Below are 102,185 nucleotides of genomic sequence, written 5' to 3'. Positions count from 1 at the left end.
AGGGACACTTAGGTCCCAGTAGACAAGGAGTTTGACCCCCATGAAATGTTAGTCTGCAAACAGTCATCATAATTCAGTGCCAATGCATTCAAAGCGAAGACCAGTCCCCTTAAAATTGCTCTGTTGCAAATAATAGAATTGTAGCTTAAACTAATTTGGTCAGAAAAGGAAATTTATTGGCTCAAAAAAATCCAAGGACCTGAATAACCAAAAACTGAAAAGAGTCCAGATGTGATTGGGCTTTGGAGTCAAGGAATTCTTTCTCTCTCATGAGGTGCTCTCACTTAATCTCTTTCAACTTTCTTTAGCTTGTCAGTCTTTTCTCTCTACAGACCAGGAGAAAATACGTCCTCCTCTAACTCTACAGTTTTACGTCTTATAACTTCTGTCACTTATAAAGGACTGACTTCACTCATCTAATTTTTAGGACCATCTCATTGGCTCTGGTAGTTAGATAACCAGATGGAAAGAAAACAAAAGAACCTGGTAGTTTCCATAGTTATTATATGGTTGAGGGAGATCGTGCCCTAAAGAGATATCAGGGGCTTGGGTACATCCTCTATCATGCTATGACTGTAGACTACTTATAATCCCCCTAGGGACCCATGCACAAATGCGTGCACCTTGAAAGGAACTGTAGGCCATGAGGCTGCAGTTGGCACAGGGGAAGGTCTTGACCCTTCCTCAGTGCCCCCATCCAGCCCCTCCCCAAGGGCTCCCACTCCCCTGTCTGCTGGCAGCCCTGCTCCTGCCACCACCACTTCCATGTGCTAATTGCTCTGGCCTTGCTCCGCATCTGCTGATGGTACAGAGTGACTGGGGCTGGCACCAGCAGCAGGTACAAAAGGCAGCTGCTTCCCTGATTGCCACACAGGAGCAGGGGTAGATGGAGAAGCCCTCAGGGGCAATTGGGGCCAGCACTGGGCACTGGTAGTAGGTGCGATCGGTGGCTTCAGCACCAGCTGTGGGTGCAAGCAGGGCTGGTGCCGGCAGCAGGTGTAAGCACCTGGTGGGACAGCAGTGTGCAGGAGCAAAAATTTTCAGTAACCACCAGAAGCTCACTCCAATGACACCAACCACTGCCCCACCTTGGTCTGGTGCCCCTGCTCACCTGCTCCACCATCCCACCATATTCTGCACACTCACCCTGGTGGTCAGCACACATCATAGCAATAGGTTATTCAGTTGTTCAGTTGTTCTGCCACTCATTCTATTTGCATATTAGGGAGACATATATATATAGATATAGATATATAGATATAGATATAGATATACAGATACAGATACAGATATAGATATAGATATAGATATAGATATAGATATAGATATAGATATAGATATAGATATAGATATAATTAAAATGTCAAGTTTTTAAAGAAGTTTCCCTGTCCTGCAGTCTGGTGTCTTTAAGGCTCACCCTAGTTTATCCCCTGCCAGGTGTTTATGTGCATGGTGTGTGCACTTGTGCCATGCTCTGCAGGTACATGGACAATACATCACCAGAATCCAACATGGTCTGCCCAGATGCCATTTGGAAACCCTTCCAGCTCTGTGGAACTCAGGAAACCAGGAAGGGAAAGCCTCCTGCTTGTTTCCCAAGCCTTCAGGAGCTCCACAAAGGGAAAGGGAAGGGTGCCAAGCAATTTCCACTTTTGTGTGTGGTAACAGCATCTGGCAGGGGGTCAATAGCTGTGCCCCCTCCTGTGGTGGGACATCCACAAATGGGCTCTCTGTAGTCACATGCCAGAGTGGACAGCACGTGTTGTGGAGTGAGCTTACTTCCCTGGGAAGAGCATTTTAATAATCAGCCAAGTTGGCCTTTCAATTCCAGTGCACACATTAGGATTCTGGCTGCATTGCAGAGGATCACTTATCAGAGTGAAGCCTCTGTAAATGACATTCATCTTAATAGAAAGCTTCTGAGAAAAAAAGAAAAAAAAAGAAAAAAGAAAAAAAAGGCAAGAACTCAGGAAGCAGGGGAGGGGAGCACCGGGCCTGCCCTGGGTCTGGGATCCCTAACAAGACTGTCTCCAGCCAAACAGCCAGCCTTCTGCAGGCAGGACCAAACCAGACCAAGCCTGGGACCCAGAGCTCTGAGCTGCTGAGTTCTAGGGACACCACTGAGTCTTGGGGATATCACTTGTGCATTTGCTCTTCAACACAACCCTCTGGGTACAAATTATACTTCCCATTGCTCAAAAGATGAAGCTGAGGTTCAGACAAGTTAGACCACATGCCCACAAACACACATAGAGTAAGGAGCAGAACTGGAACTCAAACCCAAGCCTGCCTAGTTTCAAAGTCTGGGTTTAACTCCCTGAACACTGCTTCCAGGACAGTTTTCTGACCTGGGGACTCTCTGGTCCTTCTACACCTGTGCTGGGTAGTCAGTCCCCTCAGGGACTCATGAATTGAGTGATGGTTCCTCAGCCCCTAAAGAGAAATTTTTTGGTAAAAGAAAAGAAAGGGAAGTATATACATTTCACAGAAAATAACTTAATCCCCAGACACCTGACCATCAGTAAAGATAATGTAACAAGAAGCATCTCACAGCTTCAAGGCCCAGCGCCCTTCTCCGGGACCCTTGCTCCACAGTCCTCAGTGCTGGCGCATACACTGCACTTATCAAGTGTGACAGTCCAGTAAGACAAATGTGCTGAGCATGCAAAAGAATAATTAGCTCATACATTAATTAGAGTGCTCTTAGTGATTTCTCTGCGAAGGACAACCATTTGTCAGCAGAGATCTGGACAGCTGGAGCCAAGCAGAAACTCAGTGGGGGAGGGGGCAGCAATTCAGAAAAGGCAATGGCACTAAGAACGGCTATTTGAAACATGGGATCTGCTCATGCACTTAGCCAAAGCACACCTCCATCACCATGGCAACATGGGGCCACTTCACTGGGTTGTCAGGCAACAACATCCACACATCTTCCATCTCACCTCCAGTGTGTGTTGCCACTTAGTGACATCTCTTCCCTTCACTCTCCATTCACTGTCGTCCTTAGTGTTCAGTAGAACAAGGATTTCTCTTGCACATAATGTTGGGAGTAAGTGAGGGGACAGAATTCTCCCAGGTTGAAGTGTCAATACTAGACTGGACATAGAGATATATAGCACAGGTCTAGAGGCACAAATCATAGATAATTTCAAAGCTGTTCTTTTCATTTCAGTCCATCAAAAGACTATTCAGACCAATATTGATAAGTAAGATAAGTTATATAAATAAATACCAGGCCATGATCTGTTCCAGATGTCACACGTTGATAGTCTCCAAGAGAACCAAATAAGCCTGTTGGGTGTTACATCTCCTTCCCTGGCCACAGTCAGATGGCCTTTCTTTACATGAACAGCAGAACCGAATTGAACTAAATAGAGATGAGCTCTCGTGTCATTATATGGATGAGGAAATTGAGAGAAGGCCAATTTTCTGTAACCTCAAAGTTATTGATTAAATTCCACCCATGCTCAGGAACCTGAGTTAGGTGCTTTACAAATCTAAATGACATTTACAGATATCACTTTCATTCCTTAGAATCTCAAGCTAGAAGTTGATAATAAGAAAATATAAGTTAGAGGTCCACAGACAGTCACACAGACTGCAAGAAACCACATAGTGTATAGAAAGCCTCTTCCCTCTTCTAACAGAGATACACTGCACAGTGTATTATTATGAGTTTGCAAAAAGATAAAGCAAGGAACCGAGAAGTACAGAAAACACCATGCTGTGTGAGGAGACCAACAGAGGTTAGACACAGTTTCCTTTGCCCACGTATCAGCTTGATCTGCCTTACAGACTCTCCAAGGAGAAGTGGTCAGCAATGGGCACAGCCTGCCTGGGAACATTTAGTTCTAATAAAATTAAAAATAGGGATGCTCATATATGCTCAGCTGATTTTTGACAAAGTCATTGAATGAGGAAAGCAAAGTTTTTCAATAAAAAGTGTTGGATTCATATCAGGGTGGAGGAGTCTTGATCCTACCCAAAAATCACACAATACATAACCAGAATTGAGCCTTAAACATAAACATAGAAGCTAAAAATATAAAGGTTCTAGAAAAAAAAAAAAAAAAAAAAAAAACAGAAGGAAGACTTTGTGCCTGTGAGGAAGGCAAGGATTTTTTAGATAAGGCACAAAAAGTTTGTAAAGAATAAATTAGACTTCAGTCATTCGGTCTCTTAGGCATAGATAGATAGATAGATAGATAGATATTAACTATAGTCAACTGGCCTTTGACAAAGAAGCAAAGGCAATATAATAGAGAAAAGATCATCCTTTCAATAAATGGTGCTAGAACAACACCGTTTTTGCTATATGCAACATTTTTTGTTATATGCAAAAGAATGAATTTAGACATAGACCTTACATTCTTCACAAAATTACCAACACATTAGTCTATTTGTATTTTATGATTCTTGTAAATCTTTATCAATGACTCCATGGATCTAAAACAAATCAAAATCTTGAAGGAGAAACCAAGATGGTGGCATAGGTAAACACCTGAACTTGCTGCCTCGCACAACCACTTCAAAACTACAACTAAAAGACAAAACAGACATCATCCAGAACCTCAGGAAGGCTGGCTGAGTGGAAATTCCAGAACTAGAAGGAAAGAGAAAAGCACACTGAGACTCAGAGGAGCTGTGGAAATAAAGTGCAGAGGTATGAAGATGTGTGCATGGAAAGGCTGGCAACTAAGTATGCAGCTGTCTTTTTCAATCCAGAGGAAGACACAAGCTCCCAACTGCTCTGAACTCCAGTTCCAGATAAGACTCTGGGGATCCAAATTTAGAAACTGGACTGACTGGCATCGGGCGGAACTTGGGGGCAGCTTTATCTCAGAGGTGTTTATATTACTGAGGGACACTGAGACCTGGGGGCCTCTCAAGGCAAGACTGATGGGAAGCCATTGCTATTTGCTCTGCCCTGAGACCCTGCCCCACTCAAGCTGTGCACAGAGGCTTTTGCATATGAATGGCCTGACCCTTTGCAATTTGAAATTACCTAACAAACTGCAGCTGATACAGAGAGACCCAGAACATCCAAAAGAAGGCCCAAGGCCCACAGCAGCTTGCATTGCTTCATAGCTGGGCCTTATCTGGGCACCTCCAAACCCCAAACAAAGAAGAGGAATCTGCAGATCTCTCCATAGTTCCTGCTGGGTGGCCTCACACAGAGACTAAATTAGCACTTCCTTGGAGACTCAAGAACCAGTGTACCCAGGGATCAGAGTGGGACCATCAAGATTACAACTCCTTAGGTCCATAAGGGACACACTCAGGGGGCAGACTCGGTGAGCACCAATGCTCCACTGAAGCAAGGATGTCTTCAGCACAGAAGTTCTCCCATTATAGACACAGCTTATCCTCACAGCCAATTGGCCTGGAGGTCAATTTCTCCCAGTGATACCAACAACAATCAAGGCTTAACTTCAAAAAGACTGTGCACCCAGCCCACAAAGAGGTGCACCAAGAGCGTCTACCTCAGGTAACTGGGGAGGCTAAGCCCCTGGACCCTATAGAACACCCAGCACACAAAGCCACTCTATCAACTTAGGCAAACAGTCAAAATGTGGAGACAAAGAAACAGGTCACAAATGACAGAAGTGGAGGATATAGAGTCCAAAACCATAGTTATAAGATTTTTCAAGAATTTTCTAAAAAAGGCCAATAAATTTAGGGAGACCCTCCAGGATATGAAAAAAGGACCAATTAGAAATTAAGCATACACTGACTGAAATAAAAAATAATATACAGAAATTCAACAGAAAACTAGAGGATCACAAGAATCAAGTCAAAGATTTGAAATTCAAAGAAGCAAAAAAAAAAAAAAAAAACAACACCCAACTGGAAAAAAGAATCCAAAAATATGAAGATAGTGTAAGGAGCCTCTGGGACAATTTTAAGCATACCAACATCTCAATTATGGGGGTGCCAGAAGAAGAGAGAAAGCAAGCTATTGAAAACCTATTTGAAGAAATAATGACCAAAAACTTCCTTCACCTGGTGAAAGAAATAGACTTACAAGTCCAGGAAGCACACAGAACCCTAAACAAAAAGAATCCAAAGAGGACCATACCAAGACACATCATAATTAAAATGTCAAGAGCAGCCGGGACATGTTTGGCTCAATGGATAGAGCGTTGGCTTGGGGACTGAAGGGTCCCGGGTTCGATTCCGGTCAAGGGCATGTACCTTGGTTGTGGGCATATCCCCAGTAGGGGGTGTGCAAGAGGCAGCTGATCGATGACTCTCTCTCATCGATGTTTCTAACTCTCTATCTCTCTCCCTTCCTCTCTGTACAAAATCAATAAAATATATTTTAAAAAAATAAAAATAAAATGCCAAGAGCAAAAGACAAAGAGAGAATATTAAAAGCAGCAAGAGAAAAACAGTTAGTTATCTACAAGGGCGCACCCATACAATTGTTAGCTGATTTCTCAACAGAAACTATGCAGGCCAGATGGGAGTGGCAAGAAATATTCAATGTGATGAATAGCAAGAACCTAAAACCAAGATTACTCCAGCAAAGCTATCATTCAGAATTGAAGATCAGATAAAAAGCTTCATAGACAAGAAAAAGCTAAAGGAGTTCATCACCACCAAACCAGTATTATATGAAATGCTGAAAGGTGAGAGGGCAGGGTGGGGCAAGGATAAACTCCTGACTCCACTGTGGGACAGGGCAGAGTTATCCTCCATTTTGTGTAACTGGAACCTGGCCCTCACCCAACCAATAGGGATCAGCCAAAGCAGTGACATCACCACCGGAGTAAAACCCCAGGGCTTGGCGAAATTCACTCTTCTGCCATGCTGTTGGCATGAATGGGACAGAGCCCATGCTAGCATGGAAGAGGCTCTTTTGTTTATTGCATCGGACTCTGCTCCCTGGTGGTACTTGGGGATCACGAAGTCTGGGCATAACAAAAGGTATTCTTTAAGAAAAGAAAAAGAAGAAGAAAAAGGTAAAGATAAAAATTATGAACAACAAATACATATCTATCAACAAGTGAATCTAAAAATCAAGTGAGCCGAAATCAGTTTGGCTCAGTGGATAGAGTGTCGGCCTGCGGACTGAAGGGTCCCGGGTTTGATTCCCATCAAGGGCATGTACCTTGGTTGCAGGCACATCCCCAGTAGGGGGTGTGCAATAGGCAGCTGATCGATGATTCTTTCTCATCAATGTTTCTAACTCTCTATCCCTATTTCTTTCTCTCTGTAAAAAATCAATAAAATAATAAATAAATAAATAAATAAATAAATAAATAAATAAATATCAAGTGAATTAAAAATCTAATGAACAGAATAAACTGGTGAATATAATAGAATCAGGGACATAGAAAGGGAGTGGACTGACAAACCTCAGTGGGAAATGGGTGTAGAGGGTGAGGAAAGAGACCAGACAAAAATCATACACCTATGGATGAGGATATTGGGCAGAGGAAGGGAGGGGGGGAGAGCGTAAGGGCATGGGGTGGGAACAAGGTGGAGGGGAGCTATGGGGGGGAAAGAGGAACAACTGTAAAAATCTGAACAATATTTATTTTTAAAAAATAAAAATAAATAAAAAATCAAAATCTTAAAGGAATTTCAGATCAATTATTTATAGAGATGTATGGTGACTAGAATTCTAATTAATTTGTTAGAAGAATGATTCAGGATCTTTAACTGACCTATTAAAAGAATCATAGAATTACATACAATACCTAGGTCCTAGAAATGATCAGATGATGGCTAGTCAGAAGGACTAAATGTTATATATTCTCTATCTTCTCTCATTTATTCACTCATTCAACAAATGCTTACTGAGCATACATACCACTGGTTTGGTACTAAGCAAAATAGACCCAACCAATGGTAATATTGGTTAGGATGAAGGTTATCTGCTATAAGCAGAAAACCCAAAATATCACTGGCTTAAACATTAAAGTTTATTTTTCTCTCACTTATAAATTTTGTGGCAATAGGCAAATCAGGACTAGTGTGGCAACTCCAAGGTCACCAAGAACCCACATGCTAACTCTTTTTCTGCTCTATTATCATGACATCTCATTGTCACTTGATTGTCCAACCTGGCTTATGGTGCTTCTACCAACTATTCCTCATTTTAGAAAGCAACAAGGAGAAATAATGAGAAGAGAAAAGAGGAATCACTCTTTTTAAGAGCTTTCTTGGAAATCCTACCCTGCAATTTCAGCTTCCATCTTATTGGCCAAAATGCTGTCCACATGGGAATTCCTCACTTCAGAAGAGACTAGAAATGTAGTCTTTTGACCATGCACATTACTGCCCAGGTGGAGCCTCGTATGAATGGTAAATGGATAATAGAGTAGACAACTATTTTCAGTCTTTTTTACAGAAGATATTGGGAAAATCTTCTCAGAAGAAGTGACATGAAAGATGAGTATATATTAGCTTGGCAAAGAAATGAGAAAGGGGAAATTACATGTTTAAAGATCCTAGATAAAAGAAAGATCACAATGCAGTTGAGGAAGTGAAAAAACTCCCTCTTAGCTGGAAACTAGACTGAAGAGGTGTTATGGGAGGTTCCCAGAAACCATGTTACAAAGGGCCTTTCCAGTTTCATCAAGGATTTTTTTATTATTTTATTCCCATCACCATTTATCTTCTCTCTGCCCTCTTCTATGTCCACCTACCCTCACTCCTGCCATCACTACAATCAATGAGTTTTGAAATGATCCTGGGGACAAAGAGAAGCCACTGGAGGACTGAAGGGTAGAAGTCTGGCAACTGGATTTGCATTTTAGAAGATCACTCTGGCTACAACATGAACAGATTGGGAAGGCCAGCATGAAGACAGGAAGAGGAGCTGAGGGTCCATTCCAGAAATCTATGGATAAAATATGGTATATTATGGTTGGTGGGTAGCAATGGCATTGGCCAGAAGTTGGTGGATTTGAGGGCTATTTATTAAATAATCATTACAAGGCTTAGTGTGGAGTAGGAATCAAGACTAATTCTCAGATTTCTGACAACATTCTGGATAAATGCCAGTGCCATTCCCTGAGAATTTCATCTAAGACATTTTCACTATAAGTATTGCAGTGTTTTTCAACCTTTTTTGGGCAAAGGCACACTTGTTTCATGAAAAAAATCACGAGGCACACCACCATTAGAAAATATTAAAAAATTTAACTCTGTGCCTATATTGACTATATATAAAGTAATTCTCTTGAATAGGAATCAAATAAACACAAAAAAGTATTTTATAATTACTTTATTATGAAATATTAAGTAAACAAAATAGTGAAAAATTATAAAATTCTTGTCTTGTCTGCACCTACGGCACACCAGGCAACATCTCGCGGCACACTAGTATGCCGCGGAACAGCGGTTGAAAAACGCTGAAGTATTGTTAGAGTGCTTTGTCAGGGATCACTTGGGCACATAGTTGAAGTTCCCATTGCTTGGTTGACTTTGGCTATTCTTGAGGGTATATATATATATGCCTAAGGAGTCAGGAAGTTAAATTAAATATAACAATCTCGACCAGGTCGACAGGGGGGTTAGTAAGGGATGCCCAAATGACCAAGCAGCAGGCTGCATGGGGCGACTAGGCTGGCGGGGGAGGGGGGGGGGTTAGTGAGGGGCAACCAAAAACTGAGCAGCAGGCTACATGGGGCTAACAGGCTGGCAGGCAGGGAGGATCAGTTGGGGGCAACCAGGCCAGTAGGAGGTCAGTTGGGGATGACTACACCTGCAGGGGGTCAGTTGGGGGTGACCAGGCAACAGAGGGGGCAGTTAGATGCAATCAGGCAGGTAGGTAGGCAGGTGAGCAGTTAGGAGCCAGTAGCCCTGAATTGTGAGAGGGATGTCCTACTGCCAGTTTAGGAGATCCTGTGGATCCTGTGGATCGGGCCTAAACTGACAGTAGGACATCCCCCAAGAGGTCCCAGATTAGAGAGGGTGCAGGCTGGGCTGAGGGGACCCCCCCTTTCATGCATGAATTTCATGCACCAGGCATGAATTTATATATAAATTTATTGAGGGGACACTTTGCATATATTAATATATAATAATATGCAAAGTGTCCCCTCAAGAGTTCGACCAACTGGGAGTTTGATTGCTCTCTATGACATGCGCTGACCACCAGGAGAAGGTGCAGAATGAAGGAAGATCCAGCCAGCAGCCAGCAGCTGCTAGGAACCCTACCTATGCATGAATTTCATGCATTGGGCCTCTAGTATTTGATAAGTACCATAGCACCCAAACCCACTTGACAGTACTATTGAGATGTGTAAAACTAGACGATGCAAGTGTATGTGTATTAAAAATGAGTGCCCATCTTCTACTGTCTCCTGAAAGAAGAGGGACTAGAGGCAGATGTGGTCTGCTAGCAGCAGGAAGGCACAGGGTGTAGACTCAGTGAGTGGAGAACTGAATTACAAGCTTCATTTCCCTCAAATGAATAGCCACAGGGGATTCCCAGCTCTAGATTAGAGGTTCTGCACCTCAACGAATTACAACCCCTGCAACCAAAGAGCATTCATACCACAGAGAGTTGGGGAGAACTTAGAGATGTGGTCGAGTGCCCTTGAGGACATCACTGGTGCAGACAACTCAGTCTCTTAGGGATCAGCGGAGAGGAGAGAGAAAAGTTTCTGTGCTTGTTTTTTATGTTTTATTGTCAGAAATTATACAACAATCAAGCAAATAAAGGACTCATTAAATAACTGGACATTTAAAGATTCAAAAGTTAAATTTCTTCCTCTGGCAAAATTAGCCTGACCACAGGAACAGAGTATATATAGCATTAACATGGTTTTGGGTTCTGTTTTCCTTTTGAATAAACTAGCTGAAAACATTATTGTTTGTGGTATTAAATGGATTTCATAACTATAATAATACAGAATGTGGCTAAATTTATAATATATTATTGTTATAATTTTAATTTAACTTCCTGACTCCTTCAGGCTAAGTTGTCTATTTTTAACACTGAATTAAGCATAAGGTCCCAATATTATTAATTGCTCACATTCCCTTTTGACTGTGATAGGTTTTGCTCATCATTCCTGAATGTTATATTAAGTCCATTTTAAAGATATCCCAAGAGACCCTTTTATGTTTACTTCATTTGAAGAAAAACAGATGTTCTCACATATCCTGAGAGATATTACAATTTACATTGTATTTGAAGGGTGTTGAAAACTACTTAGAGATCTATTTAGGTGGCCACAGGGTTTAGGTAATCTACAACATCTGATGGTGTGGAATATTATAAAATTAAAGGGCTATTGCCTGAACATAAGTTCCTGGAAAGAGGCACAGGATCCCAAAGGAGTGCTAATGTGTCACAGAAAGAAACTTGATGGTGAGTTTTTTAAAACACCCCAGGCCTCTGAACACATCCTGATGGATGAGGCCTTCCCAACACGAGGGTGGCTTCCACAGGGCTCAATACAGGGCCAAACCAGGAGAAGCCACTGGGCAGGGCAGCAGCTGGCAGCCTGGGCTGCTTCCCATCCAGTAAATGATGTTCCTGACTCCCATTCCACTCTAGGCTCAGAGGCTACTCCTGCCTCTGTTCCTGCTGAAGCATCCAGGCTCAGGAACAAGCAAAAATAAATGAGACATTTTCTGCCCTGATGCCCGAGAAGACACTCACCACCTTCACTTTGGCCAGTACCATGTGGCACAACCATACTAATAGTCACAGAACACTTGTTAGAAAAAAAGGTAAAAAAGCAAGTGTGGTAAGTGCTCCAGGCAACTGTACCATGTGCCTAGTATCCAATGTTTCACTTAATATGGGCAAAATACTGTTATTGTTCTCTTTAAAGATGAGGAGAGTAAGTGACTTGGCTGTGGTCACACAGTAAGTTAAAACATGAAAATCAAAGCCATACCTGTCAGACTCCAAAGCCAGTGAGACATATGGAGGCCCAGGGGGCTTAGGCAACCAGTCCAAGGCCACCTGAAGAAGGAGCAAGATGGCGAACCCAAGGAAAAGGACAGCTTCCTACAGTTGTGGTGTGCCATAACCAGTCCAGAACTGATTTGACCACAGAGGTGCCCCTTCACTCCACAGCCTGACACTAGCTCAGAACAGGAAGTAGCAGTATAGTGAGTAACAAGATTAATGTCAGGAATGGCATTGCTCACACAGTAAAATGAACACACTGAAAAGCCCTGAGGTTCCTAACAGAAACCAGGGACTATAAGCTAAATAGAGACATTCTGCTAAGTACCCAGTGGCAAGCAGTCTTCTCAGAGGCACCTAGAAATGTTGTAAAACCACCTAGCAGTAGTTCCCAAGTCTGGGATTGTAACTTCTGGAGTATCCTCAAGAGCCTACTACCAGCTGTAAACTGTGCTGGGCCCAAGGGCATTCCTTCCACTCAGGAGCATGGTCCCACCAAGCCCCCTCACCAGTGCACTTGTCTCCCAAGCAGAAGCCAGGGGATGCAGGGAAAGCAGGAGAGAATGAGTGAAGCCCCCCCCCCCCAAAATGAACCAATCACCCTGAATGATGACAATGTCACTCATCACACTAGTTTCCATGCATGTGGGTGAAACCCCACACTTACTCTTCAAGTCAGCCTCTCCCTGCCCTACCTCCTCACCCCTGTACCTTGAAAAGCCTCTCTGGGAGGAGGGAATATAGCTCTTCACTGCCCAGGTGTCTTTTTCAGGCTACAGAAGAATCACCAGGCTTCTACCAACAAAGGAAAAGAAAGATGTTCCAAGTTTTGTGGATCTGAACACTCAGTTCAAGTCTTTTCCTTTAAAATTACCAATAGTAGGTCCCACTCACCCCAGTACTTATTCAGTAAGATTTATAAAGAACCAGAGCGGGGGTCTTCCTTTCAGGGAGACCCAGCCATTCAAGGCAAGGCAGGTAAGTCTCCCTTAGCTGTGTGCTAGGAATATGATTAGGATTATGGAACATAATTTTAGAAGTAACTTAATTCAGAAGTAGGTGGAGTTGAAAGTAAATCCTGGGAAACTCTTGGTTCCCAACTCTGCTCTGGGAGCTTATGCTCTTAAAACCACTGCAGAAGGCCCTGAGCCCACTAAAGAGAGCCACCCACTTATAAGTTCCCCAAGGTACCTAAAGATTTCCCAAGTTCAGAGATTTTCAGGTTCTCCCATGAACAGGGTTTCTGTTGACGTTTTTTTGTTTCTGTTTACTTCCTATGTTGTATAATGCCAAAGATCACAGTGAAGGGAGATCTACATAGTCCTTCAGGCTCATCTAGCCATGTCAGTACACTCCCTTTTCCCAGGGCTCTGGGATGGGAGGAAAGAGAGAGCCAGACATGCGGTAGGGGGAATAGAACCCCAGAGCTACCCACAATTGGAGCCAGTGCTGCTTCAGCCCAAAGCTGTGATGGAAAGTAATTTCTGCTCTTTTCTGGGTACCTCTTGACTCATCAGCCTTGCCCAAACCAGGGGAGAGGTGAGATATCATTTTCTTACTATGGGGTTGCAATATTGCTTCATTTACTAATTTCTTTGCAGCTTGCAGGAAGGAAGCCTCATATCCCCCAATGTCACTTCCCCTTTCCCAATCTCTCTGTCACTTCATTTAATCTGTCTCTTGCCATGCCCCTACAGCCTGGTGTCCTAGAAGCTGCTCCTCTATAGAAAGTTGCTCTTTTACATCACCAACACTAGTACCCCCATTTCCCATCCTGCATCCCCAGAAGGTGTCTCTTTTGGTGTCTTGGAAATTCCAGCACCTCAGGTTTCGGTCAAATGCACATGGAACCTCTCCTCTGCCCAACCTTTGCCAGTTAAGGATTGGAGGATATGAAAAGCAAAAAGGAAGCTTTGTGGGCTCATATACCTTAGCCTGGTTGGGGGAAATTGGCCTTAGGCACATCAAGAACCAGAATGCTCCCTGCCTCCCACTCTTCGTCTCTGTGGATCTGCTTCTTCCTCTTTTCCTGGAACTGGGCTCTAGGTGGGGCAAGAGCAGTGTGGTAGTAGGTGTTTTATTCCAGTTCATACTTCCAAGCATTGAGGGCCTCCAGAGTTATCTAGAGAAGCATTCAATCTAGCCTAACCTGAAGAAAATGTTCTTCCTCTAAACGTAGCTTTGTTCCTGGACCAAATTGTAATTCTGGCATTTTGATCCTGGCTCACCTTACAAACTCAATGGCATGAGCTATCAGCCATTACAAGTTGAATTGTGTCCCCCCAAAAGATATGCTCCAATCCTAATCCCTGAGACCTCAGAATGTGATCTTATTTGCAGATATAATTAGTTAATATGAGCTCATCTTGGGGTAGGGAGGACCCTTATCCAGTAATACTAGTGTCCTGATAAAAAAGAGAGAGAGAGAGAGAGAGAGAGAGAGAGAGAGAGAGAGAGAGAGAGAGGCACATGAAGGAAAATGCCATGTCACAACAGAGCAGAGATTAGAGTGGAATATCTACAAGCCAAGGAACTCCGATGATTGTAAACAGCTCCAGAAGCTAAGAGAAAGCCATGGAATACATTCTCTCTTGGAGCCTTTAGAGAACAAATGGCCCTGTAGATCCCTTGGCTTTAGACAGTGAGGCTCCAGAACTGTGAGAATAAGTTCTTTGGGGAAAATCTCCCAGTTTATGGCCCTTTGTTATAGCAGCTCTAGGTAAATAATACAGCAGGCAATATGGGTGATACCAGTTCAATGGATTCTTTACGATCCCTAAATCTCCACGTTATAGAAGACGCTTGTGTTTCAATTCATCTCACCAAATGGGACAGTGTTTGATTGGTGCATGTCTGCTGTGTTTGTTTCTATGTATTAAATAGAGCTACTGTGTCTCCTGGAATTGGTAGAGTGGCCTTGTATATTAGGTGTCCTGTAGGACCCAGTGGCTCAGGCTCCCTATTCACCCGAGTGGGGCACTGTAAGTGTATCCTTGTGTGAGCTATGTCTTGTTGTAGTTGAGCCTTGATAGCTGTTGGCATCACTGGGAGGAGTTGACCTTCAGGCCAACTAGCTATGAGGACCAGCTGTGTCTACAATGGAAGACCTACTGTGCAGGAGACACCCTGTGCAAGACTTGCTTCAGTGGGCCTTTGGTGCTCACTGAGTCTGCCCCTTGAGTGTGTTGCTTGTGAATGTGTAGAGATGTAATCTGCTGACATCTGAAGCTGTTCACCAGGCACACTGGCTCTGGGGCCTCCAGGAAGGTGCAAAGTTAGCCATTGCCTGGGGCCACCCAGCAGGAGTTACCAAGAGATCTGCAGGTGGCTGCTATTTGTATTGGGCTTGGAAGTGCCCAGGTGATGCCAAGCTGTGAAATAAGGCAGACTGATGCTAATGCCAGGTCTTGGGCCTCTTATTATTATTATTTTAAAGTATATTTTTATTGATTTTAGAGAGGAAGAGAGACAGAGAGAGAGATAAAAACATGAATGATGAGAGAGAATCATTGACTGGCTACCTCCTGCACAGATCCCCTACTGGGGATCAAGCTCACAACCGGTCATGTGCTTTTGACTGGAATCAAACCCTGGACATTTAAGTCCACAGAAGGATGTGTTAACCATGAAGACAATACAGCTAGGGCTCTTGGGCCTCTTAATGATAGGTATGGAGTACGCTGATGCCAGCTGTTGCTTGTTTTAAGAGACTTTAGGTAAGTCTGAAGCCTAAACCAGACTAGGCCATTCATATGGAAAAGGAGCTGCAAATAGCTTGGGAGTGTATGCAAACTGGATGGCCTCAGGGAATCATCAGGGTGGAGTGAACATTGAGCCACCCTTATGGAAACTCAGATATGGCTGCCAGTCCACTCTGCCAAGGGAGAGGAGTTCCCAGCACAGAAACAATGACTCTTACAAGCACCTCTGTCTGAGAGAAAGCCACTCCTGAGTTCTTGCCCTGACACCAGACAGCCCAGTTCTTTCTCCTTTGAACCAATGCTGCTGCCCAGCATGGGAGCTCAGATGTGCCAGCTCTTTAAGACAGATTGCCTGAGTCTCCAGCAGCCTCCATTTCACTCAGCCATAATCCCTGCTGGTTTTTATAGCCCGAATTCACAGGGACTTTTATTCCAGGCTCTAGGGGACTGGTGTGGGCCTGGGATCCCCTGCTTCTCACAGGAGGCCGCTGCACTGGAGATATTGCCACCACCCCCCTCTCTGATTAAAAACATGCCTCTCATGGGTGTCAGACCAGCCTGGTCTACACCTCTGCCCCTCCTACCAGTCTCAGTGTGCTTTCTTCTACATTTCTCTAGTTGTAGTACTCCCACTCAGCTAGCATTCAGGTGATTCTGAATAATGGTTGTTCAGTATTTTAGTTGTAATTTTGATGTGGTTGTGGGAGCTGGCAAATACTGGCATTTACCTATGCCACCATCTTGGTTCTCTTCACAAGTATATCTTTAAGTGTTTCATTTATAAGAGGTAAATATTGCCGAGACCGGTTTGGCTCAATGGAAAGAGCGTCGGCTTGGGGACTGAAGGGTCCCAGGTTCGATTCTGGTCAAGGGCATGTACCTTGGTTGCGGGCATATCCCCGGTAGGGGTTGTGCAAGAGGCAGCTGATCAATGTTTCTAGCTCTCTATCTCCCTTCCTCTCTGTACAAAATCAATAAAATATTTTAAAAAAAAAAGAGGCAAATATTTTTTTAAAAGTCCAACTATTTATCAAGTAAATAGATAAGCAAATTTTAGGTTATATATCCAACAGACTGCTACTCAGCCATAAAAATGAAAAAGTAACTACAGATCTATTCATCAACATGAATGAATTTTATGAACATTCTTTTGAACAAAGAAGTCTTACATAAAAGAATACATTTTATATTGTTGTATTTATACAAAGTTTTAGAAACAGGCAAAATTAACCTGTGATGAGAGAAATCAAAACAGTGATTGCCTAGGACTGATGGCAGGAGGGCGGTCAGGACTGACAAGAAAAGGACATGAGATCATTTTCTAAGGTGGTAACAATGTTTTCTATTTTGATAGGGTGGTTTTATATACATCTACAGCACATTTGTCAAAACTCTTTGAACTATACACTTAAAATATGTGGAATTTGCATCATGTAAAAAGTACCTCTGAAAGCAATTACCCTGTTTATATAGTTATGCCCCTGCAGACTGTTAACACAGCCAAATGCAATCCCTCACTGATTCAGGAAGGAATAAAACAGAGTAAAAAAATAAAGATAATAAAGGAGAAACGAAGGCACAACAGAAGGCAATGTGGTACACAGTGTGACCTCCTTTGAAGTCCTTCAATCTTTAGAAACATAGTAAAATCAATGCATTCATGACATTAATTACATGGTTTCATTGGATTTCTTGTGCAGGTGAGTGGAAGATTACTGAAAAGATAGAGCTTTGTGAGCAGGTGGTGTTGGCTGAAGATAGAGTGCATACGCTTATTCCTGAGAGGACATGCAAGGGCCCAGGACAAGTGAGGAATCAGGCATTCCAAACATTAGGGTATGAGCTTCAGAAGCTCCCATCGCAGAAGTTGGGTGTGTGGACCCTATGTAGCTGAATCTTTGAACTTTCAGGAGGCTCAAATTAACAGATGGGGTAGATTGGCTAAGAGGAAAGAGGTGGGAAGCATACCTGGTGAGTGCTCTTGAGGTCCTGGTGATGTCTGTCCCCAGTCTCACTATAGTAATTTGGTTTAGCCCAAAGCAGTTTTGCTCATAGCATTATGGGTCCCTGTGATAGAAGACCTCTTCCCTTGCCTATTTGTTACTATTCAACATATATTGTCTTGTCCTTTGGCTCCAGGGCAGACATTCTCCCCAAATTCTCTTCTAATCCTCTGGCCCAGCCCAACCAATGCTCCAGAAACAAAGTCCTGCAGAATTCCATCTAAACCACTCCTTCCAGGGTAGCTTGGCCTTCACATCATTAGCATCAAGACATGTGTTCTGATCCAAGATAACATTCCAGCATCCATGTGGTTCTCATGGAGAAACAGCAACAACATTCCATTACTAACACCTACTGCAGTTCCTAGGGCAGAGGCTAGTAAATACTTCTGATGTTGGTGGTGGTGATGGTAATAACGATGATGATTGGAATGATGCAATTCCCCCAAATAGTGGTTCTTTTTCTTTATTCTTATTCTTTATAGGCAGGACCACAAATCTAGAAAAAGATTTCCTTAGAAAGTAAAAGAAATTGTACTTATCAGACTCCAGCTTAGTAGCAAGAGTGATTGTTATATTTCAGGGGCAGAGGGATTAATGGCTCTGGTTAGGGTAATGCTTATCCTAGGTATCAAAATGATTATAACCACATCTGTAGACATGGGTCTTAATGTGGCAAAAGGGTATATTAAGTCCTCACTTAATGATAGCAATAGGTTCTTCAAGATAGCAAAAAACATATAACAAAACCAATTTTACCAGTCACCTCATCCACATTATGACAAAATGACATTGAACAAAAAGATGTTATCAAGGACCTGCTCTACTCCTACCTAAAGGGATGTCTGGCCAGCATAGAATATGCTTATCTGTTTAGCTAATCATAAACATGAAACACACAATTGTAAAATCCTCCCAAAGAACTCTCATAGCTCTGGGACAACAGTCCCATGTCTTCTCCTGCCCACAGCCCCACCATTTAAGAAACACTTCTCCTTTCTCAATTTCCCTCAGGGCTTTCTTGCTTGGTCCCAATCAGATTCCATTTGGTGCAACAAAGCATGTTATGGCTCAGGCCTATCCTAGGATCTATAAAAGCTATATTTACATCCTGGTAGTTTTCTAACATCACCTGACCTGGTAATACCTTCAGGGTTGATGTAACTGTCATATAAGGCAAGGATGGGAGAGGCTTTTTTCCTCCTGGGATTTACGAACAGGATTTTTATCTTTTAGCTTCTAGTTTATACTGAAGTTGGTGGCCTCAGCAGAAGAATAGAAGGGGTGAAATGGAGGCTTTCTGTAAAACTTAGTCTGACTTCCTCTCCCTCAACAGAATGGCACTACAACAGACTCTGGCTTGTCAAGCCCCGCCCAAGTTCCCTCCTCTGTGGGTCACTGGCTGTCAGCCAGAGAACGAGTTCCAGGAAGTGGATGCTGCTCTTGAGGTTCAGAAAGTCCACATACTAAAAATACTGGTGGAGAGGCTATCATGGGGAAGCACTTGTAGTGAGGAAGATGCACTATGAAATTAGCCTGTTCTTCAGGGGAAGATCTCTCAAGCAGCCCAATTTGTGAATGAGTCTGATGTCCAGCCCTCTGCTGAGCTCTGAACACAAGGAATGCTCCCGTGTTTCATTCATTCACTCATCATTCATACACTCAATAAATACTGAGCAAGTCACTGTGGGGATTCAAAGATAAACAAGATCAAGTTTCTCTCTTAAGACCTTTGCAATTCAGTGGAGGAGACACACTGTTAGCACAAGGAAAGGGACTAGCATTAAAGCAACCGGTTCCAACAGTGATTCAAAAGAATTCTTAGCTGGCTGGAGGTGAGGGTGGGAGGGTAGGGCTGGCTGAGGATGGCCATACACTTCTAGTGGGTCCCTGAGAGGAAGCGGTTATGAAATTTTTTCACTTTCAACAAATCTTCCTCGGGACATATTTTGACAAATGAGGGTAGGCGACTTTATAAAATGTCAAAATGTTCATTCAGGATTCTAGATAGGGTTCAAGCTGAAGAAAGAGGCAGCGATGGCAGCTTATGCCACAAACACCTCTGACCCAGAGGGGACAACAGCATTTTTCCAGTGAGCGAGCCCAGGGTCCTGTCATAGAGCCAAGAGCAAACTCATGGCTCATTTCTACAGAAACTCCTGATATCTGGGCTATTGGAGGCTGAAAAACAGCAAATTTAAAGGGTATAGAGGCAGAAACAGCAAATATAATGATGAAAATCTCATTATCCACACTTATTAATAGGCACATGCATAAGGATTATTGTGTATCAAATTATAAAGTTTATTCTCAGAGAGCCAACAATGATGTTAAAGCCATGGGAATAATCATGGGAATTTTTCTTTCTACAAATAACTATTAAGAAAAAAATGGCCCTAACCAGTTTGACTCAGTGGATAGAGGGTGGGCCTGCAGACTCAAGGGTCCCAGGTTCAATTCTGGTCAAGGGCATGTACCTTGGATGCGGGCACATACCCAGTAGGCAGCTGAACAATGTTTCTAACTCTCTATCTCTCTACCTTCCTTTCTGTAAAAAAATCAATAACATATATTAAGAAAAACACACACGTGTGTGTCAGAAAATTTATTTTTTCAAATGGTTTTGATTGATAAATTTATTTTCATCTTATTAAGGCAGCATGCAAGGGGGCCATGACCTCTTTTTGCTAAATGTCCCAAATCAGAGTAAGGTGGAAATAAAACAAACGATCTAAATGACCAGCTTAACAGTGATAAACAAGGACAATGAGGTCTGAGGCTGAGGTTCTGTGAGTGCACAGCAGCAGGGGTGGTGGAATGACAGAGTGACAGGGAAGGCTGTGCAGCATTGGAGCTCTGTGTCTGCCCAGGCTCTCTCTTCCTTTTCCTGGTGCTTTCACTCTCACTCTTCACCCTTCTCTTGCAACATCCACTTCCTTTCCTCCCACTCACCCTCCATTCCCTGAGTTATACTTGTCTTTCCTGCCACACCCATTCTTAGAGTAACCTTCCATTTCTTGCACCCAAATCTCTTTTTTCCAACCTTCAGAACTCTCATCATAAATGTGTAACTAACATTCCTACACTGATCACTGGTTTTTCACACTCCAAAGCATGATACACATTAATGGCCTCACATTGGGGGAAGGAGGCAGGCAAAGCATGTATATGAATAGGGCTGGGTCCTCCTGGCCTCAGACAATGTCTAATCTAGAGAAGGAAGAAGACAGAGATGTGTAACTAAAATCCAGGCTGAGGGGGCAAAGGCAAACTCTACAGGACAGAGTTAAAAATACGATGAGTGAGGAACCCAGGTTAATTCTACAAGAGGGTGTCCTGAAGGAAGTGGAAACAATACAGAGGCGGAGTCTCACTTTCTTGTCTCTGAAGTCTCATGTGAGGACTCTATATACAACATGTGGAGAACAGACCCACGGGGATTCAAAGAGGCACATTTACCTGATGATGGGGACAAAGAGGACTGTGGAGAGTGTCAGCCTGCAGGAGCCCCACACTCTGCACACAATCACACTGCTGAATCTGCACCCACTCACAGCCACCTTTCCTTCTGCAGGATGTTTGCCTAGAGGTGCTGCAGCCACCCCAGACACTCGTTGGTCTGTAGCTCTGAAGAAGAGCAGAAAAGATCTTAAAGGTCTTCCCTTCCCTGCTCCATGACCCTCCTGTGTTATATATCTGCCAGGCCTGTCCTCTAGTACTGATTCATGCCAAGGGAAGGGGAAGGTAAGAAAGTGGACAGAGAGAGAAAGCAGATAATTCTTCCAAGATCCTACCTTTGAGCTCCCGACCACTTCCCCTCTCTACGCCTCATTTGTAAATTAAGAAAGTTGGTACTGGCCAGCTCCAACCTGACATGGTATTTTCTGTTTCCTTCCTGTTCTCCATCAGCATATCTTTTTCTCCCAATAAAATAAGACTGTTTCCTAGTTCCTAGAAGCCACTTCTCACCATCTGCTTATCATTCATTTTTGTAACTTGAGCTCTTTCCCCTCCCATTCTTTCCTCTTCTTCCCTACACTTTGCTCACAATTTTTGTCTTGTTCCTCTCCTTTTACTCATTTTTCCCCTCAAAACTTTGGCTTTTCTCTCCCCCTGTCTGGGCTTCACCAAGGTAATCAGACAGACAGGGTTGTCCATGGTGTTGTCACTTTGAGGCTGGCTCTTCTGAGCTTTCCCTCTTCTCCCAGTGGTTCAGTAGGCACTTACATGAAAGAGACAGGAAGTGGGGCTTCTCAACTGTCTGCTCAGCACTTGTGGGAGAGTCCTCAGATGTCTGAGAGACAGTAGGAAAGAGCCACTAACCCCAGACTGACTTACAAAAGGGAATTTAGAATTTCTATAAGGCTTGCAACACAGAAGGAAGAATCTCTCCAGGTAGCACTGAGAGCAGGGTCTGACACTAGTACACCATCAGTAGTTGGTAAGTGACAGAGTGAATGATCTATTGCAAAGAACACTGCCTCCTTATATTTATTTTCTAAATCATTTTTTTATTTTTCAATTACAGTTGGCATACAATATTATGTTAGTTTTAGGTATACTCCCCAGTGATTATATATTATATGATTTACTAAGTGGTCATCCTGATAAATTTTGCACCATCTGCTATCTTACATAGTTATTAGAATAATATTGACAACATTTCCTATGTTGTACTTTATATCATTGTGATTACTCTATAAAAAAAATTTTGTATTTCTTAATCCCTTTACCTTTTACATTCATAACCCCAAATTCCCCTCCCATCTGGCAAACATAAAAATGTTCTCTGTATCTATGAATCTGTTTCTGTTCTGCTTCTTTGTTAATTTTGTTTTTTAGATTCAATTGTTGATAGACGTGTACTTATTTCCATCTTATTGTTCATACTTTTTTTATATTTCCCCCTTCTTCTCCTTTTTCTTTTCTTCTTCTTAAGAAAGACCTTTTAGCATGTCATTAATACTGGTTTGGTGGTGATGAATTTCTTACCTTTTCTTGTCTAGAAAGCTCTTTCTATGTTTTTCAGTTCTAAATTATAGCTTTTCTGGGTAGAGTAATCTTGGTTGCTTTTCATCACTTTGAATATTACTTGCCACTCCCTTCTGATCTGAAATGTTTCTGTTGAGAAATCAGCTTTATGGGAGAAGTCAGTCTTATGGGAGTTCCTGCCAGGTCTGACCAGCAGACCCTGAGATAGATGAATGATTACTCTGACATACGTTTCTATGAAAGAGAGGACTAAGGGACTATCTGGTTAAAGGAACCAGATAGCCCCGTTCTCCTGCCTCCTTCTGCTTTTATTATAGCAACAGTTTGAACTAAAATTAACTACTAGGAGGAGCCAATGGGGTGAAGATACCATAAGTCAGAGTCCTGCCAGGAGGAACAATATGGCAGAGCCACAAAGCCTCGGTTGGCCTCAGATAGCTGGTCCCCCGTGGTCCATCTGCCAGCTCTGTAGGGGATGGTCTCAGAAGAGGAATTATGGCCTCTATCAGGCAGTTCTGCCTGGGAGAAAGCTGTCCTCCCCAATTCTCACACTGTTGACAGACAATTGAGTTCCTCCCCATATGTCTTTAGTTACTTTCAAGCTGGTGCCCAAGCTCTGGAGCTCAGAGGAAGTGAGTCCAAGTAAATCCATGTGTGGGCCCTTTAAGAGGAACTACCTGGAACTCCAGCAGCCCTCTATCTCACTCAACCACAATCCCCACTGATTTTTACCAACAGGAATTATGGGGACTTCTTTTCCAGCCCTGGAATCCTGAGAAGAAGGTCTGGTGTGGGTTGGGAATCATTGTTCCTCAGTATGAGATCTCCACAGTTGAGATAACCCTCCTTGCAATATTCTCAACAACACAGATTTTTTTTAATGACAACATGCTATGCAGAAATAATTATAGAAAAGTGTGTGCTTATACAGCATTGGAGGGGTACTGTCATCTGGTTCAAGAAATATGGAATTCCAGCTAGTGACATCTAACAGAAAGTACAAAAATCCTTTAATCTGAGATGTGAATATTAAACAAGGCCTGACTATATCCTAATGCTGTTCCCCCATTCTCTATTCTGGCATCACTATTGTTTATCCCAGCCTCCACCCTAATAAGGCCTCTTCATTTCACATCTGGTTTATTAAAATAGTTACCTAAGCTAGTATTCTTGCCCACCCTTCACATGCCTGATTAACCTTCCCTCAAATCTTGCTGTTATCTTCCATTCAAAATGTTCAGTGGATCCTTACCACTGATACATGGTTCCCTGGATGAGATTTAAGTCATTTAAAATATCTTATCACTGAAACCGGTTTGGCTCAATGGATAGAGCGTCGGCTTGGTCACTGAAGGGTCCCGGGTTCGATTCTGGTCAAGGGCATGTACCTTGGTTGCGGGCATATCCCCAGTAGGGGGTGTGCAAGAGGCAGCTGATCGATGACTCTCTCTCATTGATGTTTCTAACTCTCTATCTCTCTCCCTTCCTCTCTGTACAAAATCAATAAAATATACATTTTTTAAAAATAATAAATAAATAAATAAATAAATAAAATATCTTATGTCTGTGCCTGTTCCTTCTCCTCACAATCTAAGGATCCTACTAAGGATCAACCCCACACTCAACTTCTTCCACTGACTGTGTAATGCTTGTTCTCGTCTCAGATTGCAGTTGGCACTTATTGCCTTGAAACTTTTTTTATACATCTCCTTGTTCCTGAAGTAGATTAAAGTTATCTGTAGGCAGGAATGATGTCTCAGAGTCTTGGATGGAAGGAGGATCCCTAACAAGACTCAATAGACATTAAGCCCAAAATATATTAATTATTCCATAGTATATTTACATATGTTTAAAATAACTTCCAACAGTAGGTTTTATTCAAGTGAAAACAACTCATTGTAAAATATATATATGTAGTGCAAGGAGGTTTTTTAAAAGAGTATAAAATTCATCTAAAATCTTGGGTTCTCCAATTCTTTTGTTTGTGTATTTGTTTGTTTTGTTAATCCTCACCCAAACATATTTTCCATTGATTTTTTTTTTTTTAGAAAAGAAGAGAGGGGGAGAGACAGAGAGAGAGAAGTATGAATGTGAGAGAGACACATTGATTGGTTGCCTCCTGGCCAGGGATCAAGCCTATAGTGGAAATACATGCCCTTGAATCAAATCTGGAACACATCAGTCCACAAACCAGTGTTCTATCGACTGAGCCAAACTGGCTAAGGCACCAATTCTTTTTAAATGAGAGTATATTCATTACTGAAAGGTCACACATTGTAAAGTCACTCACACACAGGTGTGGTTTACATCTTCCTCAGACACCTTTTCTTCAATGTGGGTGACAGAAAGGAGACCAGTGTGACAGTTGTACTGTGCCTGGCAAAGACACATGTGTGCACAGACTGGATTGACTGAGTTACCACGTCACAGACTGACAGGCCTCTGCCCCAGAAGGAGATCCAGAACAAGAATAATCACCTACCACCATCTGTCTGTAATTTCGGGAGCTACTGGTGCCGCCTTTCATCACTGGCCCCTTATAGTACTGCTTGTTGCAAATGCTTGTGGGAGTAGTGAAATGTGGTAAAAAATAAATAAATAAATAAATAAATAAATAAATAAAGCCACCATCCAGAGATAACCACTTATAATGTTTCAGAGAATTTTTCAAATACTCTGCATGAATACACACACACACAATACAGCACATTTGGGCTCAATCTGGCATGCTATGTAAGAGGCTGTGTGGATCAAAGATACAGGCATGGCTGCTGGAGCCTGATCTGGCTTCAAAATTGGGCCTTTCCAGCCCAGCCAGTGAGGCTCAGTGGTTGAGCATTGACCTATGAGCCAGAAGGTCAGAGGTTCAATTCCTGGTCAGGGCACATGCCCAGGTTATAGGCTCTATCCCCAGTGTGGGACTTGCAGAAAGTAGCTAATCAATGATTCTTTGTCATAATTACTATTTCTATCTCTTTCTCTCCCTCTCTGAAATCAACAAAAATAGTAGAGGCCAGTTTTACAAAGAGATTCGTGCCAAGGCCTTCCTTCCCTTGACTTCCAGCACCAGTTTTCCTCCAGCACCCGGGACCTAGGCCTTCACTCTGGCCTGGCCGGAGTCTGCCGCCTTCACCTTCACTGCGACTCGGGCCAGAGTCTGCTGTCTTCGCTGCAGACTCAGACAGGAATCTGCCATCTTCCATCTTCATCTTTGCTGCAGACTCCAAGTCTACAGTCTTCGTCTTCACTGTGGCTGGAGTGACACTCCTCTAGAACCCTTCATCTCCCTCCCCACCTAGCCACTCTGCCACCGTCTTTGCCCTTATATTTTGCATATTCCCTCCTGATTGGCTGGTGGGCATAGTGGAATGATGGTCAATTTGCATGTTTCTTTTTTATTAGTGTAGATTTTTTTTTTTTTTAAAACTGGGCCCTTCCACTTACAAGCCCTGTAACCTGAACAAAGTGTTCAATGCCTCACAGGGTCTATGGGCCTCAATGAGGTGATATGTATAAAGCATTTCTAATATCATGAGCACACAGAGAAAGAACTGTACAAGTAATAGTTATCAAAATTATACAGTTCACCATCTTACCTTCTAACTTAACATTTTGTTATGACTGTGGTGTCAAATATTATTCAAAGATATTATTTGGATGATTGTATGGTTCTGTAGCCTGCTTTTTATACTTAACACATTATCATGTTTTTAAATATTTTTTTATTAAAATTTTGATGTTGCCGAAACCAGTTTGGCTCAGTGGATAGAGCATCGGCCTGTGGACTGAAGGGTCCCAGGTTCAATTCCGGTCAAGGGCATGTACATTGGTTGCAGGCACATCCCCAGTAGGGGGTGTGCAAGAGGCAACTGATCAATGTTTCTCTCTCATCGATGTTTCTAGCTCTCTATCCCTCTCCCTTCCTCTCTGTAAAAAATCAATAAAATATATTTAAAAAAAAATTTTTTTTTGATGTTTGTATATTAATACTCTGTTTTCTAAATATAACATGATTCATCATTTTCTTCTATTGCTGGAATTTAGGCTGCTTCCTATTTATCACTATCTATATTAATAAAAGAGTAATATGCTAATTAAACCAGACATCCTTCCTAACAAAACCTGGCCCAGGACAAGCTGCCCACCCCTCAGTCCCAGCCACCAGCGCCTATGGCTGCAGCCCAAGAGAGGGTGAGGCTGCCTGCCCTTGGTCTCCTGCAGCTGTGGAAGGCCCAGGGAAGCCAGCCTGGGTCCCAGTGCCTGCAGCTGGCCAGAGTAGGAAATCCTGGGTTCTGGGTGCGGGGCTGAGACAGAGGCAGTTAGGGGCAATCAGACAGACAGAGATGATTAGGGGCGATCAGGCAGGTAGGCAGGCAGGCAGGCGGTTAGGAGACAGAGGTCCTAGGTTGTGAGAATCATGTCCAACTCTATTCAGACATCCTCCAAGGAGTCCCAGATTGGAGAGGATGCAGGCCAAGCTGAAGGACCCCCACCTCCATGCATGAATTTCATGCACCAGGCCTCTAGTTGTAAATAATACTGTGATGACGACATATTTTAAAACTTTGGTCACATCTCTGGTTACTTTCTTAGAAGACATTTCTAACATAGAATCCTATCTAATAAAGAGAGAATATGTTAATTGACCATCACACCCTCACAAAGATGGCAATAAGGAGGGAATGTGCTAATTCACTGCCACTCCCTCAAAGGTGGCAGCACCCACAGCCACAAGATGGCAGCGCCCAGTCCTCTTAGCCCCATGGGGCCAAACGCCTGCCTCCAGAGTATCCCAGTCCCCTCAGCCCTCCAGCCACCTAGGGCTGCTCGAGGCTCAGGTAACCAGGGCGAGCCAAGGCTTGTGCTGCCAGCAGTGGCAGCAGCAGAGGTGTGATGGGAGCATTGCCTCCTGCCCCTGAGGGCACCTGGACTGTGAGAGGGGGCAGGCTGGGCTGAGGGACCTCCCCTCAAGTGCATCAATTTTCATCCACCGGGCCTCTAGTTTCTAAAATAAAAGGGTATAGACAGTTCAATGTTCATATTATCAAACTGCTATTCAGAAATAACTTACAAAGTTCATTCTCATCAGTCCTGTGTGAGAGTGGCCTCTAACTATATCCTTGATAGCATTTTAGTATTATCTCTTTTCTGCTTTAATATTTGAAAAAGGGAAAAGTTTTATTTCATTTAACCTTGATTTTGATCACTAGTGAGACTAAATGTTTATGATTATCTTGTTCATGTGTACATAAATTTCTTCTTTTGAGAATATTCTGTTCATGTTCCCAATTTTTTAGTTTGGTTGATTTTTTTTCAGTTGAGTTGTAAAGAGGTTGTTGTTGTTTTTTTATTTTTTTGTATTAATTGGTAAGTGCTCCTTATATAATAGGAATTTTATTTTTCTTTCACATTTTATTTTTCCAGTTTACTTTAATGGCTTACAGGGTTTTTTTTACTCATTGATTTGGCATGTATTTTTTGAGTGTCTACTATTTGTCAGGCACAGTTGTAGGTGTTGGCAACTCAGTAGAGAGCAGAGCTGATTAAAATCTCTATCCTTGGGGAACTTACATTTCAGTGGAAGCTTCCAGCTGAGAGTGTAATTTTAATGGACAGAACCATCTGGTTCCTGAAATGCCTGTTTTATAGTTTGGTAAGTATTTATAATTATTTAAACATAATTGACCTAGTAATGCCATCTTCCTTTCAGGAAACCATTATCCCCATAGAGGAAGAGAGACTCCCAAACTCATCCTAATCAAGGAGTGCCTCTAAAACCATTTGTACATCCCACTGTTTGGGGTTGGAGAAATGGGAAGTGCAGTGAGGAGGTTGATGAGAATAAAAACTTTGGGATCCTAACTTAGTTAGCTCTGGCTGCTATAGCAAAGTACCATGAATTGGGTGGCTTATAAACTACAGAAATTTACTTATACCATTTTGGAGGCTGAAAGTCCAAGATCAGGGTGCCAGCATAGTCAAATTCTGGTGACAGTATAGTCACCCCTCTTTGGGGCTGCAGACTGTAGGCCTCTCCTTGTATTCTCACATGATGGAAAGAGATGGAGCTAACTCTCTGGAGTCTTCCTAACAAAGAACTAATCCCATTCATGAGGGCTCTACCCAAACTCCAAAGGCCCACCTCCAAACATCATCACATTGGAGATTAGATTTCAACATGTGAATATCAGGGGGACACAAGCATTCCATATCAGGTCCCATAAGTACAAGGGACTGTACAAGGGATGACTTTATGAAATTGCTGATGCAACAAACCCAATTTCACAAGAGAGTCCTTTCTATCCCTCTCTCCTCCTCTCTGTAAAAAATCAATAAAATACTTTTTTGGTTTGTTGTTTTTTTTTTAAAGAATATATGGTCTACCCATACAATGAGATATTATTCAGCTTTTAAAAGGAACAGAATTCTGACACATGCTACAACATGGATAAACATATTCACTCAGTAAATGCCAGATAGTCACAAAAGGACAAATTTTGTATGATTCTACCTATATGAAGTACCTAGAGTGGCCCAATTCATAGAAAGAGAAAGAAGAATGGTGAGTACTCGGGCTTAGGGAGGGGGGTGGGAAGCTGTTGTTTATTGGAGACAGAACTTCATTTTAGGAAGATGAGAAAGTTCTGGGGAGGAAGATGAGAAAGATTGTGGTGATGGTTGCATGTACTTAATGCCTTGAAATGTGGGCTTTTAAAAACTGTGAGTTAAAATGGTGAGAAAAGGACTTAGGAGTAGGGGAATGGAAAGGACTGGGGCGAGGGGAAGGGGGATCCCTTGCATGTCAAACAGAATAGAATCAGCGTGTGGAACGCACCTCCCTCTTTCAAGACGAGGAGGAGACGAGACAGGGGCGTCACACTGAGCCCTGGTGGCCCCCCATCCAGAGGAAACCTGCGGCCGGCGGCGACCCCCTCGTAAGGGTGGGCACTCGGGCAGCCCCTGTGTCCCAGGCCCCAGGCACCCTGGCTCCCGCGGCTCCTGAAGCCCGTTTCCCTCCCTCCCTCCCCGCGCTCTTCCTCCCGCAGCGGCGCGCCCGGGGCGGCCGGAGAGGTGTGGCCGCGGGAATCTGTACGCGCCAGCAGCAGAGCAGGGGCGAGCCGGTCTCTGTGGCGCAATCGGTTAGCGCGTTCGGCTGTTAACCGAAAGGTTGGTGGTTCGAGCCCACCCAGGGACGGAGCCCGTTGGGTTTTCCTGAAATAATCTGGATATGCAAGAGCATTTTTAACTCTGCCTCTGGGAGATGGGAGGGGTTTTTTGTTTGTTTGTTTGTTTGTTTGTTTGTCTTTTTATCCAATCAGAGTACCACGCTGTCAGGTGACTAAGGCAGAGGAAGGGGAGCCAAAGCCACCCTGATCTGCAGGTCGGCCCAAGCCGCGTTACCTCTATTCCTGCAATGCATCCAGGGGAAATCTGCACTCAGGCTCAGAAGTCTGCCCAGGGCTGTTCGCCAACAGCAGTTTCTGTAAAGGAAACAAAACAATTTATCCATGGACAGGTGAGTGATTAAATGCCACTGGTTTCTCTCAGAAAACCTGACACTATGATAGCTATTCAGTATCACCTCATCTGACAAAAGGATTCCGGGAACTGTGCAAGAGGAAGTACCGAGAAGCATGTGGAAATACCGGCACACTAAGAAACTATTTGCTCAATTAAGCTCTGCTTAATTGTGCAACGGACTTGAACCCAGGCAAAAGACTCAACGTTTACTGTAGATCGTGATCAAATTCTACAGGAGACTACACTCCGGCAAAAATAGGTTCCTGTTGAAAAGTGTGCAGGGTTCATTTCAACACTGGTCTCTCAGAAGACACATTTTTCAAGCAGATGATCACATAGACTTTTGCTATACAGATGGAGAACCTCATGTTACTATGATAATGTGATAATAGAATTCATTTCTGGGGAAACTGCAGTCACGTGAAATGGACTGTCTCTGAAATGGACTCATAATGGGTAGAATTTAGAGGCCTAGGAGAAGGAACAGCTATCTCACTGGGCTGTCTCTGAGGAAATGCCTTGGCAAAGGCTGGCTGATAATTGGATAATTAGGAGCCTTGGTTGTCTAGTTAGGAGCCTTGGTCGGTGGGGAAGGGGGGAAGGGGCGGGAGGGGGGGGGGAGATATCATTGGCACTTATCGTGGAATTCCAGGCAGAGTAGCAGGTAGCTCCCAAAATGTTCTGAGATAGGGCCTTTCTGATGCTCCTCAAAATCCCAAATTTTCCACTAACATTTAAGGACTGCTTATAGTGGAAACAAGAGAATGGGAAATCAGGTCATAAAATAATTTACACACTGTTTCAATCAAGTCTAACATTTCAAGATGAAGAAAGGGTAATATTTGCTCCTAAAGAAACTATGGAGACTTGGAAAAGCATGCCCTTTCACTCTGAAGGTGAATAAATGTACACTGGGTTCTAAGTCCCTTGAGAGAAGAGACCATTTTCAGTTATTAATGAAAATTTTAGGTTCCAAAGAACTTCCTTTAAATACAGTTCAAATTCTTGAGTTTAGCACACACAGGGTTACCTGATCCTATTAAAGAGAATAGTTAAGAGGCTATTATATATATATATAATACTAGAGGCCTGGTGCACAAATTCATGCATAAATGGGGTCCCTTGGAATGGCTGGTGATTGAGGCCTATTGGGGGGCAATGGGGGGAAGGACCACAGGAGATTGGCCGGCCAGGCCCCTGATTGGAGGTCTATTGGGAGAGCTGGCCGGCAGAGAGGAGGGACTGTAGGAGATTGGCAGGCGGGGTGAGGTGCCATGGGGAGGTTGGCTCTGGGAGTGCTCTGACCACCAGGGGGTAGCTCCTGCATTGAGCATCTGACCCCTGGTGGTCAATGCACATAGTGACCAGTAGACTAGTCATTCCAGTTGTTCGGTCGTCCTGTCACTTAGGTATATATATATATATATATATATATATATATAGAGAGAGAGAGAGAGAGAGAGAGAGAGAGAGAGAGAGAGAGAGAGAGAGAGAGAGAGAGGGGGGGGAGAGGCCTTTATAGAGAGAGATTTTTTTTTATTATTGAATTCAGAGAGGAAGGGAGAGGGAGAGAGATAGAAACATCAATGATGAGAAAGAATCACTGATCAGCTGCCTCCTGCATGCCAGCCCCCCACCAGAGATTGAGCTGGCAACCTGATCATGTGCCCCTGGCCCTAGTTTGAAGTTCAATGCTCTACCCACAGAGCAAAACCAGGTAGTGAGAGGCCATTATATTTTAAAGGAGCAAAATGAGACTGGGCTATGGTGGGTATAGGAAAGAAGACATGGCTGTAATTGGAGGGAATTAGACAGGACCTGGGACTGAAATGGGATGGACTGTGAGAATGATACCTACATTTAGAGTCTTGGTGACTCATAAACTGGTGGTATCATTGCTTGATATTGGGAATTTGCAGGGGTTCTTTTTAAAAATATATATTTTATTGATTTTTTTACAGAGAGGAAGGGAATGGAGAGAAACATTGATCAGCTGCCTCATGCACACCTCCCACTAGGGATGTGCCTGCAACCAAGGTACATGCCCTTGACTGAAATCAAACCTGGGACCCTTCAGTCTGCAGGCTGACACTCTATCCACTGAGCCAAACCAGGTAGGGCATGCAAGGATCTTAAATAAATCTTGAAAGAGTATCCTACATGTGGCTGATTCTACACCATGGAATTCATGTAGAAATAACCTTTATTTTATTTTTAAAAAAGTTTCTAGTCCCAGAAACAACCTTCATTTAAAAAAGAAAGTTTAGCTCCATTTTAAGGTAAACTTCATTTATTTAAGACTAGAGCCCTAGTGCACAGATTTGTGCACAATGAAAGGAAATTAATTAGAAGTTGGCTGGTGGCATGGGATGGGGCTAGACCAACCAGATACACCCTGGAGCTAACCTCTTCTTCCCCAGCAGTCTCTCCCGGGCTGGTTGCACCTGGGGTGGCACTGGGACTTGAAGGGCATCTGCAGAGTGACCAGAGTCCCTCCAGCAGGTGGGGCCCCTTGGCCTGGCCTGCGGGGCTTGGGCCAAACTTGCAGTCTGACATCCCCCAAGGGGTCCTGGAGTGTGAGAGGACACTCTGCAAAGTTGCTGTCACTTGGCAGCTCCTGCCTTGAGCATCTGCCCCCTGGTGGTCATTGCATGTCATAGCTACCAGCCAAGTGGCCAGTTGGCAGGTCACTTAGGCATACACACACACACACACACACACACACACACACACACACTCTAGGCCCCAGTGCACAAAATTCATGCACGAGGTAGGCCTCACCCAGTTTGCCCCCTCTCACATACTGGGAGCCCTCAGGGGATGTTCTACTGACAGCTTAGGCCCATAGGGGATGGGCCTAAGTCACAGTCTGGCCTCTCTTTGTGGTAGACAACCAGGCTGATAAGGGGAAGGCACCAGCCCCATCACCCCACTGCTGCAGCCACTGCCAGCCACCACAGCCACCAAAGCTTTTTCATCAACACAGACTCCAGTCCCTTCACCATGAAAAAATTACAACTTTCTTTAGGCATTTTCAAGATGGGTCTTTCAAAGCATATCATATTTCTTAATTTTATTTTTTTTATCCTCACCTGAAGATATGATTTTTAGAGAATGTGGAAGAGAAAAGGAAAGACAGAGAGAAACATCAAAGTGAGAGAAACACTTTGATTCGTTGCCTCCTGCATGAGCCCTGACCTGGGCCCCAGCCAGGGAGGAGCCTATAACCTTGGTACATGCCCTTGATCAGAATCGAACACAGACCCTGCGGTCAGCAGGCCAAGGCATTATCCACTGAGCCAAACCAGCTAGGGCAGGATATGACATTCTTAGCATCCAGCAGCAGACCTTCGTTTTGTTTTTTTCTCCAGGAGTGTGGTGGGAAAACCCTAGCGCATCTTTTTGTATTCTTATTACCCAAGTTACTAAGACTATTACCAGTGGCATACAGGGAGTTTAGCCAATGAGCAGTCAGAAAAGGTGTTTCCTCTGTAGTTCACATTAATCGCCCATTGGCTCAGCCCCTGCCCCCTCCAATCGCCGGCTCTGACCCTGCCCAGGCCTAAAGCCTCTGGCTGAGCTTTAGACCTGAGCAGGAACCCCCAACTCCCTCCGATCACTGGGGGTCCGTGGAACCCTATGAAAACCTGAATGGGAAGCTAAGGATCACTTCCCCAGGATGTACAAATTCACAGATGATACTTTCTTTGCAATGTCCAAAGGACTCACAGACCATCCAGAGCAGTGTTCTTGGCCCCTAGATTCTGAAGGCCCAGCTTTGTATTTTACTTATTCAATTTGTATCCTAGTTACTGATAAAGGTTATAAAATGTGTCAAATTCAAAGTGTTTAGATGTGGAAAAATTACTAAACTATAAATTTTAAGGTAACACAAACAACTACCATGTTTCCCCGAAAATAAGACATCCTCCGAAAATAAGACCTACTTAAAGGTTTCCTTCTGAGTGAAATATAAGGCATCCACTCCGAAAATAAGCACCCCCCCCCCCCCCCAGGCTAAACATGAGAGATTTGGTCCACTGATTCTGAAAGAAATGGAGTCACAAGAAATTCACCAGGAAATTCAGGAATTGGATTGTTATGATGATGTTCCAGAAGATGATGACATGATTGTCATTGAATAAATTAGTAAATTCTTGATACTGTAGGATTCACAGTTTGTCTGGTTTGTATTGACAACTACAGTACTACCGTACCGTATACAGGTAATAAATTTCCTTTATTTTCATTTAACAATAAATGTGTACTGTATTCTTCTTCATGGAAAAATAAGACATCCCCTGAAAATAAGACCTAGCACATCTTTGGGAGCAAAAATTAATATAAGACACTGTCTTATTTTCAGGGAAACAGGGTAGAAATGTCTAATACTACTGACAAAGAGAAACAAAACTGATTTATTTTCTCTATTTTCTTTTTTGCTGAGAAATTCTGTAGATATATAAAATTAATAGTTAAGAACTTGAGACAAAAATATCTTCTTGAGATTTTAACTCATAATTCTTGTCACAATCTGGAATGACAGGGTGTAAAGGGCTTTAATACCTTGATCCTTTCAGGGTCACTGCCATAGGATCTGCACCACTGGCAGATATCAATTTGTATTTCATTCCTTGTGAATTATATAATGACACCCAGAAAACTGTCGTGTTTCAGTTAGCTCCTTATAGTATTGTAGGCAGTAGGAGCAGCACCAGGTGTCTGACCCTTGGGGTCAGACTAAACCTGGGTTTATTAATCTTGGTACTTGGGTTCTGGCTAGGAAAGAAGTCAAAGCAAGACCCAAACTATAAAAGAACATTTATTGGGTAAATTACAGAGGTAGAAAAAGTAAATTTTAGAAGAAATGGTCTTAGGAAACAAGTTATAGAGGTAAAGGAAAGGCTTTTGTAGTTTGGGAGTGAGGAAGTTGATGGTAACTTGCCTGGGAAAGGGGGAGAAGGGTAGGGAAGGGAAAGGCACAGGCTAGCTCCTGGGAAGGAGGGAGAGAGCACACTGAGTCCTCTTTCGTAAGGGTTTTAAGGGAGGAGATTTTAGGATAGATTTTAGGGAAAGATTTTAATGGAATACTTAGTCATTTTCCAGGTCTATCCACTTAGGATTGTGGTCTCCATTGATTGACTGGACTCACCAGGGCACTTGCAGGAGGCAACCAATCAACGTGTCTCTCTCACATTGATATTTTCCTCTCACTCTTCCTTCCACTATCTCTAAAAATCAATGGAAAAATATCCTCAGGTGAAGAATTAAAAAGAAAAAAAGAGCCAAATTAAGACTAACTTATTTATTGTATTAAGTCTAGTTTTAATTTAGCCTGTTCTTTGCATGACAGAATAAGAATGGAAATTGACATGAAGAATAAGGCACCAAGAGAACCAAGATGGCGGCCTAGGTAAGCACCTAAGATGCTGTCTCGCACAACAATTTCAAAAACAAACAACAACTAAAACCAGAATGGACTTCATTCAGAAACACAGGAAAGCTGGCGGAGTAGGAAATCTACAACTAGAAAGAAGGAGAGAGACTCACGGATCTGATTGGGACCCGCAAAGTGCTGAGGTAGGGAGAGCTCATGTGCAGAGAGGAAGTGCGGCTGGCAGGAGGGGAGGAATTCCTGATTGCACTGAACCCTTTCTGACTGTACTGAACCCCAACCCCGGCCAAAACCCCGTGGATCCAGGCTCACACAGGTGGAGTCTGGACTGTAGAAAAAGGCACTCAGAGACTCAGAGACTGGGAGACTAGGGGAGCCGGGAGACGCAGCAGGCAGGGTCTACAGTCGCACACGAGTGAGTATGTGCAGAGGTCTGACCACGGAGGTTGCCACGGCCTCTCCATAGTGGAAGGAGTCAGAAGCTTCAAACTACGGAGACCCAACCCAATTCCAGGCGAGCCCCTGGGGCACCCATGCTCTTGCAGGGGAATCTGGGACCGTCAGGCCGAAACTCAGGGGAGTCACGGAAGTCAGAGATCAGGCGGAAACTCAGGCAAGCACACAAGGGCAGGACTGACAGGAAGCCAAGACTGTCAGTTCAGATTCCACCCCATCTAAGCTGAGCACAGAGGCTTTTTGCAAGTCTGATCCTATAAGACTGTCTCCAATACAGAAGGAATCCCAGAGTAGACACAGCTGATACTCACATCCAATGGGCCTGGAGGTCAATTCCTCCCAGGGATACCAACAACAATAAAGACTTAGCTACAACAAGGCTGTACACGCAGTCCACAAAGGGGAGCACCAAGAGTGTCTAGCTCAGATAACTGAGGAGGCTGACCCACTGGGCCATTTAGGACACCAAACACACAAAGCCATCCTACCAACTCTGGGAAGCAGCAAAAATGCCGAGACAAGGAAATAGATCTCAAACGAAAGAGATGTAGGAGAACAAAAGATTGGATATAGAGTTCAAAACCATGGTTATAAGGTTTTTCAAGAATTTCCTAGAAAAGGCCTGTAAATTTATTGAGACTCAACTAGAAATTAAACATAAACTGACTGAAATAAAAAATATTATACACATACCCAACAGCAGACTAGAAGAACACAAGAAACAAGTCAAAGAGCTGGAATACAAAGAGGAAAGGGGCACTCCTCTGCAAAAGCAAGAAAAGAAGAGATCCAGAAAGTTGAAGATAGTGTAAGGAGCCTCTGGGACAACTTCAAGTATAGCAACATCAGAAATATGGAGGTGCCAGAAGAAGACAGAGAGCAAGATACTGAAAACATATTTGAAGAAATAATATCAGAAAACTTCCCCCACCTGGTGAAAGAAATAGACTTACAAGTACATGAAGTGTACAGAACCCCAAACAAGAGGAATCCAAAGAGGAACACACGAAGACACATCATAATTAAAATGCCAAGGGCAAAAGACAAAAAGAGGATCTTACAAGCAGCAAGAGGAAAGCAGTTGGTTACCTATAAGGGAGCACCCATACGTTTCTTCAACAGAAACTATGCAGGCCAGAAGGGAGTAGCAAGAATTATTCAAAGTGATGAATAGCGAGAACCTACAACCAAGATTACTGTATCCAGCAAAGTTATCATTCAGAATTAAAGGACAGATAAAGAGCTTCACAGATAAGAAAAAATTAAAGGAGTTTATCACCACCAAACCAGTATTATATGAAATGCTGAAAGGTATTATTTAAGAAGAGGAAGAAGATCAAGTGAAATTAAAAATCTGAGGAACAGAATAAACTGGTGAATATAATAGAATCAGGGGAAAAGAAGGGAGTGGATTGATAATTATCAGGGGGAAAGAGGTGTGGGGGTGCCGAAAGAGACTGGATTAAAATTGTACACCTATGGATGAGGACAATGGCGGGGGGGTGGGGAGGGGGAGGTAAGGGCAGAGGGTGGGGTGGGAACCGGGTGGAAGGGAGCTATGAGGGGAAAAGGGAGAAACAATTGTAATAATCTGAGCAATAAAGATTTATGAAAAAAAGAATGGTAATTGATTATATAGGCGCCTTAAAATCTGTTTTGTTGGAATCTCATGATTGAGCTTTAATTAGCCTCTCAGGGCAAAGAAACTGAGCCACCTAGTTGCCATCAGATTTTCCTGCAATACCTTTAGACGTGGGTGAATTCCACAAGTTCTTGTGTTGTGGCAGAATGCACAGGAGAATGATTAGCCAGCACTCTGAGGAAGGAAAGTTCAACCGTTATTTCATAGATCTGCTAGCCCAGGGGAATTCCAGATCCAAAGCCTGACCTGAATCATGGGGAGGCTCTGATCTATATATCTCCTCCTGTAGTGGGCCCCTGAGGGTCCCAGCAGCTCTGCCAGAGTCAGCTGTGGCGGGGCCCTGGGATTAGGCTCTGCATCTCCACCCTGGTCAGAGTGGGGAAGTAAGACTACAGGTTTTACCACTGAGCTAGGCTGAAAGCCGCCCCCCCACCCCCATTTTCATTTTCATTCCCGCTCTTGTTCCACGAGCTATTCTTAGCCTTGGGAATTACAAAAGACTCAGGAATTGGGGACAAGGTCAACAACCACTCTAGGTACTTCCTGCTGAAGGGGGGCAACGAAAAAGGGGGTTCAGTACCCCTAGTCTTTACCATCTTCCCCAAGGAGGTCATCAGAGTAGCCAGGGCAAAGAAGTTCTTTTCCTGGAGACACTTGTATAAAGACAGAATAAAACTGTTAGAGAAAAAAAAAAATGGTAATTATCCAGATAGGAGAGGATAAGGAGATTCAGGTCAGTCTGCCGGATCCGCCATCTTCTTGAAGATGATCCACAGGGGATGGTTCATGTCAGAGGTCCCCTTCCACTCTGGTGCTGATTGCCCAGCTGTGGGCTGCTTTTACCTGGGAGTGGTGGATCCAGGTGTTCAGTCCTGCAACTTTGAGAGCTGAGAGGGTAGTTAGTACAACTGGATAAGGTCTCTTCCAGGTTGGCTTAAGGGTGTGTGTTTTTTTCCAATCTTTTGCCAAAACCTGGTCCCCAGGCTTGTGAGAGTGCACAGCTGTTCCTAGAGAGATGGGCAATCAATTAGTAACCCATCTGTGGACTTAAAGGACAGTTTTCCAAAGTCCTTGTAGCTGTTTCTGAATTTCTAAGTTCTCTATTTCCTCCAAATCTCCCTTTGGTGGAATTAAGGGAGGGGAACTGCCATATAGAATTTCAAATGGAGAGAACCCTACCCTAGCTCTCAGGGCACTGTGCACCCACAGGAGCAGAAGTAAGTGGTAACATATCTGTCCAGGGTAAGTTCGTTTCCTGGTATACCTTAGCCATAGCCTGTTTGAAAACCAACTTCATGCATTCTATTTTCCCTGAACTCTGGGGCCTGTAAGCTGCACGTAAGTTCCACTTAATTCTGAAGCCTTAGCTACCTACTGTACTACTTCAGCTGCAAAGGTTGGCCCATTATCTGACCTTATGGTTAATGGCATTCCATACCACAGAACTATGTCCTTCAGTAACGCCTTAGTGACTAATCTCTCCTTCCTCATGCAGGTAGAATATGCCTCAACCCAGCCTGAAAAGATGCAGACAAAAACTAAAAGATGTTTATTTCCTCTACTAGGACCTATTTCTATAAAGCTTACTTCTAGGTCCTCAAAGGGAGCCTGCCCACAGAATTGAATTCTTATCAGTCCTACTGGACCCTGCCTTGCATTGTTCTATGCACTGAGGAGGCAGCACTGAGACTGAGGTGCATAAGAAAGGGAGATGGGAAATTAGACAGTATTTGCTTAAAAAGGCTCCTAGAGCTGTCTTCCCTGAATGGGTAAGTTCATGGTGCTGGAGGACTACTCTATGAGCTAACTGTTCTGGAGCATAGAACCTAAGGTCTGGGAATATATACCAACCTTCCTTCTCGTTGGGCCCCTTCTTTTTCTTGAGGGGTGTATTTCAGAGGTTCAGGTAATCCAGGAGCCTGCATGATCTGTGATGACGCCACCTTAACAGCTAGCCTTGCCGCTGTGACTGTGGGACGGTTCCCTTCTGACACTGAGTCTTTTCCTTTTAGGTGTTCTCTACAATGGATGACTGCTACTTCCTTGGGCTCCCAGACTACTTTTAGTAACTTCAAGATCTCATTCTGATTTTTGATTCCTTTTCCTTCAGCCGTCAGGAGCCCCCTTTCCCTGTATACGGCCACATGGAAATGCAGGCATAGCTCGTAAGTGTAGATGTTGGCGCGCTTATCCTTACTGAGATTTAAGGCTTTGACTAGGCCCAAAGTTCTGCCCTCTGTGCTGACCGTCCTTCAGGCAGAGCCTCTGCCTCTATTATCTCAAAATTTGATACCCCTGCATACCCAACTCATCTTTTTCCTTCATCTAGGAAGCTATTGCTGTTCATGCACAATACTAAGTTCGAATTCTGTAGAGGCCTATCTGTTAGATTTGGCCGGCTGGAGTAAACTTCCTCTAGGACTTCTCTAGACCAGCAGTCGCCAACTGGTATTCCATAGATCATTGTTGATCCATGAGGTCTGAAAGGTTGGCAACCACTGGTTTAAGGAAATCTTTGGAGCAATGGTTGCCAATCGTGGTCTGCAGGCCATTGGTGGTCCATGAGGTCTGAAAGGTTGGCAACTGCTATTCTACGCAATCATGCTCAGGGGTTCCCTCTGCGATGGTTAGGAAAGTGTCAGGATTAGGGATCTTACTGCCTCTAAACTTATTCATGGATTTTCACATAGGAGCCCTCAGTATTGAGTCATCTGAGCATGAGTCAGCCAATGTTGCCTCTTAGCTTCCATTAGGGTGACAACAGCATGAGGCACTTTAACATTTAAGTTCTGTCCCTAAGAGAGCTTGTTTGCCTCTTTGACTAATAAGGCTGTGGCTGCCAGGGCCCTGAGGCAAGGGGGCCACCTGGAGGCAACCGGGTCAGTCTGTTTGGAGAGGTAGGCTACTGGTCTCTGCCAGGGTCCCAATTCCTGGTTGTAGTGATGGCTAGGCACTGGAACGATGGACTTACTCTGCTCAGATAGATCGACTCTATGAAACCAATCCCAAGAGAGGCGTAACTCCTTGTCTGCCTCTGGACTTAGCCAGCCTTATCTCCATAGCCTTGGAGGGAAATCTCTTCCTACAACTTTAGTTTCTAATTGTTGGGCTAGTGACCTGTAGCCTTGCCTTTCATGTTCCCCAAGGCGTTGGTCCCTTGGGAGACCTAGGAGAGCAGCCATCCCTCAAAGAGAGTCCCTGTAAAGTTATTCCTGAGGCTCTCATAGAAGTTGGAAATAAATAAATGATGGTTAGAAGAGTATAGAAGAAGTTGAGGGTGGTCACCCTCTCAGTTTCAGGGACCTTAGGGAGCATACAGAAAAGGTGTTTTAAAAGACAGGAGCCCTAAAGAGATCAGAAGATTCCTGGTGACTTATGTCTGGACCAGCCAGACATAGGCAGCACCTTGAGCCCTGAGGGAACATCTTGTTGGCCTTGTTTAGGAAGATTAGAAACTGCCAGGTAACCCTCATCTTCCAAGCCGCATAAATTTAGGATCTCATTTACCTAGCAAAAGGTCTTGTTCACACCCTCAGAAAGCAATCCTAATAGAAAAGCCAAAGTTAAAAAGCAGTCATTCTTTTTTCCCTGTCCTTGGTTATTTTGATCATTATCTGTAGCCTAGGGTAGTCTCTCAACCCTTAGCTCTACCTGGAGGATAAAAAAAAAAAAAAAAAAAAAAAAAAAAGCCCAAAGAAAGTCTTCCTGAACTTAACTCCAGACACAGAAAGGAAGATAAAGGAAAGAATATATTTCCAGTCAAAGGACAAGGATCTCTCTCTACATTTGAACTAGTAACTTGACAGGGAAAAGTCACGGACGAGGAAGGGCCTTGTGTGATTTTACAGTGTTCCTGTGTGGATGGATGTGGTCTTCCATTTGGTGGGGTGCCTAGCACAAACTTCGTCAGTCCATACCTTCCACTTTTCATACACTTTCTCTGACTTGCAGAGGGCATTATTGCAATAATGTTAACTGAAAGAAAAATAAGTTAAAATTTAATAGACTTTCCTCCTCATTCTTTTTTTCCTTCTAGAAAATTGGTATTGACACTGTTTAATTGGTATTCTATAATTGGTCACTAAATTTTTTGTTTATAACCTCAACCTACAATAGGAATTGAACATGTGTTAATAAATTTAACATAAAAAATATGTGAATGGCATATTTTGAATGGTTAATAACAGTGAGGTAGTTCAATAAATGTTTTTAGAACAAATTTACTAATGGGGGGAAAAGAAACCTCAATGCAACACATCTAAACATATTCTAAAAGACTTATGACAAGAGAGAAAGAGAGAGAGAAAAGGGAAAGAAAAGAAATCTAGTTTCATTAGAAGATACAAACACACACACACACACACACACACATTTGGGGGATAAAAATAACCTTGCTAAAACATAATACCAAAGGGAAAAACAAAATAATGTAAAACTTCAGTCAAATCATAAAAATGATGATCAACTGGAAACCCAAATTGCCACATGACAAAGAAAGATTTAATACCTTTATACTTAAAGAGCAGATATAAATTGGAATTGGTAAGACTCCAATTCAACCACTGTAGGTCTGAAGGATGGCCCACAGAGCTCCTCATGCTCCCTGTGCAGACACCTTGTTCAGACACCATCCTGAGTGAGAAGCTATAATTAGAATGGTGAACCTCCAAATCTCCTTTTCCCAAGATTCCATTATAATCTGCACTCTTGTCACCTTATGAACTCTAAGCCTCCTGGGATGTTAAATCTTAAATCTAATCTCTCCCATTCCTATTCAACACGTGCCCTATGGAATGTGAAAGGATCTCCAGTGTCCTCGCTTCTGTGAAAACAGTGTCTTCCGTGCCCCTTGCGCTGTGTGAAATCTGAATAGCCCCTGAAGAAACAGCTTCCCATACAGTCCTGTCTTCCTGATTCTCTGTTACTATTTCAATCAGCCCCCCATCTTCTTTAAAACATTCCAGAGTCTTTGAAACACAAGCCATTAGACTGAACTGCCCATTTTTGCTGTCATCTGGCATTTTCATGGTATTCTGCCTTTCCTTGAAGACTTTAGCTCCTGAATTACTGTGCATTTCTTTTCACCAGGACTCCTGCCATTTAGAGGGTGTTGCTTTTCCTAAAGTCTATCCAAAAAACATCCTATTCTCTTGGTTCTTTGATCTCCTTACTTTTCATAGACTTCTTACCCAATCTTGGCCATATACTTTCCTTGTCATACTTCATATCTTGTTAACAACAATAACTGCACTGCCTCCAAAAGCCCAATTTCAAATATACCTCTTTCAAACCAACTTGCTTCATCCACTAGGTCCCACTCCAGCAGTCTTTGAACCCACCTCTAATCCACTGAGATCTGCCACCACTTTTTAAATGACCACCACCTGTCCTATGTTCCTACCTTCCTCCTTAGCCATCACTATAATCATCTTCCTTGCAGAATACCTTAATTCCTTTTCTCTTTCTGTCCCATTTATCTGACAATACCTTGAACTTTGGCTGAATCCAACTTCCCTCTTTTTCCATTTGTCCTGCACATGAGCAGCAAACATGATTGGAGAAAAATAAACAGTTATCTTAGTTGGTCTTCACTAAACGTATGACCATAAACCTCTGGTGGTAAGAACTAACTAGCAAGCCTACTGCATGAACCATAGTTAGCTCTTGAAATTAATACTTCAAACCTCTCTTCCCCAATCTTCAACTCCTCCTCCCCTCACACTCTCAGCTGATAATTTCACTATGTCTCTGAGAAAATAATCACCAGATTATTTTCTTTCTCATACTCTATCATCAAATCTCCTCATACCTGTACCTAGTATTAAAATGAGTAAATTCTTCTACTTTCTTAAGGTCATACCTCCTCCTCTTTTATAGTGGATCCCATCCCTGAAAAAAATTTGCTCCTGCAACTGTCCCTTCTTTCATTCATAACATCCCTTTGTCTCTGCATGGAACATTCAGTTTTAGACATAAACATATTGTGACATCTCTCATCTTAAAAACAAATAAACAGTGATCCTCATAGCCAATTGGCTTGGAGATCAACGCTTCCCAGTGATACCAACAACAAGCAAGGCTTAACAACAAGACTGCACACAGCCCCCAAAGGGCTACACCAAGACTGTCCACCTCAGGTAACTGGGAGGCTGACTCACTGAACCATATAGGACACCTTAGCACACAAAGCCACCCTACTAACTCAGGGAAGCTGTGAAAATGCGAAGACAAGGAAATAGATCACAAACAAAAGAAATGGAGGAAAAGAAGAGACTGTATATAGAGTTCAAAACCACGCTTATAAGATTTTTCAAGAATTTCCTAGAAAAGGTTGATAAGACCTATGAGGAGATGAAAGTGGATCAACAAGAACTAATAAGGGGTCAACAAGAATTAATAACGGATCAACAAGAAATAAATAATACATTGTCTCACCCAAACCAGTTTGGCTCAGTGGTAGAGCGTCAGTCTGCGGACTGAAAGGTCCCAGGTTCGATTCCAGTCAGAGGCATGTACATTGGTTGCGGGCATATCCCCGGTGGGGGGTGTGCAGGAGGCAGCTGGTCGATGTTTCTCTCTCATCAACATTTCTAGCTCTCTAGCTCTCTCCCTTCCTCTCTGTAAAAAAAATCAATAATATATATATATATTTTTTTAAAAAAATATATATATATATATATTTTTTTTTTTTTTAAAGAATACATTGTCTGAAATAAAAAATATTATACAGAGTCCTAAAAACAGAATGGAGTATTGCAAGAATCAAGTCAAAGATTTGGAACATAAAGAGCCAGAAGACACTCCTCTGCAGAAGCAAGAAGACAAGAGAATCCAGAAAGTTGAAGATAATGTAAGAAACCTCTGGGATATCTTCAAGCAAACCAACATCAGAATTATGGAGGTCCCAGAAGATAAGAGAGAGCAAGATATCAAAAACATACTGAAAGAAATAGTGACAGAAAACTTCCCCCACCTGGTGAAAGAATTAGACTTACAAGTTCAGGAAGCGCACAGAACTCCAAACAAAGGGAATCCAAAGAAGACTACACCAAGACACATCATAATTAAAATTCCAAGAGCAAAAAACAAAGAGAGAATATTAAAAGCAGCAAGAGCAAAGCAGGTAGTTACCTATAAAGGAGCACCCATAGGATTGTCAGCTGATTTCTCAACAGAAACCATGCAGGCCAGACGGGAATGGCAAGAGATATTCAAGGTGATGAATAGCAAGAACCTACAGCCAAAAATAATTTACCTCGCAAAGCTATCACTCAGAATCAAAGGCCAGATAAAGAGCTTCACCAATTAAAAAAAAAAAAAAAAAGCTAAAGGAGTTCATCACTGCCAAACCAGAATTATATGAATTGCTGAAGGGGGTTCTTTCAGAAGAGAAAGTAAATAAAGATAAAAACTATGAACAACAAATACGTAACTATCAACAAGTGAATCTAAAAATCAAGGGAATTAAAAAAAATCTGATGAACAATATTAATTGGTGAATATAATAGAATCAGAGGTATGGAAGGGGAGTGAACTAACAATGCTTTGGGAAAAGGGGAGAGGGGGGATGTGGGAAGAGACTGAACATAAACTGTGCAACTATGGATGAGGACAATGGGAGGTGGGAAAAGGGCAGAGGGTGGGGTGGGAACCTGGTGGAGGGGAGCAATGGAGGGGCGGGGGGGGGGGAATGAGGAACATTTGTAATAATATGAACAATAAAGATTTATTTAAAAAAAAACAACACCTTGCTCTTCCATTCCCTCACCACGCATAAAATAAATGTCTCAAAAGAATGTGTCCACTAATATCTGCACTTTCTCACCATCCCTTTGCTCTTGAACGCACTCACTTATCCTTACAGCACTCACTTAACCTTACAGCATCTCCTTGCTAGGTCATCGAAGTCTTCCCTGTAACCAAAGTCAATGGTCACTTTCCACTCCCCACGTCACTTTACCTCTCAGCAGCATCTGGCAGATTAGCATCAGTCCCTCCTTTAAAAAAAAAACTTCCTTGGCTTGATTTTCAGGACACTCCATTTACCTAGGTTTCTTCCTACTGCCCCTCTTGTTCCCCAGAGTTATCTTAACATTCTAAATGACCCAATCCTATATCATGGCATTAAATGTGATCCATGCATTCCTAATTCCTGAAAGAAGTGTCCACTTTTCTCCTGGCTCATGTTGCAGCTCCATCTTCCTATGAAATTATCTCCATTTGGAAGACTAATAAGAATCGTACACTTAACATATCCAAAGTCAAATTCTTTTCTTTAAATTTTTCTCTTCCAAAGTCTGTTCCATTTCAAGAAATAGGACAACCCATTTGGTCAGGCAGCAGAACCTGAGATTGGAAAATAACTTTGGCTCTCCCGGCGCCCCTATGTTCGCACCATGTTGAGGCACAAACAGGCGTAAACCAACACATCACCTTGGAGGAGGACCAGGTGAACAGCAGCTGCAGAAGAGGCTCCAGAATTTGCAGTTGCAGCCCCAGCCCACCAGTGGCTGGGGAGCAATGGACTACCTAGGCGGAGTCTGTCCTATACTTAAAGACAGAGACTGCTCTGCCACCCACACCCCAGGACTTAAGCTATTTACCCAAAAGCAAAGTGGCCACTCTTCAAGCACTACCACGCAACAAAGTGGCAGTGAATCAATGAGTGCAGACGTGCTGCTGCCCCCTGCCCGGTGCACAGCATCCTATGGGGCCTGGAACAGAGCCTGTGTCTGCAGCAGCAGTAGCAGCAGCTACAGCAGATCCACGTCCAGGTGAACATGCGGGCCTAGCCAGAGCTGACACCCTGAAGACCTTAGGCAGCCACGTGTCCCAGCAGGTTTCTGCGGTCTTGGCTTTGCTCAGCCAGAAAGCTGGAAGCCAAGGTCTCTCTCTGGACACCTTGAAACAAGCCAAGCTACCTCACACAAACATCTCGTCCACCTCAGGGCTGTTGTCCTTTGCCCTGAAGCCGGGTGGGCCGAAGGTGCTCCCAAACCGCATCCCAGGTGCTTTGATACCTCAGCCCCAAACTCTGTGCTCTTCTAGAGCCCTTTCTCCACTGTGGTCTTAGACCCCTCCAAGAAAGGGAAAGGAAAGCCTCCAGTGTCTCCAGTGGATGTCAAACTCAAAGACGAGGCCACCCTCTACAGGCACAAGTATAAGTAGCAAGGTTTTGGGGACTGATAGCTCCTTGCAGATCCACCTCTGTTCCCATGCTGGAGAGAGACCATTCATGTGCTCTGTCTGTGGCCACTGGTTCACCACCAAGGGCAACCTCAAGGTACACTTTCATCGACTCCCCCAGGGGAAGGCAAATGCCAGCTTTTTGCCAAGTTCCACGATGCAATGGTGTTCACTATGCACTTTCTGTACCTCTCTCCATAGATGAACCGAGTCTCTCTCTAGACAGCAAACCTGTCCTGGTCACAGGGATACCCAATACAGGTCTTTCTCAGAATCTCTCTTTAGGGACTAAAGCCAAGGACCTAATGGGTGTCCCACTGGTCACCTACCTGTAGCCTGGGCCTTCTCCAGAGAGTAAGGATGGACCCCTGCTCTCCAGGGTGGGCCAAACCATAATTCCCCAAGGGTTGGTGGTTTCTAAGGGAAAGTGGCACCTGAGCTAGAGTGAGAAACCCTTAAGTTGCAGCAGCTGGTAGAGAACATTGGCAAGGCCACCACCAACCCCAACCCCAACAAATGAATCATTTCTCACTGTGTCTTAAGCTGCCAAAACGCCCTCAAAATGCATTACCACACCCACACCGAGAGGCCATTCTGCTGTAAAATTTGTGACCAAGCCTTCTCCACCAAAGGCAATCTGAACACACATTGAACCAACACTTCCATGAAGACCAGCATTCGTGCACCATCTGCCAGAAGTCATGTTGCAGTAGCATATTCAGATGCACATGGATGGTCAGATTCCCAACACACTCTGCTGAAGAGTCCCTGTGACTTTATGGATCCTGAGCTAATGACAGTCAGTGAGAATGGCAGCATTAGTGCCATCTGTCACAATGACACTATTGAACGCATCAATGTAGAAGAAGTTGCCTTCCAGGATGCTCCCAGAAACTCCTCAAAAGCCCCCATACCTCTTCCCAGAATACACTCCACATCACCCACACCACGGTTCACCATAATGCGCCCCCTCCCATCCCAATGCCTTGGGGAAGGTGGATCTTGCTCCTGTGGTTCTGCAGCGGCAGAGTAGCAGATAAAATGATTCAGTGGAGAGCGATGGCTTGACCAATGACTCTTCCTCCTCAGTGATGGGACACCAGGAGTATCAGAGCCCAAGTCCAGTCATCCTGGAGACCAAATGCTTTCAGGCCCTCTCCCCAGCCAATGACTAAGCAGAAAGCATCAAATCCAAGTCTCCTGATGCTGGCGGCAAGCTTGAACAATAGCTGCACTGTGGAAGGTCAGAACAGTCTTCAGTCAACATCTGTCTGAGTCCAGCCAACCCATGTCAAAGTTCCTGGTGCAGTTGGACCTGTGATCATGTCTCTAGGCATGGCATCTTTGCTAGTGGTCCAGTCACATAGACAGGGCAAGTAGCATGCCTGCACATGGTGTGGGAAGAACTTCTTGTTGGTCAGTGACCTCCAAACTCATGAACTGACTCAAACTGGGGAGAAATCTTTTGTGTGTAACATATGTGGGCAAGCTTTCACCACCAAAGGCAACTTGAAGGTCCACTATATGACACATGGCACCAAAAACAGGAAGCTGGCCATTGAAAACACTGTGTCTCTTCTGGGAACAAAGAGGGTCCCAGAGGTGTTCCCCAAGGAAATCATGGCCCCATCAGTGAACATGAACCCTGTTGTGTGGAAGCAGTACACCATCATGCTCAACTGTGTGATCTGGCCATGAAGACCAACCAGATCTCGGTGATCCTGAGCAGAGGCATTTCTACTCCCCAGTTTCCCTGGAGACCAGCTCCATAGTCAATACCACCCGCTCCAATGGTTTCACCAGGACTGGATCTGTTGTTGTTGTTGTTTTTAAGAACCCTTCTCCTCATGTTTGTTTTTTTACTTATACTTATGTGCAAATGTTTACAATTGTGACCACAACCTCAGACTTAATCACCATGCTGCTATGCTGCTTTGTAAAACAAAACAAAAAATGCCACACATACAAAATATAGACTATTTTTTTTTTCTTTTAAACAATTTTTATTTGGATGTAGTTGGTATACAGAATAGTTTCAGGCGTACAATGTACAATATAGTAATTCAACATTTACACACCTTACAAAGTGAACACTGCACTAAGTCTAATAATCATCTGCCACCGTGCAAACCTCCCACAATATTATTTTACACCTGTTCTTCATTCCCTCCCTCTTGCAGCTGTCAGTATTTATGACTTGTTTCCTTTTATATGAAAATGTAATTTAGACCCACTAAAGTTTATATATCTTCAGTCTATAAGTCAATGATCTTTTATGAGACCTAAAAGAGCGCTCCCCTTCTCTCTCTCTCTCTCTCTCTCTCTCTCTCTCTCTCTCTCTCTCTCTCTCTCTCTCTCTTTCCCCCCCCCCCCCCTTGCAATTGCTTTTTTCTTATTACCTTAATCCTTTGGGGCTTAAGTTTAGGAGAGGGAAAATAGACATTCATGCAAAGTGCTTTCTGGATGGCTCAAGATTTCGCTTCTTGGCAGAATCATGCAAAGCAGCTAGAAGGGTTTGGGGTTGTGCCCTTGCTGCAGGGTCTGACTCTGCTTAGGAAACCAGAAAAGGACCACAGAACCTTCCACACTGCCTATTTAAAGGGGCTCTCCTCGCCTGCCTGGGAGGGGTACAAGCTTTGGGAAGGGCCACATGATACATAAATAAGAACTTCCTCCTTCCCTTTGATTTATTTTTGTTCCATACCTAGACCAGCTTTTGATTGAGAACCATAAGCTTTTAACCATTGGGCAGCACTTGCAATTACATCTTTTTGATAACTGGATCTTGTTTTGGGGACAGATTCTTTTTTTTTTTTTAAATCAATCTTTATTGTTCATATTGTTACAAAGGTTCCTCATTTCTTCCCCCCTCCACCAGGTTCCCACCCCACCCGCCGCCCCCTCCCCATCCCCCATTGTCCTCACTCATAGATGCAGTTTATGTTCAGTCTCTTCCTCCCTCCCTTTCCCCGATAGTAAATCCCTTTTCAGATAGTAAATCAGTTACTTAGCATTTTCTCATATCAATAATACCACCACATGCCCAATGATATACTTCACACAAAAGACATTTCCAAATAGGTCAACCAGCCTCATCCAGGCCCCACCCAAGGCACTCACAGATCAACACCCCAGCCCTATATTAACTCAACACATCCAGATCTAAGCCTTCATCACTTGATTCAGCAGACCCTCAAGTTCCCACAAAAGTTTCCAGCCATGTCTGAGAGGCAGCCGTGGGGCAGGGGCAGGCGAGGAGCGAGCTGTTTCAGGCCTGGCTGCTCCGGGCCTGGCCTCTGTTGCTCTGGTTCGTTCCACAACCAGCTGCTCCGGGTCTGGTCACCGCCGCTCCCGACCTAGTTGCTCTGGACCTGGCTGCTGCTGCTCCGGGCCTGGCCGCACCCGACCCGGCTGCTCTGGGCCTAGCTGCTCCGGGCCCGGCCACTCCGGGCCTGGCCGCTCCCAGCCTGGCAGCCGCTGCTCCAGGCCTGGCCGCACCAGACCCGGCTCCTCCAGGCCTGGCTGCTCCCAGTTTGGCAGCCGCTGCTCCGGGCCTGGCCGCTCCCAGCCTGGCAGCCGCTGCTCCGGGCCTGGCCGCACCAGACCCAGCTGCTCCGGGCCTGGCCGCTCCCAGCCTGGCAACCGCTGCTTTGAGCCTGGCCGCACAAGACCCAGCTGCTCCAGGCCTGGTCGCTCCCAGCCTGGCAGCCGCTGCTCTGGGCCTGGCCGCACCAGACCCGGCTGCTCCGGCCTGGCCGCTCCCAGCCTGGCAACCGCTGCTTTGAGCCTGGCTGCACCAGATCCGGCTGCTCCGGGCCTGGCCGCTCCCAGCCTGGCAGCCGCTGCTCCAGGCCTGGCCACACCAGACCCGGCTGCTCCGAGCCTGGCCGCTTCCATCCTGGCAGCCGCTGCTCCGGGCCTGGCCGCACCAGACCCGGCTGCTCCAGGCCTGGCCACTCTCAGCCTGGCAGCCACTGCTCCGGGCCTGGCCGCTCCCAGCCTGGCAGATGCTGCTCCGGGCCTGGCCGCACCAGACCCGGCTGCTCTGGGCCCGGCTGCCCCGGGCCCGGCCGCTCCGAGTCTGGCCGCTCCCAGCCTGGATGCTCCGGGCTTGGCTACTGCTGTTCTGGACCTGGCTGCTCCCAACCCGACTGCTCTGGGCCCGGCCACTCCGGGTCTGGGTGTTCCTGGACTGGCCACCCTGGGCTTGGCTGCCTCCGCCTCAGGCCTGGCTGCCACTGCCCCAGGTCTGGCTGCTCCAGTGCTGGCTGTTGTTGCTCTGGTTCTGGCTGCTGCTGCTCTGGGGCCTGGCCATTGCTGCTCCAGGCCCAGCTGCCACTGCCTTGTGCCTGGCCACTCTAGGCCTGGCCGCCGCTGTTCCAACATTCTGTCCTTTTTTTTTTTTTTAAACGCATTTATGTTGCAATGTTGGCTGGTGAGTTGAGTTCTGACTTAGTCTTTGATTTTTCAAGATCTTCTTTGTATTCTTTCTTAAGTAATTTTACTATCTTTTGCTCTCACTTGATTTCTTCACATTGAGAACTTTGGTTTCTTCCTCCTGTCCTGGGAGCTCAGCAGGTTGGCCTGTGGCTCCCCTTTGTTCTCCACGGGCTCCCGCGCTGCTCCAGCCTGTTGCCGGGGTCGGCGCCACCCAGGAAGCAGCCCCTGGCCTTGGCTCCGTTGCCCGCGCTCAGAGGTCGATGGCTCAGGGGCACCCCCGCCCCCTGGGGGCCCCATCGCCCGGCTCCCTGCCGGCGCCCGGCTGGCTGGTGTCGCAGGGGCTCCTGATCCCTGTTGCATTCCTCCAGTCTGGAGCTTTTTTTTTTTTCTCCTTCCCACTAGGGGAGTCTAGGATCAGAGTCAACAGACTGTCCTCTGCGCGCAGTGCGGGACTCTGGGGGCTCTGCTTTTCGCCACTCCCCTGGGATTCCGCCTCACAGCCCCATCTCCCCCTGCCCGAGCCTGGGTCCCCAGGGTCTGGTCCAGGACTGGGGTTCAGAGCAGTCCGGACTGAGGCTCAGCGCCGCCGGAGGCTTTGTTTCTTCACGCTAGGGTAATCCAGCATCAGAGTCAACATTCAGTCCTCTGCGCTCAATATGCGCGCGACTCCGGGGGCCCTGCTTTTCGCTGCTCGCTTGGGATTCCGCCTCACAGCCTCGATAGACTATTTTTTATTTTAATTTTTGAACGAAGTGTATGTAATAAGCAAATGCCGAAACGTTGTCCTAATGGTTTACGGAGAAAGAAGGAAAAGACCCTAATTTCTGGGTGGTGGAGTCTTGCCCCTCAGTGTGTAAATGTAGAACCCTAACTGGTTTGGCTCAGTGGGTAGAATGTTGGCCTGCAAACTGAAGGGTCCCTAGTTTGATCCTGATCAAGGGCACAGATCTCTAGCACATACTGCAGCTACAGGCTCCTCCCTAGCCCTGGCCCTGGTCAGAGCTTGTGCAGGAGGCAACTAATGGATGTGCTTCTCTCACATCGATATTTTTCTGTCCCTCCCTCTCTCTAAAAATCAGTGGAAAAATATCTTGATTTAAAAAAACAAAACATATCAAAAGTTGGTCTCTGAGTTATTTTACCTGACTTTAGGATAAAAAATATGTATTTTCCAAGTTGTGCCTTTCCTTCTGGAATTGTAAGTGAACACAATATTAGTACCTGTTTACATGGTGAAGTAGATATATTGTAGTTAGAGGTCACACTGGATACTTTCTCACTGTTATACCTTGTGAATGTATGATCCATGGAGAAAACCTGCTGATGCTGACAGTTGGAAAATACATTTTGGATACTCCCCTCCAAAAAAAATCCCCCCAAAACCTGATATTGATCTTTTAGCTTTTCCAGTTGTTTTTTGCTTCTTTGTATTTCAAATCTTTGACTTGATTCTTGTGTTCCTCTAGTTTGCTGTTAGGTGTCTGTATAATATTTTTTATTTCAGTCAGTGCACGTTTAATTTCTAGTTGGTCCTTTTCCATATCCTGAGGGTCTCGCTAAATTTATCGGCCTTTTCTAGGAAATTCTTGAAAAACCTTATAACCTTTTGTTTTGAACTCTATCTCTAGTTGTTTGTTTTCCTCCATTTATTTCATTTGTGACCTGTTTGTCTCTGCATTTTCACTGCTTCCCTGAGTTGGTAAAGTAGCTTTGTGCGGTAGGTGTCTTATATGGGCCAGTGGCTGGGCCTCCCGTTACTCTTGGTGCACCCCTTTGTGGATTGTGTGTACAGCCTTGTTGTAGTTAAGTCTTGATTTTTTTTTATTATCACTTGGAGGAGTTGACCTCCAGGCAAATTGGCTGGGAGGATCAGCTGTGTCTATGCCGGGAGACAGCCTTATTCAACTAGAGTTGGAAAATTGCAAAAGCCTCTGTACTCAGCTTGGTTGGGGCGGAGTTTCAGGGTGGAGCCTACAGCCTTGGCTTCCCGTCAGCCCCGCCCTATTGCTGCAAGCACCTCTGAGAGAAAGGCGCCCTTGAGTTTCGCCTGCTGCCAGATAGTGTAGTCTCTCCCCCAGTGAATCTGAATTCCCAGATTCTCACCTGGAGCTGGGGTTCACAACTGGAGTTCAGCACAGTCCAGAGCTTTTCTCCTTCCCGCTAAAGCAATCCAGCAGCAGTCAACAGTCCATCCTCTGCGCACATTCACGTGCGCATCTCCGGAGATCTGCCTTTTGCCACTCCACTGAGTTTTTGCCTTACAGCCCAGATTCCCCAGTATGAGCGTGGGTCCCCAGGGTCTCACCCAGAACTGGGGTTCAGTGCAGTCCGGAGCTTTTATCTCCTTCCTGCTAGGGAATGCCAGCCAGGCACTCAGCCGCCCTGTCCTCTCTGGCTCCGTCCTTTCCGCATGCGCACGCCCATCTCCATACCTTAGGCTTTAACAGCTCCTCCCATTTTCCTTGTGGTTTTCTCTTTCCTTCTAGTTGTAGAATTTCCAGTCAGTCAGCTTTCCTGTAGTTCTGGATAATGTCTGTTTTAGCTTTCAGTTGAATTTTTGAAATTTTTGTGCTATGCTGCAGTTTAGGTGTTTACCTATGCCGCCATCTTGGTTCCTCTCTCAGTGACCCTTTTATAGTTCAGACTAGATCATGTTACTCCCTTGCCTGAAACCACCAGTGGCTTCCCATTATTCTCATGTGCAGAGAGGGGCCTCAATTTAGCCCACAGAGCCATACAAGATCTAGCTTCCATCAACCTCCTTAACTTCATTTTCTAACTTCCTTGCTCACTCTGCTCAACTACACTGGCCTTTTCTCTGTCCTCATTCATGCCAAGTATCCTTACTCTCAGGACTTTTGTTCTCTTCATCCCAGTCACAAAGGTAACTCCTTAACTTCATTGAAGTCCCTGCTCAAAGTCCCCACCTCCAAGAATCCTTTCAAGTCCACTGGGTATAAAATAGTCCTCCCAACTCACCACCCACTTTTCTTCTCATTATTATTCACAGGTTTTATATTTGTGAGTTTGCCTTTCTAAAATTTAGAAAAATGTTGAGTTGCCCAACACTTATGTTCCTAGCTGAGGTCTAACAAGTCAACACTGCCTTTTAGTTCTTATACTTTCCTTTTTACAGTATATTTTTCACTTTTTTTGTTTTTTGTTGGTGATTCCACTGTTTAAAATGGCTCCCAAGTGTAGTGCTAAAGTGCTGTCCAGTGTTTCTAAGTGCGAGGTGTGATGTGCCTGAGAGAAAATACAGAAAAAAGGTTAGACAAGCTTTGTTCACATCAGTTAGTTCTATTGGGTTTGTGTCAATAGAACAACATATACATTAGTATCACACCCTCCCACCCCCCAATCTCACCTTATGTGTTTTCACTTTCTGCCGTTACCTATGGTCCAAAATTACTAAATAGAAATTTCCAGAATTAAAGTTTATACATTTTAAATTGCAAGCTGTTCTGAATAGCTTGATGAAATCTTGCACCATCCCACTGCTCAGAACATAAATCTTCCCTTTGTCCAGTGTCTCCATGCTGCAGATGTTCCCCATCCATCAGTCACTTAGTAGTCATCTCAGTTATCAAATCAACTGTTTTGGTATCAGTGTTTTGTTAGAGGAAACTTTTAACAGAGGCCAGGTGCACAAATTTCATGAATGGGGTGTGTGTGTGTGGGGGTGTCCCTCAGCCTGGTCTGCACCCTCTCCAATCTAGGACACCCTCCTCATAATTCAGAACCTCTGGCTCCTGTTCACCTGCCTACCTGATCACCCCTAACTCACCTGCCTGCCTGATCACCCCTAACTGCCTCTGCTTGCCAGCCTGATAGCACCCCAACTGCCCCCCTCCTAACGCCCCCCCCTCCCCCGTCGCCTCCTAACTAACTTGAAGAACATTGGACGTCCAGAAGATTTCTGGTTGAACTGGTCAATTAGCATATTACCCTTTATTAGTATAAATGGCCCCAAAGTGCAAGAGCAATGATGCTGCAATTCAGATGTGCTGGAGAAGCCATAAACTTTATCAAAGATTTGTATGTATAGGGAAAAAGTCCATATAGGAGTTGGTACTATCTGCAGCTTGGGAAGGAACCACAATATTAAATAAGATCTCTTTAAACGGAAACACACAAATAACAACCTTATTTGTTGACCAATTGACAAAGATGTTAACTAGAGGCTCACAAAAACCTAACCTTCTATTTCCCCTAGGAGCAATGGCTCAGCATTAATGGTGAATTTAACAGAATTATAAAAAAAAAAAAAAAAAAAAAGGAAACAAAAAAACCTGACTGTACTCATCTCCTATTACCACCTAATATTATAAAAGTATCTCCTCATTTAGAAGGTAAAACTCCAAAAGGGCAAAAATTTCTTTCATTTACTTTTTTTTTCCTTTCCTAATTTATCTCTAAGGTTTACAACAGTACATTAGCATTGAGCAGAGGAAAAGGATGGATAGGCAATTCCTCAAAGAAACTCAACTGGCCAATAAAGTTATATAAAATATTCAATCTTGCTAGTAATCATGGAAGTGTAAACAAAAACAGCTAAGAGTTTTCCTCCATCAATGCTACTACCTTGTGTTGGTAAGAGTTCAAGAACATTTTGTTCTTGACAAGGCTAGTGTATTATAAACACTACCTAAAACATAGTAAGTTTTTCTAAGACAAATATAAGTATTAAACTAATAAGAGTTAACAAGCATTTAACAACTCTCAAGGAAAACCAAAGGTAAAACCTTCAGTAGCTTAGGTTTTTAAAAAAAGTTTTAAAGTGAATTGTACAATTAAGACTTTTTAAAAGTACATATCCTTTGACCGAGCAATTCCACACCCAGGAAATAAAGACCTAAATATGTGCAAAAATTTATCAACAAGGATAATCCTTATAGCACAATTAATGATAAAACATTACAAATGACCTCAATATCTAAAGATGGGCGAAAAAATAAATAAAAAGGTAATATTACATGACTATCCAAAAATTGTCAAAAACTGTAAGATGGAAAAAAAGGCTCACTAAACATTAAAAATAGATCAAATAGCCGAAACCGGTTTGGCTCAGCGGTAGAGCGTCGGTCTGCGGACTGAAGGGTCCCGGGTTCGATTCCGGTCAAGGGCATGTACGTTGGTTGCGGGCACATCCCCGGTAGGGTCATGCAAGAGGCAGCTGGTCGATGTTTCTCTCTCATCGACGTTTCTAGCTCTCTATCTCTCTCCCTTCCTCTCTGTAAAAAATCAATAAAATATATTTTAAAAATAGATCAACTAGGCACAAATAGTCACTTTTATTTCTTACAGTCCATATGCATAAAAATATGAAAATGTTTGTAGTTATTACCACCAAGTATGAAGATGGATAATCCAAAATGTTGGTATTTCTGTATTTTCCCTTCCAATAAACATACATTTTTGTAATTTATAAAATAGACCTAAGTGGTTTGGCTCAAGTGGACAGAGTGTTGGCCTGTGGACTGAAGGGTCCCAGGTTAGATTCCAGTCAAGGGCATGCACCCTAGTTGCGGGCACATCCCCAGTAGGGGGTGTGCAAGAGGCAGCTGGTCGATGTTTCTCTCTCATCGACGTTTCTAGCTCTCTCTCCCTTCCTCTCTGTAAAAAATCAATATATTTTTTAAAAAGTCACACAATCATATACATATACAGTGACTTAAATTTATATAAACTAGTTTTTCCTGAGAAATGTAGAAACTTAATGTACCCAAACTACACAAATTGCCAGAAACTAGACACCACTTTTCATATTTAACATTTTGAAATCCTCATTGTCTTATAAATACAAAATGAAATTGACGAGAACAGATTTCTGGTCATTTTAATTTGTAAAACAAATTACAAGCTTTATGGGCAGAAATGAAGGCAAAACCTTCAGCTGCTTACATTTTGATCATGACAAGGCCAATGTATAACACTACTCAAGAACATAATAAGTTTTTCCAAGACAATAATAAATATTAAAGCGTTAATAAACATTCAACAACTCTCAAACAGATAGTCATCAAAAAAAGGCAAGTCTAATGTGTCATTTGCTAAAGAATTTAATGCTGAAGTGGAAAAAAACTCATCAAAAACATCAGTCTTCAGGGAACTTTCCAAGTTCAATGTTCTATCACACTCATTATTTGTTACTGGGTTTGGCTGAACTTGACAAAGATTTTTCTTGGTAGGGCTACAATAATTATGTTCCTGTCTCAGGTGTGTGTTTGGGAGAATACCATTTAATTCAGTAGGTACTGGTGCTGGGATATGGTTATTTTCCATTTCTAAATATCTAAAGTCAGTTTCCCTATTTTCTGAGAGTTCTGTACAAACAGTTGGAGACAATAATTCTGCTAAAATTTCTTCATGAGTTTGACCACTATATGAAGAAACACTAGCAGCAGTGGTTCTTCCATATTTATTATCAGTAATCCCAATTTGATATTGCAGTTCTTTTAACACATCTTCTATTGACTGGCCATCATTTGGAGACCCACAATGAGAAACGTGCTCTAAATTTTCACTTGGGAGTTTTCCATGTTGGGGGGAAGACATAAGAGCAGCTAATTTCTTCTTTTTTGCCTTAAGTTTTTTAAGAAGTTTTAGACGAAGTTTATGAATCTGATCCTCACTGGAGTCTTCATGGTTTGCTAAAGAAACACCATTTTCGTTTCCACCAGATCTGTGGTTGAGGTGAACGCCATATGAGGCATTTTCATGTTTCTTCAAAACTTCCAGGTCAGCATTAACATCAGCATGTGAAGAAGCCACGCTACCTGATGATGGAAGACTTGGTGGAGGGTTACTGGCTGGAGAAGGCTTACTTGCACGAGGTTTCCTGGATGCCCGGTGAGCCTTCTGGTTCACACCTTTAGTTTTATAGCCACCAAAATTACTTGCCCCCTTAACTGAATGCTGTAAATCAGTTATAGCATTTCTATTATGAGCTGAAACACAAGGTGGCAAAAAAGAAGCACCCTTGCTTAATAAGCCTTTAACCCAACTTCCCATAAATGGTTTCTTCAGATTTTCTTTCTGAGATGGGTTCTGTGATGACTCAGCAATGGTTTGAGAAAATTTTCTCTTCAAATTAGATATCTGAGATGTAACGTGTTGTTCTGTTTTTAATTTCTCAGTTTTTGGTGAAAGAAAATGATTGACAGGAACATCCTTCTCTAGGGCAACTGTACCTTCAATTTCTACTGACTTTACTCCCTGTATAGGATCAGTAGCATGGACATTAGTCATAGAGTTAGTAATTATAGTATTTTCTGAATTTGACTGTATTGACTGCATGCTTGTACTTATAATCGGAGAAGGAAACCTTAAGTCTACAAATTGGTCTTGGATAAACTTTTCCTTACATGGAACTGATACTAAAGAAGCCATTAGTGACTCTTGCGGTTGCAAAGTATTTGTTTTGATGACTACTCCATTTTCTGCCACAGGTGTATTTTCTAATAGGAAACCTTCAGAGTTAGCCTGTACTTTTTCAAGTGTTGAAGGCATAATATCATTGCCAATCAAACCTTTTGGAACTGAAAGTAAATGAGGCTGATGAGCTACAGCTTTATCCTGGCAAAGAGTATTAGGAGTAACTGATGTATTTTGGGAGGCCGTTCCTGAAGGTTTTTCAGCTGAGGAAGCATCTCCCATAAAATGCACTGCTGGAGGTGGCTGTGTCTCATCACTGAAAGCGTGCTGATCATTAGTCTTTTGAAGTGAAGGACAGGCAGATTTTTTATCTGTCATTTGGGCTGTTTTTCTTTCCCAAATAACAATATGTATCTCTGAAGCAGGACATTCAAATTCCTTATACCTTTTACAACATGGGCCTTTTAGGTCATCACATTCCAGCCAACTTCCTGGGGAATGACGGAGAAAATGAAAGGTCAGACATTTAAAACCACCACCCTAGGTTAACTTTCTTCTGGCCACTAAAACTGCTATATCATTGAACATCTACCAAAGAGCATAATAGAAAACATGACCATATCCTCCTGTCACTATTTTTCCCTGTCAAGTGTCTAAGTCCTTACTGGATAATGAAAGTTATGGACTGACATTGAGAAATTTGAAAAAGAATTTTTACTCTTTCTTGAAATGCAAAATTCAAGACAGACAAATATTTAACTTTTGAGACTTAGAATACAGTATCACCTAATTTATCCAACAAAATCAGAAAACAGATTTTTCCCATATATATGAGTCCTCAAGATAAATGAAGCTGTTTCCTCAAGTACTGACATTTGTTCCAATTCTTATTTTCTTTTATTTATTTTTTCTTTTATTTTTTTTAAAAAGCTTAGGAAGGGAGGTGTCTACTTTTTATTTCTGAACCTAAGTTTTCTCATTTGTCAAGAGGGAATGGGATGATGAATATAAGAGAAGAGGTGAACCCCCTCGACACACAAATCCACCCCAATCAAAACCATTCACTAAGTTTATGTGAATACTAGTACACCCTCATAAACTACCTGAACACATTATTTCACAATCTATACCCATAAAAACTTTGAGAATCTTTTGTTTGTCTTAGTAATGTGCACATAAGAAACACCTGATTAATATTTGGGCCCAATCCCCAGAGATCTAGAGGAGAACCAAGACATCTTTAATAAGCTAACCATGATTTTTATATGCTGTCAAGGCTGGAAACCATTTAACCTCTTTTACCTACAGAGGATTTTTTTCTCCCCTGGAATACAATAAAACTTTGAAGTAAATGGTTTTTTGAGTTTTTGTTTACTATTGAAAACAACTTCCTCCAAATTCTGAAGTAGGGTAAAACTTTAAGGTAATTAATTACATTGATAATGCAAGCCTTAGTTGGCAAAGTACTTTTATAACACATTATAGTGTCACCCATCCAAACCATCCCAGAAGGAAAATATCAAATATAGACAACAGAAAAATAAAAAAATATCAACGGCCCGATAGAACATTTTAAGGGGACTGAGTTGTCTTGTCTAAGACAAAGTGAATATTGTGAAGGAAATATCAGGTAAATGAAAGGGGAAAATTAGCAAAATCCATGAGTTGTATTATTTATCCTTCTATTAAAAAGTTTATTTAAGTGAAGGCTTTACCTTGACTGAAGCTGTTCAGCAAACTATTTCACAGAGAGAGAAGACTACACAGTTTATAATGTCTAATAGTTTCAGAAATAGATGTTTACTTTTATTTATATAAAAGTAAATTATATACAAATTACAAAGTAAGTAACAATTACAAAGTAAGTAAAACGCGAACCTTTGGTTCATTCTCAATTAAAAACCTTTAGCTGTACTTTCTTTACAAATACAAGGTTATATATCTAAAAAACCAAATTACCACCATCCATTTTTCTATACTGAACATATATTACTCATATAATAAAAAAAATAATAAAAACAAAGATATTAAGTGGAAAATAGCAAACTGTAAACCATTGGTATTATCTGATCTCATTTTTTGTCTAAAAAAGAAACATGCTTATGCGTATGTGTGCACATAAATATGCTGACTGGCCCCTCCCCTGGCTGGCCCAGTCCCTAATCGGCCCCCAACAACCCAAATGAGGGCGGGGCCAGCCCACCAACCACCCATGCACGAATTTGTGCACTGGACCTCTAGTATTATCATAAAAGAAAAAAATTTTTAACACTTACCATCAACACATAAAATCCACGTTATAAAATGATTATTTGCATGGTACTGAATTACAGAAGTTATTTGATAAAAACAGCCTTCAAAAAGAAAGGAGTAGTGTTGAAAGTTGGTATGTGGTAAGCCTTGTACGAAGTGCAACATGAATATGGGAGACATTCTGTGGGAGAAAAAGGCAAGAGGGATCAAACAATGTACCTGGTAATACAAAAGATGGTCTGGAGATAGTAAGTCACACAGTGCTTTCAAGGCAAACCACACTAATTCTTCTTGAGCCTTCATTAAAAATGGAGAACTCTTAAGACATGGGTAATGTTTAAACCCTTCTCAGAATGAGATCACTGACAGTTGGAAACTACTACGCAATAAGGCCAAAGACCATTAAACAAAAATTGCTCTGTAAACCGTGGCGCTGCTTCAGCTTAAAGATCTCTTGGGCCCTGGCCAGTGTAGCTTAGTTGAATGGGTATATATTGTCCTGTGCATCAAAAAGTTGCTGGCTCAATTCCCAGTCAGGGCATATGTCCAGGCTATAGTCTCGATCCTGGTAGAAAACGATGATTACGGGGGAAGAGGAGGAGGAGTGAAGCCAGGGAGGGAAGAGAAGGAAGAAGGTAGAGGAGGAAGAAGAAGAAAAAGGGGGGAAAGAGGAAGAAGAGGAGGCAGAAGAGGAAGAAGAAGGGAGAAGGAGAAGATAATCTCTTGGTAACTATTTTGTAGAATCAAAGGAAAACTCCAGACCTATTGGAATTTTCTTGGCATCAAGTACTCAAATAACTGCTTTTGTTAGAGGAGCTAGGTAATATGTAAAACAAAGTAACAAGCCCAAGATGTTCAAATAAACATTTAAAAACCCCAACATGCTAACATCTTCATTATCTCAGGAAGTACAGAGGCCCATGAAATTAAAATCTCCATTTAGGAAAAGTTTAATTTGTAACTAAGTAGAAGAAAATACAAGATACTGGTTAATCTACTATAAACGTCAAGATATGCATATCAAAAATACATCATTACAAAAACATGGCTAGCCAGAAAACAGAACTCAAGATGACGCTCAAGTAACTAAATTTAATAAAGCTCTCAGGATTTAAGAAAAATTTAAGGAATATTTAAACGGCTTAGTTTAAAATTTTTTTCAGTTGAAAAGTACTTGAATCAATGTCTAAAAAACCAATTATTCAGACTGATAAGGACAATTTGTAAATTATATGTTGTCAATCATGGTTAGAAAATAATGAAATCTCCAAAATTTAAGTACCTACAAGTAAAAAGTGCTGCAAAACTATCCATAACGCTCAACTCCCATTGACCTATTTCATTAATCTAAGATGCCACTAATTGTAAAATGTACTACTATAAAATAATACTGCAATTAAATTGTAACAATTTAGATGTATTCCATTTCAAGTATGTTAAAATATAAGAGTGTATCTTTGAATCAACCATCCACAGTAAAACTAGAGATATATTCTCACAGCTGGAAAGACAGGCTATAGGCACCTGCCTGACTCTGTAAGTACTACCCTGTTTCCTCGAAAATAAGATAGTGTCTTATATTAATTTTTGCTCCCAAAGATACACTAGGTCTTATTTTCAGGGGAGTCTTATTTTTCCATGAAGAAGAATATGGTACAAATTTATGGCTAATGAAAATAAAGGAAATTTATTACCTGTATACGGTACAGAAGTACAGTAGTTGTCAACATAAACCAGACAAACTGGGAGTCCTACAGTATCAAGAATTTACTCATTTATTCAATGACAATCATGTCGTCATCTTCTGGAACATCATCATAACAATCCAATTCCTGAATTTCCTGGTGAATTTCTTGTGACTCCATTTCTTTCAGAATCAGTGGACCAAATCTCTCATGTTTAGCCTAGGGGGGCCTTATTTTCGGAGTGGATGCCTTATATTTCACTCAGAAGGAAACCTTTAAGTAGGTCTTATTTTCGGAGGATGTCTTATTTTCGGGGAAACACGGTAATATTTAGTTCTCTCTTGGTCTTCTGATACTTGTTCAAGTTATCTTCTAAGGCTAGTTACTATTGTTGATCCCTAGACTTCAAAATCTCAGTAGTGTGAGTTTACACATGGAAAATGTTAACTAGGCAGCATTTCTTTCTTAATGGCATATTTAAAAAACAGTACAACTTATAAATGATGGCATGCTGGAATAAATAAAGTATATGCCTCCTCCCCTTTTTTCAGTTTATTTTCCTTGTAGTTCCACCAGATTCTAGTGTCCCTACAAGAGTATTTTCCTCCCCATGATTTAAGCTTGTCTCATTTCCAGTCTTTCATGTGAGGGTAAAGTTTACCCGTAGGCAGCAACAGATTTTGTTCTCAGGCTCCTTCCTATCCACATGCTTGGAGTATCAAGATGATGCTCAGAGTTGAAAATAGCAAGTCAGATTCTGGGTCAAGCATAAGAAAATTGGATGGGGAGAGTTAAGGGAACTGGAACCAGGAGAATTCAAGCTAAGATCCATTTGCATTCACTTCCCTAAACTCCTCCTAGAATAAGGATCAACCCTCACAAAGAGAAAACAGAAAAAGAGAGAAAGGAAGCACACAGGGACTGTTCTATCTGCCCTGCTCTGCTACCAAAGACAGCAGAGGATACTGAGTCTCTGATCCACACAGAACAGCCATGGTCTTATGCAAATGTCCTGGAGTACAAGCTTTTAACTTTCACCCCAACTAACGTAATAATTCATATTTTAGAAAATGTAAATTTATTACTTCTGAACTATAATAATGTAGATTTTAGACAGAAAAAAAAGTCTGCAAATGTAATTTTAAAACATCATTACATTTTAGATATATTACATCATTGAATTATTTCAGATTAACAAAAATAAAAAATCTGAATAAAATCAGGTGTAATTCAAATATTTAGAATTGGTTCATGTTAATGGTAAACAAGAAAATATATCTTTAGAAAATTTCAACAGTTCAACAAGGGTTTTCAAATATGTTCTTCGAGGTAGTTCAAGGGGATCTCATAAAAATAATAAAGCATTTTCTACCAAACAATGAAAAGTTCAATTAAGAAACATAATTTTATCTATTTAATATATCAGTGTTCCATCCAAAGTTTTGTAGGAAAAAAAGAGATTTTCATCTATCTTTTATAAACAGTTAAAAAAAAATATGTTAAAACTGAAACTTAAGTAAATATGCTTTTCAGATGACAATCCAGGAGAGTGTATGACCAGACTACTAAAGATCATGGTAGTAATGAAAATGAGATGGTCATTTCAAGAGTTGGTGAAGCTGTGGCCTATTTTCTCCGTGGTTAGTGTGTCAGCCCGTGGAACAAAAGTTGCGGGTTTGATTCCTGATCAAGGGTACATACATACCTTGGTTGCTGGTTTGACCCCCAGCCCTAACTGGGGCGCTTGCAGGAGGCAAGCAATTGATGTGTCTTTCTTATGTCAGTTTCCTCTCTCCCTCCCCTTCCTTCCTCTCTTTCACCCTTTCTGGAAAAAAATCAATGGAAAAAATATCCTCAGATGAGAATTAAAAAAAAATTTTTTTAAGAGTCGGTGAAGTAAAATTAGATCAGATTCTAAATTGGTGCTCTATGTCACCACCATGCTCTAAATGGAATTCCCAAACAAGTTACTTAAAGAAAAGTAGCAGATGTGAACCCACTAAATTATCATTCATTTGATTTCCCAATTCTTTTTCTCATGGGAACATTTTCTGATTGTAGAGTTAGAGATGAGGGCAACAGAAAATGAAGATTAAAGAGGAACTACACCTTTGTGAGCATACTGACAAAAGATAAACTACCTAAAATGGAATTAGCCTGTGAGTTTAAGGGGCTTCTGGTGCCACTGGAAAAGGTAATTCTAACCAGTCCTCCCACTGAGAATAAATAGAAAAGCTGGCAGAACATTATATAAGACAGCTGCTTAAGGGCAGCAGAAAGCTTACAAGAGGATGAGGAATCAGCAGGCCAAGGTCTGGGCGATGGAAATTCAGACTGATGAACTTATAGCTCATCTCTGAATCACGAGTTCTTTGAAATTAGATTAAGGAAGTGCCAGAATTCTAGTGACTGCAGGCACTTGGCAGAAGAGAAAAAATTTGATGTTTAATATTTGTAAAGGGAGAAAAAGGCAGAAGAACAAAAGACATAGGAAGTGGGGTCAGATAATCACCGAGTGCGCTGTTCAGTGGCATTTCACCTAGGAGACAGCTTGCTTGTTGGCCAAAGTTCCTAACAGAAAAGCATTTTGGCAATTCATAAATATGTGTTAACCTAAACTCCTGAAAAGTAGTTTGTAGTCATCACTTTCAATACTACACATTAAAAAAATATGTAAATACACCTTCGTTTTATTTTAAAATTGGTAAATTAATTTTTACTCACTCTTTCAATACCATTTTTCTTATTTGTGACTTATTGTTGCAATTGCCACAGGGACTAAAATGGGCAGCATTAAGTGGGTGCCACTCAGGAACAAGATCTGTAAAGGTGACCAGATTCTTCGTACAGCTAAAAAAAAAAAGGGGGGGGGGCAAAAACTTATTTACATTAAATTCATTCATGTTAATTTAAATCAATGTCTAAAATAGAAGGTACTGCCCTGGCCAAGTGACTTAGTTGGTTGGAATGTATTCCCATACACTAAAAGGTTTCAGGTTCAATTCCCTGTCAGGGTGCATGTAGGAGGCAACCAATCAATATTTCTTTCTCACATCTCCCTTCCCCCCTCCCCCCTCCTTTCCTCCCTCCCTCCCTCATACAGGAAGCAACCAATCAATATTTCTTTCTCACATAGATCTCCCTCCCTCCCAGAAATCAGTAAAAACATATCCTTGGGTGAGAATTAAAAAAAGAAAGTTATTAAAATAAATGGTACTTTCCTTCACTTGTTTATTCATATTTAACCTATCCCCCAAAACATATAATAAATAGGCTGGATGTTGCTTCCTAATCCTGGTAAAACACTTTGTGAAGACTCTACATGAATTACCTATCACCTTTCAGCTATGAGAAAAAGAACATGTTAGAGACAGGGAGGGTTTCTCAAAAGCAGTGCCACTGACAAGAGCCCTGCACACTCCTCTGTTGTGGGGCCTGTCCTGTGCACTATGCCATGCTTGACCTCTGCACACTATACATGCCAGTAACAGCCCCCAGCACCTCCAGACATTGCTGAATGTCCCACCTACGGCACACAAAGTCATTCCTAGTTGAGACCCACTGTCCTAAGCTCTCAAATGTATTATAAGAGCTGTACCCCTTACTCAAAAAATTCACAATCTGGCTATCAGATTGTGACTCCCAAAAACAAAAGTGGCATTTCCAAATAGAGAGTCAGGAATACAACTCAATTTTCTTCCTCTTTTTCTTAATCCTCACCCAAAGATATTGTTTCTATTGATTTTAGAGAGAAACAATCAGTTGTTTCCTATAACCCACAACTCTCAACCTTCCAATCTACAGGACGACACTCTTAAGCAACTGAGCCATTTAGGGTGATATTGTATTTTTTGGCAGCCAAAAAATAATGTGACAGTAACTTAATTTTCTTGATCCTTAAAAAGTTAGAACATTAGTTATGAAATAATTTTGTTTTCATAGGTTATACAAGTTCTAAATGTACACTTCGGCCTGAATACTTCAGAGCAATAGGCATCTAAAACAATGATCTTTAAAGATGTACATTGCACTTTATCTGCATTCGATTTAATAAAACTTGTTTTCAAAAGAACAATTATTTACTACCTAAGGGACATCAGTGTCTGTTCTAAACAATAACAAATACTGATAAATCACAAGTGAGATAAAGATAAGCACAGGCTGTTAACTGCAACACTCTCAGGGAAGCTAACACTTTAAAAGCAAAGCAGCATAAAGGGATCAACAAATGCATCATATGTAGTTTTGCTAAATTTTTGGTTCTCAAAGATAACTGTTAAGTAAAGGCTCTGATTTCTTAGTTTATAAAACAGAATTTGTTTCAGCAAAGAAGTGTTAATGCTCCATATGACACCCAACATTTCTGCAGAGCATTGTGCCAAGCTCTCCTCTTTCAAACAACTCCCACAGCAGGTGTTTTTCTTATCCCCATTGTACAGATAAGGAAAGTAAAATGCCAAATGCACATCACATGGTAGACAAACCCGAGATCGGAATCCAGGGAATCTGACTCAGTAGACCATGTGTTTAACACCAGGACATACCTTTTAAATCAAGTTAAAGCTCTTAAACCAGCACTAAAAACAGGATATTCTTCCAGCAGATTAAGTGTAAGTTTTAACCCATAATATTAAAATTTATTTCATGAAATACCATTTCACTTTAGCTTTTCCTCTATATCTACTTTTTAAATTATATATATATATACATATATACATATATACATATATACACACACACACATACACACACACACATATATATATATATATATATATACACACACACACACATATATATATATATATATTTCAGAGAGGAAGGGAGAGGGAGAGATAGGAACATCAATGATGAGAGAGAATCATTGATTGGCTGCCTCCTGCAAGGATTGGCTGCCTCAACACTAGGGATCAAGCTCTTAACCTGGGCATGTTCCCTGGCCGCAATCAAACCCAGGACCCTTCAATCCTCAGGCCGAGGGCTCTATCCACTGAGCCAAACTGGCTAGGGCTCTACTTTTATTTTTAGAACAAAGGAATTTTAAAAAAGAAAAGCAAAGTGGCTTCTTTCCCTTGAATTCTCAAGAGTTTTCTCTATATACCTCCAAATGCATTTATCACCACATCTTCAAAGTAACTTAAAGCAGCCAACAGCTCAAAGTATTTATGAAGTCTCTGACCCTCTGTTACATGTTTACCTGTTATCTCCCTAACTAATCTGAATTTGGCCAAGCCAAGTTGAGTTCCTGGCACACAGAATATATTCTATGAAAAACTGTCAAACTGAGATATAGATTTTAGAAAAGCTAGAATTGAGTTGATTTTAATCATCAAGCTTGTTTATATTATGTAAAATCCAGGTTGTGATTAGGGAGTTTACCACAGTGAGCAAGAAAGTATCAGAGGCCAGAAAACTTAAGCCTGAATTCTACCAATTACTAGTTAATGTGTCCCCTTAGACATCTTTTTAAATAACCACTTTCCACATTTGCCATATGGAAAGAAAATGAGATAATTTATATAAATCAATGATAGAAGATCAGGAAACAAATATTTGTTCACATACTCATTCACTTACACAAAATTATATAAGTTCTAGGTATGAGTGAAATTCTATTCTAGTACTTTCGAGCTAGCTGGTAAAAACAAAAACAAAAAAGTTTTCTGGTTCTGTTGCTTGCATTCCCTAGATCAGTGGTCGGCAAACTCATTAATCAACAGAGCCAAATATCAACAGTACAACGATTGAAATTTCTTTTGAGAGTTAAATTTTTTAAACTAAAAACTTCTTCTAATGCCACTTCTTCAAAATAGACTTGCTCAGGCCGTGGTATTTTATGGAAGAGACACACTCAAGGGACCAAAGAGCCGCATGTGGCTTGTGAGCCATAATATGCCAACAACGGGCCTAGATTATTCTCTCATAGACTTTACTTTCAACTGATCCTGAAATATATTTAAAAAAAAAAATGAGACCCCAGTGCATGAAATTCATGCACTTGGCAGGGGGTCCCTCAGCCTGGCCTGCACCTGCTCACAGTCTGGGAGCCCTTGAGGGATGTCCGGGGGCAGGCCTAAGCCAGCAGTTGGACATCGTTGGTGCTGCCATGGAGGCAGGAGAGGCTTCCACCACTGCTGCTGCGCTCACCAGCCGTGAGCCCAGCTTCGGGCTGAGTGGCACTCACCATATGGGAGCTCACTGACCATCAGGGAGTAGCTCCTGCGTTGAACAGGACTGGGCCGAAACTGGCTGACATCCCCAGAGGCGTCCCAGATTACAAGAGGGTGCAAGCCAGGGCAAGGGACCCCACCGATGCATGATTAGGGTGGGGTGGGACAGGAGGTTGGGCAGCCAGAGAGGGACTGGACTACAGGAAGGCTCCAGGGCATGTCCAGCTCTTCTCACTCAGCCCAGACCAGCCGGACCCCAGCAGCAAGCTAACCAACCAGCCAGAGCATCTGCCCCCCTGGCGGTCAGTGCATGTTACAGAAAGTGGTTGAGCGGCCTTGGCGCATCATTAGCATATTATCCTTTGGTTGGTTGAATGGACAACCAGACACTTAGCACATTAGACTTTTATTATATAGGATAACCTCAATTTAGATAATAAACATCTAAATAACATTTTCTTCTCACATTTTAACAAATAATTTTGAAAGACTTCAAATTTTCTAATTTACTAAGTAGGTGAGTTTAAGAAATGAGAAAGGATTTATCTCTATTAAAAATTTTTGAATAAATGACTAACAGAACCAGTTTGGTAATCTTTTCGACCTTCAGTTAGCAACTTTCTCATATATTGACAAAGTGAGGGTATCCTGTCTGATGGAAACTTTCTCTCCCTATAACACCTCTTCTAAAACCTAATCTCCAGCATTATGTGGTAGGTGTGTGGAAGCAAAAGAATCCTGCAGTTGCTTTCTTCTCCAGCCTGCTCATAAGTACTAATCGCAGGGCCATGTACACCAACCATGACCCCTCCAATAGGTGGCAGGGAAGTGCAAAGTATAGCTGACAGAGTATATGGAGGATTCTGGGGGCTAGATGGTCTTTCAGGGAATAAGGTTAGGTACAGGAAAGCACCTGCTACCTCTGAGAGCTGTTGCCAAACCCTGGGAGACCAAAATAAGTTTCCATATTAAAAACATAAACAAAAACCTGGTCTCTATCAGAATAGTAAATAAAAACACAGTTTCAAGGGGTTCTGAGAGGTAATATTACTCAGCAGGGAATTCACAAAGGATTGGAGAGGATGGTTCTACTTTTCCCATTTGTCCCACTCACCACTGAAAACCTTAAGCAAACTCCCACTGGTAAGCTATCAAACCATGGGTTTTCTTCCAGTTTAAAGAAGCAAGCAAACTGCAGTTTCTGGGGCTCAAATTCTTCCTTTTAACCTTAGTGGTGGGGAGTTTTATCAAGGGTAGAAGCAGCCATCGAGAAAGAGGTGTTGTAAGCAGAAACAAGCTTTATTCAAATTTGGTTACTTAAAACCATTTTCAATAGAATGAATCCATTTTTAAAAATAAAAAAACGAACCTGGTTTGATACTTGTGTCCGCACTGTGAGCATTCAAAATTCCAAGAAAAAGAGTACGTGAAGAGCTTTTCAATGCAGGCTTCTATTCCTAGGATCAGGGGAAAGGCAATCACAGGGCTTTCCATGTCACCTTCAAAAAGAAAAGGAAAATGATTGCTCATAATGAAACAAAAATTGTAAACCCAAATTATAAACCTGTTGTTTTTTCTGGCATACAAGAGTATGCTATTCACAGTTGGGCAAGGGGAATTTCTTTAAAGCATTTTTTAAAAAATTAAAAAAAGTCCATAATAGCCTGGCTGGTATGGCACTGTGGTTAATGTTAGTCCCAGCACTTAAGGGTCTCAGGTTTGATTCGGGGTCATGGGCGTGTACCTTGGTTGCAGGTTCAATCCCCGGTCAGGGACATGTGCCAGAGACAACCAATCAATGTGTGTCTCTCACACTGATGTTGCTATTTCCTCTTCTCCACCCCCACCTCCCAATCACTCTAAAAAGTCAATGGAAAAAATATAACAAGCCAGAGGAAAATCATTTGGGCAAAAAATGAAAAAGGATCCCAAGTCAAATTTATAGAAAATTTTTTATTAACTTTTGGTAAAGAATGTTTGTATATTTTCAGAAAACAACTCTGAGACCATGTGGATTCTGGCAACAGAGAGGAATTGACAGGACTACTCCAACCATGAAGACAGAAGAGAAGCAGTCCAGAGATGGAAGACTTGCCATAATAGCAGTCAGCAGCTGTGTATCACTGCAGGTTGCCCAGGACCAAACCAGAGAGGGTTGGACCTGCATTACTTTTGTCCACCATCCAGAACTGAAATATCATTGCTGACATGTACACATAAGGAACTGTTTGACATTGACACTGGGTCTCAAAAGAACTGTTGGCCCAGAAAGAAACTCACTACAGACTGATTCATATGCCTTTCAGCATGATTATTGCTTGTCTCATTTTTTTATTCTTGTAAGTATATTTCCAGTAGGACATGATCTCACTCATGTAGGAGAAATGGTGAACAACATAGACTGATGAACAAGAACAGACCCAGAGATAAGGAGCCATGGGTCAGACTGTTGGACCTCAAAGGGAGGGTGGGGACAAAAGGGAGAGATCAACCAATGGACTTATGTGCATACATATGAGCCTAACCAATAGTCAAGGACAATAGGGGGGTGGAGGTATGAGTGGGGAGGGGTAGGGGATTGGAATGGGGGGCTGAGGACAAATATGTGATACCTTAATCAATAAAGAAATTAAAAAAAAAAAACAGAAACTTAAAAAAAAATAATATAGGAATAAAAAAATATATATCCTCAGGTGAGGATTAACCAAAAAATAAAAACATAAAAAAAAGTCCACAATAAAGATTTAATTATCACTTCAGTCTCATTTTTCTTGGTGGACATGTATGAAAACTCCTTAAAGCAAGACACAAAAGATCCACACTATCTTCTCAAATTCCTCAGAGCTATAATTACTCTCAAGTATTATGAAAACAAAATAAACATATGTCAATGGTTTGCTACAGATATTAAAAATAATATAACTGGTAAACCATGGTAGAATAATGCCAGAGTTGGACAAAAGCATTAAGCCATTTCTATTCTGACTCTCCAGTTCTCCATGTGGCAAGAGCATGACACACATGGGTAAAAGGACCATCTCAAACCTCCTTACTGACCACTCTTCTGACATTCAACCCCGGAACCAAAGAGGTTGCCGGTTCAATTCCCAGTCAGAGCATATGCCCGGGATTGCAGGCTCATTCCCCAGTAGGAGTGTACACAGGAGAAAGCTGTTCGATGATGATCTATCATTGATGTTTCTATTTTTCTATTCTTCTCCCTTCCTCTCTCTCTCTCAAACTCAATAAAAACATATATTAAAAAAAAGAAGACTAGCAAAGATCTGAATTTTATTGTCATTAAAACAAAAACTGAACCATGAATACTGTCTTCCAGTGCGAAGATCAGCAAGCAAGTTAAATAGGATTTACATTCTCCCCTTAATTTCCTTCTCCAATGGGTTTTTCTCCTGCTTGTCCTCAAGGGAGCTTAGATGCTAAAACAAATCCAAGTTCTTTCATCCCCTCCCTCCCCTGGGACAGTCTTACATATAGTTCTCCTTTCGTCCTGGAACCACATCTGGAGGAGTTACCTTAGCAAGACCAAAAGGCAGAACAGTAACAGTTGTTATTGCCTACACATAATCTATAAATATCAGAAGTTATATAGACTATTTTAATAGTCATCTTTGTGGTATAGTCCCGCTGCTATTTTTGCACAAAAACATAAAGTCAAAACAAAAGTTTTTAATTTGATTTTGAAGAGGAAGGAAGAGGGCAAGAGAGAAACAGCAATGATGAGAGAGAATCATTGATCAGCTGCCTCTGGCATGCCCCACACTGGGGATCAAGCCACAGTCTGGGCATTGGCCCTGATGGAATCAAACTGTGACCCCCTGGTTCATAGGTGGACGCTCAACCACTGAGCCACACCAGCCAGGCAAAACAAAACATTTTTATAAATAGAAATAAATACAAATCAACCTCCTAAAATGAACATATGTAACACCACACGTGTAAACAATATGCCATGTAGCATGAGTCTGTAATTAGTTTTTAGCCTTTAAATGCTTACTCCATTGTAACTAAAGATAAATTGAAAAAGTAAATCATTTACATTTCATAATGACAACATAGAATCTTCAGATTAAAAATACATAAAGTTCTCAATGAATCAAAATACAAAAAAACTCAAAACTCATTCTTCAATAGTGTGATCAAAGATCATTTTAGGTAATTTCTATAGGTTATAAATTTATCTTAATTATTTTTCCTTTGATTATAAATTTTATGGAAATGAAAATATAAGCAACCTACTAGAGAACACATAATCCCAGTAACTAATTCCAATTTTCATAACCTCCTGACTAAATAGTTAAGTGGTTTTTCTTTGCCTTTAATAACCTAACACCAACACCTACCCAACTATCTTCATTTGCTATGATGCAAATCTTTCAGTGACTTTTGTTGTCTAAGGATTCAAGTTTTTTCTTCTATTCATTGTTCATAACGTCTTCTGATCACTTTTCTATTAGGGAGTTCTTTATAAGACACTAGTGGCCTGGTGCACAAAATTCGTGTGGGGGGTGGGGGGAAGTGGAGTGGTGTGTGTCCCTCAGCCAGCCTGCACCCTCTCCAATCTAGGATCCCTCTCACAATCCAGGACTGCTGGCTCCCAATTGCTCGCCTGCCTGCCTTCCTGATTGTCCCTAATTGCTTCTGCCTGCCAGCCTGATCACTCCCTAACCACTCCCCTGCCAGCCTGATTGCCCCTAATTGCCCTTCCCTGAAGGCCTGGTCACCCCTAACTGCCCTCCCCTGCAGGCTTGGTTTCTCCCCACGGCCCTCCCCTGCAGGCCTGGTCCCCCCAACTGCTCTTCCATGCAGGCCTGGGTTCCCCCAAACTGCCCTTCCCTGCAGGCTCCGTTGCCCCAACTTCCCTCCTCTGCTGGCCTGGTCACTTCTAACTGCCCTCTCCTGACAGCCTGATCACCCCTAACCACCAATGCCTCGGCCCCCACCACCATGGGCTTTGTCTGGAGGGATGTCCGGAAGATGCCCAGTCTTATTAGTATAGATTGGTCTGTCTATCTCTATGCTGGTACACAACGTGTACACTAAATTACTGTCAACTTACACAAGTAGAACCATTAATATCAGCTTTTTCTTAGAAACAAACAACAAAAGTGGAGTATAGATGTTAGAGGGAAAGAAAATAAACTGAAGATAGCAGTTACCTTTGTGAGGAGATAAGGAAAAACCGGGGAAGAGACAGGGGGGCTAGAGTTGTATTTGTAATGCTATATTCCTTAAACTATGGGGAGAGAGAACAGAAGGTAATTTACAGTGTATTTTTTTCAAAAACAATAATGAACATGATAGTGTGGCAGATCTTAAAAATTTAAACAAAATTCAGAGTCAGAACAAATTCTATTCTTTGGTACTTTAAAATAAACATTAATATTCAGAATGAGCACACACACGGTAAGATTTTATAGTGCTCTCTGCAGCAGATTAGATTTAATTAGTAAGATTATAACTCTAATATAGTACCTAGCACTGATGAATGAGTAGTAGGAACACAATTGAGAGGGGGCTCGCCTAATTGCTATGATTGCACAGATAATCATTTAAAAATCCCTTCTCGGGGGATTGAGGACAAATATGTGATACCTTTATCAATAAAGAAATTAATTAAAAAAATAAAAATAAAAAAAAATAAAAATCCCTTCTCTGTAAGAAAGAAAATCAGGCCCAAGGTGGCGGTGAGCAAGATTCAACTTTGTTCCAAACATAATTATTGGGGATAAGGGTGATGATTCAGACTGGGGAAGAAGCCACTCTTTAATTCAACTGGAATCTGGAGTGTGGACCCTGAATAAAACATCTTAGGTCATGCTAAGACGGAAATGATACTTGCAAAATGCAACATGGGAGCCCCACAAGTCTTCATTCTGGTGATCTTAGGAAAGACTCGTTGAAATGAGTGTTCACCAAAAGACCAGTAGTTGAGGTGAAGGAGTCTGGGGAAAATGTTAGGGTGATAGAACATTCCATATCTTGATTATTGTCATGGTTACACAAGTGTTTACATCTAAAAAGTGGTCAACATATCAACAAATGACAACTGCTGATGAGGATGTGGAGAACAGAGAACTGCTTGTGGGAATGCAGACTTGTGCAGCCACTGTGAAAAACAATATGGAGTTTCCTCAAAAAATTAAATATGGAACTGCCATTTGACTCAGATATCCCTATTCTAGAAATATATCCTAAGAAACCCAAAATAGTCCTAGCTGGTTTGGCTCAGTGGATAAAGTGTTGGCCTGCAGACTGAAGGGTCCCAGCTTCAATTCCAGCAAGGGTACATGCTCTGGTTGTGGCCTGTCCCTAGTAGGCTATGTGCAGGAGGCAGCCAATCAATGATTCTCATTCACTGATGTCTCTCTCTCTCTCTCTCTCTCTCTCTCTCTCTCTCTCTCTCCTTTTCCCTCTGAAATCAATAAAATATATTACATTAAAAAAAAAACCAACAAAAAACACCAATCAGAAAGATTATATGCACCCTATGTTCATAGCAGCACAATTAACCTGGAAACAGCCCAGGTGCTCATTAGTAGGTGAGTGGATATAAAAAGCTGTGTTACATTTACACCATGAAATACTATGCAACAGTAAAAAGGAAAGATCTCTTTCCCTTTGAAGCAGCATGGAAGGACCTGGAGAGTATTATGCTAAGCAAAATAAGTCAGTTAGAGAAACACAAGTATCACGATGTCACTCTTATGTGGAATCTAATGACAAAAATAAACTGATGACAAAATAGATCCACAGACATAGAAACGTGGAACAGGCTGTCACATCTCAGAGGGAAGGCTGTGATAGGTGGGTGGGTGGAAGAGATCAACCAAAGAACTTGTATGCATATATAGACATAGACAATAGTGTAGTTAAGGCCTGGGGGGTAGTGGGGAGAGCTAGAAGGGATCAATGGGAAAAAAAAGAAGACAAATGTAATACCTTCAACAACAAGATTTTTTTAAACCCACAAAACTATCATATGACAAAATAAGTCCAGAAACATGGATGCATGGAACAGACTAACAGAACTCAAAGGGGAGGAAGACTTGGGGGTGTCGGGGGAAGGGGGGGATAGGAAGAGATTAACCAAAGAACTTGCAAACATATATGCATAGCCCTTGGATACAGAAAGTAGTGTGGTGAAGGCCTGGAGCGGGTAGGGGTTGGATGGAGGGGGACCAAGGGGAGAAAAATGGAGGACATCTGTAATACTGTCAACAATAAAAAATTAAAAAAGAACAAAAAGGGTTATACTTTGATAAAAAGAAAAAAGAATATTCACCCCATCTGAGATCCTACCTAATGATAAATTAGAACCCTTTAGATCTAGAGGAGGCAATGCCAAAGACTTAACATATTGAAAATCAGTTTATTGTCAAAACAGAATAAATTCTTATCTATATGAGTTCATGAGAAACAACATAGTAAAACTAGGGAACAAAACTGTGAAACAAAGAAGTAGGAGATACTATCATGCAAAAAAACACTGCTTCAGATACAATATCTGCTTCTGATAAAATTAATGTACTTACTGAGAGAAAAACTTGAAAATCATTGATGTTTTACATAATTTAATAATGGGTAATATACTAATAGGGGTACATTCTGTATATTCTGCTTCTACAATACAATAAAGGAATTTAACAAGGATAAATAGAAATAAGAGACATCTCCCTCAAACAAAGAAATCATTACAGCTTCTCTTCACAAAAACATTTAGAAAAGCCCAGAGATGTACTAGTAGTGTCCTTGCTCCATATTGCTCCAAGCCAAAAGCCAATAAAGGACAAAGCAAGTCATATTCTTGTACCCACTTTAAAGTTAAGGGAGTGTCCCCAAAAGGTCATCAGCATAGTTCTCATATCCCATTGGCAAAAAACTGTACCATCTGTCCATTTCTAAACTTATCACTGGCAGGTGAAGTAGAATTATTCTGATTGGTTTAGACCAGAGAGTCTCAACCTTGATCACCTGTAAGAGTCATGTGGGAGTTCTAAAATTCCTGGTTCCTGAGCTTCATCTTGAGATTCTTATTTAATTGGCCCTTAGCACTATTGTTAAATTCTTTACGTGCCTTTGAATGCAGACAGTGCTTAATGCTGAACAATCTACTGGGGGAAAGTATTGAATAAGCAATCAGGGTACCCAAGTCTTCACCTGTTTCTGAGACCAGCATCCACTCCATGGAGGAACACAACCTGCATATTTATATGGACCAGTTCTACCCGGATGATTTAACGGTGGTTAATTCCTAAATGAAACCACACAGATTCTTTCCCCAAGAATCTGGATCATTAAACTACTAAAACAGTATTATATTTCCTTATGATGTAAGTTTTTCTTTATGGTAGATGAGTTATTCAGTTAAATTGCACAAATTTACTTACCTAATGTGCACCCAAGCTGAGGCTGAATCCTGATAAAAATCTTACTTCTGACTTCATTTAGACAGGTCTCTATCCTTTCAAATACTGAAATAAGTTTTGTAAAGTCTCTATCTAAAAATAAAGTGCAGAACATTATCAATTTTTCTTCAATCTATATCTTTTTAAAAAAATTAAGACACCGCCAAGAAAGAAAGTTTAGCAGGAAATAAATTTTGTACAGACAAATAGCAAAACACAACAATTTCTTATTTCTTCCTCCCCTCTTTGTACTATATCATATATCATATATTTCCTCAAATATAATTCAAAGTAATGCAGTTCAAACAAAATAATTACTACCATATTATAAGAACAATTGTTCTGTAAAAGAGTAATACAAGATTAAAATATAAAAACTAATTAATTTAATATTTAAGTCAAAACTTAAACAAGAGTTGTTGCTCTTCTGTAACAATCAATTGAAGAATGGTCAGCGAGTCAGTATCAGGGTTCCTGTAATAACAGAAAACAGGAACAGAGAAAAGACAAAAGAAAAAATGTATGTGAAAAATTGAATTTTAAAAATTGTAAAAAAAAAAAAAGGCAATCTCAAAGTCAAAGTATTTCTTACTCAGATGCAACTGGTGTCATCTCAAGCTTCATAAATACTCAGAGGTACATTGCTTCCAGGTCTCAATGTGAAACAGGCTACTGAAGGCATCTTTTCCACAAGCTGTGAGACAAAATTCAACTTGAACCTCTTTACAAATTAAAGGGAAATAAAATATTACCAACCTCTAACTGCATCCAAGTGACTGGCGTGCAGAAGTTTACTAGCTTGATTATACTTTGTGAACAACTGCCAGAACAGAGACTCCTCATTAGAGCACAGGTCTGTCATCACTGTCTTTTTTACCACTTCCAAGTGCACCAATAGTGACAGGAGACAGTCTAACCAACAGAGGGCATCAGAATTTCTCCACTGAACACATGAAGTCTGGCAAAATAGTGAACATCTGTCTTCCTGTGACATTTCCAATTCAGATGTGCCTCCTTCATTATGAGGAACAGTCTCTCCAGTTCCAGAAATATCAACTGCACTAGCATCATCTTTAGCAGCCACGTCAGTAACAACGGTTTCCAAAATCTCATCTGGTCCCAATAAATCAGTGGCCCTAACTGGGCTCTGCTGACCGCTGTGCAGTGAGTCAGTTAAATCTGATGAGGTTTCCTCAAATTCTTCTCCGTTATATTTGCTGTTCAAAACTTGTTCACCATCAATAACACTATAACTTTTAATCTCTTTGGAATCTGTCAAAGGTGAATCTTTACAGCTTATTTCCAAAAGATTTCTTTTGTGAGGCTTATTTGGAGCAAGATGATCTTCCAAATCGGGAGAAATTAAGTTATTATATGATTTAGAGCCCAAAGGATAGATGCACTAGGGAAGAAAAAAATAAAATGATAACTAAAAAAATTCAAATGAGCTCAAATTTTACTTTACCGTTTCTAAGTCATGAAAAATATGTATAAAAAGTTAGCATTAAATTGACATGAGAGGGTATATTACCAATCTAAATTTAAAGGAAATAGTGATAAACAACTATTTAATTAAAAACTCAGTTCCCAAAAGAATAATTTTTCTTATTCTTAGGTTAAACTAATAAGGTAAATATACATTATTTTGTCTCAATAAAAAGCTAATGTCAAGTGAATTTAAAAATTTCAAGTCTATTATGAGTGTTAGTCTTTTTGGGACAGGTAAACTGAGTAACACTAAAAATGAGAAAAGTATTTTTAAATATAAGTTGCATGGAATAATTTCTGCTTCTTAATTTTGAAACTGAATATTAATCTGAGAGTAATAAGAACATGAATTTTACATCTGTATTGTGTTTAAGGGTCAAATTGGCTAATTTTAATGACTTCATCAAATCTCACGGTACATTTCAGCCAAACAACAACAGTGTAAACAAATCACTAAAATAATCAATGAATTTCCCCTAATTTTTAAAACCAGCATTTTTTAATTAGACAAATTCATGATATATATATTCTATGTGTCCTCATTTAAAACATGCCACCTGATAGCTAGGTCAGGTGAAAAAGGTGAAGGGACTGAAAAATACAAATTGGTAGGTAGTCACAGAGATGTAAATAAATTACTGCATAGGGAATATATTCAGTAATATCATAATAATTATGTATGATGCCAGGTGAGTACTTGAAATAACAGGACCACTCTGTAAAGCACATGATTGTCTAACCACTATACTGTACAACTGTAACTAATACAGAATAATACTGAATGTAAACTATAATTAAAATAAAAAAATATAGTGTGGTGAAGGCCTGGGGTGGGGCAGGAACTAGGTGGAGGGGGGGAAATAGAGGGCATCTCTAATAATGTCAACAAGAAAAACTTAATAAAATAAAATGTCCCATGTTCTATACAACTCTGGGCTGGGCCACATGACTAGTTTTGATGGGACATTAGCAAGCAGGATGCACATGGTGGCTTGGTAAGCATCAGCTTATTGTGCTTGGTAAGCACTAGAGCCCTCCTTCTGGAATACTTATTCTCAGCCCCAATCATCATACTGTGAGAAGCCCATAAGCCTCACATGAATAAACAAATGCACACAGCTGGAACATCTGCTGGCTTGAATTAAAACTGCTATATAAAGTCACACTATGTGATAACAGAACCAATTACCTCAAGTGAAGTCATATGATCATGTGCTAACCATTCATTCAATATTGTTTATGAGTGGTGATTCTTGGATTTAAATATGTAGACTATAGTTGTAGTAGATGTTTCAGACTTGACTGGTCCCTCCCAATCTTCCTCTCCTCAAAGCCTTCTCATTTCATTTAAGCCAAAATTCTGGGAATCATCCATAGGATTTCTCCCTCTTATCATGTATCCCAACCTTTCAGCAATTCCCTTGGCTCCACTTTTAAACATATACATAATCCAGTCATACCTCATCACCTTGGTCATACTTGCTCCCTCTGAAATATTGCACCTGCCTTCCAGCTAGTCAGCCTGCATTAGGTCTTGCCCAGAACCTATTATTTTCAACACAGCAGCCACTGTGATCCTTTTAATATATAAATCAGATTATCATCCAGAGATGTTATCGATAAAATGGCCTATAAAGACCTTGCTTAGTCTAGTCCCCTCCCCATTATTTTTCAGACCCATCTCTTATGACTGCTCCTGTACTGAGATCCAGCTCTGGTGTTTCCTTGCAGTGGCACAAACACAGACAGGCAGCCTCCACTCTCTGGGCCTTATTCCTATGACTTCCCCTGCCTACGAGGCTCATTCCTCTTCATCTCTTTGCTTAAACATTACTTTCTCAAGAAAGAGTTTCCTTTACCATGCTATTTAAAACAGATCTCCCCATTCCCTGGAATTTAGTCCCTGTGGCTTAATTTTTCTCCATAGCACTTTTCTTGTTTTTTAAAAATAATCCTCACCCACGCCCAGCTGGCATGGTTCAGTGATGAGCATCACTGTTGGATTCCCAGTCAGGGTACATGCCTGGGTTTGGGGTTGGGGCATGCAGGAGGCAGCCGATCAATGATTCTCTCATCATTGATGTTTCCTCTCTCTCCCTCTCCCTTTCTAAAATCAATAAAAATAATAAATAATCCTCACCTGAGGATATGTTTATTTATGGATTTTTCGAGAGAAAGGAGGGAAGGAGAGGAAGAAACATCAACAACATAATAGAGAAAACATGGACCAGCTGCCTCCCAGACACATCCCAACCGGAAATGAACCCACAACCTAGGTATGTGCCCTGACCGGAACTGACTCTGCAATCTTTTTGGTTTAAGAAATGAGACTCCAACCAACTAAGCCACCCAGCTGGAGCTTCTCTGCAGCACTTTTCATCAGTTCACACAAAAAATATATACTTTGCTTATTTTCTTCCCCACTCTATAAGATAACTTCCTTGAGAGCAAGAAAATTCTGTACTCATTGTATCCTAGCATATGAAACAGTGCCAACAAAGTGATGCTCAAAAAATATTTATCATATAAATGCAAAAACAATTTAATCCTAATTGTAATAATGCCTGGGATTTTTTTAAGTTGTATCCAGCAAAGTATCTATCACCAACTGTGTGACTTAATCTAGTATTTTCCAAAGTTGGCAAATAATTAGACTTACCCTCAAAAGAAGTTACAAAACTATAGAATTACAGGTCAATTCTATTTTATAAGCATCTTGGGATGAGACTCAGGAATTTCTAAAAAGCACTCCAGGTAATTCTGACTCCTAGCTTACCTGGAATAAAAGAATCTGAAATAGAGGACTGTGTTCCAATCACAGCTCTGCCACTTTACGGAGATCTTGAGTTCCTAAACTCTCTGCCCCTGTTTTCTTATTCACAAAATAGGAATACCTACCTTGCAAAGTTTTGAGAATTAAATGTGTACGTAACAGTTTCATAACTGTCAAATACAACAAAACGTCAAGTATTATGGACTTTAACGAGTTCAAGTTGTACCTCAGATATAAATTACAATTAATCCTAAAAGATATTTAGAACCTTAAGTATATGACATATAAAGATTAATAACTTTTTCAATAAGTCCCAAAGTTAATAAACCAAAGTGAAGAGAGATTGACTACTATATAACAACAGCTAACAATACATCTTGAAATGTATTTTTTTCCTCTCACAAGTCTAATGACAATAAAAACAAACATCTTCTTGCAATAATTCAGGAAACCAAATGGTTTTCTGAAATAGAAAATATTTAAGAGTACTAGACAGATCTAGAAATACTGATTATCTAAGTATTAAAAATGTACAGTAGAAAAAGTATAAAATGAGCACAAATTTAAACACCGAAAAAAAAAAAAAAAAAGCAAAATGCCAAAACCTCAATACTATCTAAAATTAATACTTTACCATAGCAGGTTTGGTTCAGTGGATAGAGCGACGGCCTGCGGACTGATGGGTCCCGGGATTCAATTATGGTCAAGGGGCATATTCCAGGATTGTGGGCTCAATCCCCAGTGAGGGGGCGTGCAGGAGGCAGCTGATTGATGATTCTCTTTCATCATTGATATTTCTTCTCTCCCTCTCCCTTCCTCTTTGAAATCAATAAAAATATATTTTAAAAAAATAAAAAATTAATAAAATTAATACTCCAATATTAATACTTTAGCTCCAGCCAGCATGGCTCAGTGGTTGAGCACCAGACCTATGAACCAGGAGGTCATGGTTCAATTCCCGGTCAGGGCACAGGCCCAGGTTTTGGGCTTGATCCCCAGTGTGGGGCATGCAGGAGGCAGCCGATCAATGATTCTTCTCATCACTGATGTTTCTACCTCTCTCTCCCTCTCCCTTCTCTGGAATCAATAAAAAGAACTTTTAAAAAATACATAAAATTAATACTTTACCTGTAGTTCCTCACACAAATAGACAGATTCCTGAAAACTAATTCGGTAAGTCTTTAAGGTTTTTAACTTTCCCTTCTCTCTACAAGCAGGGCAATACCCATCTGACAGGATGTTAGCAGAATCATAATTCTAAAAGAGAAATAAAGTAAATTAAAATATAGACATTACTAGATAGTACCAAATTATAAAATGTTAAGTGGAAAAGCAACCAGAAAAGAATTACAACTTTCACCTCTAAGTATCCTGGAATGATATTTTCAACATGGCAAATAAAAAATGCATAGAGGCCTTAAATGTAGTTATTAACCCAAAAAGAATATTTTGTTATTTTAAATATTAAGTTTTAAGTGTTAAAAATAATGTCAGTTTTACTTGCAAGAAAAAAGGTAATGTTAATTGTAAGGGAAAATGCATGTTCCATATTTTCAAAGAATAATAAACCATAAGGTCTGTATAATTTCTAGTTTCACATGTTAATAAAACAGAGAGGTAAATACATTAAAACAATCTTTCGCCAATACTGTAAGATTTCCGTGGAAGATGATACAATTTATTTATAAGTTAAATGGTCAAATTAAAACCGAATTCAAGTCTCAAAACCAGGAGGAAAAAATACCAACTTTGCACTGAGGCAAAAAATAAATTGACTAACTTTTCCCAAATACCCCACCACGTGGGGTGGAGACACCCCTATATCAGGCCCTGGTCCAATCACTGGCAAACCATTTCCAGTCTTCGGGGAATCCATCATTCCGAGTCACTGCTAATTTATGTCACTCGAAACATGTCAAAATCACTAAGGACTTTTTCAATGAATCCTGAAAAATAAAAGTCAACAGACAATTAAACAAAAATCCTATTTATTTAGAAATATTCTGTTTTGTAAGATGTACATATATTATGTAAATTTTGAGAACTGTATGTCCTAGGATAGTGGTCGGCAAACTCATTAGTCAGCAGAGCCAAATATCAATAGTACAATGATTGAAATTTTTTTTGAGCCAAATTTTTTATACTTAAATTTCTTCTAACGCCACTTCTTCAAAATAGATTCGCCCAGTGGTATTTTTTGGAAGAGACACACTCAAGGGGCCAAAGAGCCGCATGTGGTTTGAGAGCCGCAGTTTGCCAACCATGGTCCTAGTACAAACATATTTTAAAATTGTAATCTGGGAGATAAAAAATACTTAACTATATAAAACTAGACAGTTTGTGGGGAGAGGGCGAAGATTGGCAACAGGACGGGTTTTCATAGACTCGTTTGTAAGCAACTTTATTAAAACTTGTAACAGAGGTAACTATTATTTAAAGCCAATTTTTATTGACCAGAATTTGAAAGCCTAAGTTTTTAGAGTCTATGTACAATTAGAAACAAATATGGCAGCAATACATTAAGAAATGTAATGGCTAGTGTGGCTCAGTTGGTTGGAGCACAGTCCCGTTTGCCAAAAGGTTGTGGGTTTGAATTCGGTTCAGGGCACTTACCTAGATTGCAGGTTCCGCCTCGTGGTGTGGCGCCTCTCAGAGGCAGCCGTCGGTGTTTCTCTCTCACACTGGCGTTTCTCTCTCACACTGGTGATTCTCTCTCTTTCTCTCTCTCTCCCTTCCTCTCTCTAAAATCAATTAAAACAAAACAAAAAAAAAAAACAAATCTTAGATCCATTGTGCCATTACTTGACAGGGACCAAAGAACCCCATACATTCCTAGCACTTTCAACCACCAAGAATACTTCACCCCCTGAGAATAATGCCACTTTTTAAAAGTTGCCAGCAAAATACTATTTCACATTAAAGTAAATGAACACATAAACACTATTACAATACAAATTATATATATAACAAGCCTGTTCCAAGTGTTAGTCCCATTACTTAGGAAAGTAAAAATTACGAGACTGAAACTCAGCATAAGAAAAGTGATTATTAAAAGTAGAGTTGATATGGATTTAAAATACAGGGAAACCAGACAAAGGAAACTTATAAGCAAAGTGAATCACCATTTAGTAGGGATGTTGTAAAATGATTTCAAGCAAAAGTCTTTACCAAATCTATGAATCTATGATTCCATAACAATCATCTAAAAAATTGCAGTTCATGGGGTCACTTGAAAAGCTAGTTATGCATCTTAGTTGGGTGGTCAGCTCATGGTGCACCAAAAGGTTGCAAGTTGGATTCCTGATCAGGGCACATAACTGGGTTGAGGGTTCAACCTCAGGTTGGGACCAGTGTGTGGGAGGCAACTGATTGATGTTAATTTCTCTCCCCCTTCCTCTCTAAAAATCAATAAAAACATTAGAAAAGAAAAACTAGTTATGCTATTCTGTTCCAGCAGTATATACTTTCAAGCCAAGGAATAATTTTTTAAAATGAAATGTTTTTTAAAAACCAGTGTTAGTGAATCACAATTTCCTTTTCCTGAATATACACAGGGCAAGATTTCTCAACTACAGCTTACAGACATTTTGGACCAACTCATTCTTTGTTGTGAGGGCTGCCCTGTGCGCTATACATGATGTTTAGCAGCATCTATGACTTCTACCTAGGAAATGCCAAAGGCATTCAAATGCCTCCAGGCATACCCAAATGTCTCTTGGCAGGCAAAAATGCCTTATCCAGAACCATTGGCAAAAGGGTAAAAATGAGTTTGGTGCTAAATTATTTTCTTTTTAGGCTGCTCACAAACAATACTACTTTATTATCTTCTGATGGTTCTATTATAATCTGCTTATAAAAAGGAACTATATAGGAAAGAGCCAAACTTCTATGGTTTCAGTGTGGCTAAAGGCATGGTTTTACACCTAAAGATTTGGATTCAGCAATTTCTTTGTATAATTGGTGGTTCTAAGAATTAAATGTACTAATATATGTAAAATGCTTAGCATCTGACACAAAGTAAATTTGAACTACTATATATGTGGTGCTAATTTTATACTTGATTCTGTAGATAACAGGCAACCCATCTTGTATTATTCTCAAGAGGAAAACTGGTAATCTGTATCTTGAGTAAATTGTTTTTAATGAAAATTTCCATTTGCTTGAGGGATCAAGAACATTTTCCCACTGATTCTAGTAGGCTCTCTCTCAATTATAAAAGTGAAACAGGAGGAGCCTTCAATTCTGTTCCCCTGATCCTACCACCACCATTTCAAAGAAAAAAGCAGGTAGACTGGTGGTTGAAATCTTATATAATGCAGAACCCCCGAAAGAAAATTCAGTTACTAAAATACCAGAAGTGAGCTACTTCTCAAATACAATTTCTTTTGTCCTCCCTTTAAAACTAACAGCTCCTTTCTCTTATATATCATCTATATTTTGGCATCTCCATCCTTCCAAACACATACACTAGATAATTTGAGAGGTTCTCTGCTCTTTCATTTCCCTCCTCTTCACTCAATATAAATCACTACGTTCTGTAGACAGTTCTTTAGGAGCCTCTCAAATCCTCACCTCTTTCCTGGCCATCTCCACTTCTCCACTTCCTATCACTGCCAAAGTCTGGGTTTGTCCCTGCCCAGCTTAAAATCACCTCTTAACCCCAGGGTGATTGTAGGCAAGTCCACAGCGCAGTGTGACCTGAGTATGAACTGAAATAAAGGCCACTGCACTGTGGCCGCCCAGCCTTGACCCTCCTCTATTCCTCGCCTCCAGCATCTTTCTTTCGACGCGCCCATTTTTATCACTTCCCTGAGCCACTGATACTCCAGTGTGAATGACTAACCCAGTACAGACCTAGGGAATGGTATCAAGTTGGCCCTGGGAATAGGGGAAATGATGCAATTAAGCGTAATTCCCAGCCCCACGTGCAAAACGGGAAAACCCAACGAACAAAGTGTCACAAGAGGAGCCTTAGACCTATCTGCCATCCAGGACTAAGTGGGCTCAGCACGGGAACTGTCAACGGGACGCCACAACGGCCTGGAAACCGAGGAACAGGGTCGGCTTTGGGCCCAACCGGGTCGGGTACGAAGCCCGGCCGATAAGAATCAGAGACGGACAGGAGCCACAGGGGTCAGTGTCAAACCTCAACCTGGGGAACCCGAGGCGGCGCAAGATTCCGTGCACCCTCTCCAGCTCCACGTTCCACGGGAAAGGGGAGAACGACTCTGGTTTCTCTTCAGCATTTACCTCTCCGAGCCCAAACGAACCTACACCTCTAACTCTACACCTCACACCTTCCCATCCGAACCTGGTCCCTGCCCCTCCCTCCCCAGAGCAGCGTGCACGCAGACCCGCAGCCAACCCAGCGCTGTCCCTTCCCCCATTTTGGGCACAGAAGAACGCTGCCCCTTTTTCCTACCTGAGGCGGGTGCACTTTCTCGCGCAGGTTGGATCCGAAATCCTGTCCCGAGGCCCCGAGCAACGTCCACCCTAAAACCAACCACAGCCAGCTCCTCCCCCACCGACCTCCCCGCTAGGAAAGCAGCTTCCGGTTGTCTCAGTCCGCCGCAAAAGAGTCCCCCGTCGGGTTCCGTGTGCGGCCCGAAAGGATCAGGGCCGTGAGCGCGGCGGAAGGCTGGCGTCGCAGCACTTCCGGCGGCCTGGCGGCGGCTCTGACCAATGCCCGGCCTCCGCTGCCGCAGCGTCAGCTGCGACGACGACTCGGGGCGGGGCCGGCGGCTGCAGAGACCGCCCTCTGGGAATGGAGGGTTGGGGGAGGCGACGTTTCTGGATCTGGAAGCTGCTGGAAAGTGCTGGGGTGGCGGAGGTGACGCCACCGGAGGCGGGGCGTGACTAAAACTAGTTCGTGGCGGGCAGCGGAGGGATTTCGCTGAGCAGTGACGGGAGCACGTGCCTAGCTGCGGGCTGTTCCGCGGGACCCCGAGGCGGAAGCCGCTGCGCCCTTGAGTGACCCGGTGGGCGGGCGGGCGGCGGCCCCGGGCCGCGGAGGGGGCCCTGGAGGCGATGGGCTGGTGCGTCCACGCGGCACCGCCATCTCGGCGGCTGGGGGCTGCGCAAGGCCTCCTGAGGCCGCCGTCCTACAGCCGCAGCGAGTGCGTGTTCATAAAGGTCACCCACCACACACGGAGCTGCCCCTCCCTGGCTCCCCAACCCCATCTCCCAGGCCCGGATTCTGGGGTGTTGCTCCTCCCCCCTCCCTCCCAGAGCTCCTAACGGTGCGGGCAGCGGCCAAAGCTCAGGGACTCCGTCAGGGACCTGGCCCAGCGCTGCTCCCCCTCCCGCCCTGTGCTAACCAGGGAGGAGGGAGGGTCCTCTGTGAGGGTGAGGCTGCTGGCGCAGGGAGGCCCTGTGGTTGCAGGGACAGCGGGACCGCGTGCAGTGTGACAGTCTGCATCCCGAATCTCGGGGCAGCGAAGTCCTTTCGTTCAGTTGGTTCCACTCCCGGAACAACAACGTGCAGCTTCTGACCGAGTCTTCCCAGAGGAACTACCCATCGGCCTTGGGGATGTTGTTTTCTTCAGCTGAACGGTCACAGAATTGTGGGATAACGCTGGTCACTTTGAGAGGGCAGCACGGAGGAAACGAGTCCTGTGTGCTAAGAAGCTCTTCAGTAAAAGCATTTTAGTTTTTGGTGCTTCTCGTTGCAAATATCGATAGTCAAGAAATCCAGCAGAAGTTTGTTTGTTTTGCTTTTTCCAGACCGAAACATAGGTTGGTTAGTTTTTGTTTACCTTTTTTGTTGTACAAGATTATCATTTTTGGGATATTTGTTGTTACATTCAGCTTGTTAGGAATTTTTTTAATGAATTATGAAAATATGAGAATGTTGTATTTCCTCCTGAACTAGTACCATAGCTGAAACTCAGGGTTTTTCCTGTACACCAGTGCCATTGCCATTTTTTGGAATGGAGTACACTTTTTTTTTGTAATTAAACACTTGCTGAGTAACTTCAAAAACTGAACAAAATAGTTGATAAGTGTAGTTAAATTTGTAAGATTGAAAAATCAACATTCCCAAGCTGAATTATATCAGTCAAACATTGTTTTCTGTAAAGTTGATTTTTTTTTTTTACAGGAAAAAATAATTGTAATAAGCAAAATGAAGGTAGAGCTTGGATTGTGAAAAGAATTGAAGGGATTTTTAGTATATGTTCCACAGCTTTCCCCCTTGTAAAAGGTAGAGAAAGTCACATAAGGCTTCATAAAATAAAAGAAAAGATACTAATATAGAACAGTCAATCGGGAGAAGTCAACTGCAAATTCTTTCATTTATATTAGAGGAATGGTATCACTTTAGAAAACACACACACACTATATCCATTTCTGCTTGTTTCTTGCCAGTGTGTTTCGAATGCCTCTTTCTATGTATTACACCAGACCCCACAAGAGTCCAGTTACCTTCTTAGGGTTAAAGCTCATTGCCTCTATCTTTTTTCAGCAATGTGGGACAGAGTTTTATTCACTTATATTTAAAAACTTGCATGATCTAAGCAAAAGGAGCTTTTATTAAATTTATGACCAATGAGCAGCTCCAATAGGAGGTCAGTGTTGTACAATTAGAACTTTCTTTTTTCACTTTTCTCATTATATCAGCTTTTGCTCCCTCTGCTAGGTTGGATTCCTTAATAACAAGCCTTTGGCCAAACCTAGGATGTGAAAACTGCCTGTTTGTTCTAGTCTAATAAAAAAAATGATGGTTGAAGCATCTAACCATATTTTCTAGCAACACCTTTGTGAGCATAGTCTATAATCTCTCACCTGATTCCAATATCAGAAGGCTTGAAAAACCAAAACCCTTTTAAGCTTAGGGACAAATTTAATTTGGTAGCAAAATGTGACCTAAACTAAGAAGTTATATATAGTCTTCATGTATCATATATGTTTTCTTGAAGAAATACTATGTTTGATTATGGGGTGTGGCCCTTGGCCAGTGGTATGTTAGGTGTTATAATGGTTTGTGTACCTTGTAACATTTTAAAGTTCTAAGAAATTATTTACTTCTAAAACATATCCATCCCCTAGGCTTTGGTTAAGGAATGTAAACCGATATTAATGTTTTGGGCAATACAATTGTGCTAGGCATTTGTGTATTTAAAAAACTAAAACAGCATAATTCAGTTTAGTTCTTTACCTCAGTGAATTCACTTGTGTTAGAAGGATGGAAAAAAGTGCATTTAGACGGGCTGGTGTTGCTCAGTGGATGAGAGTTGACCTATGAACCAGGAGATTGCAATTTGATTCCCAGTCAGGGCACATGTCCAGGTTGTCCGCTCGATCCCTAGTGGAGGGCTTACAGGAGGTAGCCGATAATGATTGTCATCATTAATGTTTTATCTCCTTCTCACTCTCCCTCCCTCTCTGAAATCAATAAAAATATCTTAAAGAGAAAATACACTTATACTGTAATATGTTCACTGAAAGAGCTATGCACAGTTTATTAATGTAGCAATGTAGAAACTACATAAGAAATTGGTAGTCCAAGAGTTTAAGATTATCTTGTACTTTAAACTCTAAAATTTAGATAGAACATGACAACCTATTTTCTAGCCTAAACTTACCTGGCTCTGTTTTGCTCACATGAAATGAGAATAAGTATCCTAGATTAGGTATTGGAGTATCTGATTTTTATTACTAACTCTTCTGTTATGTGACCTTATATAAATCACTTAATTTTCAAGGCCTTGGTTTATACATCTATGAGAAGTTTGGGATAGATGGGTCTCTTAAGGAAGGTCCATGATAGTCCAAACATCCTACCTGCAGGCACTTATTTACCTTTAAACTGTACCTTTAAACACATTTGTATTGATTTAAACATATTTGTATTGATTTCAAAAAGGAAGAGGGAGGGAGAGAACGATAGATAGATAGAAACATCAGTGATGAGAGAGAATCACTGATTGGCTGCCTCCTGCACACCCTCCACTGGGGATCAAGCCCACAACCTGGGCATGTGCCCTGACTGGGAGTTGAACTGTGACCTCCTGATTCATAGGTTGACACTCAACCACTGAGCCATGCCAGCCAGGCTATACCTACTTTTCATAAATGTTTCCCATTAAAAACATGATCCTATTTCATCTCAAAGTACTTTCTTGCTGATCTAAATTTTGTGTTTCCTTTTGGATTAGGTAATACAGTCACATGTTCAAAATTCAAAAAGTAAAAAGGATATGCAGTTAAAACTCTTTCTTTCACTCTGGTTCCTCAACTATCCAGTTCCTTGCCTAGTGAACACCTAATGCCAACAGATGTTTATATAGTTTTGCCTCCAAAAATTTATGTATATACAAGGAAATAAATACTATATATTTTTTATTTTTCTTCCTTTTTTACAAAATAAATGGTACATATTTAATTTTTCACTGATTTGTAGAAGTTTTGTCATTATATAAGATGGTTCTTCATTTCTTTTTATGGCTGCAAAATATTTCATTGTATGTGTTTCATTTCATCAGTCTTCTTTTAGACATTTAATTTTTTTCTGGTCCTTATTAAAAGTTTTGTGCAATGAGTAGCTTTGTATATCCATCATTTCCCACATATATATATATATATTTGTTGCATAGCTTATTTAATAATAATAAAAAATGTTATTTAATAATAACAAACAGGTTGATAAATCAGGCTCTCAGTGTGTTTCTAGCATTCCATCAACTTTGACTTACATGTTCCCTATCCTATCTAATAAAAGAGTAATATGCAAATTAACCACCACTTTCTATACCCACAAACCACACCCACAAGCCACACTTATCAGCCAATCAGAGTGAGTATGCAAATTAACCCAACCAAGATGACTGTGGCCAAGGAGAAAGCAGGAGAGAGGCTTGGGTTTCCCAGGCTATGGAAGAAGACAAGCTTTCCACACACCCTGGCCGACCCAAGTCTCTGCTTAAGGCTACAAAGTTTCAATTAAAGAAGGTAAATAAATCCCCTGCCACCATAGAGCCAGCAGAAGGCTTGGCTCTGCTCCAGGCTATAAAGTTTCAATTGTAGAAGATAAATAAATTCCAGATACCAGGGCCTCCTCTTGGGTCGCTGGGGGGTGTGATTAGCCTGCAAATCACCACAGGCCCCTCGCCCAGGCTGCCCCACACCTCAAGGGAACCCCCACCCTGATCTGGGACACCTTTCAGGGAAAACCAGCTAGCCCCCACTCGCGCACCAGGACTCTATCCTATCTAATAAAAGAATAATATGCAGATTGACCATCACTCCAACACACAAGATGGCTGCCCCCATGTGGTCAAAGATGACACCATGTGGATACAAGAAGGCTGCCAAAAGATGGCCAGCAGGGGAGGGCAGTTGGAAGGGACCAGGCCTGCAAGGGAGGGCAGTTAGGGGTGACCAGACTGGCAGAGGAGGGAAGTTGGAGGCAAACAGGCTGGCAGGGGAGCAGTTAGACATCAATCAGGCTGGCATGGGAATGGTTAGGGGGTGATCAGGCTGGCAGGCAGAAGCAGTTAGGGGCAATCAGGAAGGCAGGCAGGCAAGCAGTTGGGAGCCAGCAGTCCTGGATTGTGAGAGGGATCCCAGATTGGAGAGGGTGCAGGCTGGGCTGAGGGACGCCCCCCAACCCCTGTGCACAAATTTCATGCACTGGACCTCTAGTGCTAGTATAACAGTGGTATAGTGGAGTCAACACCCTATTAGTTTCTAAAATAAACATGAAATAAATCATATCACCTGAATGGCTGTCTCTTCATTTGAGCCTTAGATGAAGCAAGTGAATATATTAATATTTATATATTTACTCAAATCATGTAGCACACACAGCAAGACTTTCATAGAGGGGCATGTAAGAATTGGGACTAATGGATGTAACAATAGGTTTGTGCTTACCAGTTCATGCTCACTTCGTGGCATATGCTCATTAAATGCTATTTAAATTGATATTTTTCTTTTAGATTTTTTGCCAAGCACTATCCTATAGTTGAATTAGTGTAAGATGTAATTTCTTTATAGTCCCCATTTATCAATAAGAAAACTTAGCCTAAAAGAAGTAAACAATTTACTCAGATTTGCATGACAAAGTGGCAGACCTGGTTTCTAATTCAGGACTTTTTCCAATATATCACATGCTCTCATAATTTGACATGTGGCTTTAGCAGTAGATCTGAGAATGCCCAGTGATTAGAAACTATTAGGTCTAGTAATAATTAATGTCGTTTTCTAATACTTTTTTAAATCGAATTTATTTAAACAATACAACAAAATTTAATCAACAATATAGTTGCCGTTGTTTCTACTACTTGTGCCCAACGCTCAGGAAGCATTTTAATCCCTCTGTTGTAAAATTCTTGTGATTTTGATGCAAAAAATTTGGTCAATGCATTTTTGAGGCATTCTTCATTATTAAATTTTTTTCCAAGAAGAAAGTTTTGCAAAGAACGAAACAAATGGTAATCGGAAGGGGCAATATCAGGAGAATATGCAGGTTGAGGGAGAACTTCCCATTCCAACTGGCGCAGTTTTTCAGCAGTGATTCTTGCAGTATGCGGTCGTGCGTTATTGTGGTGAAGAATTACGCCCTTCCGATTCATCAGCGCGGGTTCTTTTTCTCTTAAAGCTTGGGCTAACCTTTCCAATTGGGCACTATACACTGCACTTGTAATGGTTTAGGTAGATGGTAAAAGTTCATAATGAAGAATTCCTTTAAAATTCCACCAAACACACAACATCACTTTTTTCGCATGCAAGTCAGGTTTTGGGGTGGGCTGCGGAGCCTCATTTTTGTCCAACCATTGAGGCCACCTTTTCAAATTAACATACAGCAGCCATTGTTCATCTCCGGTAACAATTTGCTCTAAAAACGGCAAATGGTTTTGACGAGAGAGGAGCGAACTGCAAATTGTGACGCTTTGATTACGGTTGTTGTCAGTCAACTCATGAGGAACCCATTTTCCAAACTTTTGGACTTTGCCAAGTGCACGCAATTGATTGGAAATTGTTTTTTGTGAACAATTTAAAGTTGTCGCAAGCTCTTGTTGGGTAATTTGAGGATTTTGCACCAAAAGAGCTTGAAGAGCTTCTTGATCAAAATTGGACACACGGCCTCGACCACTCTTGTCATCTAACGAAAAATTTCCCTCGCGAAATTTCTCAAACCAACGCTGGCATTTTCTGGCACTAACTGCATCTTGACCAAGAGCACTACAGATGTTTTTTGCAGCCTCACTTGCTTTTCTTCCTAATTGGAACTCGTAAAGCATGCAGTGCCGAATATGCTCTTCATCCGCCATCTTCTTAGCCCTAGTTTTGCAACAAAAACCAAACCAAACACAAACTTTTTCAAGCAAAACTTGTTAATTGCACTTCACACGTTCTGTAGATACCACGTGTTTGAAGGTTATGTCAATACAAGTCAACGCCAAGCAAGATTTTAAACGAATGTTTAAAAACGACATTAATTATTACTAGTCCCGATACTTTAAATACATTTATTATGCCTAGGCTATAGAGCAGGGGTGGGGAACTTTTTTCTGCCAGTCACCATTTAGATATAACACCATTCATGAGTCATACAAAATTATCAACTTAAAAATTAACCTGTTACTGCCTTGATAGGGCTAGACCAAATAAGGCTCACAGGTCGGGCATTCCCCACTCCTGCTTTAGAGCAACCTGGAGTTCAGAAGCAAGCAGGTCTTTTGATGACAAAGTAACCTTCTATAAGTAATCATTAAAGTGTTTACACAACACGTTGATTAGCCATGTTGTCTCCAAATCAAAGAAATTAAAGCTGAACTGGAGAAACACTCCTAATCAGGACATAGTTGTCACTTCCAGATGGGTTTATCAGTTATAAGGACTGGAAGGAAATTAGAATTATTTGGAAATGGATAGTCTTACATTACAGAGTTCGTGCCATCGCTTGATTTAGCCAAGAAAATCTAAACCGTCAAAAAAAGACAAGTGGTGATAGATTAGAGACTGCTGTAGTAACTATTCCCTTAAAACTGGTATTAAAGCACCTAAAGCTCCCAACACACTTTGAGTCCTTAACTCTGCTGACTTGTCAATCTGTCCAGTATATATGAGCAACCCTCTGCCCTCCACTCCCTCTCCAATTCCTTCTTACCACCTGCTTCATTCTTGAGTGCAAAGACTACATCTATGTTCCCATCAGCAGTTGAGTGGATTAAAAAACTGAGATACATCTACACAGTGGAATGCTCTGCTGTGGTAAAAAAGAAGGAATTCTTACCATTTGCAACAGCATGGATGGAACTGGAAAACATTATGCTAAGTGAAATAAGCCAGTCAGAGAAAGTTAAATATCACATGATTTCACTCACTTTTGAAATATAATGAACAAGATAAACTGATGAACAAAAACAGATCCAGAGACAGAGAAACATTGATCAGACTGTCAAACCTCAGAGGGAAGGTAGGGGAGGGTGGGGGTAAGGAGGTGGGATCAACCAAAGGACTTGTATGCATGCATATAAGCATAACCAATGGACAGAGACAAGAGTGGTGGGGGGGGTGGGAAGGGGACAATGGGGAGATAAGGACACATATGTAATCTACCCAATAAAAGAACAACATGCAAATTAACCATCACTCCTCTATGCCCACAGCCAATCAGAGTGAGTATGCAAATCAACCCAACAAAGATGGGGAGTTTATTTGCATATGCACACAAAGAGTGGCTTGAAGCCTGCTAAGAGGGGAAGGAGGGCGGCAGAGGGAGCTACTGCAGTGGTGCTCCAGACAGAAGCGAGGACTTGCTGGCTTCGGGAGGCCCCGGAGCAGGATGTACCTGTCCAGGGCAGCCGGCCAGGGAGAGGGGATTTGCTGGCTCCCTAGTGGTCCAAGGAGCGGGGACTTGCTGGCTCCTGGGCAGCTGGGAGTGAAGCCAGAGGTCTATTGCACGAATATCGTGTAACGGGCCTCTAGAACCTTAATAAAGAAAAATAAACACCTAGCAGTTTTTTTTCAAAAGCGATCTTTAAAATTTTCAATTATAAAATTACTCTGGCCTTAAACATTACACTTTTAAAATTGAGAGTAACCATAAAACCAACTTGACTGTTTTGAGTAGGTTGGTGTTATCCAACTAGTTGCTAAGTCATTGGCTTAATCTAATAATAGGATTCTAATTGATTGCTAATTATTTAGTAAACTAATCAAGACAAACTGTTGAATGATTTTTTTTAAAACTTTTTAAAAAGTGATTTTTAAGTGATTGGTGGTTTTTAACGTTTGTTTCTCAGGCTATGTCACTATTAAAATGTACACTATTTTTTGAATGGTCCAATTTGTGTTTTTTTAAGTTTGCTTTTTTTTTCTACCTTGTGTATTTTCCTAAGCAATATAATCCTTTTCCTTTCCCTCTTATTAAAAAAAAAGAAAAGAAAAAAAGAAGCTTTATATTCACAGACATGATTTCAACTTGGTCACTTATTAGTCACTGTTCTGCCACTTTCCAATTTTGTTACCCCCAACAAATATTTAACCTCTCTGAGGATTGATTTCATCTATAAAATGAAAATATTTACAAATCTCACCCTGTCATTTAACTAGTTTAACAGTTATTTAATTTGTCTAAGCCTCAGTTTTTCCATATATGAAATTATCTTAAATGATGTTATACTAATTTGTAGAACAGTATCTGGCAGTTAATAAGCCTTTAACAAATATTGGTTTCCCCTGACCCTCTCCCATCTCATCTAAATCCCTCATGTCCTTTAAAATTTACTTGAAGTTCTGTCTGCTATCATCTTTCCTTTGCTAGCTCAAAGCAATCTCTTTTTTTCTGAAGTCGTTGCCCTCATCACACATACCTTGGGGTCTTAAATTGATATGGGTATTACATTGTGAACATATTAAAAAAGCAGTTGTTTTGGTCCCATTTCTGGTTCTATGAGGTTACCATAGGGTCTGGGTAAAAATACCAAAGTGTTTTTACCTTTCTCCTTTAGATTTTCTGAGGCTTACTGATAACCATAGTTTATCATCTATTTGTTAATAATTCTATGCTTCTTATAGTTTATACTTGTTAGGTAATTTCTGCAATATTAGTAACCCTTCAAGTATACTTTAAACTCCACAAGGGTGCAAAATACTACATAGTACTTTACTTTGTACTTAGTTTAGAGGTTAAAATAAAGTAACTTTATTTCCTCTGCTGAAGTTTGGATCCAGTTAAAAATAAGATGCAGAAGTCACATAGGTAAAGATTCAAATGAGAGTTTAATTACTGAGAAAGTTGTTTGGAAAATGTAGCTAAGTTTTGCAGCCACAATGAGCCTCCTTGTGTTGCACTCCAGAATTAGGCAGATGTAAACATTACCTTTCTCTACAAGAATAGAACTTGTCCCACTACATTTACTGTGTGTCAGAGAGCAGACCAGAACAAATGTCTCTCTTCAGTCAGACAAATCCCACATGGAAATGATAATGGAAGTGGCTGAGCCTCAGAATTTCTTCTCTCGAAATTATCAGACCATTTACTTTCTTCTACTCAAGGGAGGGGTTTGTGAGATCAGTTATAAATATTACTTTAAAGAAGTTTCTTGTGGAGTATGAGTTTTCTTGCTTTGAAAGGTACTGAGTAGTTATTTCTTAATAGATCTTTTAATGCCTTTCTTGCATTACATCAGCATGCTGTGATTTTTAATACCTAAATGAGAAGTTTAAAAAAAAAAAAAAAAAAAAAAAAAAAATATATATATATATATATATATATATATATATATATATATATATATATATTGTTGATTTTTTTACAGAGAGGAAGGGAGAGGGATAGAGAGTTAGAAACATCAATGAGAGAGAAACATTGATCAGCTGCCTCCTGCACACCCCTTACTGGGGATGTGCCCGCAACCAATGTACATGGTCTTGACTGGAATTGAACCTGGGACCCCTCAGTCTGCAGGCCGATGCTCTATCCACTGAGCCAAACTGGTTTTGGCTAAATGAGAAGTTTTAAAGTTACAGCTTTAACCAGCTAAATTAGTGTATATAATTGTTTTTTCATTTACTGAGTAAAAAATTACTCCCAAATAGCTTAAAACACAAATATTTATTATTTCACACAGTTTCTGATGGTCAGGAGTCTGGGAGTAGACTCAGCTCTGTAGTTCCAATTGATAACATCTCATGTGGCTGCAGTTATATGAAGGTTGCTTGAGTGGCCTCACAATGTGGCAGCTGGCTTTCCACCAGAGCAAGTGCTCTGAGAGAGGCAAAGACCAAAATGTCTTTTATTATAGCCTCAGAAGTGACATGTATCACTCTGTTGTACAGAACTGCTTTGACTTTAAATGCAAGGGACCTACACAAAGGTTACTGAGAAGCAGGTGTCATTGGAGACCATCATGGAGGCTGCTACCACAATTATATAACAAGTTGGTTTGAATTTTTTAATGTTAATCCTCACCTACCTAATAAAAGAGTAACATGCTAATTGACCATAACTTCAAGATGCCCACCAGCCAATCAGGAGTGAGTATGCAAATTAGCCCAACAAAGATGGTGGGTTAATTTGCATGTGCCAGCATCAAGCAGCAGGGTGTGGGGCAGGGTGGGACACTTGCATCATCGCCAAGGTGATGACACAGGCATTCTACATCACCCCAATTGCTCTGGACCTCTGGGCAATGTGGGGAGGCCGAAAGGCAGCTCCAGGAAGGCAGCTCCAGCCAGAGCAAAGGCAGTGCTGACAGCCAGGGAAAGGAAGGCCAATTTCTGCACGAATCTTTGTGCCTCAGGCTTCTAGTCTGAGAATACTTTTCCATTGATTTTTAGACAGAGTGGAAGGACAAGGGAGAGATAGAGAAACATCAATGACACATTGATTAGTTACCTTTCACACACTCCCAACCAGGGCCTGGGATCAAGCCTGAAACTGAGGTATGTGCCCTTGACCAGAATCAAACCTGGGATCCTTCAGTCTGCAGGTCAAGGCTCTATCTACTGAGACAAACTGGCTAGGGTTGGTTTGATTTTTGTTTCCTTGCATTGCTTCAAATAATTTAATGGTGTTTAGTGTCCTATTAAAATTATTGAAATGTTAGTGGTAGTTTTATGAGATAATTGTATTATTCTGTATATATTGTATAATTTCCTAGCTGGAAAATAAGCTAAGAGGATGATTTTCTACTAATGCTCCCCCCTCCTTGTCTAGCTCTGTGTCTAAATCAGAAATTTACAGTGTGATCAGGAACTGCCCTTAATTTTCATGATCTTCCAGATAGTCTATAAAAGTTCAGGTGAGCTACAGGCACTTTATGCTAAAATGGTGATAGATACAATTTTGATTTTAGTATAGATTAATAATTTACTTCTGGTCTCCTGTGAAGTGCTTTGTAAAGTCTGTCTTCCAGCGTCTGGTTTAGTCAAGTGAAGATTTTTGCAGTGATGATCGGAATTAGGTGGATTAGATAGTAGTGAAGGTAATTTACCTCACTACAGTAGTCCATAGGCCTAGAGGAATTGAAAAATCATTCAAGTAAGCATCAGTGGTTTGATTAAAATTCTAATGCCAGAGACCTAAAGAAGTACAAGTAAGTGAAATAAAACGGTCAAAAATAATTAACCTTTGTTTTTTAGATTCTGCATATACATATAATATTTGTCTTTCTCTGTGTGACTTTTCTTCACATAGCATTATACCCACTAATATCCATGTTGTTGCAAATGGCCAGCTTTTATTCTGAGTAATATTCATTGATTTATATACCACATTTTTATCCATTTCATCTATTGATGAACACTGATGATGCTTCCAGCATAGAGAACATCATCAATAATATTGTAGCAACTTTGTACAGTGACAGATGATTACTAGATTTATTATGGTGATCACATTGTAAGGCATAAAAATGTAGAATCACTAGGTTAGACACCTGAGACTAATATAATATATGCCGACTGTACTTAAAACTTTAAACTTTAAAATGTAATCATTTTTATTTTAGTCATTTATTTCATCATATGAGTTGATCCCATTTATTTCATTTGAACTCATAAAGATGATGAACTCATTTATTTCATTATACTTTAGATTTCATATCATATACTAACTAATTTTAGGCTTTGTAAGAGCAAAAAATGGCAATATAACTTAGAGGGAACTTGAAATGTTCATTAAATACAGAATATAAGATTTATATAAAAAGCATTTATATAAAAAATATATCTTTAATGTTTTCCAATAGTGGAAAAGACAATAATTTGAAGATGATGGCAGAAAATGTTTTAACTGACATTGCCTCGATGTTCTTTGGAATTCTAGCCATAAATTTGTTGGATCAATTTGCATTTTAAGTTGCTAGAGAATGTTCATTAAGTTGTTTAAAGAATTTATACATGAAAGACCAGTTATAGAAACAATAATAAAGAGCATATAGAGCTTATGACCTAGTACCAGACCAGTGGCCTCATTTGGCTGGTATAATTTTCAATGATGCAGGGGTCCTCAAACTTTTTAAAGTGGGGGCCAGATCACGGTTCCTCAGAGAGCTGGAGGGCCGGACTATATGAACTACTAATTCCTACTGTAACACCTCAGCTGTGCTCACTGCCCAAAAAACCTGGCGGGCCGGATCAGACTCCTCTGCGGGCCGCGTGTGGCCCGCGGGCCGTAGTTTGAAGACCCCTGATAGGCATATCTGATAGCAGCTTTCACCTTTGGGTATTAGGAAGCAGTGTTTTCTTAATCAGGAAATAAATTTCAGAGAATTAATTTTACTTTTCAAATATAATTTGCTATGATTAATTAATAAAATTATGTTTGATTTGGGTACTGGTTAGCTTTAAGATGAGATCTCCCATGAATTCTTAGAGTAAATGAGAGGTGGTAATATATTTTTTCTTTAAATATATTTTTATTGATTTCAGAGAGGAAGAGAGAGGGAGAGAGAAATAGAAACATTAATGATGAGAACATTTCACCCCAAAGCAACAGAATATACGTTCTTCTCAAGTGCACGTGGAACATTCTCAAAGACAGACCATATGTTAGGCACAAAACAAGTCTATACAAATTCAAGAAGAGTGATACAATACCAAGCAGCTTCTTGGATCACAATGGCATGAAGTCCAAAATCTACTAAAAAAAAAAAAATCAAAAAAAAAAAATCAGAAGCACTCAAATACATGGATAACAAATAGCCTGTTATTTAACAATAAATGGGTTACCAGTGAGATCAAGAAAAATTTAAAACTTCCCTGAAGCAAATTGAAATGGACACACAACCACCCAAAACCTGTGGGACAAGGCAAAAACAATCCTGAGAGGGAAGTGTATAGCACTATAGGCCTATCTGAAGAAACAAGAAAAATAACTAATAAACTAATCCTAGAAATGAATTAGAAAGACAGTAAAAAAAAAAAATAGGAAAGAGAAAGAAGAAAATAATAAAGAGTGGAAATAAATGACATAGAGACCCTCCCCCAAAAAAAAGAAAGAAAGAAAAAATACTACAAAAGAGTAATAAATCTAAAAGCTGGTTTTCTGAAAAGGTAAACAAGATTGATAAACCCTTAGCCATACCTATTAAGAAACAAAGAGAGGACCCAAATATAATAAATAAAATTATTATAGAAATGAAAGTGGCAGCATAACAATGGACACCACAGAAATACAAAGGATTACACAAACAATTATGCAATATATGCTATCAAACTGGACAACCTAGGTGAAATAGACAAATTTGTAGAAAAATATAGTCTTCCAAAATTCAATCAGGAAGAATTAGAAAACCTTAGTGTGCCAATAACAACTGATGAAATTGAAGCAGTAATTTAAAAACTTCCATCAAACTAAAGTCCTGGACTAGATTGATTTACAGGTGAATTTTACCAAATATTGAAAGAAGTAACACTTATCATCCTCAAACTATTCCAAAAAATTAAAGAGGAAGGAACACTCGAAAGCTCTTTTTACAAAGCTAGCATTGTCCTAATTCCAAAACCAGATAAAGGCGCTACAAAAATAGAAAATTACAGGTCAATGTCCCGGATGAACACATATGCTAAAATTCTCAACAAAATATTAACAAATTAGATGAGCAATATATGAAAAATATCATACAAATTGATCAAGAGTGATTTATCCTGGGGATGCAAGGCTGGTATAATATTTGCAAATCCATAAATATGATACATCACATAAACAAATTGAAAGATAAAAACCACATGATTATATCAATAGATGAGGAAAAGGCATTTGACAAAATCCAGCACCCTTTTAAAATAAAAACTCAGTGAAGTGGGAATAAAGGGACCATACCTCAACATAATAAAGGCCGTATATGACAAACCTACAGCCAACATAATATTTAATGGGCAAAATTTAAAAGCATTTCCTTAAAAACAGGAACAAGACAAGTATGTCCATTTTCACCACTCTTATTCAACATAGTACTGGATGTCCTATCCACAGCAGTCAGACAAGAAGAAAAAAATAAAAGGCATTCAAATTGGAAAGGAGAAAGAAAAACAGTCATTATTTTCAGATGACATAAAATTGTACATAGAAAACCTGAAATATTCCAAGAGGAAACTACTAGTCTTAATAAATGAATTCAGCAAGGTAGTAGGATACAAAATTAACATCCACAAATCGATATGCAACAATGAACTCTCAGAAAGAGAAATTAAAAAAACAATCTCATTTATCAATGCAACAACAATAAAAAATAAGATATCTACATCCTTGCTAGTTTGGCTAAGTGAATAGTGTCGGCCTTTGGACCAAAGGGTCCCGGGTTCAATTCTGGTCAGGAGCACGGGCCTCAGTTGCAGGTTCTC

The 102,185-nt window shown here is 41.4% G+C and overlaps 1 protein-coding gene, 1 long non-coding RNA gene, 1 other non-coding gene and 1 pseudogene across 6 annotated transcripts; 2 read left to right on the top strand and 2 right to left on the bottom strand.

The window, feature by feature from the left end:
- Positions 1-22,566: 22,566 nt before the first annotated feature.
- Positions 22,567-35,250, bottom strand: LOC123653083. Its single transcript, XR_006742714.1, has 3 exons — positions 34,908-35,250; positions 22,808-22,811; positions 22,567-22,582 (listed from the first exon to the last, which is right to left on the bottom strand). It is a non-coding gene; the product is annotated as an uncharacterized LOC123653083 (long non-coding RNA).
- Positions 29,699-29,772, top strand: TRNAN-GUU. The gene has a single exon. It is a non-coding gene; the product is annotated as a tRNA-Asn (tRNA).
- Positions 35,251-42,076: 6,826 nt separating the features above from the next.
- LOC118729575 lies at positions 42,077-48,238 on the top strand (annotated as a pseudogene).
- An 8,802-nt stretch (positions 48,239-57,040) lies between these two features.
- Positions 57,041-86,961, bottom strand: USPL1 (ubiquitin specific peptidase like 1). 4 transcript variants are annotated; one of them, XM_045588484.1, is made up of 10 exons: positions 86,812-86,961; positions 84,003-84,130; positions 83,170-83,335; positions 82,518-82,646; positions 77,885-78,530; positions 77,111-77,221; positions 70,072-70,201; positions 65,257-65,382; positions 60,871-61,028; positions 57,041-59,085 (listed from the first exon to the last, which is right to left on the bottom strand). In XM_045588484.1, the coding sequence occupies exons 3-10, from the start codon at positions 83,266-83,268 to the stop codon at positions 57,215-57,217; spliced, it is 3,270 nt and encodes a 1,089-aa protein (XP_045444440.1). In that variant the 5' UTR covers positions 83,269-83,335; positions 84,003-84,130; positions 86,812-86,961; the 3' UTR covers positions 57,041-57,214. The 4 variants fall into 4 exon arrangements, with proteins under 4 accessions (XP_045444440.1, XP_036312159.1, XP_036312158.1 ...); XM_036456266.2 differs by lacking the exon at positions 84,003-84,130 and having other exon boundaries at positions 86,812-86,949; XM_036456265.2 differs by lacking the exon at positions 86,812-86,961 and having other exon boundaries at positions 84,003-86,726.
- Between the last annotated feature and the right edge of the window lie 15,224 nt (positions 86,962-102,185).

This window comes from Pipistrellus kuhlii, unplaced genomic scaffold (genome assembly GCF_014108245.1).
Source record: "Pipistrellus kuhlii isolate mPipKuh1 unplaced genomic scaffold, mPipKuh1.p scaffold_m20_p_3, whole genome shotgun sequence".
Taxonomy (NCBI): domain Eukaryota; kingdom Metazoa; phylum Chordata; class Mammalia; order Chiroptera; family Vespertilionidae; genus Pipistrellus; species Pipistrellus kuhlii.
Note: the sequence above shows the minus strand (reverse complement) of the source record. Positions and strands in the feature narration are given on the sequence as shown.

What these genes read in the sequence shown, in the direction of transcription:
- USPL1 (XM_045588484.1), bottom strand. Translation starts at nt 83,268, where the DNA reads ATGATGGATTCCCCGAAGACTGGAAATGGTTTGCCAGTGATTGGACCA. An exon ending in TGGTGGGGTATTTGGGAAAA is followed by an intron (nt 82,647 to 83,169) that starts GTTAGTCAATTT and finishes TTTCTCTTTTAG; the next exon opens with AATTATGATTCTGCTAACAT. An exon ending in GTGGATTTTATGTGTTGATG is followed by an intron (nt 59,086 to 60,870) that starts GTAAGTGTTAAA and finishes GTCATTCCCCAG; the next exon opens with GAAGTTGGCTGGAATGTGAT.